The sequence below is a fragment of the Bufo bufo genome, chromosome 11, assembly GCF_905171765.1.
Source record: "Bufo bufo chromosome 11, aBufBuf1.1, whole genome shotgun sequence".
NCBI classification, from domain to species: domain Eukaryota; kingdom Metazoa; phylum Chordata; class Amphibia; order Anura; family Bufonidae; genus Bufo; species Bufo bufo.
In genome coordinates, this window is record NC_053399.1 from 64,262,079 (window position 1) to 64,406,257 (window position 144,179).

Genomic DNA, 144,179 nt, shown 5'->3' on the forward strand with positions numbered 1-144,179 from the left:
CTGACAGTTATCTATGTATACACAATTACGCAGAGAATGCTATCAATTTCTGATAATGGTTTTAAAACTTTACACACAAAACTATATATCAATCTGTCCAGTTTCCTCTGCTCTATAACATGATGCTGGCAGACTACACTGCATTTTGAGGTGACAGGTTCTCTTTAAGGCTCCATTCACACATCCCTGTGTGTTTTGCGGATCCACAAAACACGGACACCGGCAATGTGCGTTCTGCATTTTTCAGACCGCACATCACCACAATTGAGGACAAGAATAGGACATGTTCTATTTTTTTTCAGGAACGGAATTGCAGACCCGGAAGTGCGGATCCGCAATTCCGGATCCGGGCAGCACATAGTGCGGCCCCATAGAAATGAATGGGTCCGCAATTCTGTTCCGCAAAACAAAACACTTTTTTTTTTTTTTTTAAAAAGACCCCCCCCGTTTGTCCGCTGCTGACCGCTCTTACGCAGGGAGAAACGCCTCCAATCAGAGCACATCGCTCTTAGCCAGGGAGGAGCTCATTCTCCTTATAACTCCTTATAATATAAAGCGCCAAAATCAACGCGGCCAACGGCGGATGAACGGGGTGCGGGGGGGGTCTTTGGAAAAAAAATAAAATGCCATGGCATCAGTTGGGGCCGCCCTATAAGGTAAGACCATAATTAGACTAGGGCTAAATTGATGAAAGGTCCTCTTTAAGGCTCAGCCTCACCAAGAAGGGATATATCAGAGCTGCCTCCGATTGAGATGTATGGGAGGCAGACAGGACAATGCCGCAGGTGGTTTTTCAGCGTGGCAGTCCACACCAAAATTCCACTGTAAAATCTGTCGTGTGAATTTTCACTTATATAAGTTAAGTGCTGTTTCTATATTGTGTTAGTAAATATTCAGAATTCCAGTAAGTGTGTATAGGGTCCATTAGTGTCAAGCGTCAAAACCTGCCTGTTTCCATAAGTTCCATAACGCAGCACAGTACCAGACTCTGACCATTGGGGATGAGCTTCTAGTTCCTTCTGGTACTGAGCTATGAGAAGGGCATATAACTTCATGCCCAGCTCCTTGTCTGCATTTGAATGATACTGCATGCAGCGGCCCTTTGACTTTCCTCCAAGTGTAGCCTGAGGAACAATAAGTACATCTCCTGGGAGTTCTGTGATGGACACGTGTTTTCCAGAATCAGATTCACTCAATTTCACATTTAGTAGAGAGCTCACTGCAAAAAAAAAGAAGAAGAATGCCATGGCCGAACAACCTCTTTATCTAGACCTGCATTACAAATGAAAATTTATAACTGCATACACATTGGCGAATATTCATTAAGACTAGTGGTTCAGACACAGGTCTTAAAGGGAATTTGTCATCAGGCATCTGCCTCTTAATAAATTAGGCACATCTCCCTCCAGTGAAGTGAAAACAGTGTCCCTCAATGAGAATATAAGGGCTAGAGCTTGGCCTTCAAATAACTCCAGGCTCCATGCTCTAGCTAATGAACATGCCATTAGTGCAACCTATTCTGCTTCACACAGACTTACTAGACAAGGGGTTGGTATATCACTCTATAAAAAAAGGACACCTAGGTTCCCATGGCTCAAAGCTTCTGATAGATTGTAATCAATTAAATGAAGGATACACTAGAAAGTCATAGTAAGGGACAAGAAGCACTATGATAAAAGCCCTCAGTCTTGATGAATTGATTGTTAAACAGCAAGGGGCCTACATACTATTTTTGAACAGAGGCCCTGCTACATCATACATGGAGAGCAGCACTTATGTTATATTTTTACTTTTTGGTTCTGTGTAGAGAAGGGTATGATTGTCACATTTAGTTTTAGGGCTGAGAAGATGAAGATACCTTATCACTTTCTCTGCCATTTGTTGACACCTTGACTCAAATACTTACCAGCATCTGGCAGATATTTTTGGTTTCTTCAGTTTTAATGTCAGGAAGATATGTGAAGGTAGACCTACCCGTTTTTCCTTTTCACAATATTACAATTTGATGCAAAGTGGCATGATAGAGATGCAAATCACTAGTCAGACCACACATGGAGTAGGGTTGTTGCGGTATCGATACGATACCGGGATTTCCATTTTGTCGATACTGGGCTGCGCAGTCTAAGGCTACTTTCACACTAGCGTTCGGGGCTCCGCTTGTGAGTTCAGTTTGAAGGCTCTCAGAAGCGGCCCCGAACGGATCCGTCCAGCCCTAATGCATTCTGAATGGATGCGGATCCGCTCAGAATGCATCAGTCTGGCTCCGTTTGTCCTCCGCTCCGCTCAGCAGGCGGACACCTGAACAGGCAAACGGATCGGCCCAGACTTACAATGTAAGTCAATGGGGACGGATCCGTTTGAAGTTGACACAGTATGGCTCAATTTTCAAACGGATCCGTCCCCCATTGACTTTCAATGTAAAGTCAAAACGGATCCGTTTGCATTATCATGAACAAAAAAAAATAATTTTTTTTTTTTTGTTTTGTTCATGGTAATGCAAACGGATCCGTTCTGAACGGATCTAAGCGTTTGCATATAGGTGCGGATCCGTCTGTGCAGATACCAGACGGATCCGACCTAAACGCAGGTGTGAAAGTAGCCTTATATCTCTGAACATGAGCGCGCTGCTGTCAGCGCGCTCATGTTCCCTCAGCAGCACAGGGCAGAAGGAAGCAGTCTCTCCTTCCCCCTGTGCTGCCACCAATGAACGGAGAGAGGGGCGGAGGAGGGGCGGGCGCACTGCGCCACCAATGATACGACTTTTCCTACACAGAGCGGCGCCCAGAGATGTCCCAGCACTTACCATTATTCCTGGGCGCCGCTCCGTTCGCCCGCTGTGCCCCATTACCGTCTCCTCTCCTGCTCCATATGCTAATTACTATCGGAGCAATGGGGAGGAGACATCAGCTTCTGTAGTGGGCGTTCCTTCTCCCTGCGCTGCGATTGGACAGCGCTACAGCCAGGGGAGAAGGAACGCCCACTAGAGAAGCTGATGTCTCCTCCCCATTGCTCCGATAGTAATTAGCATATGGAGCAGGAGAGGAGACAGTAATGGGGCACTGTGGGCGAACAGAGCAGCGCCCAGGAATAATGGTAAGTGCAGGGACATCTCTGGGCGCCGCTCTGTGTAGCCTAATACTTAGTCTGGACTCATATAGTGGACTTAGTCTGGACGCATAATACAGGAGGCAGGTGACGAATAATACAGGAGGCAGGTGACAGCAGCATTGCCGGCACCCTGCCCCTGACAGGGAGCTGCGATCAGCGGCAGTTAACCCTTCAGGTGCGGCACCTGAGGGGTTAACTGCCGCTGATCTGCCAGTACCCACCTCCTGTATTAAGGGGTAATTATCATTGGTGGCGCAGTGCACCCCCCCCCCCTTAAAATCATTGGCACAGTGCCCCCTCCCCCCATTATTAAAATCATTGGTGGCAGTGGCCACAGAGTCCTCTCCCCTCCCCCTCATTGGTGGTGCAGTGGCAGCTTCTGATCGGAGCCCCAGCAGTGTAATCCTGGGGCTCCGATCGGTTACCATGGCAGCCAGGACACTACTGAAGCCCTGGCTGCCATGGTAACCTCCCTGACGCTGCGTGCACAAAGCACAGAGCAGCAGGGAGAGTGTGAAGTCCTATTCACCCTGATAGAGCTCTATCAGGGTGAATAGGACAAGGGATGAAAGATCCCAGGTTCTGGCCCCTAAGGGGGGAAATAGTTATTAAATAAAAAGTGTAAAAAATATATATTTTTTAAAACACCAAAATATTAAGTATGAATCACCCCCTTTCCCAATTTCACATATAAAATGTATAAACAAGAAATAAACATATTACATATCGCCACGTCAGAAAAGTCCAAACTATTAAAATATTTTAAAAAATCTATGCGGTGAACGCTGGAACAGAAAAAATTAATAAAAACTGCGCGATTCGCCATTTTTTTTAAATGCGGAATGCACGTGGCTTTTTTGGTTTATTTTTTCACGTTATATCGAATGGTATCGAGTATTGCAATACTTTTTTATGGTATCGAAACCGAATAAAAAAATTGGTATCGCAACAACTCTAACATGGAGTACTGTGTACAGTTCTGGGCTCCTGTGAACAAGGCAGACATAGCAGAGCTGGAGAGGGTTCAGAGGAGGGCAACTAAAGTAATAACTGAAATGAGGGAACTACAGTACCCAGAAAGATTATCAATATTAGGGTTATTCACTTTAGAAAAAGACGACTGAGGGAAGATCTAATTACTATGTATAAATATATCAGGGGTCAGTACAGAGATCTATCCCATCATCTATTTATCCCCAGGACTGTGACTGTGACGAGGGGACATCCTCTGCGTCTGGAGGAAAGAAGGTTTGTACACAAACATAGAAGAGGATTCTTTACGGTAAGAGCAGTGAGACTATGGAACTCTCTGCCTGAGGAGGTGGTGATGGTGAGTACAATAAAGGAATTCAAGAGGGGCCTGGATGTATTTCTGGAGCGTAATAATATTACATAAAAACCTACAACAACCTCACAATAAATGAAAAAATGCCCATGGATAAATAACATCACCACACAGCACCAAAGAAAACCATAGGACCATAATCATATAAAAATATATAATCAAATTTTTTTTTTTATTAATTCAGATCACAAAATAAATTAATCAATGGGAAGAAATACAAGATGGAAAATGGATACAGAAAATCTGCAGAGGGCGCATGGCCCAACAGCAGGGATTTATGTCAAGATAGTCTGGTGTGAATGTAGCTCCAAGATGTAATATCCACTTCAAGGACTCATACCGAAGGGTATAAAATAGTGAGGTACCCTCTCATTAACCACTTAATTAAGGCATGCAATGTTAGTATGATAAAAAATCCCAAATGGCAAAAATTCCACTAATATATAAGTCCACTAAAATATAACTGCCTAGAGACATCATCTACTGCAGTTGGAATGCTGCCCCAGCACAAACACCTCTGTTTTGAATGTTGGTTTGAACAAAAAAAAGGCTGCCTGTACAAGTGTGGCTTATACAGAAAAAAGGCTACATATATACATGGCAACTTACCCATTTTTGGAATTAAATCTTTTGTTGATCCTTTAAAAAAGCAGACATACACAACCATACCCCTTTGTATCTGAAAGGAAACAGGCATATATAGTTATGTCAAAAAATACTGAAACACTAGACTTGAGGATGCTCACCAGCTGTACTGGAGCCTGGCCCGCTGATCACCCCTCAGCTTACAAAATACAATTGGCTGGCTCACAGTAATTTATTTGTGACTTTTATTAAATCTCCCCTATACATACTAAAAATTTCTACACAAGGAATACTATACAATTCATAGATTATTAAAACCTTATATATAAAATGTAATACATTAGATGATCCAGGTCCCTAAATGCGGAGCTCTCACATTATTAGTATAAAATAAAACTACAAGCGGCTATAAAGTTAGTGGGATATTTCCTTGTGAACAGAGTTCTGCTTATATATTCCAAATATATACCTTTTGGTTATAAATGGCTCAGAGCCCGTATATTTAGCACAGCTACACCTGTGTGCTGACTATAACGTCTGTCCACATATAGTGACATGGTAGACGCTGAGTTGGGAACACACTGGATTAGTGCCGTAGTATCCTCCCATTTGTTTGCAGTCCATGAGAGAGATATCTGACGGCCGCACCTCCAGCAAAATTCATGCGCTTCAGCTATATTGTGATCACGGTGTAAGTGATGCTGAAGTACTGAACACTGAGCTACAAACACACTGGGTTAGGGCCACATGTGATCCTTTTGTTATTACTCACGGTCGTCTCAGTTGCTTACAGCCTGTGGTCGCGATATCCGATCGCAGCAGCTCCAGAGAAGTTCATGCAGTTCTTAGATACACTCAGTGTTCCAATAGGATAAGCAGAATAAATCCAGATAAAAGTTCATAAATAGGTTGCTGTTCACAGGATCCACAATTTGCCGCCACCAGACGCGTTTTGGAACAGTGTTCCTTCCTCAGTGGTATAAAACAAATGGATTAACTGGGACTTCATGTTGGGGTCTTTTTAAACCCCTTTGGATCATATCAAACCACTGGACTGGATCATCTTACAATTGATCGTATTTACTACAGTTGGTGTCATTCACATTCACCATGTGGATTTCAGTAAAATGTCATTCACATACGAATTACTGACTAATCCATCCCAGGCGAATGTGATTGGTGTGGGGGGAAATATGCCATGTCTAGTTCTTTTTAGACAGTATTCACATGGCGCGGTATGTTAGTCATCTAGAAGGTCCTATTATATATGGTATCTTATTGATATTTGAAAATACCATACAGATGGTCATACAGATCGGCCAAATTTACAGCCTATGAATATTATATTTTATATCAATCTTTGTCTTCCAGTATATTGCAAATATTCCATATATTTGAAATATTTAAAAAATACATTTAGACTACATAAAATACTTCAAAAGGTGCGGCCGTCAGATATCTCTCTCATGGACTGCAAACAACTGGGAGGATACTGCGGCACTAATCCAGTGTGTTCCCAACCCGACGTCTACCATGTCACTATATGTGGACAGACGTTATAGTCAGCACACAGGTGTAGCTGTGCTAAATATACCGGCTCTGAGCCATTTATAACCAAAAGGTATATATTTGGAATATATAAGCAGAACTCTGTTCACAAGGAAATATCCCATTAACTTTATAGCCGCTTGTAGTTTTATTTTATACTAATAATGTGAGAGCTCCGCATTTAAGGACCTGGATCATCTAATGTATTACATTTTATATATAAGGTTTTAATAATCTATGAATTGTATAATATTCCTTGTGTAGAAATTTTTAGAACTTATAGACTTTTGTATGTATAGGGGGGATTTAATAAAAGTCGCAAATAAATTACTGTGAGCCAGCCAATTGTATTTTGTAAGTATTTGTTATATAGTTATGTGCATTAGTTGCATGTTTGTCAGTTATGTCCCCAAATTACCCCCAATTTCTAGTATTTCCAATCAAACGTATTGTCTATATAATTTGTAGTTCATCCAGAACCACAGTGTCAACATACACTAGTTATAGCAAAAGGAAGAAAAAATCTAAACTCAAAATACAAATGGGTCATTTTATTGTCCAAACTGTATAGAATATGCTCCTACAGAAACTGGTAATGAAAAACCTGACTTAAAGGAATTGTCTGGGACTTTAATCTTGATGACCTATGCTCAAGATATTTCCCCAATATCTAAATAGTGGATGTCTGTCCCCCGGCACCCCTGACGACTAGCTGTTGAAAGTGGCCATGGCTCTTGGGTGCTGCAGTGCCAGGAATCTGATAATGATGGCCTATCCTAAGAATAGCTCATCAATATTGAATTCCTGGAAACCCCCTTTAATATATGCCACCAATGTTTGAGAGGACATAACCTCTTTAAAAAGTGTGCAACCCACAAACTATGTAACTCACTTCCGCCCATTCAGCATCAGAGTCTTCATCCTGAGGTTTAACCTGCAACCTGGCGTGTAAACACTGCTGAAGCACCACCCGGGCAGCAACCTCTCTGTCTATTGTCGCCATCTGTAAGAACAGGTAAAGCAGAAGTCAATGACTTACCAATGTACTGTCGTTAAAACATTTGCATCCAGCATAAACCGTCAGGTTCTGTCCTGTCCAATAGTTCTAGCACAGTATACTGAAAGTGTACATATCCTCCTAGCATGTGGTCCCTAATGATAGAATCATACTCACCTGCTCCCTGCCGCTCTAATGTCCTGGCTCCATTCAGAAATCTTCTGGGTCCCGGTTTACTTGCAGCCAGGGTAGAGAAAAGTTATGTCCACCGCTGCAGCCAATAACTGACTTGAGTGGTGACATGTCCCCAAGTGGCGTGTCACTGGGCAAGGACCTCAAAGATAGTATTTTGTTGAAATACTACCTGTACCACGAACCACACGGGAAAGGCAGCGGGAAATTAGGTGTGAGGAGGATTATGACATAGTGGGAATAACTGAGACATGGCTGGATGATAGCTATGACTGGGCAGTTAATGTACAAGGTTACAGTCTGTTTAGAAAGGATCGCCAAAACCGGAGAGGGGGAGGGGTCTGCCTTTATGTAAAGTCCTGTCTAAAGCCCACAGTCCGAGAAGATATAAGTGAGGGACATGAACATGTGGAGTCACTGTGGGTAGAAATACATGGAGGCAAAAACAATAATAAATTACTACTAGGAGTTTACTATAAACCACCTAATATACCAGAGTCCACGGAAAATCTACTACTAAACGAGAATGACGAGGCGGCAAATCATAATGAGGTGGTTATTATGGGGGACTTCAACTACCCAGATATAGACTGGGAAACTGAAACCTGTATATCTCATAAAGGAAACAGGTTCTTGGCAATAACCAAAGACAATTACCTTTACTAAATGGTTCAGGACCCGACTAGAGGGACGGCCATACTGGGTTGGGCGATGTAAAAAATGTTCCCACAAAAACTATATTAATAAATTTATTGCAGTAACAATATATCGCGATAAATACCTATTTGGAAGAAAAAAAACACTCAAAACATGAAGCAAATTTGGTTGTAGACTCCCATCAAATTCAACTGACCTGTCTGGTCTTCAGGCAGGCCAGGGCCGTCCGGGCCAGGCTAGCTGTCCTATAAAGGCTACAAGGAGACATTATATTGTATGAGTTATACAAGTTGTAGCCCCCACACAGTATATTGCCTCCTTGTTTCCCCTCATACAGTATAATGTCACCTTGTTGCCCCCACACAGTATATTGTCACCTTGTTGCCCCCACACAGTATATTGTCACCTTGTTGCCCCCGCACAGTATATTGTCACCTTGTTGCCCCCACACAGTATATTGTCACCTTGTTGCCCCCACACAGTATAATGACACCTTGTTGCTCCCAAACGGTATAATGTCACCTTGTTGCCCCCACACAGTATAATGTCACCTTGTTGCCCCCATACAGTATAAATGTCACCCCCACACAGTATATTGTCACCTTGTTGCCCCCATACAGTATAATGTCACCTTGTTGCCCCCACACAGTATATTGTCACCTTGTTGCCCCCACACAGTATAATGTCACCTTGTTGCCCCCATACAGTATAATGTTACCTTGTTGCCCCCATACAGTATATTGTCACCTTGTTGCCGCCAAACAGTATAATGTCACCTTGTGCCTGCCCCCATACAGTATAATGTCACCTTGTGCCTACCCCCATACAGTAGAATGCCTCACTGTTGCCCCCATACAGTAGAATACCTCACTGTTGCCCCCATACAGTAGAATACCTCTTTTTGGCCCCCATACAGTAGAATGCCTCACTGTTGCCCCCATACAGTAGAATGCCTCACTGTTGCCCCCATACAGTAGAATGCCTCACTGTTGCCCCACACCATGTAATGAGGCATGGTCCGGGTAGTGAGTGGTGAATAAGGCATTCAAACACCAGCATCTACAGCACAATGTATACAGGGTGCAGGGTCAGTGTATACAGTTATATGGGGTACAGCACAGTCTATATGGGCTGCAGGGTCAGTGTATGCAGTTGTATGGGGTACAGCACAGTGTATACTTGGCTGCAGGGTCAGTGTATGCAGTTGTATGGGGTACAGCACAGTGTATATGGGCTGCAGGGTCAGTGTATGCAGTTGTATGGGGTACAGCACAGTGTATACTTGGCTGCAGGGTCAGTGTATGCAGTTGTATGAAGTACAGCACAGTGTATACTGGGTGCAGGGTCAGTATATACAGATGGAGTACAGCATAGTGTACATCGTCAGTATACTGTCTGCTCCCAGGCTTTGTTCCCCTTCTGCCCCCATATTTCAACCCAGGCAGCCTCTACCCCAGCCTCACATGCACTTCCACATTGTCGCTCTCCTAGCCTCTCTACGACTGGCGGCGTCTGGCCCTCCCCCACTCTATGGTTGACGATGCAGCCTCCTGACACTGGGCACCATATAACCCCACATTGTACGCACAGGCTATCACATTACTCACCACTCCAGTACTACTACAGCCAGGGAGTGCTTACATGTGCAGCGTGCTGCCATTTTAGAAGCGGTCAGCGCTGTGAAGTGCAACCGACCCTATGAAGTCACTAAAATACTGTGGTAATTAAAAAAACGTGATATTGTCATTTCTTATTTCCGCTCTATACCAACCCTAGCCTATTAGCTGTTTCAAAACTACAACTCCCAACATGCCCTGATACCTGTTGGCTGTCTGAGCATGATGGAAGTTGTAGTTTTGCAACAGCTGGAGGCCCATGAGTTTCCCGAGTTCGGGAATTTTTTTTTTTTTACAGTAAAAATCCATCTATGAAGTTATTACGCGAAGGCATGAGAGACTTCGCGAAGTAATAACTTCAGCTCATCTGAACCAATACATTCTAATACTGTACGGAGCGCTCGCTCCATACAGTATTGGACCAAAGTTTTATGCAAATCGATTTTGGATGTTTCATCCGAAGTCGATTCGCTCATCCCTAGTGTTCTCCATTCATTCCGTGGGAGTTACGGAAATAGCCAAGTGCGGTCGCTCAGCTCTTTTTGGAACTCCTGTAGAAGTGAATGAGGAGCATGCCACGCATGCGCGATACCCTCTCCTTCGCTTTGGGGCCCCGTTTTAGAGGTGAGTGTCCCAGAGGTGGGACCCATAGCTGTCAGACATTGGTGGCTTATCCAAGCGATATGCCACCAAAGGGTGAGATGGGCCAACCCATTTAAACTCCCCTCCACTCTGTCTTCACCAGGCTGCAGCTGTGATGTTCCGCGGACCGCACGACTACTGGCCTCAGCGATGTACGGCACAAGGCTGCTGGGGCCAATGATTGGCTGTAACTGTCACGTTCAGAATACAGGCATGTCACCCCTGCAGCTAGAACATTACATAATGGCTGCAGCAGGGCAGAGAGGATGGCGCGGCAGCTAAACCGAAAATGGTCCATGCATTGCAGTACTGGAACCGATGACTATCCAGCTGCAGGAAAACTACAACTCTCAGCATGCTCTGACAGGAGGAGAGCCAACAGTTGCACATTACTTAACAATAAATAAAACTTAGTGAGGATTCTACAAATACTAAATATAATCTAGAACCAGCAACGTAAACGTTGTATATAGAGGATCCGCAGCAGGGGAGCAGCTCTACCTGTCATCTACCAGCAGCCTGCAGTCATCACCATGCCGTGTCCACTTCCTGCTACAGTCAGCACAGGACGAGAGAGAGGCGTGGAACGCACACTTCCGCCATATCTCGCCGTGCTAAGGAGAAAACCACGTTGCTAGGTAACAGTAATGGCGGCCGCCAAGGGCCTAGTAGGCCTCGGGCTGAAGGCTTTGCGGGCCAGGACGTTTCTGCAGTGTGGGCGGCGAGATCCTCTTCCTGCGGTCTCCTTCAGCTCGGTGGGTGTCCACGAGAGACCTTGTCATGTTGTTTCTGGGGGGCGTGTGTGTCGGGCAGGTTCTCCATGCTTCACTGGGTATCTTCTCCTGTAATACATGTGCACAGGCCATAGTTGCAGCAATGAAATAACTGATACTGGGCATTCAGAAGTAAGCACCAGTGTAATAAGTATAGAGGTCGGGCTGACATCCATGTTGTGTCTGTGGTTTTCATGGAACCATAAACTGTAATGTGTGTGAGAGATCCATAATCGAGGGCAAACATAGGGCATGCTTCTGTGGTGTCACCACGAGAGGTGAGCGAATTTCCGCTTATGAAACTTGTTTGGGATTTGTTTACTGGTAAAAGCAGAATTGCGTTATGGATTCCGTTACCACGGACAATAGCGCCATTCTATGTCGGAATGCATAATGGAATGCCTTTAGAGGCATTCTGTTATTCATTCCGTCATAATAGAAGTCTATGGGCTGCAAAACGTATCCATCCCGTTTCCGTTACGCAGGAGAGGACTCCCCTGCATAACGGAAACGGGACGGATCCCTTATGCAGCCCATAGACTTCTATTATGACTGAATGAATAACGGAATGCCTCTAAAGGCATTCCATTATGCATTCCGACATAGAATGGCGCTATTGTCCGTGGTAACGGAATCCATAACGCAATTCTGCTTTTACCAGTAAACAAATCCCAAACAAGTTTCATAAGCGGAAATTCGCTCACCTCTAGTGGTGACATAACAGAAGCATGGTCCGTGGTAAAACTACTAATGTGTGAATACACACTTTTTAAAGTCAATGGGATTGACATGACAAAGCCTTAAAGGGCTTCTGTCATCCCACTAAAGTGATTTTTTTTTTTGGGGCTAGTTAAATTAGTTATATAGCGATATATGAAAATATAATGGTCTTACTTACTTTGATCCAGCAGTTTATTCAAAAAACGAAGTTTTATCATATGCAAATTCGGTCTCTACCAGCAAGTAGGGCGTCTACTTGCTGGTAGCTGCTGCAGAAATCCGCCCCCTCGTCGTGTTGATTGACAGGGCCAGCAGGGATCTCCTCCTCCGGCCAGCCCTGTCGGCATTTCAAAAATCGCGCGCCTGTGTTGATTCGGAGCAGGAGCTCTGAGATGAGGAGGCTCGCCTCCTCAGAACTCCCTCAGTGCGCCTGCGCCGATGACGTCACCAAAATAGAAGACGTCATCGGCGCAGGCGCACTGAGGGAGTTCTGAGGAGGCGAGCCTCCTTATCTCAGTTCGCCTGCGCCGAATCAACACAGGTGCGCGATTTTTGAAATGCCGACAGGGCTGGCCGGAGGAGGAGATCCCGGCTGGCCCTGTCAATCAACAAGTGGAGGGGGCGGATTTCTGCAGCTGCTACCAGCAAGTAGCCGCCCTACTTGCTGGTAGAGACCGGATTTGCATATGATAAAACTTCGTTTTTTGAATAAACTGCTGGATCAATGTAAATAACACAATTATATTTTCATATATCGCTATATAACTAATTTAACTAGCCCCAAAAAAATCACTTTAGTGGGGTGACAGAAGCCCTTTAACCACCTCAGCCCCCAGTGCTTAAACACCCTTAAAGACCAGGCCACTTTTTACAATTCTGCACTACACTACTTTCACCGTTTATTGCTCGGTCATGCAACTTACCACCCAAATGAATTTTACCTCCTTTTCTTCTCACTAATAGAGCTTTCATTTGGTGGTATTTCATTGCTGCTGACATTTTTACTTTTTTTGTTATTAATCGAAATTTAACGATTTTTTTGCCAAAAAATGTCATTTTTCACTTTCAGTTGTAAAATTTTGCAAAAAAAACGAGATCCATATAGAAATTTTGCTCTAAATTTATTTTTCTACATGTCTTTGATAAAAAAAAAATGTTTGGGTAAAAAAAAAAATGGTTTGGGTAAAAGTTATAGCGTTTACAAACTATGGTACAAAAATGTGAATTTCCGCTTTTTGAAGCAGCTCTGACTTTCTGAGCACCTGTCATGTTTCCTGAGGTTCTACAATGCCCAGACAGTACAACCACCCCACAAATGACCCCATTTCGGAAAGTACACACCCTAAGGTATTCGCTGATGGGCATAGTGAGTTCATAGAACTTTTTATTTTTTGTCACAAGTTAGCGGAAAATGATGATTTTTTTTTTTCTTACAAAGTCTCATATTCCACTAACTTGTGACAAAAAATAAAAAGTTCTATGAACTCACTATGCCCATCACGAAATACCTTGGGGTCTCTTCTTTCCAAAATGGGGTCACTTGTGGGGTAGTTATACTGCCCTGGCATTCTAGGGGCCCAAATGTGTGGTAAGGAGTTTGAAATCAAATTCTGTAAAAAATGACCAGTGAAATCCGAAAGGTGCTCTTTGGAATATGGGCCCCTTTGCCCACCTAGGCTGCAAAAAAGTGTCACACATCTGGTATCTCTGTATTCAGGAGAAGTTGAGGAATGTGTTTTGTGGTGTCCTTTTACATATACCCATGCTGGGTGAGATAAATATCTTGGTCAAATGCCAACTTTGTATAAAAAAATGGGAAAAGTTGTCTTTTGCCAAGATATTTCTCTCACCCAGCATGGGTATATGTAAAATGACACCCCAAAACACATTCCCCAACTTCTCCTGAGTACGGAGATACCAGATGTGTGACACTTTTTTGCAGCCTAGGTGGGCAAAGGGGCCCATATTCCAAAGAGCACCTTTCGGATTTCACTGGTCATTTTTTACAGAATTTGATTTCAAACTCCTTACCACACATTTGGGCCCCTAGAATGCCAGGGCAGTATAACTACCCCACAAGTGACCCCATTTTGGAAAGAAGAGACCCCAAGGTATTCGCTGATGGGCATAGTGAGTTCATGGAAGTTTTTATTTTTTGTCACAAGTTAGTGGAATATGAGACTTTGTAAGAAAAAAAAATAAAGAAAAAAAATCATAATTTTCCACTAACTTGTGTCAAAAATAAATATATTCTAGGAACTCGCTATGCCCATCAGCGAATACCTTGGGGTGTCTTCTTTCCAAAATGGGGTCACTTGTGGGGTAGTTATACTGCCCTGGCATTTTCCAGGGGCCCTAATGTGTGGTAAGTAGGTAAATGACCTGTGAAATCCGAAAGGTGCTCTTTGGAATGTGGGCCCCTTTGCCCACCTAGGCTGCAAAAACGTGTCACACATGTGGTATCGCCGTATTCAGGAGCAGTTGGGGAATGTGTTTTGGGGTGTCATTTTACATATACCCATGCTGGGTGAGGGAAATATTTTGGCAAAAGACAACTTTTCCCATTTTTTTATACAAAGTTGGCATTTGACCAAGATATTTATCTCACCCAGCATGGGTATATGAAAAATGACACTCCAAAACACATTCCCCAACTTCTCCTGAATACGGAGATACCACATGTGTGACACTTTTTTGCAGCCTAGGTGGGCAAAGGGGCCCAAATTCCTTTTAGGAGGGCATTTTTAGACATTTGGATACCAGACTTCTTCTCACTCTTTGGGGCCCCTAAAATGCCAGGGCAGTATAAATACCCCACATGTGACCCCATTTTGGAAAGAAGACACCCCAAGGTATTCAATGAGAGGCATGGCGAGTTCATAGAAAAAAAATTTTTTTGGCACAAGTTAGCGGAAATTGATTTTTTTGATTTTTTTTCTCACAAAGTCTCCCTTTCCGCTAACTTGGGACAAAAATTTCAATCTTTCATGGACTCAATATGCCCCTCAGCGAATACCTTGGGGTGTCTTCTTTCCAAAATGGTGTTATTTGTGGGGTGTTTGTACTGCCCTGGCATTTGAGGGTCTCCGCAATCATTACATGTATGCCCAGCATTAGGAGTTTCTGCTATTCTCCTTATATTGAGCATACGGGTAATGAGATTTTTTTTTTCCGTTCAGCCTCTAGGCTGAAAGAAAAAAATGAACGGCACAGATTTCTTCATTCGCATCGATCAATGTGGATGAAAAAATCTCTGCCAAAAAAAGAAAAAGGAGGGGAAAGGCGTCTGCCAGGACATAGGAGCTCCGCCCAACATCCATACCCACTTAGCCCGTATGCCCTGGCAAACCAGATTTCTCCATTCACATCAATCGATGTGGATGAATAAATCATTGCCGGGATTTTTTTTTTTATATATACAAAGTGTTTGCCAAAGTATATGAACACCGCCACCTCCTCAGCTCATATGCCTCGGCAAACATATCTTTTACTGCAGAGGAGAAATCTCGTCTTGCAGCGCCGCATACACCGACTTGCGTGTAATCTGACAGCAGCACAATGCTTCTGTCCGAATGCACATCAGTGCTGCAGCTAGTCGATCGGTTGGTCCACCTGGAAGGTAAAAAAAAAAAAAAAATGAAAAAACCAGGCCGCAACACAATAATTTTATTAACTTTGGAAGAGAACATCTAAACTTTAACTTTTTGAACTGAACTTTAACCTTTTTGCTTACTGGTGTTTTTTTTTTTTTTTTTTTTTTTTTACCTTTATAGAACAAACCTCTCCTTCCCCATGGGACAATGTGCAAAGCGCAAATCGCCCAAAGATGTGGCGAAGTGCGTTATGCACTTTATCCCAGGTGAAAGGAGAGGTTTGCAGCAGCTGTGAGTGAATGGGCCCTAATAGCCCTGTGTGCCTGTCCTGGTGAGATGTGATCCCTATGCTAGGTGTACCTGTGTGTGGTACTTCCGGAAACACTCTCCATAGCATAGGGCAGGGTGGTCAGGACAGTCAGGACAGAAATAGCGGGTGTCACGCCTTATTCCACTCCTGCTACAGACACGACATTTTTTTCGGGGTGGCGGTTGGGTTGAGGTACCAGCAACGACACTGGGGAAATGTCGCTCGTGTAGACGGCTAACTACACTGGTGGATGGGGCCACGGAACCTCCTGGATAAATGAGGTTCTCGATGATCTCTTCCTGGAATTTGAGGAAGGATCCTGTTCTCCCAGCCTTACTGTAGAGAACAAAACTATTATAGGCAGCCAATTGAATTAAATATACAGACACCTTCTTATACCAGCGTCTGGTTCTGCGGGAAACTAAATAGGGAGCCAACATCTGGTCATTGAAGTCCACCCCTCCCATGAGCGCATTATAGTCGTGGACTGAGAGGGGCTTTTCAATGACACGGGTTGCCCTTTCAATTTGGATTGTCGTGTCTGCGTGAATGGAGGAGAGCATGTAAACGTCACGCTTGTCTCTCCATTTCACCGCGAGCAGTTCTTCGTTACACAAGGCAGCCCTCTGCCCCCTTGCAAGACGGGTGGTTACAAGCCGTTGGGGGAAGCCCACGCAACTAGTTCGCACCGTGCCACAGGCGCAAATCCGTTCTAGAAACAAATGCCTAAAGAGGGCCACACTTGTGTAAAAATTGTCCAGATAAAGATGGTACCCCTTGCCGAATAAGGGTGACACCAAGTCCCAGACTGTCTTCCCACTGCTCCCCAGGTAGTCAGGGCAACCGACCGGCTCCAGGGTCTGATCTTTTCCCTCATAGATCCGAAATTTGTGGGTATAGCCTGTGGCCCTTTCACAGAGCTTATACAATTTGACCCCATACCGGGCACGCTTGCTTGGGATGTATTGTTTGAAGCCAAGGCGCCCGGTAAAATGTATTAGGGACTCGTCTACGCAGATGTTTTGCTCGGGGGTATACAAATCTGCAAATTTCTGGTTGAAATGGTCTATGAGGGGCCGAATTTTGTGGAGCCGGTCAAAAGCTGGGTGGCCTCTGGGACGGGAGGTGGTGTTGTCGCTAAAATGCAGGAAACGCAGGATGGTCTCAAATCGTGTCCTGGACATAGCAGCAGAGAACATGGGCATGTGATGAATTGGGTTCGTGGACCAATATGACCGCAATTCATGCTTTTTAGTTAGACCCATGTTGAGGAGAAGGCCCAGAAAAATTTTAATTTCGGAAACTTGGACTGGTTTCCACCGGAAAGGCTGGGCATAAAAGCTTCCCGGGTTGGCGGATATAAATTGTGTGGCATACTGGTTTGTCTCTGCCACGACTAAGTCCAAGAGCTCCGCAGTCAAGAACAGCTCAAAAAATCCCAGGGCCGAACCGATTTGAGCCGTCTCAACCCGAACTCCAGACTGGGCGGTGAAAGGGGGAACTACAGGTGCGGCTGAAGTTGGTGACTGCCAATCAGGGTTTGCCAGCACCTCAGGGATTCTAGGGGCTCTACGGGCCTGTCTGCACGGTGGCTGCGACGGGGTAACTACTGCACGTGCCACCGTACCAGCTTCAACTGCCCTTCTGGTGCTCGCCACGTCACCATGTTGTACGGCAGTGCTGGTACTAGGTCCAGGAAGGGCTGCGCTGCTGGTGTATGCCTCACCACGTGATCCGGCAGCGACAGCCCCACTCTGCTGCTCTTGAAACGGATCCTGCACAACCTGTGGTCTAGCGACACGGGGCCGGGTACGCCTGGTGCTGCCAGGGACCTCCACCTCCTCGTCCGAACTTTGGGTCAGAGAGCCACTGCTTTCCACAGGTTCATATTCTGACCCGCTAGATTCGTCAGATGAGGGTTCCCATTCCTCATCCGACTGGGTCAGAATCCTGTAGGCCTCTTCAGAAGAATACCCCCTGTTTGACATTTGGACTACTAAATTTAGGGGTATTCCCTGAGACTACCCAAGAAAAAAAGCAAGCCTGTCTTACAAAGGGGAGGCTAGCGAAGTACCGGAGGCCGCTGCGGTTGATAAAAAATATCAAAACTGATTTTTTTATCGCCGCAGTGCGTGTAAAGTGAATGTGCAGTGATCAAAAAACAAATATTTTTTTGTCACTGCGGTGGGGCGGGCGTGGGTGAACGCACGTGTGGGCGACCGATCAGGCCTGATCGGGCAAACACTGCGTTTTGGGTGGAGGGCGAACTAAAGTGACACTAATACTATTATAGATCTGACCGTGATCAGTTTTGATCACTTACAGATACTATAAAAGTACAAATGCTGATTAGCGATACGCTAATCAGCGAATAAGTGACTGCGGTGCGGTGGGCTGGGCGCTAACTGATGCTAACTACCTAACCAAGGGGCCTAAACTATCCCTAAAACCTAACAGCCAATACTAGTGAAAAAAAAAAGTGACAGTTTACACTGATCACTTTTTGTCTTTCACTAAGTGATTGACAGGGGGCGATCAAGGGGTTAATTAGGATGATGGGGGTGATGGAAGGTGATCAGGGGCTAAGGGTAGTGTTTTGTGTGTACTCACAGTGATGTCTGCTTCTCTGCTGGATCCAACCGACGAAAAGGACCAGCAGAGAAGCAGAGAAGCCATATAACAGATCATATTTACTAATATGATCTGTTATCTGGCTTCTGATTTGATTTTTTGAAAATCGCCAGCCTGCCAGCCAATGATCGTGGCTGGCAGGCTGGTGACGAAATACTTCTTTAACTTTTGCCGGCCCGCGATGCGCATGCGCGGGCCGGCAATGCACGAAATCTCGCGTCTCGCGAGAGGACGCACCTGCGCGTCCACCCAGAACAACAGGACCGCCGCAAAGACGCAATCCTGCGTACGGCGGTCCTGAGGAGGTTAAGGGTTCTTTCACACTAGCGTTTTTCTTTTCCGGCATAGAGTTCCGTCACAGGGGCTCCATACAGGAAAGATTTGTAAAGTGGTAGGACTATGTTCTTATCACGGGCATCTATGCCCCTTTTGATGCAACCCATCTTATTGGCCTTGGCAGCAGCTGCCTGACACTGGTTTTTGCAGCTTAGTTTGCTGTTTATTAAAATTCCTAGATCCTTTTGCGAGTGATTTACCATTTAGTATGTACGGGTGACTTGCATTATTCCTTCCCATGTGCATAACCTTACATTTGTCAGTGTTAAACCTCATCTGCCACTTATCTGCCCAAGCCTCCAATCTATCCAGATCCCTCTGTAGCAGTATACTGTCCTCTTCAGTGTAAATTACTTTACACAGTTTAGTGTCATCTGCGAAAATGTATATTTTACTGTGCAAGCCTTCTACAAGATCATTAATAAATATATTGAAGAGAATAGGGCCCAATACTGACCCCTGAGGTACCCCACTAGTGACAGTGACCCAATCTGAGTGTGTACCGTTAATAACCACCCTCTGTTTTCTATCACTCAGCCAGTTACTTACCCACTTACAGACGTTTTCTCCCAGTCCGAGCATTCTCATTTTATATACTAACCTTCTATGTGGTACAGTGTCAAATGCTTTGGAGAAGTCCAGATACACGACATCCATTGATTCGCCGCTGTCAAGTCTAGAACTTACCTCCTCATAGAAACTGATTAAATTAGTTTGGCATGACCGATCCCTCATGAAGCCATGCTGATATGGCGTTATTTGCTTCTTTCCGTTGAGATGCTCTAAGATAGCATCTCTCAGAAAACCTTCAAACAGTTTACCCACAACAGATGTTAAACTCACCGGCCTATAGTTTCCAGGCTCTGTTTTTGGACCCTTTTTGAATATTGGCACCACATTTGCCATGCGCCAATCCTGTGGGACATTCCCTGTCAGTATAGAGTCCGCAAATATCAGAAATAAGGGTCTGGCTATGACATTACTTAATTCCCTTAGGATACGGGGGTGTATGCCATCCGGTCCTGGCAATTTGTCTATTTTAATCTGTGCGCTTCATGTCGCCGCTGCACTACAGTAATACACTATACGAGTGTATTACTGTAGTGCAGTGGCGGCATGAAGCGCACGGCGTCATAGCAACCAATGACACCGTGTGCTCCTGCTCTGAACAGGAATCCAGCCCAGCATACCACGGACCGCTCTCAGCCGCGGAACACGGCCGTGTGTTTTCTGCCTTAGTAGTAGATTTTCCGTGGACTCTGGTATATTAGGTGGTTTATAGTAAACTCCTATTAGTAATTTATTATTATTTTTGCCTCCATGTATTTCTACCCACAGTGACTCCACATGTTCATGTCCCTCACTTATATCTTCTCTGACTGTGGGCTTTAGACAGGACTTTATATAAAGGCAGACCCCTCCCCCTCTCCGGTTTTGACGATCCTTTCTAAACAGACTGTAACCCTGTACATTAACCGTCCAGCCATAGCTATCATCCAGCCATGTCTCAGTTATTCCCACTATGTCATAGTCCTCCTCACACATCACTAATTCCAGTTCCCCAGTTTTATTAGTCAGGCTTCTGGCATTAGTATACATACATTTAGGAGGTCTATGTATTTTTTTACCCTACACCTCTCGGTCTCTCTTTAACGCTTAAAACTTTAATATGTATATTTTGTATGCTCTTAAAGAACGTATAGCCTTGTGTGCTTGTCGGCTGGTGATTGTGTTCCGTGGGCTTCCTATGTGGCCTCCTACATATCAGTAGGTGGTAGCATTTATTTGGAGTGCCTGTACTATGTTTGGGGTGGGATTTGTGCTCACTTTGCAGCCTAAGTAGAAGCTTAAAGTCATTCTGTCACCTCGTTTTAGGTGATAGAGCTGCGGACATGCACGGCTAGATCGCCACTAGCATGTCCGCAATATACCGGTCCTATAGGGCTGTGTCCTTTTATTTAGTTTAAAAAATGATTTTATAGAAATGTAAATGACCCTGGTAAGGAGCCCAAGGGGCTGTACTAACCTTCTTCGTGCCCAGCTACTCCCCCCTGTGAAGGAGCCCAGCACCGCCTGCGTCCTCCGAATCTCCTCCTTTCTTCACAGTAAGATTGCTGTAATCTCGCGATGCGCAGTTCCTTCCCTGAGGCTGATGCCAGCACAGGGAAGGAACACTATACCGGCACTGCGCATGTGCGAGCTCGCGCATCGTGAGATTACAGCAATCTATCGGCGATGAAAGGAGGAGATTCGGAGGATGCAGGCGGTGCTGGGCTCCTTCACAGGGGGGCATAGCTGGGCTCCAAGAAGGTTAGTACAGCCCCTTGGGCACCTTACCAGGCTCATTTACATATCTATAAAATAATTTTTTTAACTTAATAAAAGGACACAGCGCTATAGGACCGGTATATTGCGGACATGCTAGCGGCGATCCAGCCGTGCATGTCTGCATCTCTATAACCTAAAATGACGTGACAGAATCCCTTTAAGACGAAGATTAAGTGAGTAGAATTAGATTAGATTAACCCTTTGCAGTTGCACCCAGCTGTCGTGCTGGGACAGTGTATACATGGGCCGTTATTAGCACTGTAAAGAGAAGCTTTTAGCCATTTTGAGCATGCTAAACTGCCTGACAGCACTAGCTTGGGACTAGGGAGAGCAGGACAAACATACCTTTTGTGGAGCTTTTATTATCAGGAATAGTGTAAATATGAACTTTTATTCTGCCATATTCTGCTCTCGGGAGTGCACTGGCAGTGATGTGGTCTCTGCAGCCTTACCCCTCTGCTCTGAATGACAGCTGTAGTGATCTCCTGGTTGGATGCTACAGCTGTCACTCAGAGCAGAACGGATAGGCTCAAGCAGCTCAATGCAGAGAACACTTAAAGGGGTGTCTCACTTCAGTAAGTTGCATTTATCATGTAGAGAAAGTTAATACAAGGCACTTACTAATGTATTGTTATTATCCATATTGCTTACTTTGCTTGCTGGACTCATTTTCCCATCACATTATGCACTGCTCGTTTCCATGGTTACGACCACCCTGCAATCCATCAGGGGTGGTCATACTTGCACACTATACGAAAAAGCATCATCTTCTCTTGTAGCCGGGACCATGGGAGCGCATTTAGGCTAGTGCTTTTTCCTATATTGTGCAAGCATGACAACCAGTGATGGATTGCAGGGTGGTCTGTAACCATAGAAACGAGCAGTGAATAATGTGATGGAAAAATAAACCTATATTAATAAAAAATTATTATTATGTATTATTAAAGCACCATTCATTCCTTAGCGCTGTACATATGAATGCCTGGTATTAACTTTCTCTACGTGATAAATGCCACTTACTGAAGTGAGACACCCGTTCCTGCAGCAGAATCTAGCAAAACAAAACTTCATAGTCACACATCTCCTGATGATAGAAACTCCAAAAAAACTGTATGTTTGTATTGCTCTCTTCAGCCTAAGCTTAGTGCTGTCAGCAGTTTAGCATTGTCAAAACTGCTGACAGTCCCTTTTAAATAGCGCAAATTATTTATTGGCCACATGCTTATTTACACTTTGAGTTACTTCTAAATTTTCATTTTAAGGCAACTGGATCTCATGAAGAAAAGTTGAAAATTAGGCAGGCTGAGATGATGTCCCGTGGTTTGCCAAAGCGGAAGCCAATTCCTGGTGTGAAGCATGTCTTGGTGGTTGCATCTGGCAAAGGAGGTGTGGGCAAATCAACCACTGCAGGTATAGCGGACACATTACTATGCATCAGGGCAGCGAAACTAGGATTATAGCTGAGGTGCTCAAGCAAGTGGAGCTGCAGTCAGCCATACTGTGCATCTCCCTTCCAGGCTTTCCACGTACTATAGTAATGGTCTAGGTCCGCCAGAGCTGCTCTTTGCTAGCGACTCTGATGGGGGAGTATATAGAGTATGGACATTTGGATAGGGGTTATCTTGGCCAGGTTTTGTTTCAGGACAGTCAGATAGGTGGAGGAGTTGCACAAACTGTGCCACAACAAACTGGTACAACATTTATAATAAAGACTATTTAGACAGTTGCTAATTTTATATTTATGAAGGGAATAAACCATAAAAATAATCATTGACATGCTGTCCAGAGCCTTTAAGCTGAACTTTCTGAAGCCAATGACACTTGAGATAGCTGGATGCTTAGTTAGCTATATCGGACTCCGCTTCTGGCAGATACTTAGTTCCAGTGGATTGTTGAAACCAAACCCATCCGATCCCTCTTTGTCAGCCCCATAGGTATATCACAAGCGTTACACAAATGTCCAGTCTCTTAGCATGCACCTGCAGATATGTGCGGGGCTGTGGAGTCGGTAGAAATGTACCTGCTCCGGCATAAAATATTCTATATTGTTATTATTGTATAAGTGACTTATTAAATGCAGAGCATGTTGCATACTTACTTTCATAGGAATTCAGGAAAGTTTAGAGATTTTAATCATATAAATATGTTATGTCCTATCTAGCTAGGGCCACCTCTCCTTAGTTTTCTCCTCATGCTGTCCACATACTCAGTAGTGAAGGTCTCCTTTAAAAAAAACCCACAAACTTTTGTTTCCATTTACTGAATAGATATTGTGCATATTTACAAGTTAGAAAAGTTTTATGTTCAGAAATTGTATTCAAATACTGCATATTTTATGTTCTACCTAAATAGAGAATTCTGATTATTTGTTATTAATAATTATTCTACGTGAGCCATTGGATTACCGACTCCACAGACCTGGTATCTAATAGGAATCTTTTACTGCTGGCATCATTATACACACATTTGCTTTTCAACAGTGAATCTGGCGTTGGGAATTGCAGCGAGAGATGATGTAAGTAAATATCCAACATATGCAGGGTGATCCACAAATGCTGAAGACTGGGGAAATACCTCTAGTTTCACCTGAGGATCTGTCGGCACTTTCTAAATTGCTATTTACTGCATGTCTGTAAAAGACAACTAAATAAAACTTTCCATGACCCTCCCTTGAGAAAATGAAAGGGAATTTCCCTCATTACAAACTCATACCTATCCTTGGCTGGATATTCTGCTGGACGGACATATATATATATATTTTTTTTTTACTGACTTGTGAATGTAGCCCAAGGTCGTATCCAGTATCTGACTGTTAGGGCTCATGCACATAACCGTATGTATTTTGCAATCTGCAAAAAATACAGATGACGTCCATGTGCATTACGTATTTTGCGGAACAAAACAGCTGGCCCCTAATGGAACAGGACTCTCCTTGCCGTAATGCGAACAATAATAGGACATGTTCTATTTTTTTGCGGAACGGAAATATGGACATACGGAAACGGAATGATGCACACGTAGTAACTTCAGTTTTTTTTGCGGATCCATTGAAATGAATGGTTCCGCATACGGTCCGCAAAAAAAATGGAACGGACACGGAAATAAAATACATTTGCGTGCATGAGCCCTTACCTTGTATACTTGGTACATTATTTTGGCTATAGCCAATTGTATTGTGTTTTGGTATACCCCCACAAAGCCCAATAAGCCATTTGATGGGACTGTCAGTAGTCATGTCCCATACACAGTGTTCATTGAATTATGTACTTCTGACCATAGACTATATGGTATGGCCATAGCATTAGTTTGAGGTATGCTTTAGTAACGGTATGTAGAGCTCTTGTGATGCTCTACTATGTAGTGGAATTCATATATATATTTTTTATTTTTTATTATTGTATGACCCATGCCAGATAAGGCCTCTTTCACACTTGCATTGTCCGGATCCGGCGTGCACTCCATTTGCCGGAATTACACGCCGGATCCAGAAAAACGCAAGTGTACTGAAAGTATTTGAAGACGGATCCGTCTTCAAAATGCTTTCAGTGTTACTATGGCACCCAGGACGCTATTAAAGTCCTGGTTACCATAGTAGTAGTGGGGAGCGGGGGAGCAGTATACTTACCGTCCGTGCGGCTCCCGGGGCTCTCCAGAATGATGTCAGAGCGCCCCATGCGCATGGATGACGTGCCATGCGATCACGTGATCCATGCGCTTGGGGCGCCCTGACGTCACTCTGAAGCGCCCCGGGAGCCGCACGGACGGTAAGTATACTGCTCCCCCGCTCCCCGCTACACTTTACCATGGCTGCCAGGACTTTAGCGTTCCGGCAGCCATGGTAACCATTCAGAAAAAGCTAAACGTCGGATCCGGCAATGCGCCGAAACGACGTTTAGCTTAAGGCCGGCCCCGGATCAATGCCTTTCAATGGGCATTAATTCCGGATCCGGCCTTGCGGCAAGTCTTCAGGATTTTTGGCCGGAGCAAAAAGCGCAGCATGCTGCGGTATTTTCTCCGGCCAAAAAACGTTCCGTTCCGGAACTGAAGGCATCCTGATGCATCCTGAACGGATTTCTCTCCATTCAGAATGCATTAGGATAAAACTGATCAGGATTCTTCCGGCATAGAGCCCCGACGACGGAACTCTATGCCGGAAGACAACAACGCAAGTGTGAAAGAGCCCTTAGCAGGTAATCCATCTGAGATTTGGGAGGCGAGTCCTTGGTTCTATATGCTCCTCCAGCACAGCATACTACAGATGTATTAATAGTATGCTGTGTCCAAGAAACATCTTGAGGCCTATATACTGTGGACCCACTAGTACTTGCGTATATATTATTTACATGTACTTATGTTAATGTAAAAAGCCCAGTCATGGGGATGCCAGATATCCAGAATTTTATCGCACTATATACAACATTGTATAGATTCCCTGATTAATGTCTAAGGCTACTTTCACACTCGCGTTTGGTGCGGATCCGTCATGGATCTCCACAAACGCATCCGTCCAGATAATACAACCGTCTGCATCCGTTCAGAACAGATCCATTTGTGTTATCTTTAACATAGCCTTGAACACCATTGAAAGTCAATGGAGGACAGATCCGTTTTCTATTGTGACAGAATGTGTCAGTGAAAACGGATCTGTCCCCAAAGCAGCGTTTTGGTGTCCGCCTCCAAAGCAGAATGGAGACGGACCTGATGCAAACTGATGCATTCTGAGCAGATCCTTTTCCATTCAGAATGCATTAGGGCAAAACTGATCCGTTTTGGACCGCTTGTGAGAGCCCTGAACGGATCTCACAAATGGAAAGCCAAAACGCCAGTGTGAAAGTAGTCTTACAGTCCATTTACACGTCCGTAGTGTATTGCGGATCCGCAATACACCCGGCCGGAACCACCATAGAACTGCCTATTCTTGTCCGCAATTACGGACAAGAATAGGATATGTTCTATTTTTTTCCGGACCCAGGGACCGGAAGATCGGGGGCGCGCCCCGGAAATGCGGACAGCACACTGTGTGCTGTCCACATCCAATCCTGCTCCATAAAGAATGAATGGGTCTGCACCCGTTCCCCAATTTGCGGAACAGATGCGGACCCGTTCTACGGACGTGTGATTGGATCCTAAAAGTGCAATCTACATATACAGTTGCTGCTTTTCTAGCCTCTTTTTAAGGTTCAGCATCTAATTATATTATAGTTGTATACTATAAATCATGAGATGAAACTGTTATCTATTAATCAAGGTAAAAGGAGTGGGTCTTCTGGATGCTGATGTGTATGGACCATCTATTCCACGAATGATGAATCTGAAAGGAAATCCAACGTTGTCAGACAGTAAGTGAAACCATTTTAACCATTTCCCGTATAGATTGTTTAAATAGACTGTGCCTAGGTTCTTAATCTGTGATTTACATAGGGGGATACATGTTGGGTCACAAAATTATATTATTACTGTCCTCACGCTGTACCTTTTAATAGGTTGCGCAGTGGATGATTGTAGCCTTGGGATACTTGGATGTAATCCATTTGAATAGTGGGTACATGGTTTAGGAATGTTGAGAAACATTTGATTATAGGACAGTGAAAAACATCTGGAAACTATGTGTTCTGTGTTTACAGGGAACTTGATGATTCCTCTTGTCAACTATGGAATTCAGTGGTAAGGCATTTATATATAATACAAATGTTTATGTCAGCTTTGGAAAATTGGACCTACGCTTTCAATAATCTTTGCACAAATCAATATAGGAATATAAGAGACTTTGTAATATATCTTTTATCAGAGAAAAGGCCTTTTTATCTGCTTATGAAGCTCTTTTCCTTCTCCCCTTACTAAAGTGTTCATTCACTCTGAATTCTCTGCATGTCCAGCAGCATGAGAGAAAATCTGAGCAACAGACACTGCTGCAGCTAATAGTAAGCTTTGCAAACCACCTAGCGGCTTAGCTCCATTAAATGGAGCTAAACCGCAAGTGGACACCACTGCAAGAAGGCCTATGAACTGCAACGCTGCTTAGCATAGAGGAAAATTGGGAGGCAGGCACCACGTGGCCACCAGTGTAATGTTGGCACTGTATCCATACCAAAATTCTACCTGCAAATTATGTGACACAACACTAGAAAATTCTTAAGCTACTTTCACACCAGCATTTTTGCTGGATCTGGCAGGGTTCAGCAAAAACGCTTCCGTTACTGATAATAGAACCATCTGCATCCGTTATGAACGGATCCGGTTGTATTATCTTTAACATTGCCAAGGCAGTTCCGTCATGAACTCCATTGAAAGTCAATGAGGGACGGATCCGTTTTCTATTGTGGCAAACGGATCTGTCCCCTTGACTTGCATTTGGGGTAATGCCGGATCCGTCTTGCTCCGCATCCCACGACGGAAAGCAAACTACAACATGTTGCGGTTTGCTCTCCGGCATGGGAACACAACTAAACGGAACGGAATGCATTTTGGAGCATTCCATTCTGTTCAGTTTAGTTTTGTCCCCATTGACAATGAATTGGGACAAAACTGAAGCGTTTTTTCCGGTATTTAGCCCCTATGACCTCATTATCGGAAAACTAAAACGCTAGTGTAAAAGTAGCCTTACTCTAACCATATCCATAATACTCAATGTGGATTTTTTGCTCAGACAACTACACCTTTCATTACAAAGGGATACGTAAATTCACAAATCCTTGTGGTATAGTTATTTTTTTTGGGGGAGGGGGGGAGCAACTTATACAATTTTGTAATATGCAGTTGATGGTAGATATGTGTCACCGAGGTTCCTGGCGGAACCAGTATTTTCAGATGTGTCAGCGGCACTAGGTCGTTGACACTTTGTTTATTTAGTATAGCTGTGAATAGCTGATCTGGGACGACTCTTACTAGGAGTAGACATAGTGCTGGGTGGGTGACTACTCCCCACGTTCCAGGCCAGGTTTTGACTGGCCTATAACAAACAGCCATCAGTTTCAGGTGGGGGTGATTACCTCTCTGACTGTGGAGCTCTGTGGAGGGCTGTGTTGGATCAGAGTCTGAGCTCGAGTTTCTGTGCCTGAAAGACTGAGGACAAAGCGAGTTCCACATACACCCGTGGGGTTATGGTACCGTGCAAAACCATACCTGTGTGATACTATAGATACGGGACTTTATTGTTTGTTTTTAACGCCGGCTGGAGCAAGCCGGTCACTGCCGTTTACTGCCTTATTGTTTTGTCAAGAATAAAAGACAACAGTTGCTTTGCTTTCACCGTTAAAAGGCTACAGTGTTCTTATCTGAAGGCTACCATTGGGGCAGATCCCTACAACACACAGAGCTAAAACTAACTTTGCAGAGAAAAGAATTCATCAAGAATGTCTAGAACAAAAAACAAACAAATGAAAATTGGGAAAATGGACAAGGCCAAGCAAAGGCTCTTTTTAGGGGACAAAAATATTTTTCTGAATCAGGTCGTCCAGGGAAAATGTTGGCTAAGGTGATTTTCAATCAGGACCAAAAAAAGAGACATAGTTAGTATTCGCTCGTCCGAAGGTAAAATTATTGAAGATCAGGATGGTATTAAAGAAACCTTTGTGAATTATTTCTTCAGAATTATATAAATCAGATAATGATGTTTCTGATGAAGTGATTGATGTATTTGGATTCCATCTCTCTTCCAGTTCTTACAGATTTACAAAAAGATTCTCTTGAGGCCGAGTTCTCCCTTCAGGAGCTAGAGGCTGCAATAAAGGCTTGTGTGGGAAACTCTTCTCCTGGATTGGATGGATTCCCATATGAATTTTATAGCAAATATAGGGAGGTTATTCTCCCTAGTCTTTTGAAGGTATTCACTGAGTCACTAAAGGACGGTAGCCTCCCGGAATCAATGACAGAAGCTGTAATAATAGCAATATTGAAAAAAGGCAAGGACCCTTTAGATATTGGGTCATATAGGCCGATCTCTCTTTTAAATACGGATGTTAACCCCTTCCCGACTGCAATCCGTTTATATACGTGATATTTGCACATGCCCCGTGCAGCTATCACGTCTATAAACGTCAAACCAGCTCTTTAATCCAAGCGCTGCAAAGCGCTTGGATTAAAGCTTCTGCCCCTGCCCTGCTGCTGTCACGGACAGCATACAGTTCAGTAATGCCGGCAAGGGACCAATCAGAGTGGCCCCTTGCCGGCAATCGATCCAATTGGTTCGTCTGCATAGACTAACCAAATCGGATCGCGGCAGTAAAAAAAATGCCGGTTTCAGGCTCTGATCTGCGCTCTGCAGATCAGAGCCTGAAATCAGGTAGTGTTCCTCATGCCCCCCGATCTGTGCCCCTCTAAGCCCTTGGTGCTCCTCTGTGCCCCTCTCCTGCCTCCTGCGCTCATCTCCTGCCTCCTGCCCTGATGCGGTCCGCCCTCTCCCCGCCCCATACATTAGTCCTTCCCCAGCCTCCCTCAATGTTGGCGGCCGAATCCCCCCCCCCTTTCCAGCGCTGCACCCTGCCCCCGATGCGGTCCCCCTGCTGTGTGTGATGGCAACGGCTCCATTCCTGAGCCGCCGCCATCAGCAGAGAGTGTCAGCTCTATGCTGACACTTTGCTGTAACCCCATAGATGCCACGGCAACGGCATCCATGGGGTTAATAGAGGGAGGGGGCTCCCTCTCTCCACCATCGGGGCTGCCGCGCTGCGATTGCAGCCGGACGCTTTGCAAAAGCGTCCGCTGTTGCCACCTACAGGGCATCTGATTGTATTATACTTTGCAATGCAGGAGCATTGCAAAGTATAGTACAGCCATCAGCCACACTGGATCTTCAAGATCCAAGAGGGACTTGCTAAAAAAAGAAAAGTGAAAATAATAAAAGTAAAAAATAAATAAATAAATAAAAATGTAAAATTAAAAAAATTGCTTTTTCCTATAAAAATTTTAAAAAAACAACACATATTAGGTATCACTGCGTCTGTACCGACCGTCTCTATAAATATATCACATGATAGACACCGTCCGATAAACACCATAAAAAAAAAAAAACGGTGTAAAAAAAGCATCACAAAATGTGCAACAGCAAGCGATCAAAAAGGCTTATGACCCCCAAAATAGTACCAATCAAGCAGTCACCTCATCCCGCAAAAAATGATACCCTATTTAAGACAATCGCCCAAAAAATAAAAAATCTATGGCTCTCAGACTATGGAGACACTAAAACATAATTTTTTTGGTTTCAGAAATGCTATTATTGTGTAAAACTTAAATAAATAAAAAAAAGTATACATATTAGGTATTGCCACGTCCGTAACGATCTGCTCTATAAAACGGTCACATGACCCAACCCCTCAGATAAACGCTGTAAAAATAAATAAATAAAAACTGTTCCAAAACAGACAATTTTTTGGTCACCTTGCCCTATAAAGTGTAATAATGAATGATCAAAAAATCCTATGTACCCAAAAATGGTACCAATAAAAACCTCAACCTCAAAAAACGAGCCCCTGCACAAGACGATCGGCAGAAAAATAAAAAACATATGGCGTTCAGAAAATGGACACACAAAAACATAATTTCTTTTTCAAAAATGCTTCATTATGTAAAACTGAAACAAACCAACAAAGAAAGTAGACATATTTGATATCATTGTGTCCATAACAACCTGCTCTATATAAATAGCACATGATCTACCCTGTCAGATGAATCTTGTAAAAAAAAAAACGGTGCCATTATTCGGTTACCTTGCCTCACAAAAAACTTAATATAAAGCAATTAAAAATCATATGTACCCCAAAATAGTACCAATAAAACTGGCACCTTCTCCCCTCGTTTCTAAAATAGGGTCACTTTTTGGGAGTTTCAACTGTATGGGTGCATCAGGGGGGCTTTAAATGGGACAAGGCAAAACCATATGGCATTCCTTTCGTTCTGCGCCCTGCCGTGTGACCTTACATCAGTTAACAACCACATGTGGGGTGTTTCTGTAAACCGCAGAATCAGGGTAATAAATATTGAGTTTTGTTTGGCTGTTAACCCTCAATGTGTTAAAGAATTTTTTTTTTTTATAAAATGGAAAATCTGCCAAAAAAGTGACATTTAGAAATTTCATCTTCATTTTCCTTTAATCCTTGTGGAACACCTAAAGGGTTAACAAAGTTTGTAAAATCAGTTTTGAGTTACTTGAGGGGTGTAGTTTCTACAATGGAGTCATTTATGGGGGTATCCACTATGTAGGCCCCACAAAGTGACTTTAGACCTGAACTGGTCCTTAAAAAGTGGGTTTTGGAAATTTTCTTCAAAATTTTAAGAACTGCTTCTAAACTTCTAAGCCTTCTAACGTCCTAAAACAATAAAATGCCATTTCCAAAATGATGCCAACATAAAGTAGACATATGGGAAATGTTAAGTAATATTTTATTAGGTATGACTTTCTGTTTTAGAAGCAGAGAAATGTAAATTTAGAAAATTGTGAATTTTTTTTAAATTTTTGGTAAATTTGGGATTTTTTCATAAATAAATGTGAAATATATTGACTCAAATTTATGACTATCATGAAGTACAATGTGTCACGAGAAAACAATCTCAGAATGGCTTGGATAAATAAAAGTGTTCCAAAGCTATTACAACATAAAGTGACGCATGTCAGATTTATAAATTTTGACCTGGACACTGGGGCATAAATGACCCTTGGTCATGAAAGGGTTAATCTTCTTTCAAGGATTCTTACTACGAGGTTGGCTAAGGTTATTCCATCAATTATACATCCTGACCAAAATGGATTTATTCCGAATAAGGGCAATGTAATGAGTTACAATCTGCATCGCCTGTTTGTCAATATATAGTCCTCCCGGGGGTCTCTCGCTCCATCCTGTCCTTAGATGCCTCTAAGGCCTTTGACAGGGTGAAGTGGGGATTCCTCTGGAGGGTGTTAGAGAAGATAGGCTTTGGTATTAGGTTTATAAACATGGTTAGGCTTTTGTATAAATCCCCTAAGGAGAGATTGAAAATCAATGGGATCCTGACTAGGAGTATTTCTTTGAATAGAGATACTCGTCAAGAATGTCCACTTTCTCCATTATTATTTGATATTTATATTGAGCCTCTTGCTGCTAGGGTTAGACAGGATCCCCAGATTGAAGGGTTTGGGATATCAGGAGTAGAAGATCGTATTTCTTTATATGCTGATGATGTCTTATTCTATATTCTACAAACTAACACTACACTCCCTAAACTTTTTCAAACTGTTAACTCCTTTTATGCCCCTAGATAGACTAGAACTCAGTGAGGTGTCTTCAAGTATCTTTTAAGATCTCTGACTCATTTGAATATTTGGGTTTGATAGTATCTCCCAAGACTGAAGATTTTTTACAGTTAAAGCTGATTCCATTGATAAGCAAATTGAGGTCAAAGATAACAATATGGCTCCGACTTCCGTTGTCTAAAGCCAACAGATTATCCTTGGTGAAAATGGTGATTTTGCCCCAATTACTCTGTCCTTGGGAATCTCCCAATATGGATTGAAGATAAGTTCTTTAAATTAATTGAGAGAATTATTAATGATTTAGGCCTCATGCACACGACCGTTGTGTGTTTTGCAGTCTGCAAATTTCGGATCCATAAAACACAGATGGCGTCCGTGTGCGTTCTGCAATTTGCGGAACGGCACCGACAGCCATTGATATTACTGCCTATTCTTGTCCGCAAAACGGACAAGAATAGGACAGGTTATATATTTTTTTTTTTGCGGACCACGGAACGGAGCAACGGATGTGGATAGCACACGGAGTGCTGTCTGCATCTTTTGAGGCCCCATTAAAGTGAATGCGTCCGCATCCAAGTCGCAAAAAGCTCGGATGTGGCCCAAAACAGCGGTTGTGTGCATGAGGCCTTACTATGGGGGAGAAAGCGCTTAAGGCTTAAGTTGGAATACTTCTACAAGCCCATGGAACAGAGAGGGATCAGCCTTCCCTGTTTCAAGAGCTATTTCTTAGCTTCTGAGTTATGGTTATTTTGTGAATGGGAAAAAGCCCTCTCAGGGCTCCAGATGGAGACCAAAATGGTCGCCAATGCGACTTAGAACTGCTAAATGGCGACAACACTTTGTAGTCTTGTCGCCATTTGCGCCTAGACCCTCCGCTCGCTGCTCTGCCTCTATGGAAAAAAAAGGCTTTCATCCAGTAGACAGAGACACGCTGCAGCCGTCTGCTGGGTGAAGACCCGCCCCTCAGATTACCCGGCATAGAGGGTGGGCGTGGCTTGTGCTCCCGCTTCCAGCAGTCAGGCAAGTTTTGGAGTGGAGTCTGTGCTGTGGCGCTGAGCTGCTGGAGACACTTCAACTAGGGCCACACAGTCCACGGCTGATAACACGAGGCGAGTCACCCGTATGCAGATTTATTAGTGTGTTTTATAGGACTGGGCCCTTATGGGGTCACAAGGAGAAGGCAGAGATCCGTAAGAACAAGTATAAGCATCGGCTGTGCTGCTTTAACACTCGCTGCTGTCCTGGTCTGCATAGCACTGCCGGGGTTGCATAGCATTATATTGATTTATGATGCTATGTAACCCTTAGAGGTCTGGAATGTACTGGATAACACTGACCTAATGCGGTCAGTGTTATCCAATACATTCCAGAACTGTAAGGGTTACATAGCATCATAAATCGCTATAATGCTCTGCGACCCCGGCAGTACAGAGCTCCTGCAGACAGACTCTGGTGTGAAACCAGCGCAATCCTATCAATGCACAGACTAGTAACCATTTCTGATCATAAATCATCTAATCTATTCCCCTTATTTTACAAGACCAGTATTAACTTCCACATAGGGAATAGCAATCGGATGGATGTCAACCTTCCCGTCAGTCCGTGTTACTGCTAGCAGAATGATGAAACGGTGGGACTCCCCCGGCCTAGGGGTTCGCTCAGCAGTCCCAAGGCACGCCAATTGACAAGGAGAGATTGCCGCCTATACTGCGCACTTTCTAGAAAAGGAGGGCGATGTCCGTGCACGGCTCCTTACTGACACGGGGGTGATGGGCAGAGAGCCCTTAACTGCTCCTTTCTGTGCCAAAGACATGTGGTAGAGTTAAAAAGAGGGAAAATGGCACTGAAGCAGCCTATAAGGGGTTAAGTACAGGCTAGTTCAGCTGCCAGAGGAGGTCCCCTAGCTTTCCTACATCTCTGCTTGCTGGCAGTGAATGGAAACCTTTAAGGTTGACATTGACAGACTGAATGTCCATGTCCAGCCACAGTTACACAGTGAGCAGCACTAGAATATGGGCAATCTTTCCTCAAGAAACAACAGCAAACAAGAGGTTTTCATTCACTGACCGGCAAGCAGAGTGGTTGAGAATAAAGAGTAAAGCTCATTTTTAGCTGTTATATTTTCTCTTAATGTAAAAAAAAAAAAAAAAAAGCTGCCCTCCCCCCACCCCCACTGTCATGCTGGTCCCGTCAACACGTGATGCCTGCTGATGTGGTCACTGGTTGCAGTGGCGACTCTCAAGTGATTGGCCTTTTAAGGAGTGCAGTGGAAATAGTTTTTTTGAACCCATTCTGTGTCACATATAGAATAATACTGGTTTGAAACCCCTTAAAGAAAAATATAAAAATTACTCCTTAAAGGGTTTGGATACACAAATTTCTGGACCTCAGACTGGCAGGACCTTTGTTGGTGATCATACTTGCCTGATGCCCAGTGCTGGATCCCGGCTCATTTGCTCCCCAGCCTTTGTTGCTTGTCTTGAGTCCCTTCATGAAAACCTAGGGATCATCAACGCGAATCTGGCTAGTCTGACAGGTCATGGAAATGAGTGTACAACTCCTTAAACTGCGTGGGCTGTAGCTTAGAAAACCCCATGATCCTAAGCATCCCAGCTATAGTATGTATTTTCAATTTGGCGCCAATGGCTCCTTGATATTTTTTTTAGTCTGGAGCCCTGCCTCTCTGTAGAACCTTGGTGAGGAGATTTCCGGATGACACTATGTTTACTTTATTGGAATCTGGCCAATTCATTAATCTCCAACAGGACTATAGGCTGGCGAAGCTATTTACTAAGACCTGGAGTACTATCACTATGATTGGTATCATTATCATTTACAGGCCTTAGATGAATTGGCTGGGGATCAGTACTGGCAAAAATATAATATTTTGTATGTTGCACAGGTGGTTAAGAATGGGGTTATACTCCCGTTTTTGGAGTTAGCACAAAGAGAAAATATACTTAATTTATCTTGGTTTAGATATTTTCAGTTACGTTCAGCACTCTCTCATATAAAGGAAAAACTTTTTCTTGAGATAGACACTGACTTTTTTGAATGATTTGATAGAGAATGCAGGACAGAAGATTAAGATTATTCAACTCTATAAATGTTTACTTAAAGCACGATCAAATAATATACGTTCTCCTGGACAAAAAGGAATCGACTGCCCAATGATTAAATTAAATGATTGGGATAATATATTGGTGAATTTAGGATTAGTGTCTCATAATTTTAATCATGTTTTGGTTCAATTAAATATTTTGCATAGATTTTATATTGCACCTGTATGAATAAATGTGGTTTAATTGTCTAAGGGTACTTTCACACTAGCTTTTTTGTTTTCCGGTATTGAGGTCCGTCACAGGAGCTCAATACCGGAAAAGAACTGATCAGTTTTATCCTAATGCATTCTGAATGGAGAGCATTCCGTTCAGGACTTGCCCCTTTTAAAAAACAAGCCATTATATGGATGTGTGAACAGAAAAATAAAAAAGTTATGGCTCCAGAAAAAACAGGAATAAAAATGAAAACGCAAAAACGAAAAAAACCTCTGGTATCCAAAGGGTTAAGGTGAAAAGTGGCTCTGTACTGAAGGGGTTAATATGACCCTGCTTCCACATACAGTCCTGATCAAAAGTTTAAGACCACTTGAAAAATGGAAAAAAATCATATTTAGCATGGCTGGCTCTTAACAAGGTTCCAAGTAGAGCTTCAACATGCAACAAGAAGAAATGAGAGTGAGACAAAACATTTTTTGAGCATTCAATTTAATGAAAACAATGAATAAACTGAAACGGGCTGTTTTTCAGCTGATCAAAAGTTTAGGACCACACCTCCAAAAAAAACTATGCCCACCCCCCCCCCCCCCAAACAGAAATCCAACTTCCAAACATGAACTCAGTAATGAGTAGCTCCGCCGTTATTGTTTATCACTTCAAAAATTTGTTTCGGCATGCTTGATGCAAGCGTTTCCGTGAGGTGAGTGGGAACATTTCTCCAAGTGGAGAAGACGGCCGCACGAAGGCCATCTACTGTCTGGAACTGTTGTCCATTTTTGTTAACTTCCCTTGCCATCCATCCCCAAAGGTTCTCAATTGGATTTAGATCAGAGGAACACGCAGGATGGGCCAAAAGAGTGATGTTATTCTCCTGGAAGAAGTCCCTTGTCCTGCGGGCATTGTGTACTGTAGTGTTGTCCTGTTGAAAAACCCAGTCGTTACCACACAGACGAGGGCCCTCAGTCATGAGGAATGCTCTCTGCAACATCTGGACATAGCCAGCGGCCGTTTGACGCCCCTGCACTTCCTGAAGCTCCATTGTTCCACTGAAGGAAAAAGCACCCCAGACCATTATGGCACCCCCTCCACTGTGGCGCGTAGAAAACATCTCAGGTGGGATCTGCTTGTCATGCCAGTAACGTTGGAAACTATCAGGACCATCAAGGTTAAATTTTTTCTCATCAGATAATAAAACTTTCTTCCACCTTTTGAATGTCCCATGTTTGGTGCTCTCTTGCAAAGTCCAAACGAGCAGTTCTGTGGCGTTCAAGGAGACGAGGTCTTTGAAGACGTTTTTTTGTTTTTGAAGCCCTTCAGTCTCAGATGCCGTCTGATGGTTATGGGGCTGCAGTCAGCACCATTAAGGGCCTTAATTTGGGTTGAGGATCGTCCAGTGTCTTGACGGACAGCCAATTGGATCCTCCGGCTCAATGCTGATGACATTTTTGTTGGGTCTTCCACTTGACTTTTTTGTTCCATAACCCTCAGGATCATTTAAGAAATTCCAAATGACTGTCTTACTGCGTCCCACCTCAGCAGCGATGGCGCGCTGGGAGAGACCCTGCTTATGCAGTTCAACAACCCAACCACGTTCAAAAAGGGATATTTTTTTTTGCCTTTGCCATTACATTGTGTGACTACCTGACAGAAAATGACAATGAATCCACATCTTTGCACAGATTTGGCCTTTTAAAGGCATGTGGTCCTAAAATTTGGATCAGCTGAAAAACAGCCTGTTTCAGTTTAATCGTTATTTTCAATTAATTGAATGCTCAAAAAATGAAGTATTGATGTTTTTCCATTGACCACCTGCTTTTACACGCTAACTTTACACACCAAGGGGGGCACAGTGAGCAGTCGCCACTGCAGCACAGCCCATATGACTATTGGCGAGCAGTGCACAGCAGTATTAGAACTTCCCTTTCTGCTAATGATATAAACATATAGTAGAGTGCCACTGGATTACTCAGTTCCCTTGATAAGTCCATCTCACAGTGTACCACATCACAGCAGGTTTCATTAGACGTACATGTAGTCCTATCCAGTTTAGGGCTGGGATAAAACCTAATCTCTCCCACTGATTGGTCTATATACAGGTTCAATACCTTGGAATGATAATGTAGAAAAATCATCCTTAGGATTCATTCACACAACCATATGTATTTTGCGGTCCACAAAAATGCCTATCTACAAAAGATACAGATGACGTCCGTGTTGCATCAGTTTTTTGCGAATCCATAGTAACAATGTCTACTATTGTCCACAAAATGGACAAGAATAGAACATGTTCTATCTTTATTGCCGGACTGTGGAATAGACATACGGATCTGGACAGCACACACATTTCTGTCCGCAGTTTTTGTGGACCCGTTGAAATGAATGGGTCTGCACTTAATCCGCAGAAAATAAGGCTCAGATGCAGATCGAAAATATGGTTGTGTGAATGGTGCCTTATGTGTATCCCTAAAATGTCTGGATAAAGCGAAAAGATATGTTCTTTGAGGATCTGTAGTATGACCCATGTACAGTGCCCTACGTACATTATAATTTGCGCAGTATTGCAGTATTGCTCCTGGCAGTTGATGGATGGAATTGAGCACTTGTGCCATCTCAGCAATGTTACTGAAGTGGATGGAGAAATAAAGAAAAGCGCAGTCCGCAGGTGGCAGATACATTTTATTAAATAACTCAGTACCTAAACTAATTACATGCAGTTACAAAGGTTGTCAGATGCTGATTTGAAAAATGCTGAATATTTTCGTGGGGGCAATCCCTTTATTAAATGGATGAAAAGGATTTCCACCCAAAGCATAGCATTGGCTGTGTTTTAGTAAATATGAGGTTGGATTGCTTGCTAGCTGTAACAGTTTATGTTGTATTTGCTTGTACAGCTTTATCCAAGAACATGTTTGTACTCAAATGGTGAAGATACATTAAAAGGGTTTGTCTCAGTTCAGCAAGAGGCATTTATCATGTAGAGAAAGTGAATACAAGTCACTTACTAATGTATTGTGATTGTCCATATTGCCTCCTTTGCTGGTTGGATTCATTTTTCCATCACATTATACCCTGCTCGTTTCCATGGTTATGACCTCCCTGCAATCTATCAGCGGTGGTCATGCTTGCACATTATAGGAAACAGTGCTAGACTGGTGGCCAGGACCATGGGAGCTCAAATAGGCTGGTGCTTTTTCCTATAGTGTGCAAGTACAGTGACCACTGCTGGACTGCAGGGTGGTCGTAACCCTGGAAATGAGCAGTGTATAATGTGATGGAAAAATGAATCAAGACGGCAGAGGAGGCAATATGGACAATCACAATACATTAGTAAGTGCATTAACATTGACTACATGACTGCCATTTGCTGAAGTGAGAGAACCCCTTTAAGTTGTATTACATTTTAATTCTGCGCTCAAAATGCATAAGCAGCTGCTGAATTTTTAGTGCAACTTACTAATGTTTTTTTATGGTTTTTGTTCCTGTCAAAATAGAAAAACTAATTAAGTAATAGAAGGTTAGGTTAATGATTAATTGGATTTAATACATACACAATAAATCATACCCATACCAAGAGCGGTTCAGCAGCTGATTCTTCTGTGCTTTTATGACAGCATGTCCATGGGTTTCCTTGTGGAAGAGACTGATCCAATAGTATGGAGAGGGTTGATGGTCATGTCTGCAATTGAGCGATTACTAAGACAGGTGGGTCACTGAAAATATATCACCACTATTGCTGGGTGTTGTAATTGATTCCTTGTAGTAATATTTGTGTCTCTGAGCAGGTAGACTGGGGGCAGTTGGATTACCTGGTTATAGACATGCCACCTGGAACTGGAGATGTGCAGCTGTCCGTCTCTCAGAATGTCCCTATCTCTGGTATGAGTGAAGCACAATCTAAAATGCTTATCCATTTATGACTGCCTAAGGCTACTTTCACACCTGTGGTGTGAATTCTGGAAGGCTGTCCCGGCAGAGAACAGCCTGCTGAATTAACCGGTTCTGGCACTGCCAGATGCCAACGGAATGCCCGCCGACCCCATTAAAGGAAATCTGTCACCAGGATAATCGCTATTGAAGTAAATCCATAGCCCAGGGATGCTCAGCCTGCGGCCCTTCAGCTGTTGTAAAAATACAACTCCCATCATTCACTGCTGTAGGCTGTCCTGGCATGCTGGGAGTTGTAGTTTTGCAACAGCTGGAGGGCTGCAGGTTGGGCTTCCCTGCCGTAGCCTAATAGGGCTTAGTACCTTATTTCCAGATGTGCCTTTGTATCGGCAATAGATGTTTTTTAGCTTCTGAAAATCCCATTTATTTGGTATGCAAATGAGCCAGTAAGGAGGCACTGCTATGTACAAGATTTAATCGCAATACAGCAGGGGAAAGGGGGGCGGAGTTATGACTTGAATGTGATGTAGGAGGGGGTGGGCTTGGGCTCTGCATAAGGGCGGGCTTGGGCACTAGCAGGGGGCGTGTCTGGGCTCCTTCCTGCAAGAGTGACGCCCCTCTGGGCACCTTACGGGCTCATTTGCATACCAAATAAACTGGATTTTTAGAAGATAGAAACAAAATTGCTAAAACAAAGGCACATCTGGAAATAAGTTACTGCTATTAGGCTATGGCTTTAGTTCAATAGCAATTATCCTGGTGACAGATTTTAAGTATAATGGGGTTGGGCGGAGATCCAGCGGATTTTCGGCCGGACACAAACGCTGCATGCTGTGGTAACGGCCCGAATTCCCACTGGAGTTGTGATCTATGAGGGTGGGAGAACAGCAGCTCTGGGAGGCTATTCTGACATCAAATTTAAGTAGAAACTCTCCAAAAACTCACAAGTTCAATGGATGCAAGAATTGTGAAGGTGATATCAAAGAAGGGGTCCTATGATAACATGTAACTTGACCTGTTAAGATGTTTTCGATTGAAATAGCTTTTGATTTCAGTAACTGTGACCTCTTAATGCTGCAAGTTCAACAAATGACCAGAATAATTAGCTTTTAGAATTTTTTTTCATTTAAAAAAATTACTTTCATGGGGAAATTTCATTTATACTCTAATGGTTGACCAGTTTAAGAAATTCTGAGAAAATAAAATGTGCATAATAATTTGGAACGTGGTATAGTCTACAGAACAGGGAGCACAGATCAGTAAGGGAGATTTCATTGTTGTTTTTCCATTCTGATGATCCATCAGAAGAACAGCAAAAAGAAAACTGGATCCTGTAAAAAAAAAAAAGAAATGGATCCTGTGCATCAGTTATGCGCATTTGGCATCCGTTTGAGCTATTTTTGTCTGAGATCAGTTTTTTAAGATGGGGAAAATGTATTTACAACCAGTAATTGATTTTTGAACACTTGCACATCACAGCTGCCTCGGAAATTCTTGGTGCCACTTATAACCTGTCCAGATTGACTGATCATTAGCCAAGGTTAAACCGGCAATTGGGCTGTTTTATTTATAGCTTAGCTTTAGGAGAGGTGGCAGGAAGAAAACCATCAATCATTAGGCTGGTTTTCTGTTTTCACATTTTCCTGATAAAGCAAGGAGTGGATTCAAAAGGGAGAGAAGACAGATGGGGACATTAAAGGGAATCTGTCACCTATTTTGACCATATAAAACTGTTAACATAGCAATGTGGAATAAAGTCCCTTCATTCCTGCATGTGTGCTCTTTCTTTTATTCAACTTTTCATTCAGATGAAAAAGCGATTTTTCTGATATGCTAATTAAGCCTCAAGGTGCCCAGAGGGGCGTTATTACTCTGCTCTAGTGCCCAGTAACGCCCCCCTGCAGTGCCCAGCCATCCTCTCTTCCAAGCCCAGCACGCCTCCTAAGAAATAAATGTCCTCCCCATACTTGCCGAACAGTGCCGCCCCCTCCACTACCGCATGCCCTGTGACACTATTGAGGCTGTTGCCCTCACGAGCCGGAGTATCGTACAGGCACAGGCACTCAGCGATACTGCGCCTGCGTGGGATTTCGGAAGCCAAGAGAGGAGGACGCAAGGATGGTGGGGTGAATAAATTTAAATGAGGTAGTGGAGGGGGGGGCGCTGTTCGACAAGTATGTGGGAGGACATTTATTTCTTAGGAGGCGTGCTGGGCTTGGAAGAGAGGCCGGCTGGGCACTGCAGGGGGGCGTTACTGGGCACTAGAGCAGAGTAATAACGCCCCTCTGGGCACCTTGAGGCTTAATTAGCATATCAGAAAAATTGCTTTTTCATCTGAATGAAAAGTTGAGTAAAAGAAAGAGCACACATGCAGGAATGAAGGTACTTTATTCCACATTGCTATGTTAACAGTTTTATATGGTCAAAATAGGTGACAGATTCCTTTTAAGTAAGCTATTTGCGCCATAAATTTGACTTTTTGAGCTTCTCTACACTTTTCAGAAGACATTTTCCTCTTAATAAATTAGCTGCATCTTAATCCAGCGCAGAGGAATCAAGACTGGCACATGGAAACGGCAGTCTCCCCATAGCCTCTCCTTTAGATGTTTACTCTGTCTATGATCCACTCCTGGCTTTGGCTTCAAAAACTGCATAAAAATCCTGAACCTGGAAACCTAGCCTTACTCTACCGATTTAGACATTCATCTGGTTAGACTTTTGGCAATCGACTGTCATCCCTGGTTCCTGCTACCTTCCCTATTTGTGTGTTAGCGGTCTTTTTGCCCAATCTTTAACTATCGGATCCCCCTTGCTCCTCCTATCTATCGGAGAAACAGTATGATTATACTGCAAAATTTACAACCTTCTCTTTATAACGTTCTCCAAATTGTATGAATCTTCTTTTCATTTTTTTCTTAAACTGTTTGTGTTCTATCACCATGCCGTGAGTTTTCATGCATCATTACAGAACAGATTCCACCCCATGGCCTTTAGTGTTGGTCATTACATGTTCTTAGCAGGAGGCTCATTCCAGTCAGTGAGTGGGAGCAGAATAACTGAATGATTCATCTTCCCAGGGGCTGTGATAGTCTCAACTCCTCAGGATATCGCATTGCTGGATGCTCGCAGGGGGGCTGAAATGTTTCAGAAAGTCAATGTTCCTGTAAGTCGCAGTTCTGTTATGCCTTGCTTATTCTATCCTTATCATAGAGGAGGAAAACTGATGGATACTTATTTGGCTACATCTTTAACAGAGGAGGTTCCAGTTGCATTCTGAAACTGTGGTTTAATCCAGTTTTTATTAAAGGGGTTTTCCAGCACAAAGAAATTATTGGTGCTATAGAATCATAAAAAACAGTACTCAACTCACAACTTTCCTGCCTCTCCCGTAGTGACACTGCTTGGTGCTCCGCCACTCTCTTCTACTTGGTCCAACAATGATGTTCAGACTCGGGGACAAGTAACCATTGGAACCAGGAAACAGAGAGTGGGGGGGAGTGGGCAGCGGTGGGGCACAGCTCTATCAGAAGTTTACACTGTAATTCCTTTCTGCCAGAAAACTCCTTAAACAAATTAATGCATTTTTGTATATTGATGATGTTTTAATTGCATAGATTATGTAGCCATTTAGGTGAAATGTAAAACTGGAACTGTGCCTAAAAACTAAAAAAAACTTTGCTTGAACCTTTAACCTGCCGCCAAGCCTTCTCTCCCTCCTGGCATCGATTCATTTGATAATTGAACAGGGCTGTCAGTCTTTATCTGTATTGCGTGTAAGGCTAGCAAATTCAGTTAGGGTGCTGCCACATGTTCAGTTTTTGAAGCCAAGACCAGGAGTGGATTCGAAAAGGAGGCAAAGTCGTATTTGCTCATAATGCTTTCTATCCTTTTATGATCCACTCCTGATTTTGGCTTCAAAAACTGCATCAGAAATCCGTAGTGTGTGGCAGCACACTTGGGTTCATCCGTTGCAGATTCTAGAAAAAAGCAGGACAAGGCATGCAGCCATATTTTGTCCAGCAGGATGGCAGACTCCATAACGGAAACCCAACGGACCTGTCCAAGACAGGCGCTTTCTTTTTGTTTTGTTTCTAGAACAGATCAGATAAGCAGAAGGTGTGCTACATATGTGAAACTATGTATTTGGCACATGCTAACAAAATGGAAATCAGATCAGCTACTGTGAGGGAGGGGGGACCCCTGTGAAGTTTGGATTTACAGTTGACTAAAAGCTACACTCCAGAATCAGAAGGGAGTTCTTCCTTACATGTTGACTACTTTGCTGTACATAGATTTTTTTTCTCTTAACAGGTGCTGGGCCTTGTACAGAACATGAGTGTTTTTCGTTGTCCAAAATGTGAACATGAGACCCATATCTTTGGAGCAGATGGGGCAAGGCAACTTGCTGCTACTATGGGACTTGATATTTTAGGTACAAAACCATCTAGTTTTCAACCATAATCATCCACAGCCATTTCTCTGCCCAGGGAGGAACACAACTGAACTTTAGGTTTAGTGTTCTTTGAAAAGGGATGTATTATAGTAACATAGTTTATAAGGCGGAAAAAAGACATCCGTCCATCCAGTTCAGCCTGTTATCCTGCAAGTTGATCCAGAGGAAGGCAAAAAAAAATATTTATGAATTAAATTTTAATTTTATTTATGAAATGTATCTATGTAGAAGAAAAATATGTTTATTATTTTTGGAATGTTATGGTACATAACTGTACATTTTTTACCCTTTCCCGCATTTTCACATACATGTAAGTGAGGGAATGTGGTGCCTTACCACATTCCCACGTGCATGTACGTGATGTGATCGGGCCGGTGCAGGAGCTGCACCTGCCCCATCCGCAGCATGGGCCTGGCTGTTACTGATAGCCGGGCCCCTGCTGCATCCGCCGGCATCGATGTATGCGGTGATGCCGGAGGATTAACCCTTTCACATGCCGCAGTCGGTTGACTGCGGCACGTGCGGGGTTTACAGAGAGAATCAGAGGGAGCCCCCTTCCATCGGCCCCCCGCGCTGTGCTGGCAGGGGGCCGATGGTTGCCATGGCAGCCCCAATGCCTTGGACAGGCATTGAAGCCTGCCAGCTACGGAAGCCCAGGAGATCCAGCCTGAGGGCTGGGTCTCCTAGGCAACTGTCAGCGTCTTACTGTGTAAGGCTACTTTCACACTCGTGTTTGGTGCGGATCTGTCATGGATCTGGACAAACTCATCCGTTCAGATAATACAACCGCCTGCATCCGTTCAGATAGATCAGTTTGTATTATCTTTAACATAGCCAAAACGGATCCGTCTTGAACACTATTGAAAGTCAATGGGGGACAGATCAATTTTCTATTGTGCCAGATTGTGTCAGTGAAAACGGATCCGTCCCCATTGACTTGCATTGTGTGTCAGCAGCGTTTTGGTGTCTGCCTCCAAAGCATTATGGAGGCGGAATGGAGCCAAACTGATGCATTCTGAGCAGATCCTTATCCATTCAGAATGCATTAAGGGCAAAACTGATCCATTTTGGACCGCTTGTGAGAGCCCTGAACGGATCTCACAAACGGAAACCAAAATGCCAGTGTGAAAGTAGCCTAAGACGCTGACAGTTCAATTCAGTACAATACAGAATGTATTGTACTGAATTGAAACAGGGATCAAACCCTCATCCCGCAAAAAATGAGCCCCTACATAAGACAGTTGCTCAAAAAATAAAAATAAACTATGGCTTTCAGAATATGGAGACACTAAAACATGATATTTTTTTGTTTAAAAAATGCTGTTATTGTGTAAAACTTAAATAAATAAATAAAAGTATACATATTAGGTATCACCACGTCCGTAAGAACCTGCTGTATAAAAATATCACATGGCCTAACCCCTCAGGTGGACACCATAAAAAAAATTAATAAAAAGTGTGTAAAAAAAGCCAATTTTTGTCACCTGACATCACAAAAAGTGTAATACCAAAGGATCAAAAAGTCATATCCACCCTAAAATAGTACCAATCAAACAGTCATCTCATTCTGAAAAAAATGAGCCCCTACATAAGACAGTCACCCAAAAATGCTTTATTATGTAAATGTAATATTTGGTATTGTCACGTCCGTGACAACCTGCTCTATAAAAATACCACATGATCTTACCTATCAGATGAACATTGTAAATAACAAAAAATTAAAACTGTGCCAAAATAGCTATTTTTTTTTGTTACCTTGCCTCACAAAAAGTGTAATATAAAGCAACTAAAAATCATATGTACCCTAAAATAGTACCAACAAAACTGCAACCTTATCCCCTAGTTTCCAAAATGGGGTAATTTATTTGGAGTTTCTACTCTAGGGGTGCATCAGGGGGTCTTCAAATGTGACATGGCAACTTAAAATTATCCCAGTGAAATCTGCCCTCCAAAAACCATATGGTGTTCCTTTCCTTCTGTGCCCTGCCGTGTGCCCATACAGCAGTTTATGATCACAAATGGGGTGTTTCTGTAAACTACAGAATCAGGCTAATAAATATTGAGTTTTGTTTGGCTGTTAACCCTTGCTTTGTTACTGGAAAAATTTATTAAAATTGAAAATCTGTGTCCTGAAGGGGTTAATGGAGTTTGCCACATTGTATTAAAATAAGCAATTTGGCATACAGGGTTGGCCTCTATTTGCTAGCTACACGTGCTGGAAACAGCTGGTAATAAGCATTATTAAACTATCAGCACTAATGTCCGATAGTTTAGGCTACTTTCACACTCGCGTTTTGGGCGGATCCGTTACAGTAATTCAACCGCATGCATCCGTCATCAACGAATCCGTTTGTATTATCTGTAACATAGCCTAGCCGGGTCCATCATGAACTCTATTGAAAGTCAATGGGAGACAGATCAGTTTTCTCAATAGAGAAAGTCAGAGAAAATTGACCCGTCCCCCATTGAATTACATTTTGTGCCAGGACGGATCAGTTTGGCTCAGTTTCGTCAAGCGGACAGCAAAACGCTGCAGGCAGTGTTTTGGTGTCCGCCTCCAGAGGGGAATGGAGACTGATCGGAGGCAAACTGATGCACTGGGAGCGGATCCTTTTCCATTCAGAATGCATTAGGGCAAAACTGATCCGTTTTGGACCGCTTGTGAGAGCCCTGAATGGATCTCACAAACGGAAAGCCAAAACGCCAGTGTGAAAGTAGGCTAAATATAAATAATTCATGTTTACATGCAGGTCCACTCACCTGCTTGTCGTCACTGTGCTACAAAAATGACCAGTGATGGGGTCTTCTGTCCATCAGTGGCCTCCATTCATTTACACTGGAGACGGACTGAGCACGTGCTAGTTCCTCTGTCTGTCTCCAGTATAAATGAATAGAGGCCACTGATGAATGGAACCCTCAATCAGTGGCCAGCATGTAAACATTAATTATTCATATTAAACTATTGTACATTGGTGCTAGTAATTTTTCTGATACTTATTCCTAGCTGCACACGTGTGCTGCTAGTAATATATAGTGGCCAACACCTTTTTAAATCATTACCTTTCCTTCTGAAATCTATTGCCACGTTTTGCAGAAAACTTTTTTCAAATATGCAAGTGACATGTTTGGTGCACCGAGGGTGAGAGCTAGCCCCTTTGTGCACCTAAGTTCGGTCTCTCTTTACAGTAAGTCCCTCTTTTCTCTAGCTTAGGGTCTATTCACACATCCGCAATTCCAATCCACATTTTGCGGAACGGAATTGCGGACCCATACATTTCTATGGGGCCGCACGTCGTGCGGCCCCGATCCGGAATTGCGGACCTGCACTTCCGGGTCCGCAATTCCGATCCTGAAAAAAATAGAACATGTCCTATTCTTGTCCGCAATAGCGGACAAGAATAGGCATATTCTCTTAGTGCCGGCAATGTGCGGGCTGCAAAATGCGGAACGCACATTGCCGCTGTCCGTGTCTTGCGGATCCGTGGATCCGCAAAACACACACTGATGTGTGAATGGACCCTTATTGACAGGGCCAGGTGTCTGTATACTGCTTTCTCCTGGTCCCTTAATCTTGTATCTTCGCCATGTACCAGAGTTACGGCGCATGCTGAGTACATCATCTTATTACTGCCCTGGAGAGAAGATCTGTACAGACTCTCTTTAAATTATAAAAACTTCTCCTGGGGGCATATTGGACGCACATACTTTCAGCTTGCGTTGTCTACAGCGACAGGTCAGTGAATTGTTTGTATGTGCTTTATGGCAGCTGACACAATTGCCAGCAAAGGAAGGGGTACAGTCCCCATCCCTTTAAACCTGACACAGGTAATGTAGAACGCAGTACAGTACCTCCGAGAGGTTGTTACGAGACAACCAAGAAGTGCATATGGTTTAGTCTTCTGCATCTTGCAGTTCCATAGAACTGCCACTACATGCCGACACACACAGACCGCTGCAAATCAGTACTATAGCATCAGAGAACGCTCTTTACAGGAATCAGGAAGTAATACAGGGATCACAAAGAAGATGGGAATAATATGTGCATGCTGACCATCACTCCCTCTAAACACAGGTGGACATTACTGTGGAAAACTCAAATTGAAAACCGTTTTCAGCATGGGACAGTTGTAAGGCCATAACTTTATGTAAAACAATTTTTTTTTTATAGAAACAAAAGACACTGTGTGCTTTTGGATTTCTTTTGAATCAGCCATGATTGCAGTAATGGTAAAAAAGCAACAACTTTAATCTTGCATGTGTACAAAAAAGCAATATACAGCATATTAAACTTTACTATGTTCATACAGGTGACATTCCTTTGCATATTAACATTAGAGAAACCTGCGACTTGGGCAAACCAGTAGTTGTGTCTGATCCAGAGAGTAGTGAGGTGAGTATTTGGGTAAAACTGGTCGCCTTCTACAGGGTGGCCCACGAAAAAGTAGCCTCCAGCGATTAGTATGACAAGATTAACAAGCAAGTGGTCCCTGTTCACGTCTATGCATCTTTGGGCAGGTCAGATTATGTTGGCAGATACTGCTTGCAACTCTTCAACAGTGATGCTGCAGAAGAAAAAATGTCCTGATTTTTCCAACGAGATAAGGCAACATGCCGCATCTCACGGAGCTCATTGACTAGGGTTCATGAACTGTGGGCAAAAGGTTATGGCCACCACGTTGCCCAGACTTGTCCACGTGCTATTTTTATCTGTTGGGATATTTAAAACAGAAAAGTATACACTAACAATCCACATCCCCTGGATGAACTCAAGGAGAACATCACACTCACTATCTGCAGCATCACAAGCAGTATCAGCCAACATAATCCGATGTGCCCAAAGATGCATAGACGCAAACAGGGACCACTTTCAGCATCTTTTGTGACTTGTGGGTATTGAAAAAAACCCACAAAGAAACAATCCACCTGCTTGTTCATCTTGTCATACTATTTTCTGGAAATGGGCTACTTTTTCGTGGGCCACCCTGTATTATTAAGGTGTGCTTTTCTGTTTCTTGATATTTTTGTTTATTTAACGTAGGCCAAGGCGTATGTGGATATTGCGCAGGAAATAATCATAAGAATCTCCAACTGATGGTCAAATGTCCTCATCAAGGAAATCTACAAAAAAGAGATGTCTATCAGGTACTCGGCAGGCAAGATGCTGTAGCAAGTGAAGACCAGGACAGAAAATGAATGTACAATGAATATGAATCCAAAAAGGTGTACACAAAAAGAGTGTGTTTTATTCTGTTGTGAGGAAGACTTTTATGAATGGCATGTTCTCTGTGACTTTCATGGTTTATTCACACTATGTTTACAAATTATTTGTTATGCCATTTGGCCAAATTGAAGTGTATACTAACTTGTTAATAGAAAACGAGGGAGTAAATCCATATTTGCCACCTTTGATACTATGTAGTTACCTTATTGGACACATGGTAAAATACATTTTTTTATGATTTTTGTTGGTAGGCTGCTGCATGACAAGCTCAAGAAGAGTAAAATCTGGAGAAGCATAATTCAATTATCTATTTGATAAGGACTCTTGCAGATTAAGCGCCTTTTTCTACCATTTCCTACGGCAAGAAACGCTTGGCTCTCTAGGCATAAACACCATAATAATATAAAACCTAAAATATATTTATTAATAAAATACTTAACATAGTTGTACAATGTCTCAGTTTCCAAAACCACAATACTTCAAGATAAACAATGTTGGGCCCTGGTAGCATATGTGGTACTTTTGTTTAAGCATGTTGTTTTTAAAGAAGTAGCAATGTGTATTATATCCCTCCAGATAAAGTATATGTATATAATCATTTAAATGGGTTCTACAGGCATTTCACTTAATCCTTTGGAAGATGTTACTAACCTTTTGAAAAGAAGGTCTTTTACATAGTACTTACCCATCCCTGGCTCCACTGATGCCACCGTCTTCCACCTGGTTCCCATCCTGAAGTGTCTCCTCATTTTCCTGTTCAGCTGTATTTACTGTAATACATTTTGCTCTAAGTAAGAGCGGTCTTGCCACTCGAAATGTGTCAGCAATGTTTTTATCCTTGTGTCCAGGAATTAATAAAGACTTATGTCAGTGCTGAGCAACTATTCATATAGATCACTTTGCCTGGAAGTCAGCCCTGTTTTCATCACCATTATACTACTGTATGCAGGTGAGCTGATCCATGTTGCACTTTATCTTAGAAGGTCAGTGGGACAGTCATAGGGCCTGTGGTTTAGAAGAGTGTTTTTTGCCTCCTTGTCGAATAGATCTGCATATTTGATGTTAGGAGGTAGTGCATTGAGGGATTGAGGCCTCTAGACAGGATAAACATTAGATGGCCTGTTTGACTGGCATAGAGACCTCCATTGCAAACCTTGTCTAGTGTTCTGATTGCTGACAGGAGCATGGAGTCATATCTAAGGCAATCCTAGCAGTAGAGAACTAAAAGATTTGGGAGAAAATAGAGATCTTTGCCTTGTGCAGAACCACCACCTGGATTTCCTTGGGCACTGTAGAGTACAGAATTGGTTCAGGAAGAGGTATACCTTTAACTGAAGCCACAGTCAGACTTCTCCAGGCATACAGTGCATTTGTGGTATCAAGTACTTAAGCCCTGATGCAGAAAGTTGTCTGCAGAACAAGAGTCCAAAAAGGCCTCTTTAGAGGAAAGGATGCTACCGCAGGAGAGAACCACAGTAATCATCTTCGCCTAATGTTGTCTCCTTTCAACCCTAGGCGCTTAAGTTTCCCAGGTTGAGAGGGCCTTTTTTCTTTTCTTCACTTAATGGCCCCTAGCACCACAGTATAGCCAAAGCTGTCTGATGCTCCTTCTCAGACAGCTTTACTCTATATAGTTCAATATGCTCTTGGGAAGATGCCAAGCATGGAGTTCTATCCCGAGTAGGCTCCCTGAGACACTTTTTAAAGCATAGATCTGTGCGAGTGGCAACAGTGATAGTCATCCAGACTTGATATGTCAACTCGTCTTTGATTTAACCTGCCAGACCCTCTAGAAAGCAGCTACCAGAGCCTCATTATTCCAGGACATCTCTAAGGACAGGGTATAGAAAGTTGCCCTGGTGGAAACATAGCAAGGATGATGCAGTGGAAGCCGTCCAACCCAATGAATAGTGCACTAGTGTAGGAACCCTTGGCAAGTCTTGGTATCTCCATAATAACGCAGTGCACTCTTGCCACTGGTATGAGGGACAGTTACTAGTCACAATGCTGGAACTTTGGCTTGAGGAGACTGAGATAGAGCAGAGAGCGCTGTAGAGTGCGGGTGGGTGGTGATGGTGTTCATGAATTGGGGACTCCACTGCGAGGCAGTGAAAAAGTTTCCCACAAGGCATCAAAGGTGCAGAAAACATTTAGGGGTCATTTGTCAAACTGGTGTAAAGTAGAACTGGTTTAGTTGTCCATAGCAACCAATCAGATTCCACCTTTCATTTTTGACACCTCCTTTGGAAAATGGAAGGTGGAATATGATTGGTTGCTATGGGCAACTAAGCCAGTTCTACACCAGCTTGATAAATGACTGCAATTATTCGCAAACACATTCCCCAGGGACCGTACCACATGGTTTTCCAAAAACCAGAGTGTTTGAGAGACAGTAGAGAAGGGAATACTGCGTTATCCCACAAAGGGGTTTCAGCCATATGTCCCCAAAAGTCATGTACGCCCTTACTAGCCCCCCATACCTGTATATCCCCCATGTGTATAGGCAGGAGTACCTGAAGGAATAGTTGAGTTTGTTCCAGCATCGGCCACAAAGATTTAAATATTCAGGTACCAGGCCAAATGGGCCTCTGAATTCGGGAGTTGCTCATATGGGAAAAGCCAGGTCTTAAGATAATGCAGCTGTTGGAAAAATGATTTAAGGACATTACAGGTGAAACTCAAAAAATTAGAATATCATCCAAAAGTTCATTTATTTCAGTAATGCAACTTAAAATTTGAATATTGTGAAAAGGTTCAATATTCTAGGCTCAAAGTGTCACACTCTAGTCAGCTAATTAATCCATACCCCCTGAGCAAAGGGTACTTGAGATTGTGATTTTGGGGTTTTCATAAGTTGTAAGCAATCATCATCCAAATTATAGCAAATTAAGTCTTGAAATATCTCGCTTTGCATGTAATAAGTCTATCTCATATATTAGTTTCACCTTTTAAGTTGCATTACTGAAATAAATGAACTTTGCACGATATTCAAATTTTTCGAGTTTCACCTGTATATGGGGCATGTTCAAGAACATACAAACACTTGGGTAATAGAATCATCTTAATGAGATTTACTCGACCAGAGACCGACAGAGGCAGATCTTTCTATAAACTAAATTTGTCTCTGCAGTAGGATAATACAGGGTGAGTATTGTGTACATGAAAAGTGGCAGAGTCTTTGGTGATGGCTATTTCCAGATATTTAAAGTGCAGAACCACAAGGAGATCATTACTGATGGTATACCAATGGCGGCATGAGTAGTTGGATCTTTAAACTGTTACGGACACATGACGTACCGGTACGGCATGTGTAGTTCCGATCACCACCCGCCTGGGTGCCTGCTCAAATCATCGAGCAGGCACCCTGGGACAATGCGCTGGGGGGTCCTGTGACCCCCCCATGTTGGCGATCGCAGCAAACCGCAGGTCGATTCAGACCTGCGGTTTGCTGCATTTCCGGGTTATATGGGTCTCTGGGGACCCGATAACCCGGAACAGGATGGTGATCAGTGGTGTGATAATACACCACCAATCACCATCCTGCAATCCTGAGAGGTGATGGTGACATAACCTCTCAGGATCGGCTCTCATTAGTCGGCTGGGCGGGCGGGCGGGCAGGCAGTTCAAATGACAGCAGCGCTCCTCTCTACCTCCTTTTCAGTCCGGGAGAGAGGAGCGCTGCACGTCTATCTCCAGAGCCAGCACCCCCATCTGTGCCCCAGCACCACCAAGGTATTTAGGGAAAGGTTAGGAACAGGTTAGGTTAGGCAGGAATATTCAGGGAAAGTTAGTGAGAAAAAAAAATAAAAAATGTTTTTGTTGCATCACCCTAAATCGGGTGACTGGGGTCCACAGCACAGCTGTGTGACCCTAGACCCCCCCAGGGGGGCTGCAGCTTGACCCCCCCCCAACTCTTTTTGGGGCGCAAGAAGTTTATTTTTTTCTGCGTTCGCTGACTGTGGCCGGCACTCTTAGCCTCCGGCCACTGTTAGCGCATCGCACACCCCACCGCTGATCAACTTCGGACGGTTGATCAGAGAGTTTGAATTTATTTTTTTATTTTTTGTCCTTTTTTTATTTATTTATTTAATTTTTTTGTCTGTTAGGTTTAGGGTAAGTTCGTGAACACCCGTGCCCCCACACACGCACACCAAATAAAGTTTAACACGCACGCACACACACACACACACACTCTCCCCTATGGCCCGCCGGATGTTCTCGGCCGAGGAGGCATACGCCCAGCTTGCCTCCGAGAGCCCCAGTGAGGACGAGGATGACCCCACTTTACTTTTGTCAACCGCGTCCTCATCATCTAGCGATGATGATGAGCCCCCAAGGTGGCGGAGACCCTGCTAGGCGGAGCAAGGGGACCGCCATGCTAGGGACCCTGTGGCCCACACTAGTACGAGCAGCTCTGGGGCTCGTACTAGTTTTCCTGCCCACCAGTTAAGTCCACCTGAGCCCCCTGCCGGTGAACTTGTCTGGTGTACCCCAGAGCATTTTGAGCCCGCGATTCCTGATTTTGTAGGCCAACCAGGAATCCAAATTTCCACAGTGGGCTTCACTGAATATGACTATTTTAGTCTTTTTTTAGTCTTTGTAAATCGGATGGTGGAGCAAACGAACCTGTACGCCCAACAGTTCGTTGCTCAACACCCGGACTCCTTTTTGGCTAGGGCCGGTTGCTGGACTCCGGTCAGTTCAGCCGAGATGCTGACGTTTTCGGGCCTCGTGCTGCACATGGGCCTAGTCAAAAAACCTAGTGTCAGGCATTACTGGAGTGGGGACTTCCTCTACCAGACCCCACTTTACAGTACGGCCATGACACTCTCCCGGTTTGAGGCCATCCGGAAATGCCTGCATTATGCAGATAATGCAGCATGTCCCCCCCAAGGTGATCCTGCCTATCACCGCCTGTACAAAATCAGGTCGGTCATCGATCACTTTGGGGCCAAATTTGTGCAGGCCTATGTACCTGGAAGGGAGGTCGCGGTTGATGAGTCTCTCATTGCTTTCAAGGGGAGACTTCTTTTCTGGCAGTATGTTCCCTCTAAGCGGGCGAGGTATGGCGTGAAGCTGTACAAACTTTGTGAGAGTACCTCAGGGTACACTTACAAGTTTCGTGTGTACGAGGGGCGAGATTCCCGTATTTAACCCCCAGAATGTCCCCCCACTCTGGATGTTAGCGGGAAACTTGTGTGGGACCTTATGCACCCACTGCTAGATAAGGGTTACCACCTGTACGTGGATAACTTTTATACTAGTATCCCCTTGTTCTAGTCCCTCGCCGCCAGATCCACGTCCGCTTGTGGGACCGTGCGCAAAAATTTACGCGGCCTCCCTACCCACCACCTCCAGGTACCTATCCCCAGGGGTGAGACCCATGCCCTTGGGTTGAGATCTGGTGACTGTGGGGGCCATTTTAGTACAGTGAACTCTGTCATGTTCAAGAAACCAATTTGAAATGATTCGAGCTTTGTAACATGGTGCATTATCCTGCTGGAAGTAGCCATCAGAGGATGGATACATGTTCTCATTCTGTTTACGCCAAATTCGGACTCTACCATTTGAATGTCTTAACAGAAATCGAGACTCATCAGACAAGGCAACGTTTTTCCAGTCTTCAACAATTCAATTTTGGTGAGCTCGTGCAAATTGTAACCTCTTTTTCCTATTTGTAGTGGAGATGAGTGGTACCCGGTGGGGTCTTCTGCTGTTGTAGCCCATCGGCCTCAAGGTTGTGCGTGTTGTGGCTTCACAAATGCTTTGCTGCATACCTCAGTTGTAACGAGTGGTTATTTCAGTCAACGTTGCTCTTCTATCAGCTTGAATCAGTCGGCCCATTCTCCTCTGACCTCTAGCATCCACAAGGCATTTTTGCCCACAGGACTGCCGCATACTGGATGTTTTTCCCTTTTCACACCATTCTTTGTAAACCCTAGAAATGGTTGTGCGTGAAAATACCAGTAACTGAGCAGATTGTGAAATACTCAGACCGGCCCGTCTGGCACCAACAACCATGCCACGCTCAAAATTGCTTAAATCACCTTTCTTTCCCATTCTGACATTCAGTTTGGAGTTCAGGAGATTGTCTTGACCAGGACCACATCCCTAAATGCATTGAAGCAACTGCCATGTGATTGGTTGACTAGATAATTGCATTAATGAGAAATAGAACAGGTGTTCCTAATAATTCTTTAGGTGAGTGTATATTGGTTGGAGTGTAAAATAAATGCACTGTTTGGACCTGAAACCTGGTGTCCTAAAGTCGTATCTGTGAGAATGACCCCTGAATAAGAGGCGATCCCTTACAATACCCTAAAGAAGTTTAACATAATTAGCAAAAGACCGCCCAAAAAAAAGTGGGAGTGTCTTCTCTTATCGAGCGAGCTCACGGCGGCCCGAAATCGGAAGTGCTAGGAGGCAGTGCTGCGCAAGACCGGAAGGGTCGGCGTGATGCGTTCTAGAATGGAACGCATCGGGGACTATTGCGCATGTCCGGAAGCGGGGTTCCGGTACGGCGCGCTCCAAGCTGGAACGCACGTTCGGACACTTGCGTGTTCAGGCTGCGATAGAATTGACAGATGAGCTTGTTTGTGTTAATCCGTGGCTAAAGTAAATCATAGGAATATCCCTTTTGGGATATCGTGTACACCCCGTGTGTTTACAAAGGTTACAGTGGTCCTGTCAGCAGCCCTCAGACTGAGGGGAATGTCAGTAATGTCATATTTAGACGACTTGCTGATAAGAGCATCCTCCAGAGATCAGCTGATGAAATACCTGCAAGCAACCACTTCTCTGATACAGAAAATGGGTTCCTGATAAATTACAAGTAGTCCTACCTGGATCCAACACAAACAATAACTTTTTTGGGTTTTGTGATAGATTCTCGCCAAATGAACAGCAAATTGTCCACACCAAGGATACAGAAGGTTATCCAGGAAGTCTCTAATCTCATTGCTCATCCAAAGATCTTTCTCAGGAATGTCATGAGAGTTTTTGGTCTCCTGACCTCATCAATAGGCTGTTCCTTGGGCCAAAGCTCATGTCAGGTCCCTACAAAACAATATCCCTACAAGTCACAAAACACTCTAGACAAGGCTCTGCTCATTTCTCCAGTCACTCGTCAAGATCTAAAGTGGTGGCTCATGTCATCTCGCCTAACCAGTGGGAAGAGTCTGATTCCTCAAGCACAGAAGGTCCTCACAACGGATGCCCATGTAGAGGACATGTGGCTACAAAAGAGATGGGATTCAGAGGATATACTGATGTCATCCAATATGAAAGAAATGAGACTGACAACCGTGTATTATATCAATTAGCAAGGGGGCATCAGAAGTCCCCAACTAGCGGCAGAGTGCAGGCAATTGATGAATTAGGCAGAAACCCATACGGCAGGCATATCAGCCATACACATCAAAGGGACTCTCAACATAATGGCAGATTTTCTCAGCAGAGGGAAACTCCACTCAGGAGAGTGGAGTCCAAACACCAAGGTTTTCAAACAAGTGGTGAAGCAGATGGGTCAGCCGACCCTGGATGCTATGGCAACACAACACAATGCCAAAGTAAAAAGGTTCTGTGCCCTCTACCAATCTCACCAGTCGGCGGGAAAGGATGGTCTCTCAATCAGCTAGAAACAAGAGCTGGTCTATGTTTCCCCCTATTTACGATGATAATGAAAGTGCTCAAAAAGACGATCCAGGACAAAGCGGAAGTAATAGCAGTTCTTCCCTTATGGCCTTGCAGAGCTTGGTTCTCCCTAGCGATGATCCTCTCAGGGGGAAGATTGTGGAGACTACCGTTTCTGCCAAACCTACTAAATCAGCAGGGGATGACACATCCCAATGCGCAAACATTACACATAACGGCCTGGAGGCTGAACTGCAAAAACAACTCAACTTAGGCCTCTCCGCAGAGTTGATTGATACAATCCTAGCAGCTAAAAGGCCTAATACAGTAAAGATCTACAACAGAGTTTGGAGAATTTATAATAATTGGTGCTCGATTAATTCAGCAGACACAGAAACTATCAACAGTGTCCTACAGTTCCTACAGGATGGCGTAGAAAAAGGACTCAAATGAAACACCTTAAAGGTACACTTTACCGCTATCAATACGCAACTGTAAGGAAAATTCTCCAATCACAGTCAAATTAAATCTTTTTTCAGAGCCTTGAACATCCTAAGACCTACAGTCCAACCTCCACTTCCATCCTGGGACTTATCTGTAGTCGTTACAGCATTGACCATACTCCCGTTTGAACCGATGCAAGAGGCCCAAATATACTGGCCCACTCTAAAAACTTACTTTTTAGTCTACTTTCACACTCGCGTTTGGTGCGGATCCGTCATGGATCTGCACAGACGGATCCGTTCAGATAATACATCCGTCTGCATCCGTTCAGAACTGATCCGTTTGTATTATCTTTAACATAGCCAAGACGGATCCGTCATGAACTCCATTGAAAGTCAATAGAGGACGGATCTGTTTTCTATTGTGCCAGATTGTGTCATAGAAAACGGATCCGTCCCCGTTGACTTACATTGTGTGTCAGAACGGATCCGTTTGGCTCCGTTTAATCAAGCAAGCAGCGTTTTGATGTCCTCCTCCAAAGTGGAATGGAGACAGAACAGAGGCAAACTGATGCATTCTGAGCGGATCCTTTTCCATTCAGAATGCATTAGGGCAAAACTGATCCGTTTTGGACCGATTGTGAGAGCCCTGAATGGATCTCACAAACGGAAAGCCAAAACGCCAGTGTGAAAGTAGCCTTAGTCGCTATCACCTGAGCCAGGAGAATTAGCGAGCTACATGCATTATCAAGCAAAGAGCTTTATCTGAGAGATCAGGGTGACTGTCTGGTACTTCATACAATGCCAGGTTTTCTTCCTAAAGAGGCCTCCAGTGCCAACCTCAACAAAGAAATCGCTCTACCTGTTCTATACCCTGAACCTCAAGGAATGGAACAAGAGACTCTACACACTCTGGATGTAAGTAGATTAGTCCTGACTTATGTGGAAAAAACTAAGCCCTTCAGATCCACAGACAGTCTGTTCAGCATCAAGACCCAAACAAGGGCCGCAAAGCCCTTAGCACGAAGGATACGATCCACCTTCCAAAAATGTTATGCTCTACAAATAAAGGCACACGCTACTCACTCAACCGCCACATCCTGGGCAGAATTGGGCCAAGTATCTATCCAGCAAATCTGTTTAGCAGCTACCTGGTCATCAAGCTCAACATTCATGAAGCACTACAGGCTGGATATGCTACAAGCAGAAGGGGCTCTTTTTGGCAAAAGAGTGCTAGAACTGGCGTCTTCTCTCCCTCCCTGATTTCATTACTGTACAATTCCCACTTGTTATTGTGCTGCCGTAGGACGTCCAGCAAAATAAAAATGTACTAACTGAAATTTTCATTTCTTGTGGCAGCACAGCTTTCCCACCATTAATAAACCTTTATTGCTGCATACAAATACAATGTGTGGTTCACTGAGTCCAGCCTTTATAGGGGGAATAATTGAGTAATTGACTAAGTGTTATTGCTAATTAACCTGTCTCTTCTGGTTGTACCTAGGGGACTAACATCCCATTTGTTATTGTGCTGCCTACGGACTACAGGAAATGAAAATTTCGGTGAGTACATTTTTATTGTCTACCTAGGGGGAGAAGGAAAGCACCCATAAGGTGGAATCAATAAAGAAGCTCAAAAGATGTGCTACATGTAATAAGAGGCTACAAGACTCATACGCAAAACAATTGTGTATTGAATGCATCAATAAAATAATGGAGGAGCAACTTTCTTTACTGACGGACCGTAGATAAATTATACGTGAAGATGTGAAGGCATCAGTGTTCTGCTTCGCATTATTGAACTGTTGTATAACACTAGTCAGAGAGCTTAACAATAATTCAGAAGTCAAGAAACGTGAGACATCAGATCTGTATGTATTCTTTTTTCTGAATAACTTTGTAAAACTACAATATAAACATAAACAAAACATATGTGTCAATACATTACACATAATACAGTAGCCTCACTCCATCAGTGAGAGTACTCACAGACAATTCCATCATAAGTCCAGGAATAGATCAGGAGCAGTCATGAAATGGAGGAAATACAGTTCCAGGTTAAAGGTTACTGCCTTTGACTCTGAGAAAAATACACTTCCTGTAAAGTTCTGGCAAAGTAGAAACTAACTTTGACCACTAGATGGCAGCAACGTCAAACATAACATTTCAGTATAATCTTTACAGCACATTACATACATTAATTATGCACAAAATCGGCAGAACACTCCCTGTCTGGCATAATTTATTATGTCACTACCTAAATAACTACTGCTATGCAGAAAAAACATATAAACAGGAAATGGAATCCTAGCTAATCTGAAACTAAAACTATGACGTCAGTTATAGGTCTAAGATAAATTTTGGAAGTCCCATTCTTTGCAACCTTGACCTCCACCTTCCTAACATTGCCATCCCTGCTTGGTAGAGCATTGACAATAAGTCCTACAGGCCACTCGTTCCTGCTCTCTTGGCTGTCCTTCAACAGAACAACATCACCCACTTTTACATTTGGGCGATCCTCAGTCCATTTCCTACGGCGTTGCAGATTTGACAGATACTCCCTCTTCCATCTTTTCCAAAAGGTGTCTGCCAAGCATTGTACTTGCTTCTATTGTTTAGCATGAACTTGTGTTGTACTTATGGTTCCAGATGGAGCAGACAAAGAGTTCACCTTTTGAGTCAACAACATTGCTGGGGTAAGGACCATAGGTGTATCTGGGTCTGAGGACCAATTAGAGTTCTGAAGGCATGCTGCTTGAGTAGGCCTAGTGGCATAATCTGCAGGGTTTTGCTCTGTAGATACATAGAACCACTGATCTGGGTGTGTAGATTGCCTGATTCTATTCACTCTGTTGGAGACATACAGATAGAACCTCCTAGTGGTGTTGCAAATGTACCCTAGGACAGGCTTGCTGTCAGTGAAGAATTTCACAGCATCAAAATCAGTGTCTAGTTCATCTGTAATTAGCTCAGACATTTCGACTGCAAGTACGGCAGCACACAACTCTAAACAAGGAATAGTGTGGGCTGGTTTAGGGCTTAATTTGGACTTTCCCATGATAAATCCAACATGGCACACATTTTCTGCATCAATTACTTTCAAGTAAGCTACTGCACCTATCGCTGTGGTGGATGCGTCTGAGAAGATGCATAGTTCTTTCCTGCAAGCTGATGATAGAGATACGGGCACATAGCATCTGTCTATCTTTAGGTGCTCTAACGCTTGCAAGGATTTTGTCCATTGAACCCACTCACTTAGTCTCTCCTGTGGAAGCAATGCCTCCCATTCACTTTTCCCAGATGACAGTTCACGAACTAAGGCCTTACCTCTTATAGTCACAGGTGATACAAACCCTAGGGGATCATAGAGGCTATTTACGGTGGATAGAATGCCTCTATGTGTAAAAGGCTTTTCCTCTGAGGAAACTCTGAAAGCAAAACTATCATTTTCTAGATCCCAACTTAGGCCTAGGCTTTTCTGCAAGGGAAGGGTGTCTGTACCTAGGCAAAGATCTTTAAGGTCCTTAGCTCTGTCTGCTACAGGGAAGGCTTCCATTACTTTTTGGCTGTTGGAAGCGATTTTATGAAGACGCAGATTGGATTCTGCCAGCATTTGCTTTGCTTGACTGAGGATGGAGATTGCATCTTTAGGTGTGCTAGCAGAAGCGAGTCCATCATCTACATAGAAATGTCTCAATACAAAGTGTTTGGCTTCTTGTCCATAGCACTCTGCATTTTTCTGGGCAGCCTTTTGCATTCAGTATATAGCGACGGCAGGAGAGGGGCAATTGCCAAATACGTGCACTTTCATTCTGTACTCTACAGTTTCTTTGTCTATGTCATTGTCTTTGTACCAGAGAAAACGTAGAAAGTCTCTGTGGTCTTCTCTGACAAGAAAGCAATAAAACATCTGTTGTACATCTGCTGTGAAAGCAACGGGCTCTTTTCTGAAGCGCATGAGGACACCTAGCAAAGTATTGTTTAGGTCAGGGCCACTCAACAGTACGTCATTTAAAGAGACTCCTTTATACTCTGCACTGGAATCAAAAACTATTCTGATTTGGTTAGGTTTGTGTGGATGGTAAACACCAAACATTGGTAGATACCAGTGTTCCCTGTCTGTCTCAAGTGGTCCTGCAACTTCAGCGTGATCATTGTCTAGCATCCCTTTATTGAATTCAGTGAAATCTCTTTTCACTTCTGGCTTTCTCTGCAGTGTTTTGCTGAGTGAATGCAAACGCTTCATGGCTTGCTCCCTGTTACTAGGCAGAACACGTCTGGGTGTGCGAAAGGGGAGAGGAGCCACCCAACTGTGATTGTTATCTTGGTAAGCCTCTTTATCCATAATCTGCAAGAAGATCTGATCCTCTATAGAGGATCATCATCTTTAGTTTTCTGAAATACTGTTATCCCTAGATTGTCTGTCTCAATGTTGGAATTGACTTCTTCTTTACCATATAGTGTAGAAGAGTCACAGTGTTGTGTTGACCTGCCAAAGCTTTCCTTGACAATGAAGTTGTTGTGACAGGGACTGAGAAGGGATGCGCGTCCATTTGTTAACACAGACGTCTTCAAAGTGCTAATGTTGTCAGGCTGGTGCACTGTCCCCAGGCAAACTTCTCCTACAATGACCCACCCCAGGTCCAGTCTCTGTGCATAGGGGGCATTATAAGGTCCATAGATTTGCTGGCGTACCTTGTGTACCTGAAGGATGTCTCTTCCAAGAAGTAGAAGGATAGAAACATCTGGCTCAACAGCTGGGATAAGGTGAGCAATTGAGCGGAGGTGGGGGTGGTGATGAGCTACTTCTGGAGATGGAATCTCAGTTTTGTCGTCGGGTATCATGCCACACTCTATTAGGGTAGGAAGTGGGAACTGCACTTTCTTATTGAAGGATTCAATGGTAAAGTCAGTAGCTCTTCTCCCTGTGGTTTCAATTGTCCCCGCACATGTCCTTAGAGTGTATGGAACTGCACTTGCCTTAAGGTTAAAGATATCAAAGAAAACTGACTTTGCAAGGGATCTGTTGCTCTGTTCATCTAGCACTACATACATTTTCACTGCCCTTTCTCTCTTGCCAGTGGGATACACAGTCACTAGACAGATTTTAGAGCATGATCGTGCACTCTTGCCTTGTCCACATACTTCGGTGCAACTAGACATTACAGAGGAGAGTGGGGTCTCTTGTTGCTCCCTGCCCTGATCTTTCCTGGGTTCTACAGTCTCTAGTGGAGCAGGAGCAGGGCCAGGGTGCAAAGCTGCAATATGTCTCTCACTGCCACATTCTGTACATTCTACTGGTATTTTGCAGTCTTTGGCAATGTGATAAGTAGATCTGCAGCACTTGAAACAGATGCCGTTTTGTTTAACCACCTCAGCCCCTTTAGCTTAAACACCCTTAATGACCAGGTCACTTTTTACACTTCTGCACTACACTACTTTCACCGTTTATTGCTCGGTCATGCAACTTACCACCCAAATGAATTTTACCTCCTTTTCTTCTCACTAATAGAGCTTTCATTTGGTGGTATTTCATTGCTGCTGACATTTTAACTTTTTTTGTTATTAATCGAAATTTAATGTTTTTTTTGCAAAAAAATGACATTTTTCACTTTCAGTTGTAAAATTTTGTAAAAAAAACGACATCCATATATACATTTTTCTCTAAACGTATTGTTCTACATGTCTTTGATTAAAAAAAAATGTTTGGGTAAAAAAAAAATGGTTTGGGTAAAAGTTATAGCGTTTACAAACTATGGTACAAAAATGTGAATTTCCGCTTTTTGAAGCAGCTCTGACTTTCTGAGCACCTGTCATGTTTCCTGAGGTTCTACAATGGCCAGACAGTACAAACACCCCACAAATGACCCCATTTCGGAAAGTAGACACCCTAAGGTATTCGCTGATGGGCATAGTGAGTTCATAGAACTTTTTATTTTTTGTCACAAGTTAGCGGAAAATGATGATTTTTTTTTTTTCTTACAAAGTCTCATATTCCACTAACTTGTGACAAAAAATAAAAACTTCCATGAACTCACTATGCCCATGACGAAATACCTTGGGGTGTCTTCTTTCCAAAATGGGGTAGTTATACTTTGAGGGGTAGTTATACTGCCCTGGCATTTTGGGGGCCAAATGCGTGCGAAGTAGTTTGAAATCAAAATGTGTAAAAAATGGCAGGTGAAATCCGAAAGGTGCTCTTTGGAATTTGGGCCCCTTTGCCCACCTAGGCTGCAAAAAAGTGTCACACGTGGTATCGCCGTACTCAGGAGACGTTGGGCAATGTGTTTTGGAGTGTCTTTTTACATATACTCATGCTGGGTGAGAGAAATATCTCGGCAAAAGACAACTTTTCCCATTTTTTTATACAAAGTTGGCATTTGACCAAGATATTTATCTCACCCAGCATGGGTATATGTAAAATGACACCCCAAAACACATTGCCCAACTTCTCCTGAGTACGGCGATACCAGATGTGTGACACTTTTATGCAGCCTAGATGCGCAAAGGGGCCCACATTCCTTTTATGAGGGCATTTTTAGACATTTGGATCCCAGACTTCTTCTCACGCTTTAGGGCCCCTAAAATGCCAGGGCAGTATAAATACCCCACATGTGACCCCATTTTAGAAAGAAGACACCCCAAGGTATTCAATGAGGGGCATGGCGAGTTCATAGAAATTATTTTTTTTTGGCACAAGTTAGCGGAAATTTTTGTTTTTTGTTTTTTTCTCACAAAGTCTCCCTTTCCGCTAACTTGGGACAAAAATTTCAATCTTTCATGGACTCAATATGCCCCTCACGGAATACCTTGGGGTGTCTTCTTTCCGAAATGGGGTCGCATGTGGGGTATTTATACTGCCCTGGCATTTTAGGGGCCCTAAAGCGTGAGAAGAAGTCTGGAATATAAATGTCTAAAAAATTTTACGCATTTGGATCCCGTGAGGGGTATGGTGAGATTTTATTTTTTGACACAAGTTAGTGGAATATGAGACTTTGTAAGAAAAAAAATAATAATAATAATTTCCGCTAACTTGGGCCAAAAAAATGTCTGAATGGAGCCTTACAGGGGGGTGATCAATGACAGGGGGGTGATCAGGGAGTCTATATGGGGTGATCACCCCCCTGTCATTGATCACCCCCCTGTAATGCTCCATTCAGACGTCCGTATGTGTTTTGCGGATCCGATCCATGTATCCGTGGATCCGTAAAAAACATACGGACGTCTGAATGGAGCCTTACAGGGGGGTGATCAATGACAGGGGGGTGATCAATGACAGGGGGGTGATCAGGGAGTCTATATGGGGTGATCACCCCCCTGTCAGGCTCGCTCCATTCAGATGTCCGTATGTTTTTTACAGATCCACGGATACATGGATCGGATCCGCAAAACACATACGGACGTCTGAATGGAGCCTTACAGGGGGGTGATCAATGACAGGGGAGTGATCAGGGAGTCTATATGGGGTGATCACCCCCCCCTGTCATTGATCACCCTCCTGTAAGGCTCCATTCAGAGGTCTGTATGTTTTTTACAGATCCACGGATACATGGATCGGATCCGCAAAACACATACGGACGTCTGAATGGAGCCTTACAGGGGGGGTGATCAATGACAGGGGGGTGATCAGGGAGTCTATATGGGGAGATCACCCCCCTGTCATTGATCACCCCCCTATAAGGCTCCATTCAGATGTCCGTATGTGTTTTGCGGATCCGATCCATGTATCCGTGGATCCGTAAAAAACATACGGATGTCTGAATGGAGCCTTACAGGGGGGTGATCAATGACAGGGGGGGTGATCAATGACAGGGGGGTGATCAGGGAGTCTATATGGGGGATCACCCCCCTGTCATTGATCACCCCCCTATAAGGCTCCATTCAGATGTCCGTATGTGTTTTGCGGATCCGATCCATGTATCCGTGGATCCGTAAAAAACATACGGATGTCTGAATGGAGCCTTACAGGGGGGTGATCAATGACAGGGGGGTGATCAGGGAGTCTATATGGGGTGATCACCCCCCTGTAAGGCTCCATTCAGACGTCCGTATGTGTTTTGCAGATCCGATCCATGTATCCGTGGATCCGTAAAAAACATACGGACGTCTGAATGGAGCCTTACAAGGGGGTGATAAATTACAGGGGGGTGATCAATGACAGGGGGGTGATCAGGGAGTCTATATTGGGTGATCAGGGGTTAATAAGGGGTTAATAAGTGACGGGGGGGTGTAGTGTAGTGGTGTTTGGTGCTACTTATTACTGAGCTGCCTGTGTCCGCTGGTGGTCGATCCAAACAAAAGGGACCACCAGAGGACCAGGTAGCAGGTATATTAGACGCTGTTATCAAAACAGCGTCTAATATACCTGTTAGGGGTTAAAAAAATCGCATCTCCAGCCTGCCAGCGAACGATCGCCGCTGGCAGGCTGGAGATCCACTCGCTTACCTTCCGATCCTGTGAGCGCGCGCGCCAGTGTGCGCGCGTTCACAGGAAATCTCGCGTCTCGCGAGATAAAGCGTATATGTGTGACTCTGCGCAGAGCTGCTGCCTCCGGAACGCGATCCTGCGTTAGGCGGTCCGGAGGCGGTTAAGGAAGGACATCCGCTCTGCAATGGGTTTGCTTCTAAAGCCTTTGCATTTCTTTAGTGGATGTGTTTTTTTGTGTATTGGACAATGTCTATCAGGGTTTTCTATGGTGTGTACCTTGTAGGTGCTTTGGTAATCTGTGACTTCTGAAGGTACAGCTGTTGTGTGTGAATACATAGGTCCTACCGTGAGGTCTGTGAGGTCTCTCAGGTCTGTATGATTGATTGCCGCTGGTGGTGAAGGCAAAACTGGGATCACTTCAGATTTTCGCTTGCTGTCGGACAAACCTAGAAAACACAGAGAAAGGCGGAAAAGCGACTCCATAATCTTATTTGAATTTACGTCCTACAGACATCCACTTGTCTTGCAGATTTGAGGGTAGTTTCTCTACTATGGGATTAGTGCCTCTAGCTGTATCTAGATACGAAAGTCCTTGCAAGTAGCCATCCTCTTTGGCATATTCTATCTCTAGTAGAAGATCACTTAGTTCTTGTAGCCGCACGTTGTCTCTGTAGCCCACCTTGGGAAAGACTTCAAGTTTTTTCAACAGTGCTCCTTCTATTACTTCTGGGGATCCATACGTTTCTTCTAGTCTTCTCCAGGTCATGTTGAGTCCTGCTGCAGGGTTGAACAGGTTTGCTCTTCTCATCCTCTTAGCATGCTCTGCTGACTCGGTGCCAAGCCATTTTATCAATAAATTAAGCATTTCTGCTGGTGATAAGTTCAGACCTTCAGTGGCATTCAGAGAGGAAGATTTCCATGCCCAATAGTTTTCAGGACAGTCATCAAATTGGAGAAAGCCTGAGCTAACCATTTATTTGCGAATTAGATATTTGGTGACATCCACTGCACATTGTTGTTCGCGCATGTAATCTATAGGTTGAGGTGATGGGATTACTTGTTTTTTGTTCTTAGGGGTTTCTGGTGCTTCATTCTTGGTTTGCTGGCAGCCGCTGACCTCATGTGGTTGATTGGGCCTGCTCAGGGGGTATGTTGATCTCGGCCTGAATTCCTTTGCTTCAGGTTTAAGAGACTGTTCCTTTGTATGCGCATCAGTAAGGTTCTGGACGTACTCACTTGTACGATCTGCAGAGAATAGAGGTTTTTCTGGAACCTCTGAGTCTTTACATGATTTTTCACTTCCTGATTGACTTGTTCCCATGTAGGCAGCGGCCTCTGCTTCAGCAGCTGCAGTCTGTCGCTGCAGGATGAGCAATTTTGATTCTAAAACCGCTTCTTCTTGTGCTATGGCAGCTTCCCTAGCTGCTTTCTCTTGTGCTATGGCAGCTTCCCTAGCTGCTTTCTCTTGCGCTATGGCAGATTCCCTAGCTGCTTTCTCTTGTGCTATGGAAGCTTCCCTAGCTGCTTTCTCTTGTGCTATGGCAGCTGTAACAGACCGTTTCAGCAGACAAGGGGTTAAAATCAGTTTAGGCGATATGCCCCTTTCTGAGAGACAGGCACAGCTACTGCAGAACACCAAACTCCCGAACTGGATACAAAATAGCACTTCAAACTGGAACCTCACGAATAGCTGCTAGCAGACGAACAGGAATCAGCTTACCCTCCTGGCAATCAGTCTCTAACCGCATACAGTGGATCCCCCCAATAACGAGACAAGGCTCCGTGTTGAGGGTCAAGCAGTGGTCTGAGGTGCTGGCACCCCCAGCCTGGTTTTTATTACAGTTGTTGCAAATACAGGTCCGCCCACAGGGAGGTATAAAACAACCAAGCCCATCTGGTGTACACGCCCCTAGGGGACCAAAAGGAAGAATGCGACACAGGACAGATATGTAGCAATTCAGGATACAGACACAACACATCCCCACAATGCATCATGGTTTCCTCCTCTCTGTCCTGGAGACAACCGAGGAGCAATCCAATTATCTCTCAGGACAAAGGGAAATCGCCAATACACATGTTGGAACAACAGGACAGACATCACCATTTAAACACACAATGGGACAATGGAAAAACACCCAGCATATTCCTCCCCTCTTGTCTATCCACTCAACTATCTCCCAAGATGACAAGCTATACTTATTATAAATTGTTACAACTTTGTGAGTTTACATTGTCCATACATATAACTTACATCAATTTAACCAGTATAACCTGGGGACAAACCTATCCAAAATTCACTTGATTAGGTTCAGGGGTTTAAAAGTTAGTATGGGCCATAATCCTGAGGCAAGAGGCTGGTAAACAGGCCTCTCCAAAACCCAGTGGCGAGGTTGGTTTCGCCACAGCAGCTTTCTTTGCTGCTAACTCCTGCATCATCATGGCTTCTTTTTCTGCGTACTGTAGCTGGACACGGGCAGCTTCTGCCTTGGCACTGCTTAGGAACTTGCTGAGGACATCTTGCTAGCCCGTGAAGTTCTGGACACATGCGACTTTGCATCATCTTGCTGGGCACTGGGAATGTTCCCCCTGCCTTGCTGTGTCGGCGGTAGCGTGTCATCAGCCTGGTACTTTGTTCCTGATCTTAGACTCATGCTGCAGTAATGGCGTCTCAGTTTATTCCAGGCCGCCACATGGGTTGTCTTTTTACTGTTCTGTTTCGCGTTATTGAACTGTTGTATAACACTAGTCAGACAGCTTAACAATAATTCAGAAGTCAAGAAACGTGAGACATCAGATCTGTATGTATTCTTTTTTCTGAATAACTTTGTAAAACTACAATATAAACATAAACAAAACATATGTGTCAATACATTAAACATAATACAGCAGCCTCACTCCATCAGTGAGAGTACTCACAGACAATTCCATCATAAGTCCAGGAATAGATCAAGAGCTCCTCTGCATGCGGCCTGCTAGATCAAGGCGCAGTCATGAAATGGAGGAAATACAGTTCCAGGTTAAAGGTTACTGCCTCTGACTGAAAAGTTCTGGCAAAGTAGAAACTAACTTTGACCACTAGATGGCAGCAACGTCAAACATAACTTTTCAGTATAATCTTTACAGCACATTACATACATTTATTATGCACAAAATGGGAAGAACAATCAGTTTCCTCCCTAATGCCTTCTCTGGGAATAACGATGACCCCTAGAGCTAAAAGACCTAGAGGGGACTCTGACTCTGATTCAGAAGATATGGAGCACTGGTATACCTAGTAGGATGAGCAGGGGGAGAAAGAAGGCGAGGACTTACTACCTTCTACATCCTATGACGAGGAGAGGAAATATTGTCTCTCGTCAGAAGATATGGATTCTTTAGTGACGGCCATTAGGGAAACTATGGACATAGAGGAGATCCATCCAAAAAGATCAGTGCAGGATGAAATGTTCGCTGGTTTAAGATTAAATAAGAGGAAGCTCTTTCCAGTGAATTCCAACCTAAAAGAAATGATCCTAGAAGAATGGGAAGAAGTGGAGAGGAAACTCTTTATTCCCAAGGAATTTTAAAATCGCCTTAACTTTGACAGTGAGGAAACAAGGTTGTAGGAGGAGATCCCGATTGATGTGCCAGTGGTTAGCGTGGTGAAGAAAATAGCCATACCCTTTGAAGATTCCTCCCAACTCAAAAACCCAATGGCAGGCGGACGGACTTCTGAGGAAAACCTGGAAGACCTCTTCAGCCCTGATCAGCACAAACACAGTTACATCAGTAGCAAGATCATTGCTTTAATGGTAGATCCAACTGGAAAACAATTTAAAAATGGGAACCGTTAGAGAAGATATCCTGGAATCCCTTCTTTTATTAAAAATAGGCACAGCATTTATGGCAGATACCTCAGCTAAGGCTACTTTCACACTAGCGTTCGGGGCTCCGCTTGTGAGTTCCGTTTGAAGGCTCTCACAAGCGTCCCCGAACGGATCCGTCCAGTCCTAATGCATTCTGAGTGGATGCGGATCCGCTCAAAATGCATCAGTCTGGCACCGTTTGTCCTCCGCTCAGCAGGCGGACACCTGAACGCAGCTTGCAGCGTTCGGGTGTCCGCCTGGCCGTGCGGAGGCAAACGGATCCGTCCAGACTTACAATGTAAGTCAATGGGGACGGATCCGTTTGAAGTTGACACTATATGGCTCAATTTTCAAACGGATCCGTCCCCCATTGACTTTCAATGTAAAGTCAAAAAGGATCCGTTTGCATTATCATGAAAAAAAAAAAAATGTTTTTTTTTTTTTTTTTGTTCATGCTAATGCAAACGGATCCGTTCTGAACGGATCTAAGCGTTTGCATTATAGGTGCGGATCCGTCTGTGCAGATACCAGACGGATCCGCACCTAACGCAGGTGTGAAAGTAGCCTAAGTCGGTCTGATTTGCCGCTAGAAATGAAGCCCTCTGAAATACAACTAGGGCTCTCTGGCTTAAAGGGAGTCTGTAACCAGATTTTGACCTTCTAGACCGCTTACATAGCGCTCTAGCATAGCAGTGGTTCTAATGGTACCTTTGATGTTTTCTTGTGAAGTTCCCCCAAGGCAAAAACAGACTTTTATTCATATGTAAATTAGGTCTCGCAAGTGCACAGGGCGGCGTTCACCTCGTTGGTGCCCAGGCTGTTCTGCCTCTTTTCATCATATCCCCACCCCAGCCTCTTCCTCTGCCCGCCCCGCTCTTCCTTTGCGTCCTCCTTCTCTGCAGCTAGATCCGGCGCCTGCGCTATCCATTGCTTGGCTGGGGCATGTGCACTGCGATGCCCATTGTGGATGTCTCTGGTCCGCCTCCTCGCCGCTGTTTCTCGCCGTTGGCCGGCGCATGTGCAGTAGCTACTGCGATGCCATGCCCACAATGGGCATCGCAGTGCGCTTGCCTCAGCCAAGCAATGGATAGTGCAGGCACGGGATCTCGCTGCAGAGAAGGAGGATGCAAAGGAAGAGTGGGGCGGGCAGAGGAAGAGGCTGGGGCGGGAATATGACGAAAAGAGGCAGAACAGCCTGGGCACCAACGAGGTGAACGCCGCCACTGGGCACTTGCGAGCCCTAATTTACATATAAATAAAAGTCTGTTTTTGCCTTGGGGGAACTTCACAAGAAAACATCAAAGGTACCATTAGAATCATAGACTGCTATGCTAGAGCGCTATGTAAGCGGTCTAGAAGGTCAAGATCTGGTGACAGACTCCCTTTAAAAATTGGTCAGGGGATATTCCATCAAAAAACAGATTATGCACGATCCTCTTTTCTGTTTTTGGTCTAGTCCTGGATAATAGAGACGGCATCTGATAAAGAGAGAGGTTTCCCAGAAGAAAAAGCCAGGAAGACTCAGTTTTTTTCCGAGGAGAAAGTTACCGCTACAGTGATATAATATGATGGAAGCATGGCATTTAAGTAGACGCATGCAATGGTGATGTCCTCATCTCAAACAATTTATTGAAACAAAAGCCAACAAAAGTACCCCCACAATCTCAGTGCCTCAATAACTTGTCATGTGATCTTGAGCATCAATTATAGCTTTTGTAGATATAGAAACACACTAAACACTTCCCTTTACAATTCCCCTGTTGTCGGGAACTTGACAATGACATTTTGGGAAAGTGTTAATTTGGGCTTGTATTTACTTACTCAACCTCACTCTTTGGATGTGATGAAGTTAAATTTGGATTTAGGTGCCCAGACATTAATTACACTTGCACAGACACCTTCCTGCCAGTCACTGTAACCCAATTCTCTGCCCCCAGAATACATCATCTTATCCTTGTATCTAGATCTTCTTTCTTCTCCTTGCATCTGGAGTGTTGATTTTTGCTATAGCATGAGTCTGGCTTTACCTTAGAATTGTTGTGTTAACAGTCCTTTTCAGAGACCTATCCCACTTTGTCATTCCGACCCATGTAGAACCTTGAACTTTGGTCTACATGGTCAGACTCTGGAATGGTCTCAATGCAGTCCGTTAAATAAAAGTCCTTTATGTCAACTTTCAGCTTGCTACCAGGTTTGCTGTGTGTCAAACACGTTCATCACCACCTTTGGTTTGGGTGGCAGCAGACTCGTTCCAGAGGCACAACATTTCCTCCAGAAGCTTTGCTTGTCATCTTGATTGAAAATCTGGCATCGATGAAGTTGCGGTCTTAGTGGGCAATTCACTAGGTTTTTACCATGGCAGGTTGGCATCTCAGCATCAGAGGCAATGTCACAGTACATAGGGGGTCTTTTATTAACCAGAAATATGATGATATTAGGTGTATTTCTGGTGCAGATTGCGTCGCAAAGGAATCTATGACTACACCCCACTCACACCAGGTCTAAAAAAGTGGTCTTCATAACTTTGGTGGATCCACCGCCAGTACAGGGCCTTATTAAGACTGGCATCTAAAACACTGGTCATAATAAATGTGCCCCCTAGTGTCTAATTGTGGGGCGGGCATTGTCTCCGATGTCCCTTGTTTCTGACATTCAGTCCATCCTCCTATTGACCAAACCATTTCTGAAGTTGAGGTGGCAATTTAATTTTTGGAAGCAGTGGGTTGTCTTTAAGCAGTGGAGGTTCCTTACCTGTCCCTAAGGTCCCTACTTACTTTCCCCAATCGCACATACATAGCAAAAATACTACCCCAGCACCCATACAATAATAAAACACTATCCCACCACCCACACAATAATAAAAGTGAAAAGATAAAATCCAAAAATTCAATACACAATGTTTCCTGGGTTGCACGACTGTACTGATGTTAAGCATTTAACCCACATCTCCTAATAAGTTCATGATTTGCTGCCTGACCTTGTATCTGGTAAGCTAATCTTTTGAAATTTCTGTATCAAGAATAGTCTGAGGTACATAAGGACAACCAGGATGATAAGGACTATGAGAAGATGGATGAGCACTTTAACCCTCTAAGTATTGGGCTCATTTTTGTTTTTGCATTTAAATTTTTTTTTTCTCCCACGTTCCAATAGCCATAACTTTTTAAATTTTTCATTCATATAGCCTATGAGGGCTTATTTTTTGTTAGATAAGTTGCATTTTTTAAGGGCACCATTTAATTTAACATGTCTGTTAATAGGAAACGGTAAAAAATTATTTGGGGTTTTGGCATCACGGCATTCACTGAGCGCTAAAAATGACATGCGATTACAGCGATACCAAACTTGTATAGGTTTTTTTGTTTTACTGCTTGTTAAGAAATAAAAACTGCTTGTTAAGAAAAAAAAATTCTGTTACGGTATTCACTGCACAATAATTTTTAAAAAATATAAAAAAAATTCAGACACGGCAATACCTGATATGTTTTTTTTTCTATTGGTAATATATTTTTATATGTAAAATAGAGAAAGGGGGTGATTTAAAGTTTTGATATTTGAATGTTTTTTTTGTTTTTTTTACTTTTTATTTAATAACTATTAGCACCCTTAGGGGGCTAGAACCTGGGAACTTTTGATCCCTTGTCCTATTCACCCTAGTAGAGATCTATGAGGGTGAATAGGATTGTCACATGCTCCCTGCTGTCCCTGTGCTTTGTGCACACAGCAGCAGGGAACTTACCATGGTAGCAATGGAAGGCTTTACTAGTGTCCAGGCTGCTATAGTAACCGATTGGAGACTTGCAATTTCACTGCTAGGGCTCTGATCGGAAGACAGAGGGAGCTGTATCCCTTTGCCTTGCCTCACAGGTGCCACAATCAGTGTTGATCGCGGCACCTGAGGGGGTTAAATGATGGGGTTTAGCAGAATCGCCGTTCCCAGTCATTGGGTCCGCTTGCCCGCTGTTTGATACAGACAGCATCCGCTGCATATGGAGCGGGCTCACTGCAGCAGCCTGCTCCATACATTATCTGAACCACTGTGACGTATGGTATGGAAGCAGTTAAAGAACAATGTTCCTTTGCGGCTGTATCTAAACAGACTCTTCTGCTAGGACACAGCCGAGTTTCTCCAGAGCGTGTACAGTTGCTATGCATTTTTCCTGCCTCCTTTTTTCATTGTGGTACATATGTAGCTTTCTGCTGCATCCCATGCATGAACAGAGGCTGCTGTAGCTAATAGAGAGTTTACTATCTCACCCCAGGTGCTTTGTTCACATAAACTCTGTTTAGTACCTTTTCTATTATGTCCTGTATGGTGCTATTGCTTCTTTAGAGCGAGAGAGAGCGAGCAGGATTCCCTGCTTTCTCAATTTGTATAGTCTATAGGATGAGAATGCTTCTATGTGGACCTGCTTTTTAGTCACTCCTTTTACTTTATTGTACACGTTGCTGTACTTAATCTTTATTGTACTTAATCTGCACTTAATATTTCCCATTTCATCCACCATGACGGCCACAATGAGAGATGACCCCTGACTTCTGTAGGGGCAGGAACACACAGAGAGAGTTTAAATAGCCCCTACCCCTCCACCCCCTCAGTGTTTTCCTGCCTCTACGGGGGTTAACATACAGAGAGAGGCCTCCCTATCGGGAGGTGAAGAAAGAAGACAGGAGAAAATTACCTGTATCTCCCGCTGTCCTCCCGCGGCAGGGGATAAGGCTAGACAGCAGGGGCAACAAGACCCTTGTCCCGGTTTAAGCTGGGACCTGCGGTCCTTACTGTGAGGCAGTCTTCCTTCCATTTGGTGAAAGCAGTCAGCCAGAGCCGGTTCCAGGCGAAGCACGCGCTTATTGGGACCGGCTAACGGGGTAAGTGCGATGCGGCGCCTGGAGCGCATCTGAGGTTCATCGGCGATTGTGTGCCGAATGGAGCGTGCCGAGAATGCGGCAGTGCACAGTAAAATACAGGGCGCAGCTTTATGATGTAAGACGCTGGGAAATTTAAATTACACAGCGCTCATACTGAACTTTCTCTGCATCTTCGCCGTGATGTCCGCCTCAGAGACACCTACACCTCGTCTGGAGGGCCCGGATCCCTCTTCAACTGCCAGTACTGTGAGTCCCCTGAGGGAGTGTGTATGTATGTGTATATATATATATATATATATATATATATATACATATACACACTCACCTAAAGAATTATTAGGAACACCATACTAATACGGTGTTGGACCCCCTTTTGCCTTCAGAACTGCCTTAATTCTACGTGGCATTGATTCAACAAGGTGCTGATAGCATTCTTTAGAAATGTTGGCCCATATTGATAGGAAAGCATCTTGCAGTTGGTGGAGATTTGAGGGATGCACATCCAGGGCACGAAGCTCCCGTTCCACCACATCCCAAAGATGCTCTATTGGGTTGAGATCTGGTGACTGTGGGGGCCATTTTAGTACAGTGAACTCATTGTCATGTTCAAGAAACCAATTTGAAATGATTCGAGCTTTGTGACATGGTGCATTATCCTGCTGGAAGTAGCCATAAGAGGATGAGTACATGGTGGTCATGAAGGGATGGACATGGTCAGAAACAATGCTCAGGTAGCCAGTGGCATTTAAACGATGTCCAATTGGCACCTAGGGGCCTAAAGTGTGCCCAGAAAGCATCCCCCACACCATTACACCACCACCACCAGCCTGCACACTGGTAACAAGGCATGATAGATACATGTTCTCATTCTGTTTACGCCAAATTCGGACTCTACCATTTGAATGTCTCAACAGAAATCGAGACTCATCAGACCAGGCAACATTTTTCCAGTCTTCAACAGTCCAATTTTGATGAGCTCGTGCAAATTGTAGCCTCTTTTTCCTATTTGTAGTGGAGATGAGTGGTACCCGGTGGGGTCTTCTGCTGTTGTAGCCCATCCGCCTCAAGGTTGTGCATGTTGTGGCTTCACAAATGCTTTGCTGCATACCTCGGTTGTAACGAGTGGTTATTTCAGTCAACGTTGCTCTTCTATCAGCTTGAATCAGTCGGCCCATTCTCCTCTGACCTCTAGCATCCACAAGGCATTTTCGCCCACAGGACTGCCGCAAACTGGATGTTTTTCCCTTTTCACACCATTCTTTGTAAACCCTAGAAATGGTTGTGTGTGAAAATCCCAGTAACTGAGCAGATTGTGAAATACTCAGACCGGCCCGTCTGGCACCAACAACCATGCCACGCTCAAAATTGCTTAAATCACCTTTCTTTCCCATTCTGACATTCAGTTTGGAGTTCAGGAGATTGTCTTGACCAGGACCACACCCCTAAATGCATTGAAGCAACTGCTATGTGATTGGTTGACTAGATAATTGCATTAATGAGAAATAGAACAGGTGTTCCTAATAATTCTTTAGGTGAGTGTATATAAAAAAGCTTCTGATATGTGATAATCTTGCTGATATTTGGTTGCTCTCTTTTGTCCCTTAGGGCACAAGAGACCCTAAGTCTAAAGCAAAGTTTCTTAAATGCTCTGCTTGTTCAAAAAAGCTTCCTGAAAACTATAAGAAATGACAATGCAGATCTTGCATTTCTGACATTTTGAAAGAACAACCAAATATCTTTTCAGAAATTAAGTCCTTCATTCATGAAGAATTTAAATCTTCCATGGCTTCCATGTCTACTCCAAGCACCCCTATTCCTCCTTCAAAAAAGCCGAGACTTTCCATCCAGTCCTCCTCTGACCCAGAGGATATTGAGGAGGACTCCTCTACTTCTAGACGAGTATTGGAGGAGGACCTCCTTTCAGAGGGAGAGATCATAGATATTGATAAAATATATTTTTTCTCCTCTGATGATATGAAGGAGTCGTTGAAGGCAGTAAGATCCACAATGGGTATAGAGGACACTCCTAAGCCTCGCACGGTGCAAGATGAAATGTTTGGGGGCCTTCGCTCAAAAAAATCAATTGTCTTCCCTATTAATGAAAATATCAGGGAAATGATTATGGATGAATGGCTGGATCCAGAGAAGAGACTTGGTGTCTCAAAAGAATTTAGAAATAGACTATGCTTTCATCAGACAGAATGCAAGATTTTTTATGATATTCCAAAAATATACATGAAGGTAGCCAAAGTAGTAAAAAAAACAGCGTTACCCTTTGAAGAGTCCTCACAACTGGGTGACCCTATGCAACGTAAGGCAGATGGCCTACTAAAAAGATCTTGGGAATCCTCCATGTTTGGGGTCAAAACTAACATAGTGGCAACTTCCGTGGCTAGGGCTATGTACAGTTGTGTTCAAAATAATAGCAGTCAGACATCACTAACCTGATCACTGTTTTTGGTAGAAATTATATTTCTACATGGCAAATAATTTACTAGCAGGTGTAGTAGAGTAATAGAAATCCAACAGACCCAACAGTCATGACATGCATGATGCTGATTCTGTGTAATTGAATCACTAATTGAAAGGGGCATGTCCAAAATAATAGCAGTGTGGAGTTCAATGAGTGAGGTCATTCATTATTTGAAAAACAGGTGGCAATTATTGCCCATATTTAAGGAAGGAAGGCAGCAAGTGTGGTACATGCTGGTTACAGTGCATTTCTCTCTGAAATTCTGAGGAAAATGGGTCGTTCCAGACATTGTTCAGAAGAACAGCGTACCTTGATTAAAAAGTTGATTGGAGAGGGGAAAACATATAAAGAAGTGCAGAAAATTATAGGCTGCTCAGCTAAAATGATCGCAAATGCTTTAAAATGACAACCAAAACCCGAAAGACGTGGAAGAAAGCGAAAAACTACCATTCGAATGGATAGAAGAATAGCCAAAATGGCAAGGACTCAGCCAACAATCAGCTCCAGGAGGATCAAAGAAGGTCTAAAGTTACCTGTGAGTACTGATACAATTAGAAGACGCCTATGTGAATCCAAGCTATCTGCAAGAAGCCCCCACAAAGTCCCACTGTTGAAAAAAAGACATGTGCTGAAGAGGTTACAATTTGCTAAAGAGCACATTGACTGGCCTAAAGAGACATTTTGTGGACTGATGAAAGTAAGATTGTTCTTTTTGGGTCTAGTGGCCGGAGACAGTTTGTCAGACGACCCCCAAACACTGAATTCAAGCCACAGTACACTGTGAAGACAGTGAAGCATGGTGGCACAAGCATCATGATATGGGGATGTTTCTTATCCTATGGTGTTGGGCCTATTTATCGCACACTAGGGATCATGGATCAGTTTGAATAAATCAGAATACTTGAAGAGGTCATGCTGCCTTATGCTGAAGAGGAAATGCCCTTGAAATGGGTGTTCCAACAACACAACGACCCCAAACACACCAGTAAACGTGCAACATCTTGGATCCAGACCAACAAGATTGACGTTATGGAGTGGTCAGCCCAATCCCTGGCTCTTAATCCATTAGAAAACTTGTGGGGTGACATAAAAAATGCAGTTTCTGAGGCAAAACCAAGAAATAGAGAAGAACTGTGGAATGTAGTTTAATCATCCTGGGCTGGAATACCTGTTCACAAGTGCCAGAAGTTGGTTGACTCCATGCAACACAGATGTACAGCAGTTCTCAGAAGCAGTGGTTATACAACTAAATATTAGTTAAGTGATTCAAAGGAAAGCAAAGTCTTCACACATTTTTCAGTTTATGCAGTGAATGTTTGAGTTTGTAAAGAAGAATACAAACACTGCTATTTTTTTGAACAGTCTAATATTCACTTTTCTTCTTTTTTTTTTACAAATTTTATATATTTTTCTTCATGTTTTGATTTGGAATAGAATGTGTAGTGTTCCCAATGCATTTGTGTGTATGGAAATAAAAGCTATTAGAAGGATTTTGAGCTTTATTCACTTTTTTAAACACACTGCTATTATTTTGAACACAACTGTACATTTGGTTAGCAGAGCTAGAAGAGCATCTTAAAAATAAGTGTCACGGTAGGTGAGGGAAGCAAACCCAATACAAAAGCAACAAAACACCAGGCTAGGCCCCAAAGCTAGGTAACAGGGAAAGGTCACCAACTGACAATCCCTGAGCCCTTCCCTGACTGTTGACAACATGAGCAAATCTTTAGGGTGGAAGTGCTCATGCGCTGGAACCTAAGTCTAGCTGAAACTAAAGCAAACCCTCAGCTAGGCAGCTGGAGATAAGACAACTAGTTCCTAGTGCAAGGTGCAGGAACCAGCGTCTTCCTGAGGCCTCGCCAGGACACACCACAAAAGGGAAGGAGTAGGACTTAGCTTTAGACAGACGGGGAGCAGGAGATCCACCAAACACCAGCTGAGAACTCCAGAAGCAAATATAAACCGCAAGGGCTATAGTGAGAGGCGGGTATAAATAGCACCACTAAATAGCTAATGAGCAGAACCTGTGTGGAGGTGGAATCCTGCCCAAAACCACAACAAAGATAAACAGAACAATCTGTCAGATAGACTAACGTGTAGCAAGTCTGTCAGATCTTCGCAGGGCATGGCGTGACATTAAGGGCTGTTTCACACGAGCGGATGCCGTGCGTGACATCCGCTGCGTGAATGACAGCCAAGACCCGATACGGACAGCTGAAGCACGGAGCATTAACATGACTGATAATGCTCCGTGCCTCTCTGTGATCTCTTTACTACGAAATCACAGTGAGATAAAGTTGTCATTGTGATTTCGTAGTAAAGAGATCACAGAGAGGCACGGAGCATTATCAGTCATGTTAATGCTCCGTGCTTCTGCTGTCCGCATCGAGTCTTGGCTGTCATTCACGCAGCGGATGTCACGCACAGCATCCGCTAGTGTGAAACAGCCCTAAGACTCCCAGAGAAAATATTATAGATTTTATACCTCTGCTAAGATCAGCAACTGCCTTGTTGGCAGATGCTTCAGCTGAATCGATACGCTTTTCCGCTAAGGAAGCAGCTTTCTCCAACACAGTACGCAGAGCCTTATGGATGAAGGCTTGGTCAGGAGATAAGGCATCTAAGGCTAAACTATGCTCCATCCCCTTTTCTGGCGAATTCGTGTTTGGTCCAACATTGGACAAGATACTGGAAAAAGCGGCCGACAGAAAAAAGGGATTCCCAGAGGAGAAAAAAATCAAGGAAGAAGCCCTTTCATCAGTTCCCCTCTCAACCCAGATCATACAGAGGAAAAGGAAAATCGGGCCGGTTGAGCTACCCCAAGGGAGGTAGAGGCAGAGGATTTATCCTTAATCCCCAGAATAGACAGGGAAACAGACAATGACGCCAGAGTAGGAGGCAGATTGAAGAGATTTCTTGTTCAGTGGAGTCAGATCACATCAAATTTCTGGGCATTAGACATCATTGCCCAGGGGTACAAAATAGAATTCTCTTCAATACCTCCAGAGAGATTTCAGATCACGTCCCAAAACAAAGAAGAGTTCAAACAAAAATCTGGCATGGTGTTCAGGACTTAGTAAGATCAGAAGTAGTCCAGGAGGTTCCGGATTCAGAAAAAGGAAAAGGTTTTTACTCATACCTTTTTTTTTTGTAAAAAAAACCGACAACACCTTTCGTACTATAATAAATCTGAAACCTCTAAACAGATTAATTGCGTACAGGAGATTCAAGATGGAGTCAATCGCTTCGGCAATACCATTAATTCCAGAGGGTGCATTTATGATGTCAGTGGACCTAAAGAATGCCTGTTACCACATTCCAATTCAGCAGGTGTCCCAAAGATTTCTAAGATTCGCGTTAAGAGATCCAAAAGTAATCCTTCATCATTTCCAGTACGTAACCCTCCCGTTCAGCATCTCATCGGCACCAAGAATATTTACCAAATTAGTGGTGGAGATGGTCGCCTTCTTACGGAAAAAAGGAAACAGCATCATTCCTTATCTGGACGACTTCTTAATAGTCGGCAACTCGAAAGAAATAAGTTCCTGGGCCACGCAGAATTTTATGGACACTCTTTCGGATCTAGGATGGAATTGGATAGTAAATCGAAGAAAACCTACTCTTACCCAATCCACAAAAATCAGATTCTTAGGCGTAGAGTTAGATTCCAGATCTCAGAAGACGTATCTACCCCAGGACAAGTCAGAAGCCCTCAGGGAGAAAATATCACGCTTCTAGTCGACTCACAGATGTTCCATTCGGGAAGCTATGAGTCTGTTAGGAAATCTAACCTCCTGTCTAATCTCAGTCTCTTGGAGTCTGTCTCACACAAGAGTAATACAGAACTGGATTTTAAAGTAATGGAATAGAAAACAATCAACCTTAGACAAAAAGATTCAGATACCACTAAAAGTCAAAACAGACCTCAACTGGTGGAAAGAAAAGAAAAATCTCCTCCGGGGTACAGATTGACTCAAACATCCATAAGTACAGATCATAACCGATGCCAGTGCCTTGGGCTGGGGGGCAAAGATAGGAGACCAGTTTGTTCAGGGAATTTGGCCCAGCAGTATGAGAGGAAGATCTTCAAATTACAGAGAACTATATGCAGTTCTCAGTACACTCTCAGCTGCGGCATATCTATTAAGAGACCGACACCTAAAGATCCTCTCAGACAACATCACGACGATAGCATACCTGAAATATCAGGGAGGAACAAAATCCAACCTATTGGGGGAAGTGGCAAGAAAAATGTTCTCATGGGCAGAAGAAAATATCCTTTCATTAACAGCAGTCCACTTAAAGGGATCCGAAAACATAGATGCGGATTTTCTGAGAAGTCAGAGAAGGATAGATCCTGGAGAATGGTCCTTAAACAAAGACATTTTTCAGAAGATCACATCCAGGTGGTGTCAGCCAGAAATAGATCTGTTCTCCTCAAGAAAAAATACTCAGGTGGATCTATTCTGTTCACTAGACCCAAGGGACAGACCATGGGTGGTGGACGCCCTATCGATAAGTTGGGATTGGACTCTAGTCTATGCATTTCCTCCAATCCCTCTAATTCCTTGTATTATACAAAAGATTCAAAAGGCTATAACAACAGTAATTTTAGTATCCCCACACTGGCCAAAAAGAAGTTGGTTCTCTATCCTAAAACAATTAGCATTGGAGGAACTATGGGAGATCCCTTTTCAGAAGGACATGTTGCTTCAGGGTCCCATACAACATCCAGATCCTCAAATTTTCAGACTAGCTGTTTGGATCCTGAGGGCAAAACACTAAGGAAGCAGAATCTATCAGACAAAGTAATTCTTACCTTGAAAGCCAGCAGAAAAAAAGTAACATCTGCCATATATCTCAAAGTTTGGAGAAGATTATGCAGTTGGCTAGAAGAAGAGCATCCTGATACTTCTTCTCCAATTAATAGGATCTTAGATTTTTTGCAAAGGGGCTTAGAGCTAGGTTTAAGGCCTAGTACACTTAGAGTACAGATATTTGCTTTAAGCACCTTCTATGATACACGTCTTGCAGAACATAGATGGATAAGAAGATTCATTAGAGCTGCCACTAGGTTAAGACCACCGTTAAAGTCCAAGATTCCCCAGTGGGACCTAAACACAAATTTCGATCAAACATCTTTCTTTCAAAACAGCCTTTTTAAAAAGCCAACACTTCCGCACTTTCCTGTAGAGAGCCCTACCTCCAGATTTTTGAGGATCATATAAGACTAAGACTAGATCTAGGATTCTCACCTAAAGTAGTCTCAGACTTCCATCGTGAACAGGAGATTGTTTTGCCTTCAGTCTTTAGCTTTCAGGAGAGGGAGATTGAGGGAAAGATGAAACTCCTAGATCTAAGAAGTACCATCTTACAGTACTTAGAGGCCTGCAAAGATTTTAGAAAGGAGGATAACATCTTGATTCAGTTTTCAGGCAAGAATAAAGGAAATAAGCTATCAAAATCCTCTATAGCTAGGTGGATTAGATCCACTATACAATTCTGCTACTCCCTTCAGGAAAGGTCATGCCCGGGGAGTATTAAGGCTCACTCTACCAGAGCCACTGCCTCTTCTTGGGCCGAGAAGGGAGGCGTATCGTTGGACCAATTTTGCAGAGCTACGACTTGGTCCAGTCTAAATACTTTAGTTAAACACGATCGCCTTAGCCTAACCGCCTCTGCAGACCTACAGTTTGGCCAAAAAGTTCTGCAGGCGATATCCCACCCTATTTAATATTTGGTAGTTCTCATTGTGGCCGTCATGGTGGATGAAATGGGAAAACCGTAATTAGTCTTACCAGTAATTCTGTTTACTTGAATCCACCATGACGGCCCGTATAATTCCCTTCCAAAAAAAAAATTATTTTTTTAATAGTTTAGGGAAAAGATATTGGGTATGAAGAAATACTCAAAGAACACATACTACAGTTCACCTACCCTGGAAAATTTTAAAACACTGAGGGGGTGGGGGCTATTTAAACTCTCTCTGTGTGTTCCTGCCCCTACAGAGGTCAGGGGTCATCTCTCATTGTGGCCGTCACGGTGGATTCAAGGAAACGGAATTACCGGTAAGACTAATTACATTTTTTTGTGTGGTGGAAACTGAATTGGCTGGTGCTTATGCGGCTTCTGCTACTTGTTGTAGTAGACATGGGACGTTGGTGACTTAGAGGGTAGCAAAGAGAGGCTATGTATAGAGCGTATTCTGGTAATAAAACAATTTGCCATCTTTTTTGGCATCTGGAAAACATTTACCCTAAAAGCATGGCTACCCAGTGGTCATCACTTTGCTTGATGCTAACGATATGCTTGTAAGCACGTACGCAACCCAGCATATAATTTACTATGCTTGCCAGCGAACATATGCATCTAACACCATACCTTGTTGCTTCAGCATGTTTGCTCTAGTATAAATACTAGAGAGATTACATAGTTCATGGTGCAGTTGTCCCTTTTCCCAAATCGGGTAGCCTCTTTGAAAGGCCTGAGTACACGTGTTGCCGATGAACTGCCACTGCCTGAGCTCAAATTCATGCAGTCTACCTGCTGTAGCGGTCTTATGCATTGTGTACTTGTTGATCGGTTTATGCTGCTCATACAGATGCTCCAGCATATGCATGGTGGAATGCCAGCAAGTTGGAACGTCGCAGATCAACCCATGAAAAGGCAGATTTGCAGAATGTGCTGGACATGGCCAGCACCTTCTGCAAGCCTCAAATGTGGATTACTCTCTGCTTATAGTTGTTTCCTGGCCACACATTTCAGTATGGATGACTGACGACCGAGCAGAGGACAAGAAGGAAAATGATTCTGAAAGGAAGAAGCAGTAGCTGATGATGATGACAAGGACACTGAACTGCTTGTGGATGCAGCCTGGCTGCCAGAAAGAAGACAGAGAAATAGAGGACAGTCTTGTTCTGAATGCTGGCCAGTTCTATTTTCCAACTGGATCTGGTGATGCCGCCTCATGTGCTGCAACACAGCTGTGGTGCCCGTGTTTTTTTTTAATAGCCATGACTTATTTGCACACTTATGAACTGTAGAAGCTTTGCAACAGATTTTGGGAAAAATTGCATAAACTCTGTGGCAAAATATACACTGCTGGTGATGCTGGAAAATGCACTTTATAAACTGCAGACATTTTGCACCAGGTTTCTGGAAAAAAAATTGATTGGCTTCTGCCAAAAGAGTACAGTCTCTTTAAATGATCTTTGTGCAGTGCAGCAGTCTATATATGATCAGCTCCAGCCCTGGCTGTAATAGACACACAATACTTCAACTCACCCTGTACTGTCCCTAATGATAAAACATGACTTTGTATCAAGTAGTTCAGTGTACCTAACTTAATATATCTTTCCTATCCCTCACGCTGTCTCTGCAAGACCTTATAATGCCTTGGGTGTCTAATTGCTGTGTCTGTAACAGACACATCATATCACTTAGCCTGAGCTCAGAATAGTGTTTCTCTTTGGGATCTAACACAGTGCCTGCTAGACCAGCCAATATCCTCCCCCAATTTTGGCTGTCAGGTTGAATTCAAGGCAATATGGGAAAGCCCACCGGCCAGGCCCCCATCACGGGCCATGTGATTCTCCGTCTGCATTTTCACTGCCCTGTTTTCCTCGCTGTACTGAATTTCAAGTGTAAAATGGCAGACACCATTTTGCATGATACCTCAAATTAAATTGCCAAAACTTCAGATTGACACGAAAGGAGAATTTTTGTGACATATATGACAAATATGGGATTTGCATGTAAGGAGAATTTTTTTTAAATTCATGACAAATTCAATTTGTTCAGGATCGATTCGCTCATCTCTGGACATAATCAGTCTCCTTCAACCTCTGGCTGCTGACAATATAGCCCTTTTTGCCTGGAGGAGTCTTCTCAGGTCATGCTACTGCAGATGCTCGTCTCATCCACTGATAAGCGGAGCATAAAGCTGTTTGAGAGGATCAGTGTGCAGAAACCTAGCTGTGGGGAGAGTCGCTGAGCATGCATGTCTAACCAGCACTCAGCTCATTAGGTGAACATGCACATGAACATCAGGTGGCTCCATACTACTGTATAATTGTCATAACTTCACTGGATCATTTTTTAACGGCATATTAATGGGAAATGTTCATTTTTTATTATCTATACAGTGAACATTATTTAATGGTGACACCACCCATTTAAGTAATGATTATTATAAAATCATCATTCATCACTATGAAGGCATATAACAATCAAAATGACATAAAAACCGATTAATGATCACTAATTGGACTTTATTCCTGTGAATATCACATAACAGTTCACATATAATTTACATATAAAATTAAGGAAAATTCAGCAAAATTTTAAATGGGCTATAATACAGTTAGTAAATCAGCTTCAATACCAGATTAGCAACATATTTAGAAAGTTATTCAACTATGTATATAGCGCTGCTGAATATAAATGGTACAACGGAGAGCAATTTCAACTCCTTTCCATGACTAAATTCTTAGGCAAGTTAGGCTGATACCCTTGGGGAGCATGAAACTGTTCAACTGTGTTTGTGGCTTAGTTATGTGAAATGTCCTGACAGAATCCCTTAAATTGCAAGAAGATATTTCTTGCTAACATTTTAGTAACTCTCAATAAATAAGATTTCTGCCTAATGTAAAATATACATGATTTCATCAAGTCTAATAGGACATGTGGACAGCTGTTCACAAACAGTGGTATTATTGTAACACCACACTTCGGCCTAATTCACACGTCAGTGATTCACAGACCTGTGCTGTCCATGTTCTCCACATGTACCCATTCATTCTAATGTGTGTATTCACATATCCATGTTTTAGCACGGTCTGTGGTTTTTAGCACAGAAGCATAACCTATTTTTCTCTGTGTTTACCAATCCGTCACGCCCGTGTTTCACGGACCATTTATAGGAATTGATTTTAAAATTAATTTTCAGCTGTGCAGTGGCTGTGAAACACTGATAACACACACAGAGCAAATGAACACAGCGGACACATGGACCAAATACTGATTCTTCACGGAAATCTTCATGGATGAATCACTGACCGTCATCACGCATTTCAATACAGACGTGTGACTAAGGCCTTCCACTTGAGCAATAAAAGCAGATCGTTTGGGGTACTTGAAGCCAGACCCATTAAAAATTTTGGACATTAAAGGGCTGTCTCACTTCAGCAAATGGCATTTATCATGTAAAGAAAGTTAATACAAGCCACTTACTAATGTATTGTGATTGTCCATATTGCCTCCTTTGCTGGCTGGATTCATTTTTCCATCACATTATACATGGCTTGTTTCCAGGGGTTACAGCCACCACGGCAGCACATATATGAGGTGGCCAGGATGGGGGCTTCTGTGCATGCATGCCTATGAGCGCTCCTATAGTCCCAGTCACTATACAGGCCAGCACTTTTTCCATTAGCCCTCATTAGCAATAGTGCCCCCAACAGTGATAATACTCACCAAGAGGGCTCCCATTAATAGAAATGTCCTCTATATTGTACCCAATAATAATACTGGCACTCCAATATTTATAATGCCCCTCCTGTATTTTATATAGCTCCCCCATAGTTCCAGTATATAATACTTCTCTGCCCCCCCTTTGTAGTGCCAGTATATATGCCTCCTGAAGTGCTAGTATATAACGCTGGTCCTCCCCCGATAGTGCCAATATATATATATATATGCCCCTTATAGTGCCAGTATATATATAATGCTCCTCCATCCCCCCTGTTGTGCCTGTATATAATTCTACCACCCGTACAGCCAGTAAATAATGCTCCACACACCCTATTGCCAGTATATAATGCATCCTTCTCCCCCCTGTAGTGCCAGGTATACAGTTGCAAGAAAAAGTATGTGAACCCTTTGGAATGATATGGATTTCTGCACAAATTGGTCATAAAATGTGATCTGATCTTCATCTAAGTCACAACAATAGACAATCACAGTCTGCTTAAACTAATAACACACAAAGAATTAAATGTTACCATGTTTTTATTGAACACACCATGTAAACATTCACAGTGCAGGTGGAAAAAGTATGTGAACCCTTGGATTTAATAACTGGTTGAACCTCCTTTGGCAGCAATAACTTCAACCAAACGTTTCCTGCAGTTGCAGATCAGACGTGCACAACGGTCAGGAGTAATTCTTGACCATTCCTCTTTACAGAACTGTTTCAGTTCAGCAATATTCTTGGGATGTCTGGTGTGAATCGCTTTCTTGAGGTCATGCCACAACATCTCAATCGGGTTGAGGTCAGCACTCTTACTGGGCCACTCCAGAAGGCGTATTTTCTTCTGTTTAAGCCATTCTGTTGATTTACTTTTATCCTTTGGCTCATTGTCCTGTTGCAACACCCATCTTCTGTTGAGCTTCAGCTGGTGGACAGATGGCCTTAAGTTCTCCTGCAAAATGTCTTCATAAACTTGGGAATTCATTTTTCCTTCGATAGCAATCCGTCCAAGCCCTGACGCAGCAAAGCAGACCCAAACCATGATGCCCCCACCACCATACTTCACAGTTGGGATGAGGTTTTGATGTTGGTGTGCTGTGCCTCTTTTTCTCCACACATAGTGTTGTGTGTTTCTTCCAAACAACTCAACTTTGGTTTCATCTGTCCACAGAATATTTTGCCAGTACTGCTGTGGAACATCCAGTGCTCTTGTGCAAACTGTAAATGTGCAGCAATGTTTTTTTGGACAGCAGTGGCTTCCTCTGTAGTATCCTCCCATGAAATCCATTCTTGTTTAGTGTTTTACATATCGTAGATTTGCTAACAGGGATGTTAGCATATGCCAGAGACTTTTGTAAGTCTTTAGCTGACACTCTAGGATTCTTCTTCACCTCATTGAGCAGTCTGTGCTGTGCTCTTGTAGTCATCTTTACAGGATGGCCACTCCTAGGGACAGTAGCAGCAGTGCTGAACTTTCTCCATTAATAGACAATTTGTCTTACCGTGGACTGATGAACAGCAAGGCTTTTGGAGATACTTTTATAACCCTTTCCAGCTTTATGCAAGTCAACAATTCTTAATCGTAGGTCTTCTGAGAGCTCGTTTGTGCAAGGCATCATTCACATCAGGCAATGCTTCTTGTGAAAAGCAAACCCAGAACTGGTGTGCGTTTTTTATAGGGCAGGGCAGCTGTAACCAACACCTCCAATCTCATCTCCTTGATTGGCTCCAGTTGGCTGACACCTCACTCCAATTAGCTCTTGGAGATGTCATTAGTCTAGGGGTTCACATACTTTTTCCGCCTGCACTGTGAATGTTTACATGGTGTGTTCAATAAAAACATGGTAACATTTAATTCTTTGCGTGTTATTAGTTTAAGCAGACTGTGATTGTCTATTGTTGATGAATATCAGATCACATTTTCTGACCAATTTGTGCAGAAATCCATATCATTCCAAAGGGTTCACATACTTTTTCTTGCAACTGTATATGATTTTCCTCCGCCCCTTTCTTGTTGCCCCCAGTAGGTCACTGCTTAGGGGGGAAAAAAAACGTACTTCACTCCAGCTCCCCCCCACCTCTTACAATCTTTGGCCTGTCTTGCCGCATCATGGTGCAGGCGGTCCCCATGACATCACCGCACCTACGCCAGGTCTCGTGCATTGACGCCTCTAAGACTGAACGACCGCAGATGCGACCATGACAGCGCCCCCTCCTTATGGGTATTGAGGTGACGACCTAGGTGGGTGCCTACCCTCACCTACCCATCGACTTGGCACCAAGCATGGCCACCACTGCTGGGTTGCAGGGTGATTCTAATCTCAGGCACCAAGTAGTCTATAATGTGATGGAAAAATGAATCAAGCCAGCAAAGGAGGCAATATGGACAATCACAATACATTAGTAAGTGCCTTGTATGAACTTTCTGTACGTGATAAATGCCATTTGCTGAAGTGAAGCAAATCCTTTTTTTTTTTAAAACCAATAATCAATTTGTTATGAGAAATAACTTAGGTTCTCTTCACACTGGCATGAAAGTTTCCGATTTTACGAGGAACGTGGTATAACAGTTCTTGGTGGATCCCATTTACTTGTAATGGGTTTTTGTCATGTTTATATTTTCTCTCTAACTGGATAGAATAGCACTGTTACACCATATGCAGCATGTTGACTGTGAAAAAAACATGAATACCTGACAGAATAGAATATGGCCAAACTTCATACATACCACTATAGATGGGATGAGTGGTTGAACAGTACCTACTATTGCTCTCAGTCTTGAGGGCTGTTTCTGCATTGTTTTGATGTGTTATTTGTCTTTATATTATTGTTAGACTTTTCTATGTTACTATTCAACTCACTTATCATTTTTGTTAACTTCGGCGATATAAGTTTATTATGCGACTGTAATCAAGTCTGAACTCCTATATTTGATATTTTCTCTGTATCATGGAAAAGTATTTTTTGTTTTATTTGTTTTAAAAAACTTTAATAAAAAGAATTTTACAAGAATATGGCCCCAGAACACCATTATGTGAGACATGTATAATTCTTATAGTCATTGTTACAATATGTGCTGCCTATGTGAATAATATAGTGGAACTTTGAGGAAGGGATGTTTTTCTTCCACGGACTGGTCTTCTAATAGGCATTAGGGCAGCTTTGTACAGAATCTGGCTCTAGGGCCTCATGCACACGGCTGTTGTGCGGCCATTTCGTGCATTAGGGACCGCAATTGCCCGGGCAACATCCGTGCAGCGGGCCGGACCCATTCAACTTGAATGGGTCCGTGGTATGTCCGCACCGCAAAAAAATATGACATGTCATATTTTTTGCGGTGCGGAACCACTGAAAGAAACACCACGGAAGCATTCCGTAGTGCTTCCGATGTTCCTTTCCTTGACTCCATTCCGCATCTCCGGAATTGCGGACCCATTCAAGTGAATGTGCATGAGGCCTAAGACCGTAATCTATGTTAAAAGCTTTGTACAGTACAGTATATTGAAACTAACAGACAGTCCATTAAAGCATTAACAAAGTTAGTACTTAGGGCTGAAAAGAAACTAGATTCACATTGATGTTAAGAGTTATTGAAAATTATTCAGGGTTTGGCCGAAGCATGTATACTTTAAGAAGTGTGTGCTCTCGGTTTCTGTTGCCAGACAGAAGATGCATCTATCATCTATATCAGAAACTTATGTCACAGCTTTTAAGATGATGCCTGCTTGAAATAGAAAAATTATTTTGGTATATAGCTCAATAACCATGTAATTGTAAGCAGTAAATTTCTGAAAATGAACCAATCTGCCGCTTTTTATATTCCTTTTCAAGTAGAATGCAATGGATATATAATGGTTTCTTATATAAAAATATCTAATTGTGATACGTTTTTGCCATCACTTGCTGATACAGATTAATTACTTGATTAGTTGTTGCCGTCCTAGAATGATTTAACCTATTTTAGCATTTTCGTTTTCACGCCTTACCTTCCCATAGATGTAACTTTTTTATTTTTCTGTTCACATAGCGTATTTCGCATAGCTTGTTTTTTGCAGGACAAGTTGTACTTTCTAATAGCACTATTTAATATTATACTGTATATGAAGTAGTGGGGGAAAAAAAAATCCTAATGGGGTTAAATTGGAAAAATATGCAATTCCACCACAGTTATATGTTTTTTTAAAGTTTTTTTAAGGTGTTCCCTATTAGGCCTCTTGGACACGAACGTGTGCGCCCAATGGCTGTGCTGCGGCCCACATATTGCGGGCCACAATGCACGAACACCCACCGTGGGGCAGCCACAGCGGATCGCAATCCCATTCACTTTAACGGGTCCACGATATGGCAATTCCACAAAAAGATAGGACATGTAGTGCTTCCGTAGGGTTCCGTTCCGTGCTTCCATTCCGCACCATTCCTCATCTCCAGAATGCACACAGAACGGTGCCCGTGCAAATGCGGTCTGCAATACGGCCACGGAACGCACACGTTCGTGTGCAATAAGCCTTAGAGTTGCACCGGATATCGAAGTTTCGATACCCAATCGGTACTTTAAGACCGGGATCGATACGATACCGGATCTTACTATTTAACAATATAAGGCTGCGCTGCATGTTCTCCTCAGCAGCACAGGAGAACCCCGTGCTGCTGCCACCAATGGACTGAGAGCACTGCGAAGGAGGGGAGGGACTGTGGCCACTGCACTACCAATGAATATAATCATTAGTGGCGCAGTGGCCACAGGCGCCCACCCCTCATTGTTATATTCATCGGTGGCAGTGGCCACAGGGTCCCCTCCCCTCCTCCTCATTGGTGGTGCAGTGGCAGCTTCCAATTGGAGCCCCAGCAATGTAATCGCAGGGCTCTGATCGGTAAACCATGGCAGCCAGGATGCTGCTGAAGCCCTGGCTGCCATGGTAAGCTCCCTGTTGCTGTGTGTGCTATGCACAGGGCAGCAGGAAGAGTGTAAGATCCTATTCACCCTAATAGAGCTCTATCAGGGTGAATAGGACAAGTGATTAAAAGATCCCAGGTTCTAGCCCCTAAAGAGCCTAATAGTTAGCAAGTAAAAAGTAAAAAAAAAAAAAAGGAAAAAAAACACCCAAAATACTAAAAGTTTAAATCTCCTATGCAGTGAACGCCGTAACAGAAAAAAAAATGTGCGATTCGCTGTTTTTTTGTCACCTTGTCCACCCAAAAAATAGGATAGGAATGTTCTATTATGGGCTGGACGTTCCATAAAATGGGACTGTATTTAGGAGGAGGCTGTAGATAGAGAGGGACATTATTTTACATGGGACTGTATATTGGAGGGGGCTGGAGAGATGGTGTGATGTTATTTACATGGGACCGTATGGCAGCGGTGCTGAGGAATTATAATTTTTGAGGACACTAAACCAAGGAATATGACTACAGGGGGCCCTGCAGGCGGCATAATAAATATTTGGGGGCCAGCAGTATAACAGTTGGGGGCAATGTGGGGGCATTTTAAATCCAGGGGACATTATGAGTTCTTATTGCTACTGGGGGCTCTATAGAAAGGACTTATAGATCCGCATTATTTCTACTAAGAGCACTGTGGGGGGCCTTATTACTACTGAAGAGAGCTTTATTACCACTGGGGGGGGGGGGAAATAGGGGGCATTATTAATACTGGAGGGCTCTTCTACTAATGGAGGCACTCTTGGGGAGCGTTATCACAGTTGGGGGCACTGTAGGGAACGGTATTTCTAATGAGGGCACTCTTGTGGAGCATTATCACTGTTGGGTCCAGTAGGGGGCAGTATTACTAATGAGAACATTCTAGAAGGGGATTACTATTGGTGGGACTATGAGGAGCACTATTACTATGGGGAAGATTATCTGTATGGCACTCATTTTTCTTCAGGATAGTATTTGTGCAGCGTCCCACTCAGGACACGTGGGAACTGCAAAATTACTGTAAAACTGCATTACTGTGTTGCATGTTATTTGCATTACATCATCTGTTCATAGGCTGGTTAGGTGCAATTTATACATCCCACCACTAGATGGGGATAGCACTTACTCCATATAAATACTTTAGTCAGGCCTAGTGTAGAGAGGAGTGTAGAGAGGAGAAGTTAGAGGAGCAGAGTCAGTTGTAAAGCTGAGGCTACACACCACAGAGTAGTGGGTAAAGTCTGAAGCAGCAATGAGGTAGAGCCAAGGTATGAGGGGCTGGAGAGCACTTTCCTCCTGTGATCCTCTTAGTTCCTACATCCTACAACCAGAGGATAGTGTTTGCGTCCCTGGAAGAAAACCAAGCTAAAAGAGAGACATCGGTGATAACAGCCACTACCTAAGGCTTAATGGGCACCTTTGCACATGGTGGAGGACAATCTAGCTACAGGCAGCCTCACCATACATTGAAGAATACAGATTAGCTACCTGTTCAAGGGCTTGGAAGATACAGAAACAATAGGACTAAGCATACCAATAAGTATTACAGGCAACCTCACCAAATTACACTGTTTTAAAAAGGACCTAGAAGTGAAGTTAAAACCCAGCCAAACCTATTAACAGTGGATCAACAGAATTCCTCTAAAGAACAAAAGACTGTATTCTGTCTGGATGTATATGCCGCAACTGAAACCAACTTCAGTAAAAGTTGTGAGTTGTATCCTACCACTGTCTACTTCATTCTTCAATTTAATTACAACTGGTTGTACCACCATTAACGGTACTGGTGTCACGACAAATACCACCAAGGGACCCAGCCGCCACAAGCACCCTAAACACCACTGCCATCAAGGGCACCTCAACCTCCATCTAGGCTGGTAGTTCCCTACCAAAGAGTGTGCCCCGGAGGATTTTGTGCTGTCTTCCTCAACACTGGGCTGCTGGCCCAGGGAGGCTTTTTGCTAACTGTGAGTAAACCGATGAACTGTACTACTATTTCTCTCATCGGCCCACCGTGCACCTCACGTGTCGCCCCTGCGGTTCTGGCTGGCTGCATTTGGGGGTACAGAAAAGTAAGGAAGCTAAGATGTTCGTGTGTCACACTCTGCAGAGACAAGGCGGTTAAGAGAAGTTGTACGGACCGAATGGAGAAGATGATGACAGAGAAGATCTACTGTACATCAGAGGAGACATCACCTGGGAGACCCTGGATGTGAGAGGTATGTGCTGCTGTATAGCAAGTACAGCAAAATGTCTTCAGTGGGGATGCGGTTGTTCAACTTAGAGAATTGGGCCATATGCATTGGTGCTTGGGCCCCGGATCTTTTGAGACCCTAGCAACGTCCCTGGCCCCAGTAGATGCCCTCAGTGTCCCCCATAATTTGCCACTATAAAATACCCCTTCTTTGTGCCCTCAGTAGATACCCCCAATAATGTGCTAATAAGAAGTGCCCCTAGATACCCCCTTAATGTTCCTCTTCCCCCTTCCCCATAGTGCCCCTCATGTAAAATACCACTTTTGTGCCCACATAGTGCCCCACAACCAGTAAAGAGTGCCCCTAGATGCTCCCATAGTGCCCCCCTCATATGAAATACCACTTTTGTGACCACATAGTGCCCCCCAATAATGTACCTTTAAGGAATGCCCTAGATGCCCCCATAGTGCCCCTCTGGCATTGTGTGCCATATAAAAATAATAAACCCTTATACTTACCTCCATGAGGCTGGCAGCAATGCAGGCTTTTTCTGGCCTGTGTCCCTCGCTGTATGGCTCAGGCGTGTGACGATGTCATTGCGCTGCCTGCACCGGTCCCTGATAGGCTACAGGCTTTTCAGAGGAAAGGGAAGGGCAAGAGAGATGCCTCTCCCCTGCTTCAGTCTGGCAGATCGCTGGACAGTCGGAGTCACTGCTCTGACTCTGTATATCCATATATGGAGTCAGTGTTACCAATGTGAAAGGGGTACACCCTGTGTATACAAGTCTAATTTAGACTCTATTTTTGAAATGTTTCTGTGGGGATTTGAACTCACAACCATCTTCATTAAAGACAAGAACCTTAAACACTGGGCTATAGAGCTCAGTACAAGTCATGGCTGAAAAACCTCATAGAAGTTTCTCTTGTATGATACTTAGCATTACTTAGCATTGAGCTCTATAGCCCAGTGGTTAATGTTCTTGCCTTTAATGTAGATGGTTGTGCGTTCGAATCTCCATAGAAATAAAGTCTAAATAAAACTTAAATACACAGGACTCACTTCATAAATTTATTTTTTTTCTTTTCATCGCAATATTCTGACCGTCATAATAGCTATGTCTATGGAGATGTGGATGATCTGCCGTTTTTGACAATACCATTTTGGGGTGTGTATGACTTAATCACTTGTTATTCAATTTTCTAGGGAGATAAAGTGATGAAAAAACTTGATTCAGCCTTTTTAAATTTTTTTCTGTTACGCAATTCACCATATGGGCTAACTTTTTTAAATATTTTAATAGTATGGGCGGTTTCGCATGTGGCAATTCCCATAATGCAATTTTTTTGTTTCTTTTTATTTTGGGAATGATTTAGATTTTTTTATATTTTCAAAATTTTTTTTTTTTTTTTTTTTACTTTTTGTTAAGTCCCCCAAGTGGACCACAACTTACAATCATCAGATGTAAATTGCTACATTAGTCTGTATAGAAATCACTATATCACAGTTCTGTGTTGCCATCTAGTGGCCTAAACTGGGATATACTAACAATGAGCCTGGAAGTCTAGTACAGACTGTGGCTTATTTATAGAACAAGGTTCTTTCCTCGATCTCCGCTGAGGGAAAGTGCGCCTGAAGAGGAAGCCCGCGCTTCTGGTTTTTAACACTCTCAGATGCCGTGAGTGAGGTGAACTCATTGCTGTGAGGGGCATGTGGTGTATTCTGGGGCCATAAGGGTGAAGAACTGCGTGAGGAGCTTTATTGGGTGTAAATCTGTGAGGGAGGGCCGGAATCGACAGAATATAGCTGTGTTGTTAGTACATTATTACAAGATTTGGGGCCCCGCTTTTGATTTTGCCCAGGGCCACATTTTGTCTAAAACCAGCCCTGCCTGCCCCGCAGCACATCCATCTGTATCGCTCTCCTGAGGACGGCGATACAGATGAATATAGAGATGAGCGCATCCACAATGGAAGCGATCATCTCTCCCTGCCCTGCTGCCCCCCACTTGTCACCTCGCCTAATTTGCGGTGCGGCCCTGTCCCCTGATATATTCATACATCATTATTAGATCACCCCTCAGTCATATTTTTTCTAAACTGAATAACCCTAATTTTGAGAATCTTTCTGGGTACTGTAGTCCCCCCATTCCAGTTATTACTTTAGTTGCCCTTTTCTGAACCCTCTCCAGCTCTGCTATGTCTGAACTTTCGATACAAAATCAATACTTTTATGCCAGTATCGATTCAGTATAAGGATGTTAATTTTTTCGATACTAACTAGAACCTCCTCTTATGGAGCTCGGCGGGCGCGCAGACAGTTGAGAAGGAGGGAGGGAGTCCCTCCCTCCTATGACACGGCCGCGCTGAGCCCAATGAAGTGAACGGGCTCTGAAGCTGCCTGCACCACTGTCACCAATGAATGTGCCGCTATTAATTAAAGCAGGAGGCGGGACGGGGGAGGAATACACTGCTGTGCCATCTGAGCAAGTGAGCTTGGCGAACGGCAGCAGTGGCAGCAGCCTCCTTTTCCTGAGTGTCCTCCCCAGAGTCAAGCAGCCAGCATAGCAGGTGTCTGGCCACTGTGACACCAATGATAATTAATCTTTAATACAAATACAGGAGGCGGTTTCCAGTGGTACCCACCTCCTGTGTCTGTATTAAAGGTTAATTATCATTGGTGGAGCAGTGCACCCCCCCCCTCCCGTATTAAAATCATTGGTGGCGCAGTGCGCCCCCCCCTGCCCACCCAGTATTAAAATCATTGGTGGCGCAGTGCACCCCCCAGTATTAAAATCATTTGTGGCAGTGGCCACAGGGTCCCCTCTTCATTGGTGGCAGTGGCAGTTTGTGATCGGAGCCCCAGCAGTGTAATCCTGGGGCTCCGATTGGTTACCATGGCAGCCAGGACGCTACTGAAGCCCTGGCTGCCATGGTAAGCTCCCTGCTGCTGTGTGCATTATGCACAGGGCAGCAGGGACAGTGTAAAGTCCTATTAACACTAATAGAGATCTATTAGGGTGAATAGGACAAGGGGTTAATAGATCTAGCCCCTAAGGGCAATAGTTATTAAGTAAAAACAAAAATGTAAAAAAAAAGTATAAATCGCCCACTTTCCCAATTTTACATATAAAATATATAAACAATAACAGGGCTCCAGATGGCGACCAAAATGGTCACTAATGCAACTTAGAATTTACAAATGGCGACAAGACTTTTTAGTCTTGTTGCCATTTGCGACTAGACTCGCCGCAGCTCTGCAGTTGAATACAGCGGCTGGGCACCGGAGATGATAGTTCTCTGCCCTGCCGCCAATGTTCTTCTCAGCAGCGCAGTGGAGAAGGAGTCTCTCCCTCCCCCTGTGCTGCTGCCGCCGCCGCCAATGAGAAGAGAGACAGGAGCAGGAGGGGCTGTGGCCACTGCACCACTAATGAAGAAAACTGACCTGTTAATACAAATACAGGAAGTGGGTGCCGGAATCAAATAGCCGGCACCCGACCTCTATGACAGGGAGCTGCAATCCGCTGCAGTTAACCCCTGAGATGCGGCAGCTGAAGGGTTAATAGCAGCGTATCGCAGCTCCCTGTCATAGAGGTCGGGTGCCGGCTATTTGATTGTCGCTGTCACGATACCAAAATGTTGATTCGGTTTCGATTTGGCGACTAAAAATTTCATTTGGCTCCTAAATTTTTCAGTTCAGGAGCCAATGGCTACTAGGTATTTTTTTTGTCTGGAGCACTGAATAAATAAACATATTATATATCGCCACGTCTAAAAAGTCCAAATTATTAAAATATATTTAAAAAATCCTATTCGGTGAACGCCATATCAGAAAAAAAAGAAAAATAAAAACCGCACAATTCGCAATTTCTTTTAGTCACCCTGCCCCCCCCAAAAATAGGATAGGACTGTTCAATTATGGGCCGGACATTCCATAAAATGCGGAATGCACGCAACTTTTTTACACAGCTTTTTTGGTGTTTTATTTTTTTTGTGTGGTATCGAATGGTATCGAGTATCGCAATACTTTTTTATGGTATTGAAACCGAATAAAATTTTTGGTATCGAAACAACCCTAACTCCATGTGTGGTGATTTGTAAAGGTCAGGACTATGTTCTCATCACGGGCATCTATGCCCCTGTTGATGCAACCCATTATCTTATTGGCCTTGGCAGCAGCTGCCTGACACTGGTTTGTATAGCTTAGTTTGCTGTTCACTAAAATTCCTAAGTCCTTTTCCATGTCAGTGTTACCCAGTGTTTTACCATTTAGTATGTATGGGTGACTTGCATTATTCCCTCCCATGTGCACAACCTTAGATTTTTCAGTTTTAAAACTCATCTGCCACTTCTCTGCCCAAGCCTCCAATCTATCCAGATCCATCTGTAGCAGTATATGTAGTGTCCCACTAGGTAGGCGTGGGCACTACACAAGGGTCAATTGGGTGACGTATTACTCCTGTTCACAAGGGACAGTAATATTACATTTAACTGTGTACTTTAATGTATTTTTCTATGTATTTTTACATGCAATGTTTCCCCTGTGTCATGCATAGCAGGCCTATTAGGGTGAAGTTAGGCATCCTAGACACTAGAGGGAGATAGGGAGCCCCTAGTATAAATGTTCAGGCCCAGACAGGGAGGAGTTAGGTCATAGTCAGGAGTCTGTGGAGACAGAAATGAGAAGGCACCAGCCCGAGATATGCTGAGAGCCTCCTCCTGACATGCAGCTAGATAGTCCTGGTTTCTAGTTGCACTAGGAGGCTAGGAAGGGTACAGCCTGCCTGGAGACCAGACATCCAGCCAACACAGATGAGATACCCCAGTAGTAGGACAGTACCTCCTGGGAGAAACCTGCAGCCACCTTGCAAAGCCAGCAGTGAAGACAGCTAGGAAAATAAGGTATTGTAACCTTATGCAAGTGCCAATACTGGAGGAAGGATTTTTATACCAAGGATTTAAGCCAGCACTTAGGCATCTGGGCCTTGGGATCCAGCCAGCTAGAATAGCTGTGGGGATAGAGCAGCATTGCACTGCAAAGCATTAACTGTTTGCCCTCCAAGTATCTTGCAAGATTGAAACCTGCTGTGAAGTAAACCTGCTGTGCATCTTGTACTGTAAAGGACTGCATTATATACCACTGCAACTGATTGTAAAAAGTTGGACTGTTTCACCAAGTAAAGCAACGTTTGGTTTACCAACTGCGTACTCTATTAATCCTCCTACAAATCGGTGTGCCACCGTTACAGGCACTGGCGTCACGATCCTTAAAGGGACCTTACCTAAGGCACTCAAAACACCTACAACATACAGGGCACCTCACCCAACATCAGGCCTGGTCCCTATCTACAGAGTGTGCCCCAGAGGAACTAGTGTCTGCCTCTCCTTTCACTGTTGCATGCCTGCCCAGGGTTCTCCTCAGAAAAGTGAGTAACCCTCGATTGCCCATACCGTGACCTCACTGTCGCTATACCCTGCAGGTCTGGCGTGCTGCATAAATTGGCATCACGAACAGGATACAATGATTCCTGCGCCATTGCGGATACAAAAACTGTGTGCCATTATATGCCTTAAAGTGACAAGCCCTAATTGTTTTATTGAAAAATTGCTGGGCCAAAGAACTGTAATAATTTGCGGTGTGAAACTGTGCTTTTTATGGACTGTTTTACTGTTGTAAAGCCACCGCTTGCTGTCCGTGAATCGACAGCGATTTTGCTCAAAGATGGCCGCTTAGCTTGCTTGGATTTACTGCTGCGTCATCTTCATACTTTGTTTGGCGGGAAAAATTGGCGCCTTCTGCTGAAAGTGCGGGAAAGGCTATATGTCCGCGCCACCGCCCTGTCTGGACATTTGCATGTCTGCCATGATGGACTCCGCCTCCCCATACTGGAGTACCTGGGGGGCGGCCTCCCAGAGCAATGGGAGGATCTGTCTTCAATTATTGGTGCCGCCCTGTCGCTCTCCAGAGAAGGATCGAGCATGTTGAAGAGTGAGGACTGCTCTGTTATTATGTCGGCACCCCCTGGATTAAAAATGGACTGTACTGGTGTAGAGCAAGAGGACGCTCCACCGGCCTACTTTCCGGGACCGGAGAGACCCACCTGCCCGCCACCGAGGATGCAGCCTGAGCCCTATTACGGCTCATGGAGAGACTTCTATCAGCCCTCGTTCAAATGGTCGGCGCTAATGGCAGAGATCTGGGAGGCCGCAATCAAGAAGACAACTAAGACTAAGATCTACTTCGAGGAACTGGCAAAGACCGTTCATGAGCGCCACACGGACAACCAACCCCACCTGGAAAGGAGAAAGGGGTTGGTAGTGGCTTTTGACAAGGCACGAGGCTTCGGCTTTATCAAAGACTATACTACCGGCAGAGACCTTTATGTAAACCGGAGGTCCGTCAAGCGGAGCTACCTCCCGGAGCATATGCACAACCTCCGCGAGGGAGAGGAGGTGGAATTCACCCCTGCCGAGGGACTGCGAGGCCCATATGCCACTGCTGTGACCCGGCCAAAGGAAAAACCGGAGGACTGGGAAAACGATGAGGACTATGCTGGCTGCGAGCGCGAACCTGAGCACTCTCCAGAACCCATAATGCTTTTCAAGAGCGAGGCTTCTTCATTGGCCCGAACGTCTTCTGGCAGCCGACAGTGGTGGAGAAGTGGCGAGCCCATATCTGTCCCCTGATCTGCCTCGCAGAGAAAAGGCCCTATAAAGAACTTGAAAACTTGGAACGATTCCATGTCACCCTGGACAACATTCGCAAAGGGAAAAGACCCAGATGCGTCACCTGAACCTGCAGCGGCTGCGCAGGATGCGACTCCCCTACCTGTACCAGTGGAAGCTCCGGAAGACAGCGATCCCGACGCCGAGAGTTTGGATGACCAAATCGTCCGTCTGGAGAAAAAGCTGCGTGAACTGCGCCGAATTGCTACCGCCAGGATCCGGACGCCACCTAGAAAGGAAGAGGTTCGACTCCAATACTCGCACATCGCTGGGTCAGAGGTAAGGGTACCTGTCCCTACCAGCTGGCCACCTACTGCAACTGCGGCTGCGTTGAGGCCCCCAAGGAGGCCCTCTCACACTGTTTCCCGCTGCGCAGAGCCAGTTGTCCCGGAACCCACCGGACCGCTTGCAGCAGCGGTACCCAGGCCAGTGCAGCAGCCCACAATTGTCATACCTGCACCGGTGCGGTCAGCAACCGTGATCACCCCTAGGCCTATGGGGCCAATACCAATTCGGGGTCCCTTTATGCTGCAGCTGCCCCCCAATACTGTGTTGTGGGCACATCCGCCTGTTGACTCTCACTACAGGCCCAATCTACAAATGGAACCAGGGAGCACCACTGTGATGCAAAGTGGATATGACATGCCCCTGTGAATTGGCCTGCTAGGTCATTGATTTGATTATTTATTTTGTCAAAGGGACCTTATTGCTGAAGATTTAACCCTTCCAGGACAGGAGTCCTTTGTTTTGGTCCTTTGTTGCTGCTGCCAGTTACCCACGGCTCAGTGGTAGTGTCGCCCACTGAAATACCAAATGCAGCAAGGCCATATTGTTCCTCAGGACCTCCTGCCTGCTTCAAGTATTCTGCAAGCCAAGTTGTGCTCATTTTTGTTTGCACCTTTAACCCTTTTTAACCCCCTTTTCAGGTTGATTAAGGGATCTTGCAGCACTTATTTTTATACACCATTGTGAATAATGTGGATTATTTTTATTGTGCTGTGACTTTTATTGTGCAACATTTAAATTCCAAGGAAATGCGCCCAGGGATAGACTCTAATGCACATGAGCCTCTGAGATTTTGCTATTTTAACCCCTTAAGGACCGGGCTCATTTTCACCTTAAGGACCAGGCCATTTTTTGGAAATCTGACCAGTGTCACTTTAAGTGCTAATAACTTTAAAACGCTTTGACTTATCCAGGCCATACTGAGATTGTTTTTTCGTCACATATTGTACTTCATGACACTGGTAAAATGAAGTCAAAAAAAATATTTTTTTTGCACAAAAAAATACCTAATTTACCAAAAAATTGGACAAATTTGCAAATTTCAAAGTTTCAGTTTCTCTACTTCTGTAATACATAGTAATACCCCAAAAAATTGTGATGACTTTACATTCCCCATATGTCTACTTCATGCTTGAATTATTTTGGGAATGATATTTTAATTTTTGGGGATGTTATAAGGCTTAGAAGTTTAGAAGCAAATCTTGAAATTTTTCCGAAATTTACAAAAACTCAATTTTTAGGGACCAGTTCAGGTCTGAAGTCACTTTGCGAGGCTTACATAATAGAAAGCACCCAAAAAGGACCCCATCTAAGAAACTACACCCCTCAAGGTATTCAAAACTGATTTTGCATACATTGTTAACCCTTTAGGAGTCATTGGCAAATGGGGAGGAAATTTGAGAATTTCATTTTTTTGTCAAATTTTTCATTTTAACCCATTTTTCAAGACTGTATCTTTATTGCCCTGACTCTGCCGTTTACAGAAACACTTAATATGTGGCCGTAAACTACTGTACGGCCACACAGCGGGGCGTAGAGTGAAAGGTGCGCCGTTTGGTTTTTGGAAGGCTGATTTTTATGGACTGGTTTATTTACACCATGTCCCATTTGAAGCCCCCCTGATGCACCCCTAGAGTAGAAACTCCCTAAAAGTGACCCCATCTAAGAAACTACACCCCTCAAGGTATTCAAAACTGATTTTACATACGTCGTTAACCCTTTAGGTGTTGCACAAGATTTAATGGAAAATAGAGACACAATTTCAAAATTTCACATTTTTGGCAGATTTTCCATTTTAATATTTTTTTTCCAGTTACGAAGCAAGGGTTAACAGCCAAACAAAACTCATTATTTATGGCCCTGATTCTGTAGTTTACAGAAACACCCCATATGTGGTCGTAAACCGCTGTACGGGCACACGGCAGGGCGCAGAAGGAAAGGAATGCCATACGGTTTTTGGAAGGCAGGTTTTGCTGGACTGTTTTTTTTACACCATGTCCCATTTGAAGCCCCCCTGATGCACCCCTAGAGTAGAAACACCAAAAAAGTGACCCCATTTTAGAAACTAAGGGATAGGGTGGCAGTTTTGTTGGTACTAGTTTAGGGTACATATGATTTTTGGTTGCTCTATATTACACTTTTTGTGCGGCAAGGTAACAAGAAATAGCTTTTTTGGCACGTTTTTTTTTTGTTATTTACAACATTCATCTGACAGGTTAGATCATGTGGTAATTTTATAGAGCAGGTTGTCACGGATGCGGCGATACCTAATATGTATACAATTTTTTTTATTTATGTAAGTTTTATACAATAACTTCATTTTTAAAACCAAAAAAATGTTTTAGTGTCTCCATAGTCTAAGAGCCATAGTTTTTTCAGTTTTTAGGCGATTATCTTGAGTAGGGTCTCATTTTTTGCGGGATGAGATGACGGTTTGATTGGCACTATTTTGGGGTGCATATGACTTTTTGATCGCTTGCTATTACACTTTTTGTGACGTAAGATGGCAAAAAATTGCTTTTTTTACACCGTTATTTATATATTTTTTTTACGGTGGTCATCTGAGGGGTTAGGTCATGTGATATTTTTATAGATCCGGTCGATACGGACGCGGCGATACCTAATATGTATACTTTATTTTTATTTATGTAAGTTTTACACAATAATTTCATTTTTTAAACAAAAAAAAATCATGTTTTAGTGTTTCCATAGTCTAAGAGCCATAGTTTTTTCAGTTTTTGGGCGATTATCTTGATTAGGGTCTCATTTTTTGCGGGATGAGATGACGGTTTGATTGGTACTATTTTGGCATACATGCGACTTTTTTGATCACTTTTATTACCTTTTTTGGGAAGTAAGGTGGGCAAAATTTCAATTTTCTCATAGTTTTTTTTATTTTATTTTTATGGCGTTCACCATGCGGGGAAAGTAACATGACCATTTTATAGATCAGGTCGTTACGGACGCGACGATACCTAATATGTGTAGTTTATTTAATTTTTTTAATTTTTATTTAGTGATAAATGTTTTTTTTTTTAATCTTAACTTTTTTCACTTTTTTTTACATTTTTTTGACCCAGACCCACTTGGTTCTTGAAGATCCAGTGGGTCTGATGTCTGTATAATACAGTACAGAACCCTATATAGGGCTCTGCACTGTATTTTACTTACACTGAACAGATCTATGCTTTTAGCATAGATCTGTTCAGCACCATGGACAGCAGGACGCCTGAGCAGGCGTCCTGTTGCCATGGGAACCTTCCCCATCTGCCCCAACTTCGCAGACGGGGAAGGGTAAGCACAGGGCTGAGGGGGGCTGTCAGGGGGCTCTCTCCCTCTCCATCGGGGGGCTGCAAAGGCACTGCAGCCCCCCGATGGAGAGGGAGGGAGCTCCCTGACCGATGACAGTTAACTTTTTCCATACATCGGTCCGTACGGACCGTGGTATGGAAAGGGTTAAACGGCTGACATCTGCACAGATGTCAGCCGTTTATACCAGGGTGCCAGCAATGTGCTGGCACCCTGGTATACCCACTAGAAGCCAACGATCATTCAAGGGGAGGCGTGGGATCGCGATCCCGCCTGCCGCACCGCCCGCCTCCCGCAACGCCCCCACCACCTGCGACAAAATATTGATTTTAGGCACTCTAAAGTCTCTGACCGCGGGGATCAGAAACTGCAAAAAGCGCTGCAAACCGCAGGTCTGAATTGACCTGCGGTTTGCTGCGATCGCCGACACGGGGGGTCACATGACCCCCCCTGGCGTTGTGACAGGATGCTGGCTGAATGATTTCAGCCGGCATCCTGTTCAGATTAACCCCTGGGGCGCCGGAATGCCTATTTAAAGTTAGGACGTACCGGTACGTCCTGGGTCCTTAAGGACTCGGGAAATAGGGCGTACCGGTACGTCCTATGTCCTTTATGGGTTAAAGAAATGTGCCCAGAGATGGACTCCACTGCATGTGAGCCTCTGAGATCTTGTACCTTGCTGGATTGGGATACTTTCAATGAATAATTAAGAAAGGAACCTGGGTACGGACTCATGTTTGTTCTTTGAGCCTCCAAGAACTTTTAATTGTTTTGCATTTTTCTACTGTTCTATTATGGACAATTTGCATTTAATATTATATGGACTATCCTGGTATTACTGATTCGCTGCACCAGGTCAGCGCCCCTGTTCCCTTACATTATCCTGAGAGAAGAGAACGACGCCCCTTTTCACCGTACTTGCTCCTAAGCCAGTGGAACTGCCTGATGTATACATATAATGTATTTTGCAAATGTAGATGTATTTTCCTGCTTTGCATTATTTTTGTCTTTCAGGTGCAGTATCCAGCTAGGCAGGGCCCCTTTCATGTTGCGCCGAGGACGGGCAACGTCATAGCGTGGGGATATGTAGTGTCCCACTAGGTAGGCGTGGGCACTACACAAGGGTCAATTGGGTGACGTGTTACTACTGCTCACAAGGGACAGTAATATTACATTTAACTGTGTACTTTAATGTATTTTTCTATGTATTTTTACATGCAATGTTTCCCCTGTGTCATGCATAGCAGGCCTATTAGGGTGAAGTTAGGCATCCTAGACACTAGAGGGAGATAGGGAGCCCCTAGTATAAATGTTCAGGCCCAGACAGGGAGGAGTTAGGTCATAGTCAGGAGTCTGTGGAGACAGAAGTGAGAAGGCACCAGCCCGAGATATGCTGAGAGCCTCCTCCTGACATGCAGCTAGATAGTCTGGAGGAGGCTAGATAGTCTGCACTAGGAGGCTAGGAAGAGTACAGCCTGCCTGGAGACCAGACATCCAGCCAACACAGATGAGATACCCCAGTAGTAGGACAGTACCTCCTGGGAGAAACCTGCAGTCACCTTGCAAAGCCAGCAGTGAAGACAGCTAGGAAAAGAAGGTATTGTAACCTTAAGCAAGTGCCAATACTGGAGGAAGGATTTTTATACCAAGGATTTAAGCCAGCAGTTAGGCATCGGGGCCTTGGGATCCAGCCAGCTAGAATAGCTGTGGGGATAGAGCAGCATTGCACTGCAAAGCATTAACTGTTTGCCCTCCAAGTATCTTGCAAGATTGAAACCTGCTGTGAAGTAAACCTGCTGTGCATCTTGTACTGTAAAGGACTGCATTATATACCGCTGCAACTGATTGTAAAAAGTTGGACTGTTTCACCAAGTAAAGCAACGTTTGGTTTACCAACTGCGTACACTATTAATCCTCCTACAAATCGGTGTGCCACCGTTACAGGCACTGGCGTCACGATCCTTAAAGGGACCTTACCTAAGGCACTCAAAACACCTACAACATACAGGGCACCTCACCCAACATCAGGCCTGGTCCCTATCTACAGAGTGTGCCCCAGAGGAACTAGTGTCTGCCTCTCCTTTCACTGTTGCATGCCTGCCCAGGGTTCTCCTCAGAAAAGTGAGTAACCCTCGATTGCCCACAGGGCTGGGACAAGGTCCACCACCAACAGAGGCTGAGCTGCCCAAGTGCGCCCCCCCCCCCCCTTGCCTGCGCCCAGGGCCGGTGCAAGGTTTTTTACCAACACAAGCGAACCTACATTTTGGCGCCCCCGACCCCTTCAGCACACCTGGGGGAAGGGGGGGGGGGGGTGCGCCAAAATGTAGGTTCGTCCCATAAGACGCACCTAGGTTTTAAAGGAGGATAATAGGAAACAATATTTTTCATTCCACCTCAGGTCAGACCAGCCATCAGACCCCAGCTCACAGGCACAGCCCCAATGCCTCAGATCAGACCCCCATGTCAGCCATCAGCCCTCCATGTCATATTTCTCCCCGTCCATGGCACAGACAGACTACAGTCATTGTCTCCGGCCCATCATGTAACCCCATCCTCACCCATGTCACATTTCTCCCCCTCCATTTGATTGCTCTAACACCTAAAGAATTTTTTTTTTTTTTTTAAAACCTGATGTTTCTCCAGACGATCTTATGCTAAAAGTCATGGTAATAGAGTCTCAAAGGTCTATAGAAGCAGGTACACTATTTTTACAAACCTTTGAGACTCTATTAACACTACTATCAACATCAGGTCATTTAGAGAAACAGCAGTTTTTTTTAATTATGTTTTTCCTTTAGGTGTTAAAACATAACTTTCATTTGATTGCTGTAACACCTAAAAATCTTTTTAAAAACCTGCTGTGTCTCTAGATGACCTTATGTTGATAGTAGTGTTAATAGAGCCTCAAAGGTCTGTAAAAATAGGGTAACTGCTTCTATAGACCTTTCAGACTCTATTACCACTGCTATCGACATAAGGTCATCTTGAGAAACAGCAGGTTTTTAATTTGATTTCCTTTAGGTGTTCAAGCAATCAAATAAGTTATGTTTTAACACCTAAAGGAAAAAGATAATTTAAAAAACTTGCTCTTTCTCTAGGTGACCTTATGTTTATAGTAGTGGTAATAGAGTCTCAAGGGTCTATATAAGCAGTTACCCTATTTTTACAGACCTTTGAGACTCTATTAACACTACTATCAACATAAGGTCACCTTCTAGAGAAACAGCAGGCTTTAAAAAAAATCCCTTTAGGTGTTAGAGTAAATTGCAATCAAATGAACGTTATGTGTTAAGATTAGGGTCAGAAGCAGACAAGCAGGGTTTTGTTTAGCCTCTTGGGTATTAGTTTTTACATTCATAAAGCTCCACATTGAGCTTCCAGCAGAAGACAGATGCCAGGGCACTTCTGTGGTCACCTCACCTGGGCACATGGTCTTTGCTCAGCAGAGTCCTGCCATACATGCTGGGTAGATGCTAGAATGGATTTGTTAGAAGGAGGTCTGTGACGTCACTGGTCACATGCTCCTTCATGGTCACATGATCCACTGTGAGAACGCCTGCCTCCTGCTGTGTTCAGCTCCAGAGAGAAGGGGGTGTGAAAGGATGGACCAATGGCAGGGCAGCTAGCTAATACTGGCCAATCAGCAGCCTCCTGCTCAGGGGCGTAACTAGAAGTGACTGGGCCCCACAGCAAATTTTTGTATGGCCCCCCCCCTTCCCCCAGAAAACTACTGATCGTTAAACAAAAACAAGCCCTCACATAGACCGAAATATAGAAAAGTAATTTTTTAAAGTAATTAAACGAAATAAAAACCATACAAGTTTAGTATCGTATTGAGCCGCAGAATAAAGACGGCATTTTTAGTGAACGCTGTGATGTGAAAACCTCAAAAATCTTGGTGGAATTGTGTGTGTTTTTTTTTTTGTTTTGTTTTTTTAACCCACAAATATATATTTTTCCTGCTTTCTGATACAAGACATGGTAAACTAATTGGCGGCATTTAAAAAATGCATCTTGTCCCACACAAAATAAGCCCTCATATAACTGTGAATGGAAAAATAAAAAGGTTATGGCTAATGTACAAATGAAAATGGGGCCTGTCTTTAACCACCTCCGGACCGCCTAACGCAGGATCGCGTTCCGGAGGTGGCAGCCCTGCGCACAGTTACGCATATATGCGTCATCTCGCGAGACGCGAGATTTCCTGTGAACGCGCGCACACAGGCGCGCGCGCTCACAGGAACGGACGGTAAGAGAGTTGATCTCCAGCCTGCCAGCGGCGATCGTTCGCTGGCAGGCTGGAGATGTGTTTTTTTTAACCCCTAACAGGTATATTAGACGCTGTTTTGATAACAGCGTCTAATATACCTGCTACCTGGTCCTCTGGTGGTCCCCTTTGTTTGGATCGACCACCAGAGGACACAGGTAGCTCAGTAAAGTCCCACCAAGCACCACTACACTACACTACACCCCCCCCGTCACTTATTAACCCCTTATTAGCCCCTGATCACCCCTGATCACCCCATATAGACTCCCTGATCACCCCCCTGTCATTGATTACCCCCCTGTAAAGCTCCATAAGACGTCCGCATGATTTTTACGGATCCACTGATAGATGGATCGGATCCGCAAAACGCATCCGGACGTCTGAATGAAGCCTTACAGGGGCATGATCAATGACTGTGGTTATCACCCCATATAGACTCCCTGATCACCCCCCTGTCATTGATTACCCCCCTGTAAAGCTCCATTCAGACGTCCGCATGATTTTTACGGATCCACTGATAGATGGATCGGATCCGCAAAACGCATCCGGACGTCTGAATGAAGCCTTACAGGGGCATGATCAATGACTGTGGTTATCACCCCATATAGACTCCCTGATCACCCCCCTGTCATTGATTACCCCCCTGTAAAGCTCCATTCAGATGTCCGCATGATTTTTACGGATGCACTGATAGATGGATCGGATCCGCAAAACGCATCCGGACGTCTGAATGAAACCTTACAGGGGCATGATCAATGACTGTGGTTATCACCCCATATAGACTCCCTGATCACCCCCCTGTCATTGATTACACCCCTGTCATTGATTACCCCCCTGTAAAGCTCCATTCAGACGTCCGCATGATTTTTACGGATGCACTGATAGATGGATCGGATCCGCAAAACGCATCCGGACGTCTGAATGAAGCCTTACAGGGGCATGATCAATGACTGTGGTTATCACCCCATATAGACTCCCTGATCACCCCCCTGTCATTGATTACCCCCCTGTAAAGCTCCATTCAGATGTCCGCATGATTTTTACGGATGCACTGATAGATGGATCGGATCCGCAAAACGCATACGGACGTCTGAATGAAGCCTTACAGGGGCGTGATCAATGACTGTGGTTATCACCCCATATAGACTCCCTGATCACCCCCCTGTCATTGATTACACCCCTGTCATTGATCAACCCCCTGTAAAGCTCCATTCAGATGTCGGCATGATTTTTACGGATCCACTGATAGATGGATCGGATCTGCAAAACACATACAGGCGTCTCCCTGGAGCCTTCCAGGGGGGGTGATCAATGACTGTGGTGATCACCCCATATAGACTCCCTGATCACCCCCCTGTCATTGATCACCACCCCTGTCATTGATCACCCCCCCTGTCATTGATCACCCCCCTGTCATTGATCACCCCCCCTGTCATTGATCACCCCCCCTGTCATTGATCACCCCCCTGTAAGGCTCCATTCAGACATTTTTTTGGCCCAAGTTAGCGGAATTATTTTTTTTTTCTTACAAAGTCTCATATTCCACTAACTTGTGTCAAAAAATAAAATCTCACATGAACTCACCATACCCCTCACGGAATCCAAATGCGTAAATTTTTTTAGACATTTATATTCCAGACTTCTTCTCACGCTTTAGGGCCCCTAGAATGCCAGGGCAGTATAAATACCCCACATGTGACCCCATTTCGGAAAGAAGACACCCCCAGGTATTCCGTGAGGGGCATATTGAGTCCATGAAAGATTGAAATTTTTGTCCCAAGTTAGCGGAATGGGAGACTTTGTGAGAAAAAAATGAAAAATATCAATTTCCGCTAACTTGTGCCAAAAAAAAAAATTTCTATGAACTCGCCATGCCCCTCATTGAATACCTTGGGGTGTCTTCTTTCCAAAATGGGGTCACATGTGGGGTATTTATACTGCCCTGGCATTCTAGGGGCCCCAAAGCGTGAGAAGAAGTCTGGTATCCAAATGTCTTAAAATGCCCTCCTAAAAGGACTTTGGGCACCTTTGCGCATCTAGGCTGTAAAAAAGTGTCACACATCTGGTATCGCCGTACTCAGGAGAAGTTGGGGAATGTGTTTTGGGGTGTCATTTTACATATACCTATGCTGGGTGAGAGAAATATCTTGGTCAAATGCCAACTTTGTATAAAAAAATGGGAAAAGTTGTCTTTTGCCAAGATATTTCTCTCACCCAGCAAGGGTATATGTAAAATGACACCCCAAAACACATTCCCCAACTTCTCCTGAATACGGCGATACCACATGTGTGACACTTTCTTGCAGCCTAGGTGGGCAAAGGGGCCCATATTCCAAAGAGCACCTTTAGGATTTCACAGGTCATTTACCTACTTACCACACATTAGGGCCCCTGGAAAATGCCAGGGCAGTATAACTACCCCACAAGTGACCCCATTTTGGAAAGAAGACACCCCAAGGTATTCCGTGAGGGGCATGGCGAGTTCCTAGAAATTTTTATTTTTTGTCACAAGTTAGTGGAAAATGCTGATTTTTTTTTTTTTTTCATACAAAGTCTCATATTCCACTAACTTGTGACAAAAAATAAAAACTTCCATGAACTCACTATGCCCATCAGCGAATACCTTGGGGTCTCTTCTTTCCAAAATGGGGTCACTTGTGGGGTAGTTATACTGCCCTGGCATTCTAGGGGCCCAAATGTGTGGTAAGGAGTTTGAAATCAAATTCTGTAAAAAATGACCAGTGAAATCCGAAAGGTGCTCTTTGGAATATGGGCCCCTTTGCCCACCTAGGCTGCAAAAAAAGTGTCACACATCTGGTATCTCCGTACTCAGGAGAAGTTGGGGAATGTGTTTTGGGGTGTCATTTTACATATACCCATGCTGGGTGAGAGAAATATCTTGGTAAAAGACAACTTTTCCCATTTTTTTATACAAAGTTGGCATTTGACCAAGATATTTATCTCACCCAGCATGGGTATATGTAAAAAGACACCCCAAAACACATTCCTCAACTTCTCCTGAATACAGAGATACCAGATGTGTGACACTTTTTTGCAGCCTAGGTGGGCAAAGGGGCCCATATTCCAAAGAGCACCTTTCGGATTTCACAGGTCATTTTTTACAGAATTTGATTTCAAACTCCTTACCACACATTTGGGCCCCTAGAATGCCAGGGCAGTATAACTACCCCACAAGTGACCCCATTTTGGAAAGAAGAGACCCCAAGGTATTCGCTGATGGGCATAGTGAGTTCATGGAAGTTTTTAGTTTTTGTCACAAGTTAGTGGAATATGAGACTTTGTATGAAAAAAAAAAAAAAAATCATCATTTTCCACTAACTTGTGACAAAAAATAAAAAATTCTAGGAACTTGCCATGCCCCTCACGGAATACCTTGGGGTGTCTTCTTTCCAAAATGGGGTCACTTGTGGGGTAGTTATACTGCCCTGGCATTCTAGGGGCCCAAATGTGTGGTAAGGAGTTTGAAATCAAATTCTGTAAAAAATGACCTGTGAAATCCGAAAGGTGCTCTTTGGAATATGGGCCCCTTTGCCCACCTAGGCTGCAAAAAAGTGTCACACATCTGGTATCTCCGTACTCAGGAGAAGTTGGGGAATGTGTTTTGGGGTGTCATTTTACATATACCCATGCTGGGTGAGAGAAATATCTTGGCAAAAGACAACTTTTCCCATTTTTTTATACAAAGTTGGCATTTGACTCGCGTCATTCGGCGCAGGCGCTCTGAGATGAGGAGGCTCGTCTCCTCAGCACTCCCTCTGTGCGCCTGCGCCGATGACGTCTTCTCTTTCGGTGATGTCATCGGCGCAGGCGCACTGAGGGAGTGCTGAGGATACGAGCCTCCTCATCTCAGAGCGCCTGCGCCGAATGACGCGAGGCACGCGATTTTTGAATTACTGACAGGGCCAGCCGGAGGAGGAGATCACGGCTGGCCCTGTCAATCAACACGGCGAGGGGGCGGATTTCTGCAGCAGCTACCAGCAAGTAGCCGCCCTACTTGCTGGTAGAGCCCTCATTTACATATTATAAAAGTTTGTTTTATAAAGAATCGGCCGCATGAAAGTAAGTAAGAGCATTATATTCTCCTATATCGCACTATGAGGAATCTAACTATCCAAAAAAAAAAAAAAGAGTTTTGCAGGGTGACAGAAACCCTTTAAGGGGTAAAAGGTATCAAACTACAATGTTTTATATTGCTTGCTCTTTTTGAGAGCATCAGGGTTTTTGCACATTTTACATACACAGCTCTGCTACATGCGCACACACACACAGCTCTGGGTGGCACATTATATATCACTGTGTTGCACATTTTACATACACAGCTCCGCTGTGCACATTATACATTCCTCTGTCTCATACAGCTCTGCTACATACACCACACACACTACTGTGCTGGATTCACACTATACACCTATCTTTGCTGCATTATACACATGAAGCACCCTCAGCTCTGCTACATGCACCCCACACACAGCTCTGCTACATGCACCCCACACACAGCTGCTCTGGGTAGGCAGACACACACAGCTCTGCTACAAGCTCGCTGTACATCTTGTTTGCAGATTTGACTAAATCTGCAATGTGTGAATGAGGCCATACACATCATCCCTGCATTAACCCCTAAGTACCCGGAATTGTAAGTGCTAGGGTGCTAACCTCATATGTTCAACAGTTCAAGCCAAAGTCAGGAGCAGATGAGGATCATAAAGGCGCTACCAGTCCACAGCCTGGCTCCTCCCACCCACATGACCGGTCACATGGTCATGACATCATCAAAGGTCCTGTAGCTTAGAAGGATCTCGCATCTACACTGAGCTGCAGGGCGCAGAGCCCCTATGTCTGGTATACTGGGAGGGGGGGCGTGGAGCTGAGGGATCCCCATATGTTTAGCTCTGCAGGGATAGACAGGGCACGCTGCCGGGGGATGGGAGGGGAGGGCAGGGCGCCCGGCAGCAAGTAAGTGATAAAAAAAAAAAAAAAAAGGTTTGTTTTTCCGCCCACCCCAGGCTGCGCCCTGAGGCTGGAGCCTCCCCAGCCTCTGTGTCGGCCCGGCCCTGATTGCCCATACCGTGACCTCACTGTCGCTATACCCTGCAGGTCTGGCGTGCTGCATATACTGTCCTCTTCTGTGGTAATTACTTTACACAGTTTAGTGTCATCTGCAAAAATTGATATTTTACTGTGCAGCCATCTACAAGATCATTATTAAATATATTGAAGAGAATAGGGCCCAGTATTGACCCCTGAGCCAGTTACTTACCCACATACAGAAATTTCCCCTAGTCTAAGCATTCTCATTTTATATACTAACCTTTTATGTGGGACAGTATCAAATCGGCAGAGTGGAGAAAAACTGTCAGACTGGAGATATGCAAGCAAACCTAATGGCAGCTGAGCTTGGCTTAGCTATGGCATGTTATGGACCTGCTGCACCCAAAGTATCAGCAGTATCACCAGTTCTGTAAGCACATCTGTCCCAGGCAGTTCTTTGGCAGGCTTCAGCCATACGTCGCCTCTGCTGCCATCACCCTAATGGAAGCGCTCATTAGTATTCATGCCATAAGACGCAGGGGAAAAAAAAGTGCATCTTATGGGGGGAAAATGTATTTTTGATCGCTTGGTATTACACTTTTTGTAATGTAAGGTGACAAAAAATTGCTTGTTTGGCATAGTTTTTATTTTATTTTTTTCTATGGCATTTACATTTGGGGGTAGATCATATGATACCTGATGTGTCTAATTTTTTTAAATTATTTTGGTATTACACAAAAGCATTTTGGGAAAAAAAACTTTTTGTGTCTCCATTTTCAGAATTTTTTTTGTGGGATGAGGTGATGGTTTTCTTGGTACTATTTTGGGGTACATATGACTTTTTTGATCACTTTTAATACCATTCTTTGGGAAGTGAGGTGGGCAAAATTTCAATTCAATCATAGTTTTTCATTTATTTATTTTTGTTGTTTACCGTGTGCGAAAAGTAACATGATTCTTTTACAGATCAGGTTGTTACGGACGCGCGATACCAAACATGTGTGGTGTATTTTTATTTTTTTTATTTTTAACCAATTATAAATGTGTGTGTCACGGGGTTCCGAAGGTGCACTCGGTCCCCCATTGCCCGCAGAACTGTTGCTTAGCTTTTGGAATGAGGTTCTGTGTTTGACCTCATTCCCAGGGCGGCTTTACTAGCTGGGTGGCTCCTTGCTCCTAAGTCTGCCTTGAGCGCCGAGCTGATCACTCGGTGCTCGACTGGTTGGTCTGTCGGTCATGTGACGCTGGCCACGTCACATGACCCTCACTCCCCACTATAAATACAGGCAGCCTGCTGGCTACAGGTTGCCTGTTAATTTCTAGGTTCCTGGTATTTGTTGGACTGCTGAATACTTACCTGATCCTGTTCCTTGACCATCCTTTTGCCTGATCCTCCTGTACTGCGCATCCGTCCTGGTATTGTGACCTCGGCTCCCACCTGACTACTCTCTTAGGACTCCTCTTGTACTTCTCTGCTCTCCTGGTATTTATGACCCCGGCTTCTCCTGACAATTCTTTGCTTGCTCCATTTGTACTTTGCAGCTTTCCTGGTATTGACTCGGTCCGTTCACGTCCTGTTGTTTGTCTGTCTGTCATCCCTGCACTTACTCCAAGTTAGGGATTGCCGTCCAGTTGTCCCCTGTCATTAGGACCCGCGAGGCAAGTAGGCAGGGCCAGGGGTAAGGGTGGAGCGCAGTGGTCACTTCCCTCCCCCCTGTGTGTGTGTGTACGCGACCGTTACAGTGTGGTTATAGGAAAAAGACTTATTTTTTTAAAACTTTTTTTTTAGTTACACTTTTTGTACCCAGAACCACTTGGTTCTTGAAGATCCAGTGGGTCCAATGTATAGTGCACTACAGTGTATTGAACTCACAGTAAGTGCTCATACACACAAACGTATTTTCTTTCTGTGTCCGTTTCAGTTTTTTTTTGCGGACTGTATGCCGAACCATTTATTTCAATGAGTTAACCAAAAAAACGGAAGTTACTCCATGTGCATTCCTTTTCCGTATTTCCGGAATGCACATGGACATCATCCGTATTTTTTGCGGAACCGTGTTTTGCAGACCACAAAATACATACGGTTGTGTGATGAGCCCTAAGCCTGATCGGGCTCCTGCCTCTGGCAGGACCTGTCAGGCTCAGATATACCATGGCAAGCCGGATTCCTGCTAAGGCTTCCAGTTGCCACGGTAATTAGCGGGATGCTGCCACAGCAGTGCAGTGGCCCGATAGGGGGGAGAGGGAGCTCCCTCCCTCTGTGAACCCTTCAGCCATCGGGACACTGCCACAGCAAAGCAGCGGCCCCATGGAAGGTGTTCCATACTGTGGTCCCTACAGACCATGGCATGGAAGGGGTTAAACTGCCACCATTGGTGTCAACCGTTACAGCAGAGTGTCAGCTGTATGCTACAGCTGACACTCTGCTGCCATTTGGCCATCCTGAAAAGATTGAAGCAGGGGAGGAGGTATTTAAGCCCACCGGCCATCCTAAAGTTTATTGGGGGTCCAATCAGACATAGGCCACATTGGGTTTGGGGTGATTATTTATACATTATATAAGGTTCTGATCCCCACAGTCATGAACTGTGGGGATCAGAACCTTTACCTGCCATTACTTTCCTCACATTGGCTAGTCTGTATGGAATGACCTGAAATGCATAGACGCTGTAGTCTGTGTGTATGGCTGTCTGTCTGTTCTTTATGTGCAACCAAACGACTGGACCTATTTTCACCAAATTTAGCACATAGGTACATCAGGTGTCTGGAAAAGTTTTAGACTGTGTCTCAGCTCCCTAGGACGTACTGTTCCTGAGATATTGCCAAAAAGTGTATTAGCCAATTGAAGCTCACAGCTACACTCACTGTCACAAAGAGGGGTAGAGGGTAGTGACCACTGGCTCCACCCACACCCCTGTCCCTGCCTACTTGCACCACTCGTCCTAGGCAACGAGGTACAACTGGACGACGTTCCCTAGCCTGGGTAAGTGCGGAGGGACATACAAGACAAACAACAGATATGTCAGCAAGCCGAGTCAGAACCAGGATGTCGCTAAAGTAGAAAAGGATAATCAAAGAGAAGTCAAGTCCACGCCAAAGGTCAAACCAGGAGAAGCCAATAAATGCAGGGAGCAACCGGGGACGAAGTAGGGAACGGAGCCGGGAATCTAGCCACATTTCACGCTAAACAAGTTCAGGAAGAGACTGAATTCACAGGCAACCTGTGGCCGGCAGGCTGCCTGTTAAATAGTGGAGAAGTTACTGTTTCCCAGGGAGCTTTTCACTTTGGATTGCTGTGTCGAGACTCTTAAATGAGGCTCCACAGTGTTTTCTGTAGCTGGTCTCCCTAAGATCAGCCATTGTTTTGTTTGAGTAGTCTCCAAGGCATTGCTCCCGGTTAGCCAGAATCCTACTCCACACTGATGAGGGGCAACACCCCGAAACAGCTGTCTGTGGATGGATAACTGGCTTAGGTCTTCCCCGTCACATGCTTAAAGCTTGTAAAAGAGCGGGATTTTGACATAGGGGCCACTTAATATGGTGGATTTGGTGATCTCTGTAATGGGGACACCCCTTTGCTCAGTTTTTCTTCCTTTTGAGGGATATCTGGCTTTCACTGTGTTGAAGACCCATAACTGGGGCTCCACAATTATTTTGCAAATAGTGGAGAAGAGGAGTCATGTGATGTGGCCAGCGTCACATGACTCATTCTCCTGAAACCAGCCGAGCACCGAGTGATCAGCTCGGCGCTCAGGCTTACCGCAGTTGCCATGGACGCGAAGGACGCTGACTGCGCCAAGGGAATACGCGCGGCCAAATCCTCCCCGTCCCTCGTTGCTGTGGAGACGAGGACGTAGCGCATGTCCTTATTCCGTATGAACCGCAGAGTGCTGACGGCGGTGAATAGGGGGAACCTGCCGTCGGCGCCCCGTGACAGTAACCCCCCTTCTACGTGTGGCCACCGGACCCAAAGCCGTTGGAGCAGGTTTGTGAGGATGATCACGATGAAACCTTTGAATCAGCCTATTTGCGTGAATCTTATTCATTGGTACCCATGATCTTTCCTCAGGTCCGTAACCTTTCCAATGAACTAAGTATTGAAAAGAATTTCGAACCTTCCTAACGTCAATGATCTTGGAAATGACATACTCATCTTGCTCATTCACCAGCACTGGGGCAGGAGCACTTTGCGACGGAACCACGGCAAAGCAAAGATTTATGAAACACATTGTGAATGCGGAACGAATCTGGCAACTTCAACCTGGAAGACACGGGATTAATAATTTCGAGGATTTCATACAGACCAACAAAACGTGGTGCAAACTTCCTGGAGGACACTCTCAGAGACAAATTCTTAGTGGACAGCCAAACTTTTTCTCCGACCTTAAAGTCCCCTCCTTTGGAATGTTTTCTATTAGCATATATTTTCTGAGTCTCTTGAGCTTTCTCTAGGTTCTGTTGAACCCGAGCCAAAACTGTGCACAGTTCAGAAGTTACACTGTCAGCCTCAGGATTAGGTGATGGAACAGATGAAACAGAACTAAATCTCAGGTGAAAACCAAAATTGAAGAAAAACTGAGAAACCCCTGTGGAGGAGTTCACCCTGTTGTTGATGGCAAATTCCGCCAAAGGGAGATATTTCACCCATAGTTGCTGGTTATCAGAGATGTAAGATCTTAAAAACTGCTCAATGGCTTGATTAAGGCGTTCAGTTTGTTCATTCGACTCAGGATGAAAGGCTGAAGAGAATGACAAAGATATATCACATCTCTGACAAAACGCTCTCCAGAACTTGGAGACAAACTGACCACCTCTGTCGGACACAATATTTTCAGGAATACCATGTAATCGTACCACCTGTTCAATAAACACAGAAGCCAGAGTCTTGACATCAGGAAGTTTGGCTAACGGAACGAAGTGTACCATCTTACTGAATCTGTCGACCACTACCCAAACCACCGACTTCCCTTCCGAGCGAGGTAAGTCAGTGATGAAATCCATCGAAATATGTGACCAGGGTTTACTCGGAATGGGTAGTGGTCGTAGTTCACCAGCAGGACGTGATCTGGGCGTTTTGGACCTGGCACATACCTCGCATGCAGAGACATAAGATTTGACATCCCTGGATAGTGTGGGTCACCAATAAGACCTGGACATGAGTTCCTTGGTGCTCTCAATACTGGGATGTCCGCACAAGACCGACACTCACTCAGCAAACGGAGACGAAACTGCTCAAAAACAAAGAACTTATCAGTAGGTGCTTGTGGCGGTACTAGATGTTGCTGAGCTTCAATGAGAGAAGCCAGTTCCTCGGACAAAGCTGCCACAATAATGTTAGCTGGTACGATGGGTTCAGGAGGAATGTCAGGGGGTTGAAATGCACAGAAATTTCGAGACAAGGCATCAGTCTTTACGTTCTTACTTCCTGGTCTAAAAGTAATCAAGAAGTTAAAACGCGTGAAGAACAAAGCACATCTGGCTTGACGTGGATTCAGGCGTTTAGCAGATTCGACGAACAATAAATTTTTATGGTCAGTGAGCACAGTGATACAATGTTTAGCCCCCTCCAAAAAATGTCTCCATTCCTCAAACGCCCATTTCATGGCTATCAATTCTCGAATTACCAATGTCATAATTCCTCTCAGTGGGAGAGTATTTCCGGGGGAAAAAAAGCACAGGGTCTTAAATTGGTAAAATTAGAGGGTCCCTGCGAAAGCACCGGCCCCACCCCATCCTCAGAAGCGTCAACTTCTAGAATGAAAGGTTTCTCTTGATCAGGCTGAACCAAAACTGGGGCGTTCCTAAAAGACCTTTTAAGGGTCTCAAAGGCCTCAATAGCCTCTACAGACCAGTTCTCCAGATCCGCCCCCTTCTTAGTGAGGTCGGTCAAAGGTTTGGCAACTACCGAATTTTTTTTGATAAATGTACGATAATACGGAGTGCAGAATTATTAGGCAAGTTGTATTTTTGAGGATTAATTTTATTATTGAACAACAACCATGTTCTCAATGAACCCAAAAAACTCATTAATATCAAAGCTGAATATTTTTGGAAGTGGTTTTTAGTTTGTTTTTAGTTTTAGCTATTTTAGGGGGATATCTGTGTGTGCAGGTGACTATTACTGTGCATAATTATTAGGCAACTTAACAAAAAACAAATATATACCCATTTCAATTATTTATTTTTACCAGTGAAACCAATATAACATCTCAACATTCATAAATATACATTTCTGACATTCAAAAACAAAACAAAAACAAATCAGTGACCAATATAGCCACCTTTCTTTGCAAGGACACTCAAAAGCCTGCCATCCATGGATTCTGTCAGTGTTTTGATCTGTTCACCATCAACATTGCGTGCAGCAGCAACCACAGCCTCCCAGACACTGTTCAGAGAGGTGTACTGTTTTCCCTCCTTGTAAATCTCACATTTGATGATGGACCACAGGTTCTCAATGGGGTTCAGATCAGGTGAACAAGGAGGCCATGTCATTAGATTTTCTTCTTTTATACCCTTTCTTGCCAGCCACGCTGTGGAGTACTTGGACGCGTGTGATGGAGCATTGTCCTGCATGAAAATCATGTTTTTCTTGAAGGATGCAGACTTCTTCCTGTACCACTGCTTGAAGAAGGTGTCTTCCAGAAACTGGCAGTAGGACTGGGAGTTGAGCTTGACTCCATCCTCAACCCGAAAAGGCCCCACAAGCTCATCTTTGATGATACCAGCCCAAACCAGTACTTCACCTCCACCTTGCTGGCGTCTGAGTCGGACTGGAGCTCTCTGCCCTTTACCAATCCAGCCACGGGCCCATCCATCTGGCCCATCAAGACTCACTCTCATTTCATCAGTCCATAAAACCTTAGAAAAATCAGTCTTGAGATATTTCTTGGCCCAGTCTTGACGTTTCAGCTTGTGTGTCTTGTTCAGTGGTGGTCGTCTTTCAGCCTTTCTTACCTTGGCCATGTCTCTGAGTATTGCACACCTTGTGCTTTTGGGCACTCCAGTGATGTTGCAGCTCTGAAATATGGCCAAACTGGTGGCAAGTGGCATCTTGGCAGCTGCACGCTTGACTTTTCTCAGTTCATGGGCAGTTATTTTGCGCCATGGTTTTTCCACACGGTTCTTGCGACCCTGTTGACTATTTTGAATGAAACGCTTGATTGTTCGATGATCACGCTTCAGAAGCTTTGCAATTTTAAGAGTGCTGCATCCCTCTGCAAGATATCTCACTATTTTTGACTTTTCTGAGCCTGTCAAGTCCTTCTTTTGACCCATTTTGCCAAAGGAAAGGAAGTTGCCTAATAATTATGCACACCTGATATAGGGTGTTGATGTCATTAGACCACACCCCTTCTCATTACAGAGATGCACATCACCAAATATGCTTAATTGGTAGTAGGCTTTCGAGCCTATACAGCTTGGAGTAAGACAACATGCATAAAGAGGATGATGTGGTCAAAATACTCATTTGCCTAATAATTCTGCACGCAGTGTAGTTGGAAAATCCTAAAAAGCGTTGTAAGGCTTTCAGGGATGATGGTCTTACCCAATCTAAAATGGCCTGTACCTTACCAGGGTCCATTTTACACCACACACACTACTGTGCTGGATTCACACTATACACCTATCTTTGCTGCATTATACACATGAAGCACCCTCAGCTCTGCTACATGCACCCCACACACAGCTCTGCTACATGCACCCCCACACACAGCTGCTCTGGGTAGGCAGACCCACACAGCTCTGCTACAAGCTCGCTGTACATCTTGTTTGCAGATTTGACTAAATCTGCAATGTGTGAATGAGGCCATACACATCATCCCTGCATTAACCCCTAAGTACCCGGAATTGTAAGTGCTAGGGTGCTAACCTCATATGTTCAACAGTTCAAGCCAAAGTCAGGAGCAGATGAGGATCATAAAGGCGCTACCAGTCCACAGCCTGGCTCCTCCCACCCACATGACCGGTCACATGGTCATGACATCATCAAAGGTCCTGTAGCTTAGAAGGATCTCGCATCTACACTGAGCTGCAGGGCGCAGAGCCCCTATGTCTGGTATACTGGGAGGGGGGGCGTGGAGCTGAGGGATCCCCATATGTTTAGCTCTGCAGGGATAGACAGGGCACGCTGCCGGGGGAGGGGAGGGCAGGGCGCCCGGCAGCAAGTAAGTGATAAAAAAAAAAAAAAAAGGTTTGTTTTTCCGCCCACCCCAGGCTGCGCCCTGAGGCTGGAGCCTCCCCAGCCTCTGTGTCGGCCCGGCCCTGATTGCCCATACCGTGACCTCACTGTCGCTATACCCTGCAGGTCTGGCGTGCTGCATATACTGTCCTCTTCTGTGGTAATTACTTTACACAGTTTAGTGTCATCTGCAAAAATTGATATTTTACTGTGCAGCCATCTACAAGATCATTAATAAATATATTGAAGAGAATAGGGCCCAGTACTGACCCCTGAGCCAGTTACTTACCCACATACAGAAATTTCCCCTAGTCTAAGCATTCTCATTTTATATACTAACCTTTTATGTGGGACAGTATCAAATCGGCAGAGTGGAGAAAAACTGTCAGACTGGAGATATGCAAGCAAACCTAATGGCAGCTGAGCTTGGCTTAGCTATGGCATGTTATGGACCTGCTGCACCCAAAGTATCAGCAGTATCACCAGTTCTGTAAGCACATCTGTCCCAGGCAGTTCTTTGGCAGGCTTCAGCCATACGTCGCCTCTGCTGCCATCACCCTAATGGAAGCGCTCATTAGTATTCATGCCATAAGACGCAGGGGAAAAAAAAGTGCATCTTATGGGGGGAAAATGTATTTTTGATCGCTTGGTATTACACTTTTTGTAATGTAAGGTGACAAAAAATTGCTTGTTTGGCATAGTTTTTATTTTATTTTTTTCTATGGCATTTACATTTGGGGGTAGATCATATGATACCTGATGTGTCTAATTTTTTAAAATTATTTTGGTATTACACAAAAGCATTTTGGGAAAAAAAACTTTTTGTGTCTCCATTTTCAGAATTTTTTTTGTGGGATGAGGTGATGGTTTTCTTGGTACTATTTTGGGGTACATATGACTTTTTTGATCACTTTTAATACCATTCTTTGGGAAGTGAGGTGGGCAAAATTTCAATTCAATCATAGTTTTTCATTTATTTATTGTTGTTGTTTACCGTGTGCGAAAAGTAACATGATTCTTTTACAGATCAGGTTGTTACGGACGCGCGATACCAAACATGTGTGGTGTATTTTTATTTTTTTTATTTTTAACCAATTATAAATGTGTGTGTCACGGGGTTCCGAAGGTGCACTCGGTCCCCCATTGCCCGCAGAACTGTTGCTTAGCTTTTGGAATGAGGTTCTGTGTTTGACCTCATTCCCAGGGCGGCTTTACTAGCTGGGTGGCTCCTTGCTCCTAAGTCTGCCTTGAGCGCCGAGCTGATCACTCGGTGCTCGACTGGTTGGTCTGTCGGTCATGTGACGCTGGCCACGTCACATGACCCTCACTCCCCACTATAAATACAGGCAGCCTGCTGGCTACAGGTTGCCTGTTAATTTCTAGGTTCCTGGTATTTGTTGGACTGCTGAATACTTACCTGATCCTGTTCCTTGACCATCCTTTTGCCTGATCCTCCTGTACTGCGCATCCGTCCTGGTATTGTGACCTCGGCTCCCACCTGACTACTCTCTTAGGACTCCTCTTGTACTTCTCTGCTCTCCTGGTATTTATGACCCCGGCTTCTCCTGACAATTCTTTGCTTGCTCCATTTGTACTTTGCAGCTTTCCTGGTATTGACTCGGTCCGTTCACGTCCTGTTGTTTGTCTGTCTGTCATCCCTGCACTTACTCCAAGTTAGGGATTGCCGTCCAGTTGTCCCCTGTCATTAGGACTCGCGAGGCAAGTAGGCAGGGCCAGGGGTAAGGGTGGAGCGCAGTGGTCACTTCCCTCCCCCCTGTGTGTGTGTGTACGCGACCGTTACAGTGTGGTTATAGGAAAAAGACTTATTTTTTTAAAACTTTTTTTTTAGTTACACTTTTTGTACCCAGAACCACTTGGTTCTTGAAGATCCAGTGGGTCCAATGTATAGTGCACTACAGTGTATTGAACTCACAGTAAGTGCTCATACACACAAACGTATTTTCTTTCTGTGTCCGTTTCAGTTTTTTTTTGCGGACTGTATGCCGAACCATTTATTTCAATGAGTTAACCAAAAAAACGGAAGTTACTCCATGTGCATTCCTTTTCCGTATTTCCGGAATGCACATGGACATCATCCGTATTTTTTGCGGAACCGTGTTTTGCAGACCACAAAATACATACGGTTGTGTGATGAGCCCTAAGCCTGATCGGGCTCCTGCCTCTGGCAGGACCTGTCAGGGTCAGATATACCATGGCAAGCCGGATTCCTGCTAAGGCTTCCAGTTGCCACGGTAATTAGCGGGATGCTGCCACAGCAGTGCAGTGGCCCGATAGGGGGGAGAGGGAGCTCCCTCCCTCTGTGAACCCTTCAGCCATCGGGACACTGCCACAGCAAAGCAGCGGCCCCATGGAAGGTGTTCCATACTGTGGTCCCTACAGACCATGGCATGGAAGGGGTTAAACTGCCACCATTGGTGTCAACCGTTACAGCAGAGTGTCAGCTGTATGCTACAGCTGACACTCTGCTGCCATTTGGCCATCCTGAAAAGATTGAAGCAGGGGAGGAGGTATTTAAGCCCACCGGCCATCCTAAAGTTTATTGGGGGTCCAATCAGACATAGGCCACATTGGGTTTGGGGTGATTATTTATACATTATATAAGGTTCTGATCCCCACAGTCATGAACTGTGGGGATCAGAACCTTTACCTGCCATTACTTTCCTCACATTGGCTAGTCTGTATGGAATGACCTGAAATGCATAGACGCTGTAGTCTGTGTGTATGGCTGTCTGTCTGTTCTTTATGTGCAACCAAACGACTGGACCTATTTTCACCAAATTTAGCACATAGGTACATCAGGTGTCTGGAAAAGTTTTAGACTGTGTCTCAGCTCCCTAGGACGTACTGTTCCTGAGATATTGCCAAAAAGTGTATTAGCCAATTGAAGCTCACAGCTACACTCACTGTCACAAAGAGGGGTAGAGGGTAGTGACCACTGGCTCCACCCACACCCCTGTCCCTGCCTACTTTCACCACTCGTCCTAGGCAACGAGGTACAACTGGACGACGTTCCCTAGCCTGGGTAAGTGCGGAGGGACATACAAGACAAACAACAGATATGTCAGCAAGCCGAGTCAGAACCAGGATGTCGCTAAAGTAGAAAAGGATAATCAAAGAGAAGTCAAGTCCACGCCAAAGGTCAAACCAGGAGAAGCCAATAAATGCAGGGAGCAACCGGGGACGAAGTAGGGAACGGAGCCGGGAATCTAGCCACATTTCACGCTAAACAAGTTCAGGAAGAGACTGAATTCACAGGCAACCTGTGGCCGGCAGGCTGCCTGTTAAATAGTGGAGAAGTTACTGTTTCCCAGGGAGCTTTTCACTTTGGATTGCTGTGTCGAGACTCTTAAATGAGGCTCCACAGTGTTTTCTGTAGCTGGTCTCCCTAAGATCAGCCATTGTTTTGTTTGAGTAGTCTCCAAGGCATTGCTCCCGGTTAGCCAGAATCCTACTCCACACTGATGAGGGGCAACACCCCGAAACAGCTGTCTGTGGATGGATAACTGGCTTAGGTCTTCCCCGTCACATGCTTAAAGCTTGTAAAAGAGCGGGATTTTGACATAGGGGCCACTTAATATGGTGGATTTGGTGATCTCTGTAATGGGGACACCCCTTTGCTCAGTTTTTCTTCCTTTTGAGGGATATCTGGCTTTCACTGTGTTGAAGACCCATAACTGGGGCTCCACAATTATTTTGCAAATAGTGGAGAAGAGGAGTCATGTGATGTGGCCAGCGTCACATGACTCATTCTCCTGAAACCAGCCGTGCACCGAGTGATCAGCTCGGCGCTCAGGCTTACCGCAGTTGCCATGGACGCGAAGGACGCTGACTGCGCCAAGGGAATACGCGCGGCCAAATCCTCCCCGTCCCTCGTTGCTGTGGAGACGAGGACGTAGCGCATGTCCTTATTCCGTATGAACCGCAGAGTGCTGACGGCGGTGAATAGGGGGAACCTGCCGTCGGCGCCCCGTGACAGTAACCCCCCTTCTACGTGTGGCCACCGGACCCAAAGCCGTTGGAGCAGGTTTGTGAGGATGATCACGATGAAACCTTTGAATCAGCCTATTTGCGTGAATCTTATTCATTGGTACCCATGATCTTTCCTCAGGTCCGTAACCTTTCCAATGAACTAAGTATTGAAAAGAATTTCGAACCTTCCTAACGTCAATGATCTTGGAAATGACATACTCATCTTGCTCATTCACCAGCACTGGGGCAGGAGCACTTTGCGACGGAACCACGGCAAAGCAAAGATTTATGAAACACATTGTGAATGCGGAACGAATCTGGCAACTTCAACCTGGAAGACACGGGATTAATAATTTCGAGGATTTCATACAGACCAACAAAACGTGGTGCAAACTTCCTGGAGGACACTCTCAGAGACAAATTCTTAGTGGACAGCCAAACTTTTTCTCCGACCTTAAAGTCCCCTCCTTTGGAATGTTTTCTATTAGCATATATTTTCTGAGTCTCTTGAGCTTTCTCTAGGTTCTGTTGAACCCGAGCCAAAACTGTGCACAGTTCAGAAGTTACACTGTCAGCCTCAGGATTAGGTGATGGAACAGATGAAACAGAACTAAATCTCAGGTGAAAACCAAAATTGAAGAAAAACTGAGAAACCCCTGTGGAGGAGTTCACCCTGTTGTTGATGGCAAATTCCGCCAAAGGGAGATATTTCACCCATAGTTGCTGGTTATCAGAGATGTAAGATCTTAAAAACTGCTCAATGGCTTGATTAAGGCGTTCAGTTTGTTCATTCGACTCAGGATGAAAGGCTGAAGAGAATGACAAAGATATATCACATCTCTGACAAAACGCTCTCCAGAACTTGGAGACAAACTGACCACCTCTGTCGGACACAATATTTTCAGGAATACCATGTAATCGTACCACCTGTTCAATAAACACAGAAGCCAGAGTCTTGACATCAGGAAGTTTGGCTAACGGAACGAAGTGTACCATCTTACTGAATCTGTCGACCACTACCCAAACCACCGACTTCCCTTCCGAGCGAGGTAAGTCAGTGATGAAATCCATCGAAATATGTGACCAGGGTTTACTCGGAATGGGTAGTGGTCGTAGTTCACCAGCAGGACGTGATCTGGGCGTTTTGGACCTGGCACATACCTCGCATGCAGAGACATAAGATTTGACATCCCTGGATAGTGTGGGTCACCAATAAGACCTGGACATGAGTTCCTTGGTGCTCTCAATACTGGGATGTCCGCACAAGACCGACACTCACTCAGCAAACGGAGACGAAACTGCTCAAAAACAAAGAACTTATCAGTAGGTGCTTGTGGCGGTACTAGATGTTGCTGCGCTTCAATGAGAGAAGCCAGTTCCTCGGACAAAGCTGCCACAATAATGTTAGCTGGTACGATGGGTTCAGGAGGAATGTCAGGGGGTTGAAATGCACAGAAATTTCGAGACAAGGCATCAGTCTTTACGTTCTTACTTCCTGGTCTAAAAGTAATCAAGAAGTTAAAACGCGTGAAGAACAAAGCACATCTGGCTTGACGTGGATTCAGGCGTTTAGCAGATTCGACGAACAATACATTTTTATGGTCAGTGAGCACAGTGATACAATGTTTAGCCCCCTCCAAAAAATGTCTCCATTCCTCAAACGCCCATTTCATGGCTATCAATTCTCGAATTACCAATGTCATAATTCCTCTCAGTGGGAGAGAATTTCCGGGGGAAAAAAAGCACAGGGTCTTAAATTGGTAAAATTAGAGGGTCCCTGCGAAAGCACCGCCCCCACCCCATCCTCAGAAGCGTCAACTTCTAGAATGAAAGGTTTCTCTTGATCAGGCTGAACCAAAACTGGGGCGTTCCTAAAAGACCTTTTAAGGGTCTCAAAGGCCTCAATAGCCTCTACAGACCAGTTCTCCAGATCCGCCCCCTTCTTAGTGAGGTCGGTCAAAGGTTTGGCAACTACCGAATTTTTTTTGATAAATGTACGATAATACGGAGTGCAGAATTATTAGGCAAGTTGTATTTTTGAGGATTAATTTTATTATTGAACAACCATGTTCTCAATGAACCCAAAAAACTCATTAATATCAAAGCTGAATATTTTTGGAAGTGGTTTTTAGTTTGTTTTTAGTTTTAGCTATTTTAGGGGGATATCTGTGTGTGCAGGTGACTATTACTGTGCATAATTATTAGGCAACTTAACAAAAAACAAATATATACCCATTTCAATTATTTATTTTTACCAGTGAAACCAATATAACATCTCAACATTCATAAATATACATTTCTGACATTCAAAAACAAAACAAAAACAAATCAGTGACCAATATAGCCACCTTTCTTTGCAAGGACACTCAAAAGCCTGCCATCCATGGATTCTGTCAGTGTTTTGATCTGTTCACCATCAACATTGCGTGCAGCAGCAACCACAGCCTCCCAGACACTGTTCAGAGAGGTGTACTGTTTTCCCTCCTTGTAAATCTCACATTTGATGATGGACCACAGGTTCTCAATGGGGTTCAGATCAGGTGAACAAGGAGGCCATGTCATTAGATTTTCTTCTTTTATACCCTTTCTTGCCAGCCACGCTGTGGAGTACTTGGACGCGTGTGATGGAGCATTGTCCTGCATGAAAATCATGTTTTTCTTGAAGGATGCAGACTTCTTCCTGTACCACTGCTTGAAGAAGGTGTCTTCCAGAAACTGGCAGTAGGACTGGGAGTTGAGCTTGACTCCATCCTCAACCCGAAAAGGCCCCACAAGCTCATCTTTGATGATACCAGCCCAAACCAGTACTTCACCTCCACCTTGCTGGCGTCTGAGTCGGACTGGAGCTCTCTGCCCTTTACCAATCCAGCCACGGGCCCATCCATCTGGCCCATCAAGACTCACTCTCATTTCATCAGTCCATAAAACCTTAGAAAAATCAGTCTTGAGATATTTCTTGGCCCAGTCTTGACGTTTCAGCTTGTGTGTCTTGTTCAGTGGTGGTCGTCTTTCAGCCTTTCTTACCTTGGCCATGTCTCTGAGTATTGCACACCTTGTGCTTTTGGGCACTCCAGTGATGTTGCAGCTCTGAAATATGGCCAAACTGGTGGCAAGTGGCATCTTGGCAGCTGCACGCTTGACTTTTCTCAGTTCATGGGCAGTTATTTTGCGCCTTGGTTTTTCCACACGGTTCTTGCGACCCTGTTGACTATTTTGAATGAAACGCTTGATTGTTCGATGATCACGCTTCAGAAGCTTTGCAATTTTAAGAGTGCTGCATCCCTCTGCAAGATATCTCACTATTTTTGACTTTTCTGAGCCTGTCAAGTCCTTCTTTTGACCCATTTTGCCAAAGGAAAGGAAGTTGCCTAATAATTATGCACACCTGATATAGGGTGTTGATGTCATTAGACCACACCCCTTCTCATTACAGAGATGCACATCACCAAATATGCTTAATTGGTAGTAGGCTTTCGAGCCTATACAGCTTGGAGTAAGACAACATGCATAAAGAGGATGATGTGGTCAAAATACTCATTTGCCTAATAATTCTGCACGCAGTGTAGTTGGAAAATCCTAAAAAGCGTTGTAAGGCTTTCAGGGATGATGGTCTTACCCAATCTAAAATGGCCTGTACCTTACCAGGGTCCATTTTAAAAGCGTGAGGAGTGAGAACATAACCCAGATACAAGATTTCCTGAACCCCAAAGACACATTTTTCCAACTTAACACTCAGACAGTTGATTTTTTCTGAGAATCTCCAGAACTTGTCTGGTATACACAACATGAGATTCCCAACTCGAAGAAAAAAATCTAAATGTCATCGAGATATACAATCATAAATTTGCCAATAAGTTCCCTAAAGAGGTCGTTCATGAAATTTTGAAAAACTGCAGGAGCATTACTAAGCCCAAAAGGCATGACCAGGTATTCGAAATGCCCCTCCGGAGTATTAAAAGCAGTTTTCCATTCGTCGCCTTCTTTAATACGAACTAGGTTGTAAGCTCCCCTCAGGTCAAGTTTGGAGAACCATGAAGCCCCTAGAACTTGATTGAACAGATCGGGAATCAAAGGAAGAGCGTATTGATTTTTAACAGAAATTTTGTTCAATTCCCAATTGTCAATACAAGGCCTAAGCCCTCCGTCCTTTTTCTTGACAAAAAAGAACCCTGCCCCCATAGGAGATACAGAAGGCCTCATATGTCCTTTAACCAAACTTTCCTTGACATATTCTCTCATGGAATCCCGTTCTGGACCAGATAGATTATATATACGCCCCTTGGGAAACCTAGCACCTTCCACCAATTCAATAGCGCAGTCATAAGGTCAGATGAGGAGAATACATCCACATAATCCTCTATGAATGGAGGTAATATTTTGGATTCTGCTGAGACTCCCGCATGGACAATAGACAAACATGAATCACATTCAGGGCCCCATTTGACTAGTTCACCTCTTGTCCAATCAATCACAGGGTTGTGTAATTGGAGCCATGGCATACCTAGCACCACATCAACAGGTAAATTCTCAAAAATTAATAGGGCAAATTACCGTTAGCGTAATCTCGGGAGTAAACCTCATGGTACCTCCTAATAATGGGGTAGAATCAATAGCAACAATGTATACAGGATCAGGAAGGGTCAGGATAGGAATTCCCACCTGGCGGGCAAATTTGAGATCAATAAAGCTAGCAGCTGAACCAGAATCAATAAAAGCCTTACCTGAACCCATATTGAGCCCTGCCGAAACAGTAACAGGCACCAAGAATTTACCTTTAACAATAAGCAGGAGTACCTTGTCATTAGATGTCCCAGGTTTGAGGGATCTACTGGGAGGAGGCTTCTTGGGACATTGTCGAATCCAATGGTCAGAACCGCCACAATAGAAACATGTCCCCTGATGACGTCGTTGTTCCCTTCTGGTCATACCAATCTGCATGGGTTCTTCGGCACCAGGTTCAGATTGGATACCCATGAGACTGACCTTAGATTTAGACGTCACCTGGGAAGAAAGCAAAACCTCCTGCTGTCTCTCCCTAATGCGTCTGTCTAGTCTTACAGCAAGTGTCATGGTCTTCTCTAAAGTCTCGGGAAGGGGGTAACCTATAAGCATATCTTTAAGTCTATTGGACAAGCCTGACCTGAACTGACACTTGAGGGCAGGTTCATTCCAGTCGGAGGGAACACACCATTTCCTAAATTGAGTACAGTACTCCTCTACTGGTCGGTCGCCCTGTACCAAAGCCTTTAACTGCGTCTCTGCTACGGAGGCTCTGTCTGGTTCATCATACAGAGCACCTAGGGCCTTAAAGAAAGCATCCACTGACCCAAGACACAATGAGTCTGGGGGTAATGAAAACGCCCACTCTTGGGGGTCATCTTGTAACAGAGAAATTATAATTCCCACTTGCTGTGGCCCTAGGCCAGAAGAAAGGGGTCGTAGCCTGAAATATAATTTGCAGCTTTCTTTAAAGGTCTGGAAGCTCTTGCGGTCTCCTGAAAACCGCTCGGAAAGTTTAACAAAAGCTTCCATCTGCATGACAGACGGACGGACGGGGAATCGTGAGGTTACAGCCCGCTTCTTGGACTTGCAACCTCTCCCCTAATTCCTGAACTATCTGGGCCAAGTTCTGGACATGATCCTTCAGGTGTTGTGCGGATCCATAGTGGTAGTATGGGCCTGTGAATCTGTCACAAAGAGGGGTAGAGGGTAGTGACCACTGGCTCCACCCACACCCCTGTCCCTGCCTACTTGCACCACTGGTCCTAGGCAACGAGGTACAACTGGACGACGTTCCCTAGCCTGGGTAAGTGCGGAGGCACATACAAGACAAACAACAGATATGTCAGCAAGCCGAGTCAGAACCAGGATGTCGCTAAAGTAGAAAAGGATAATCAAAGAGAAGTCAAGTCCACGCCAAAGGTCAAACCAGGAGAAGCCAATAAATGCAGGGAGCAACCGGGGACGAAGTCGGGAACGGAGCCAGGAATCTAGCCGCATGTCACGCTGAACAAGTTCAGGAAGATACTGAATTCACAGGCAACCTGTGGCCAGCAGGCCGCCTGTTAAATAGTGAAGAGGAGTCATGTGACGTGGCCAGCATCACATGATTCATTCTCCTGAATCCAGCCTAGCACTGAGTGATCAGCTCGGCGCTCAGGCTTACCGCAGTTGCCATGGACGCGAAGGACGCTCACTGCGCCAAGGGAATACGCGCGGCCAAATCCTCCCCGTCCCTCGTTGCTGTGGAGACGAGGGCGTAGCGCATGTCCTTGTTCCGTATGAACTGCTGAGTGCTGGCGGCGGTGAATAGGGGGAACCTGCTGTCGGCGCCCCGTGACACTCACATTCTAACTGCCATTCACACAGTCAAATGACACTTATTATCCAATGGAAGCTTGCAGGTCCCTCAGTCTTGAAATACAGTTATAATAGGTTTCCATTAAAACTCAGTCATTTTTCTTCACTATTAGAGGTCACTATTAAGGGGGGGTGGTGCTGTGGAGGCCTTCTTAAGGGGCGAGGCACTATGATTGTCACATTTTAAGAAAACAGGGTCCTGTGGAGGTTTTATATTAAGGGGGTATGATGCAGTGAACTGTTAAAGAAGAGGTGCCCTGTTCAGGTAAATTCTAAGGGGGTGTGCCACTGTCCAGGGCACTGTGGGGGGGGTCACTGTTAAGGGGACGAGCCGCTGTGGAGGTCACTGTTAATGGGGGTCGGACCCTGTGGAGGTCACTGTTAAGGGGTAGATCGCTGTACAAGGTCACTGTAAAGCATGTGGGCCACTGTGGGGGTAAGTGTTAAGGGGGCAGGGTACTGTGTAGGTCAATATCAAAGGGGTGGGGTGCTATGGAGATTACTGTTAAGGGGACTGGAGCTGTGGAGGTGACTGTTCGGGCTGCTGTGGAAGTCAATGTTTAGGGTGGGTACTGTGGACGGTCAGTTTTAAGGGGATGTTTCGTTATGGAGAACACAGTTATGGGGGTGGGGGGCTGTGGATGTCACTGTTACTTGGAACACTCTAGATATCTTTTACCCTCACACACGAACACTGAATGAAATAGTGGTATTATACCTGTGAAAAGCCAGGTCATCCTGCTAGTTAACACATAAAATGCATAACAATTAGGATTGTTTCGATACCAAAATTTTGATTCGGTTTCGATACCATAAAAAAGTATTGCGATACTTGATACCATTCAATACCACGCGAAAAAAAATAAAACGCCAAAAAAAGCCGCATGCATTCCGCATTTTATGGAACGTCCGGCCCATAATCGAACAGTCCTATCCTATTTTTTGGGGGGACAAGGTGACAAAAAAAAAAAAGGTGAATCGCACAGTTTTTCTTTTCTTTTCTTTTTTTTCTTTTACGCCGTTCACCGCATAGGAGATATTTTTAAATATTTTACTAGTTTGGACTTTTCGGACATGGCGATATGAAATATTTTATTTATTTATTGTTTATAATGTATATCTTATATGTAAAATTGGGAAAGGGTGTGTTTTTTTTTTTTTTACAGTTTATTTAATAACTTTTTCCCCCCTTAGGGGCTAGAACCTGGGATCTTTTTACCCTTTGTCCTATTCACCCTAATAGAGCTCTATTAGGGTGAATAGGACCTCACACTCTCCCTGCTGCCCTGTGCACACAGCAGCAGGGAGATTACCATGGCAGCCAGGGCTTCAGTAGCGTTCTGGCTGCCATGGTAACCGATCGGAGCCCCAGGATTACACTGCTGGGGCTCCGATCAGAAGCTGCCACTGCCACCAATTAGAGTAGGTGAGGGGACTCTGTGGGGGGGGGGGGGGGGGCGCACTGTGCCACCAATGTTTTTAATACTTGGGGGGGGGGGGGGGGGGGGGGGGAAGGGCTCACTAGCCACCAATGATAATTAGCATTTAATATACAAATGCAGGCGGCGGCAGAAACACATTGCCGGCACCCGACCTCTGACAGGGCGCTGCGATCAGCGGCAGTTAACCCCTCAGGTGTGGCAGGGGCAGGGTGCCGGCAATGTGTTTCTGCCGCCGCCTGCATTTGTAATGTATTAAACGTTAGTTATCAGCCCCTCCCCTCCTCCGCCCCTCTGCGCTCTCATTGGAGGCAGCGGCAGCAGCACAGGGGGAGGGAGAGCCTGCTTCCTTCTTCCCTGTGCTGCTGAGGGAACATGGCGCACGCCGATAGCAGCGCGATCCATATTCTCTGATACTGGGCTGTGCAGTATCACAGCCTAGTATCGATAAAAGACAAATCCCGGTATCGTATCGATACCGGGCTAAAAGTATTGATTGGGTATCAAAAATTTGATACTCAAAACAACCCTAATCACAATATTGTGGATCCATGCATAATCACTGTCTGATGTGGACACAAAACCTTCAGAGATGTCATAATACACTGCTCAAAAAAATAAAGGGAACAACACAATGTAACTCCAAGTCAATCACACTTCTGTGAAATTAAACTGTCCACTTAGGAAGCAACACTGAGTGACAATCAATTTCACATGCTGTTGTGCAAATGGGATAGACAACAGGTGGAAATTATAGGCAATTAGCAAGACACCCCCAATAAAGGAGTGGTTCTGCAGGTGGTGACCACAGACCACTTCTCAGTTCCTATGCTTCCTGGCTGATGTTTTGGTCCCTTTTGAATGCTGCCGGTGCTTTCACTAGTGGTAGCATGAGACGGAGTCTACAACCCACACAAGTGGCTCAGGTAGTGCAGCTTATCCAGGATGGCACATCAATGCGAGCTGTGGCAAGAAGGTTTGCTGTGTCTGTCAGCGTAGTGTCCAGAGCATGGAGGCGCTACCAAGAGACAGGCCAGTACATCAGGAGACGTGGAGGAGGCCGTAGGAGGGCAACAACCCAGCAGCAGGACCGCTACCTCCGCCTTTGTGCAAGGAGGAACATGATGAGCACTGCCAGAGCCGTGCAAAATGACCTCCAGCAGGCCACAAATGTGCATGTGTCTGCTCAAACGGTCAGAAACAGACTCCATGAGGGTGATATGAGGGCCCGACGTCCACCAGTGGGGGTTGTGCTTACAGCCCAACACCGTGCAGGACGTTTGGCATTTGCCAGAAAACACCAAGATTGGCAAATTCGCCACTAGCGCCCTGTGCTCTTCACAGATGAAAGCAGGTTCACACTGAGCACATGTGACAGACGTGACAGTCTGGAGAAGCCGTGGAGAACGTTCTGCTGCCTGCAACATCCTCCAGCATGACCGGTTTGGCATTGGGTCAGTAATGGTGTGAGGTGGCATTTCTTTGGAGGGCCGCACAGCCCTCCATGTGCTCACTCTATACACCAACGTCACGTTGCACCACAGACTGTCCAGGAGTTGGCAGATGCTTTAGTCCAGGTCTGGGAGGAGATCCCTCAGGAGACCGTCCGCCACCTCATCAGGAGCATGCATAGGCGTTGTAGGGAGGTCATACAGGCACGTGGAGGCCACACACACTACTGAGCCTCATTTTGACTTGTTTTAAGGACATTACATCAAAGTTGGATCAGCCTGTAGTGTGTTTTCCACTTTAATTTTGAGGGTGACTCCAAATCCAGACCTCCATGGGTTAAAAAATTTGATTTCCATATTTTTTTTTTTTGTGTGATTTTGTTGTCAGCACATTCAACTATGTAAAGAACAAAGTATTTCAGAAGAATATTTAATTAATTCAGATCTAGGATGTGTTATTTTTGTGTTCCTTTTATTTTTTTGAGCAGTGTATATTGTCTCCAGGCCTGGTGATGCTGGTGTTAAGCTGTTCTCAGAAATTCCATAGTGAAGAACCCTAAGTGAATGGAGCATGCTAGGGGTTGTAGTATCACAACAGCTGAAGTGCTGAAGGTTGCTGAACCCTGCAATGATTAATATCAGTATGGTATGTGAGACCCTCCACAATTAACTTATCTACTGTCTAGAGAGAGATATAGCTATATACTTGTATTTAGAGGTAGAGATGAATGAATGAAAGGTGAATGGGCCTTATCAGTCCACCATTGAATGCAGAATATGGACCAGAAGAATAAACAGCAGGGAGCACTACTAGAGAGGAAAATGTACATAAAAACTAAACAGCATTTTATTGCATGTTTATTGTAATAATACTTCAGATGCCCTATTCACTGCATAGTAATGCTTTTCATGGAATAACCACTTCATGAAGCCTGCAGAAAATGTATGAAACGTTGGTCTTAATAAAGGACCACCATTGGATTTTAATTTTGCTGCACACTGTGTATGTCCGGGGTTCCTTGTGCCCACCAGAGGAAATTATTATTGGGGCCCAACCCCTTTATCATCAATAAAGTCTAATAGGTTTTGATTCAAAGAAATAGACCCTAGTAGCATGTGATTGGTTTCAAAGGCAACTCCAAATGAGATTTTTTAACCTGGACCATTGGGGCCCACTATGGTATCAAAGCCTGGGCCTCCCAGATGATCAGAATCAGGGTAACAGTACCAATTCCCCACACCTTTTAATAAGTAATGGTAGTATGCAAGGCTTCCTCCTTTTGCCCCCTCCTTTTATAGAGACAGTTGAAGTCTTCATCCAGAAAGTTAAAGGTCTCCAGACGCTGATGGTTTGAGGGAGGGCTGTGTTCTGCATATCACTGCGGTATTTGTGGATGATTAGCTTTTTTTTTTTATATATAACTAATCCGCTCTGAGGATTCTCTATATTTTGATGAGTTTGGAGCAGTTTCCAATTTTGAGATCAGCCTAGAAAAATCAGAGACCTTAGTTGCTTATATGTCACAAAACTCTGCTTTGCAAATCAAAAGTTCTACATAAGGATGAACAAATTGATTTGTAACTAACTGGATTTATTATGAATTTCACAAAAAAACCTTGTCCGCAAAATGAATCCAAAGTAATTCTGATTTGTTTCAGATGAATTGCATAAAAAGGCGCACAGCACCATTTTACTGTGACAATTGGTGGGATAATACTATAAAGGAGGAAACAAAAGGATGGTCACATGGCACTGGTAGGAATTGTGAGGGAAGACTTGCCCTGATTGGCTAACAGGCTGACAGACAGCCTAGATCAGCCAATCTGGGGGGCAGCGGACAGGGAGGTGCATGTGCAGAACAAACAGGACGTCTGTCATGAGACGCCGGGACGCTCGCTCTCCTCAGCGCCGCCTGCGTCCCGTTTCTGTGCAGGAGCGAGGACGCGCACAGCGTCCTCGTCTCCTTGGTGATAGGGGGCAGGATGGACCGGCCGCGCATGTCTCCTCTGCGCGGCCGGCGTCCCCAGTTCCCCCAGCAACCAGGCGAGGTCTGAGCACCGAGCTGGGCACTCGGTGCTCAGCTGTACTTCCTGGTGCGGGTCATGTGACGCTGGCCACGTCACATGACCCCAGCTAGCTAGTATTTAACAGGCAGCCTGCTGGCCACAGGTTGCCTGTTAATGTAGGTTCCTGGCGATTGTTTGATTCCTGTATGCTTACCTGATCCTGTTCCCTGACGATCCTTTGCCTGCTCCTCCTGTACTGCGCATCCCTCCTGGTATTCTGACCTCGGCTTCCACCTGACTATTCTTTGCGGAGTCCTGTTTTACTTCTCTACTCTCCTGGTATTTGACCCCGGCTTCTCCTGACCATTCTTTGCTTGTACCTCTGTAATTCGCTGTTCTCTTGGCTTTAAACCGGTCCGTTCACGATCTGTTATTTGTCTTGTCTGTCCTCCCAGCACATATTCTAAGTTAGGGACTGCCGTCCAGTTGTCCCCTGTCATCAGGACTTGTGAGGCAAGTAGGCAGGGCCAGGGATGAGGGTGGAGCGCAGTGGTCACTATCCTCCCCCCTGTGTGTGTGTGGACGTGACCGTTACAGATTAACAGGCCCAATAACCACTGTATAATGAATCCTCTGGTGACCCTGACTGACCATGTCTCTAACCTGACTCAGATGGTGCAGGAGCTAGGGGAGAAACTCTATTCTTTTGAGCTAGGACAAGGTTCTTCCACTCCTCAGGCCTCCAGTGTGCATTTTGAGCCCCAGATTAAGCTCCCAGAACCCTTTTCTGGGGACCGGAAGAAGTTTCTCTCCTTTAAGGAAAATTGCAAACTTTACTTCCGTTTGCGCCCCGTGTCCTCTGGCCCCGAGAGTCTACGCGTGGGCATTATCATTTCCCGACTACAGGGTGATCCCCAGGACTGGGCATTTTCTTTACCTGCTGGTGCCAGTTGTTTAACATCTATGGAGGGTTTTTTTCTGGCCCTGGGTACCCTCTATAATGAACCAGACAGGGCTCTGGTAGCCGAGACGGCTCTAAAGGCACTGGTTCAGGGCAATCTACCTGCGGAGGAGTATTGCACCCAATTTAGAAGGTGGTGTGTCCCCTCAGGATGGAATGAACCAGCCCTTAAGAGTCAGTTTAGGTCTGGTCTGTCTGATAACTTAAAGGATCTTTTAGTCAGTTATCAACTTCCAGAGACCTTAGAGGAGATGATGACCCTTGTTGTCCGACTTGACCGACTGGTTAGAGAGAGACGACAGGAATGACAGTTCTCTTCTCAGATGGTGGTCCAGCCAAAGGCCTATCCCAGAGACAACGCTGAGGTCTCCACCGAGGAACCCATGCAGTTTGGCATGACCCGAGGGAATCTTCGCCGCAGACGTGGAGAGTGCTTCTACTGTGGAGATCCTGACCATTGGATCAACCAGTGTCCTAAGAAGGTCCTCTCTGTCATGTCTCCTAAGGCAAGGCAACCTAAAGACCAGGTACACCCTGATTTTACTAAATGTAAGCTTTTGGTACCCATAACGATTTCTCTGGGGGTTAATAAATGGCCAGGTAAGGCCTTTATTGATTCTGGCTCAGCGGCCAGCTTTATTGACTCTGAATACGCTGTTAAATTGGGTATTCCAATGTTTGTTTTACCTACACCTATCCATTTCATGGCTATTGATGCTACTCCCTTGATTGGTGGTACGGTGAGGTCATGTACCTCAGAGGTTTCTCTAACCGTGGGTGTGTGCCACTCAGAGAGATGTTCCCTTTTAATCCTGGAGAACTTACCGGTTGAGGTGGTACTAGGGTTGCCATGGCTCCGATTACACAACCCCACTATAGATTGGTCCAAGGGGGAGTTGGTGAGATGGGGACCTAAGTGTGACTCGTGCTTGTCCGTGGTACAGGCTGGGGTCTCAGTAAAGTCTGATACATTACCCACAGTCATTAGGGAATATTCTGATGTATTCTCATCACCAACTCCGGAGGTTCTACCACCCCATAGACCTTATGATTGCGCCATAGAGTTAGTAGAGGGTGCCAAGTTTCCTAAGGGGCGAATTTATAATCTTTCTAAGCCCGAACGCAAGGCCATGGAAGATTATACTAAGGAGAGCCTTGGTAAAGGGCATATTAGACCTTCTGTCTCTCCTATGGGAGCGGGGTTTTTCTTCGTTAAGAAAAAGGATGGTGGTCTTAGGCCTTGTATCGATTACCGGAGATTAAATAAAATCACTGTCCAGAATAGATACTCCCTCCCATTGATTCCGGATTTATTTAACCAGGTTCTGGGGGCAACCTGGTTTTCCAAGATTGACCTGAAGGGGGCATACAATCTAATCCGAATCAAGGAGGGAGACGAATGGAAGACGGCGTTCAATACTCCGGCAGGACACTTTGAATATCAGGTTATGCCTTTTGGACTCAGCAATGCCCCAGCTGTGTTCCAAAACGTTATAAACGTTATTCTTAGGGAGTTCTTAGGTAAATTTTTTATTGTCTATCTTGACGACATTTTGATATTCTCTCCTGATTTCCAATCTCTTGTGTCTCATGTTAAACAAGTATTGAGGTGTTAAGGGAGAATCGGCTATCCGCTAAACAAGAAAAATGTGTCTTTGGTGTACAGGAGATACTGTTTCTAGGGCATGTCCTGACTCCGCACGCCTTCAAGATGGATCCTGGTAAGGTACTAGCAATTAAGGAATGGGTAAGGCCTTCATCCTTAAAGGCCTTACAACGGTTCTTAGGTTTCGGCAATTACTATCGTAAATTTATTATGAATTTTTCCGTAATTGCTAAACCGTTGACCGACCTTACTAAGAAAGTGGCGGATTTGGAGAATTGGTCTACTGAGGCCATTTCTTCATTTGAAACATTAAAAAAGGCATTCAGTAGCGCTCCCATTCTGATCCAGCCTGATCAGGAGAGACCTTTAATTGTGAAGGTGGATGCGTCCGAGGACGGCGCAGGAGCAGTCCTTTCACAAGGTCCTGCTAGCCTCACTAACCTGAGACCATGTGCCTTCTTCTCCAGGAAATTCTCTCCCACTGAGAGAAACTACGACATAGGGAATAGGGAGCTGCTGGCCATTAAATGGGCATTTGAGGAGTGGAGGCATTTTCTGGAGGGGCAAGGCATTGTGTAACTGTTGTCACTGACCATAAGAACCTAATGTTTCTCGAGTCTGCTAAGAGGTTGAATCCCCATCAAGCCAGATGGGCTCTGTTTTTTACTCGTTTTGATTTCTCCATTACGTTCAGGCCGGGAAGTAAAAATGTGAAGGCGGACGCATTATCTCGGAGCTTCCATGCTTTTCAACCTACTGAGTCACCGCCTGAATCCATCCTACCAGCAAATATCTTCATAGCAGCTCTAACCCAGGATATCTCGGCTCGCATTAAGGCTGAACAACATCTGGCACCGGAATCCACCCCAACAGATAAGTTGTTTGTTCCCATACAATTTCGTCTGTAGCTGTTGGGTTAGTGTCACGATTCTGCCTTTTGTGGACATCCGGGTGTTGAGGGCACTAAGGATCTGGTTTCTAGATCTTATTGGTGGCCCACTCTAACTAGGGATGTCAAGTCCTACGTGTCAGCCTGTGAGGTTTGTGCCAGGTCCAAGACACCTAGGACTCGGCCTGCTGGTAACCTACAACCCCTACCCATTCCCAGTAGACCCTGGTCCCATATCTCGATGGACTTTATAACTGACCTACCGCCGGCGCAGGGTAAGACTGTGGTTTGGGTAGTGGTCGATAGGTTTAGCAAGATGGTCCATTTCATTCCCCTGTCTAAACTCCCGAATGCCAAAACCCTGGCGTCTATTTTTGTGAAAGAAATTGTTCGATTACATAGTATACCAGAAAATATTGTTTCTGACAGGGGTGTGCAGTTTGTGTGCAAATTCTGGAGGGCCTTCTGTCAAAAATGTCAAATTTCATTGTCTTTTTCCTCCGTCTACCACCCTGAGAGTAATGGGCAGACTGAACGCCTTAATCAGTCTGTGGAACAATTCTTGAGGTTGTATGTTGCTGATGACCAGCAATTATGGGTTAAATTCCTTCCATTGGCTGAATTTTCTTTGAATAACCGTGTTAATTCTTCTGCTGGGGTTTCACCTTTCTTTTGTAACCATGGTTTCCATCCCCGTTTTCATTCTGGGTCATCCGTCTCCTCCTCTAACCCTGAGGCGGATAGGCTCTCCTCTGAACTGTGCACAGTTTGGGCCCGGGTTCAAATGAACCTAGAAAAGGCTCAAAGTTCTCAGAAACTCAAGGCCGATAGGAGACGTTCAAAGGGGGTGAATTTTCAGGTTGGGGATAAGGTATGGTTGTCCTCGAAGAATCACTCTCTCAAGGTAGAGTCTAAAAAATTTGCTCCTCGTTTTATTGGACCATATAAGATCACTGAGGTGATTAACCCGGTATCGTTTAGGTTGGAGCCTCCCGAGTCATTCCACATTCATAATGTGTTCCATAAATCTGTACTTTGAACCGGTAGTACCATCGAAAGCCTCGCCTCCAGAGGCGTAGCTATAGGGGGTGCAGAGGTAGCAGTTGCTACTGGGCCCAGGAGCCTGTAGGGGCCCAAAGACTTAGGCCACATAAGAAAACACCTGTATTATAGAGAGTACATGCTGGGAGGGCTCTGTTATAGATTTTGCACTGGGGCCCAGAATGTTCAAGTTAGTCCTCTGGCTGGAGGGAAGGGGTTAGGTCAAGAATTTGGCCTGGGAAGGGGGGAGAAGAAGGGGTACCTTAGGAAGACTATGTGCTTCCCTGCCCCTGGCCACAAAGAACTGAGGGAAAGGGGGCCCAAGCTGAACTTTTGCACCAGGACCCATAAGCCTTTAGCTACGCCCCTGCTCGCCTCTGCCGGTTCTTGTTAATGATGCTGTCGAGTATATGGTGTCTAAAATAGTGGATGTCAGGAAGGTGTGTAATTCCTTGCAGTACCTGATTCACTGGAAGGGGTATGGACCTGAAGAGAGATCTTGGATACCTTCTAGGTAGGTTCATGCTCCTAGACTTGTTGAAAATTTCATTTAGAACACCCTGAAAGGCCGTCGCCTGAAGTCTTGGGTCCGGTGGCCCCGCATAAAAGGAGGAAACACTTCGCCCGGCCATTAAGCTTGACAAAGGGCACCGAACTGGGCCCGAAACGTTGCCATAGGCAGTAAATGTGATGAGATTGTACCACTGGTAAATAAAGATTGAATACACTCGGTGCTCAGCTGTACTTCCTGGTGCGGGTCATGTGACGCTAGCCACGTCACATGACCCCAGCTAGCTAGTATTTAACAGGCAGCCTGCTGGCCACAGGTTGCCTGTTAATTTAGGTTCCTGGCGATTGTTTGATTCCTGTATGCTTACCTGATCCTGTTCCCTGATGATCCTTTGCCTGCTCCTCCTGTACTGCGCATCCCTCCTGGTATTCTGACCTCGGCTTCCACCTGACTATGCTTTGCGGACTCCTGTTGTACTTCTCTACTCTCCTGCTATTTGACCCCAGCTTCTCCTGACCATTCTTTGCTTATACCTCTGTACTGCGCTGTTCTCTTGGTTTTGACCCGGTCCGTTCACGATCCGTTATTTGTCTTGTCTGTCCTCCCAGCACATATTCTAAGTTAGGGACTGCCGTCCAGTTGTCCCCAGTCATCATGACTCGTGAGGCAAGTAGGCAGGGGGTCATCATGACTCGTGAGGCAAGTAGGCAAGGGGTGAGGGTGGAGCACAGTGGTCACTATCCTCCCCCCTGTGTGTGTGTGGACGTGACCGTTACAACGTCATTCTGCTTTGTAATTGTGACCTGGCAGAAAGCTGTGAAGACAGATAAACTGAGCTAGGGACAGTATAAGAAGAGGGAATAGGTGATAGGGAGGGACAGTATAAGAAGATTTTAGGGAGAGAATATTTGGGAATTTGGGGTATATTAACCGCTTCCCGACCGCCTAACGCAGGGATGCGTCCTGCGGGCGGTCGGTTTGTTCCTTGTTGACGCTTCGGCGCGTCATCTCGCGAGACGCAAGATTACGCGCATAGCCGGCCCGCACGTGCGCAGTGCGGCCCGGTAAAAGTTACAGGAGAACTTCGTCACCAGCCTGCCAGCCAATGATCATCGCTGGCAGGTTGGTGACTTTTAAAATATCGAATCACAAGCCATTTAACACATTATATTTATAAATATAATGTGTTAAATGGCTTCTGTGCTCTCTGCTGGTTCCTTTTCGTCGGTTGGTCCCAGCAGAGAGCACACATCACTGTGAGTACACCAAACACTATACATTTAGCCCCAGATCACCCCCCCATCACCCCAATTAACCCCTTCATCACCCCTGTCAATCCCTAGTAAAAGGGAAAAAAGTGATCAGTGTAAACGGTCACTTTTTTTTTTTTTCACCAGTATTGACTGTTAGGTTTAGATTAGTTTAGGCCCCTTTGGTAGGTAGCTTCAGCCCACCGCACCGCACCGCAGTCACCAATTCGCTGATTAGCGTATCGCTAATCAGCACTGGTACTTTTATAGTATCTGTAAGTGATCAGAACTGATCACAGTCAGATCTATAATAGTATTAGTGTCACCTTAGCTCGCCCTCCACCCAAAACGCAGTGTTTGCCCGATCAGGCCTGATCGGTCGCCCACACGTGCGTTCACCCACACCCGCCCCGCCGCAGTGACAAATTATTTATATTTTTTTTATCACTGCACATTCACTACACAAGTGCTGCGGCGATAAAAAAAAAATCTGTTTTGATATTTTTTATCAATCGCAGCGGCTTCCTGTACTTCGCTAGCCTCCCATTTGTAAGACAGGCTTGCTTTTTTTTTTGGGTAGTCTCAGGGAATACCCCCTAAATTTTGTTGACCAAATGGCAAGGAAGGGGTATTCTTCTGAAGAGGCCTACAGGCTTCTGACCCAGTCGGATGAGGAATGGGAACCCTCATCTGACGAATCCAGCAGGTCAGAATGCGAACCTGTAGAAAGCAGTGGCACTCTGACCCAAAGTTCGGACGATGAGGTTGAGGTCCCTGATGCCACCAGGCGTACCCGGCCCCGTGTTGCTAGACCACAGATTGCGCAGGATCTGCTTCAAGGGCAGCAGAGTGGGGCTGGCGCTGTCGGATTACGTGGTGAGGCATACACCAGCAGCGCAGCCCATCCTGGACCTAGTACCAGCACTGCCGTTGAACATGGTGAAGTGGCGAGCACCAGAAGGGCAGTTGAAGCTGGTACGGAGGCACGTGCAGTAGTTTCCCCGTCGCAGCCACCGCACAGACAGGCCCGTAGAGCCCCTAGAGTCCCTGAGGTGCTGGCAAACCCTGAAGTAGTTCCCCCTTTCACTGCCCAGTCTGGAGTTCGGGTTGAGACAGCTCAGATCGGATCGACACTGGTGTTTTT

The 144,179-nt window shown here is 44.4% G+C and overlaps 2 protein-coding genes across 2 annotated transcripts; one reads left to right on the forward strand and one right to left on the reverse strand.

Moving 5' to 3' along the window:
* Positions 1 to 542: 542 nt before the first annotated feature.
* Positions 543 to 11,257, reverse strand: DTD2 (D-aminoacyl-tRNA deacylase 2). The gene is made up of 4 exons (XM_040411258.1): positions 11,192 to 11,257; positions 7,479 to 7,589; positions 5,063 to 5,132; positions 543 to 1,219 (listed from the first exon to the last, which is right to left on the reverse strand). The coding sequence occupies exons 2-4, from the start codon at positions 7,587 to 7,589 to the stop codon at positions 894 to 896; spliced, it is 507 nt and encodes a 168-aa protein (XP_040267192.1). The 5' UTR covers positions 11,192 to 11,257; the 3' UTR covers positions 543 to 893.
* Positions 11,258 to 11,278: 21 nt separating this feature from the next.
* Positions 11,279 to 50,315, forward strand: NUBPL (nucleotide binding protein like). Its single transcript, XM_040411257.1, has 11 exons — positions 11,279 to 11,445; positions 22,644 to 22,791; positions 23,862 to 23,896; positions 26,630 to 26,720; positions 27,006 to 27,045; positions 39,495 to 39,585; positions 39,666 to 39,759; positions 42,846 to 42,931; positions 44,080 to 44,200; positions 48,529 to 48,611; positions 49,260 to 50,315. The coding sequence occupies exons 1-11, from the start codon at positions 11,338 to 11,340 to the stop codon at positions 49,311 to 49,313; spliced, it is 951 nt and encodes a 316-aa protein (XP_040267191.1). The 5' UTR covers positions 11,279 to 11,337; the 3' UTR covers positions 49,314 to 50,315.
* The last annotated feature ends 93,864 nt before the right edge of the window (positions 50,316 to 144,179 follow it).

Bases quoted from the DNA above. Each gene is read 5' to 3' on its own strand.
- DTD2 (XM_040411258.1), bottom strand. From the start codon at position 7,589: ATGGCGACAATAGACAGAGAGGTTGCTGCCCGGGTGGTGCTTCAGCAG. The intron at 5,133-7,478 runs GTGAGTTACATA...GTTTCCTTTCAG, and splicing joins CTGATGCTGAATGGGCGGAA to ATACAAAGGGGTATGGTTGT. The intron at 1,220-5,062 runs GTAAGTTGCCAT...TTTTTTTTGCAG, and splicing joins AGATTTAATTCCAAAAATGG to TGAGCTCTCTACTAAATGTG.
- NUBPL (XM_040411257.1), top strand. From the start codon at position 11,338: ATGGCGGCCGCCAAGGGCCTAGTAGGCCTCGGGCTGAAGGCTTTGCGG. The intron at 26,721-27,005 runs GTAAGTGAAACC...CTGTGTTTACAG, and splicing joins AAATCCAACGTTGTCAGACA to GGAACTTGATGATTCCTCTT. The intron at 48,612-49,259 runs GTGAGTATTTGG...TATTTAACGTAG, and splicing joins CTGATCCAGAGAGTAGTGAG to GCCAAGGCGTATGTGGATAT.